This window comes from Solanum verrucosum, unplaced genomic scaffold (assembly GCF_900185275.1).
Source record: "Solanum verrucosum unplaced genomic scaffold, falcon-dt-bn FXZP01000106.1, whole genome shotgun sequence".
In the NCBI taxonomy this organism is placed as follows: domain Eukaryota; kingdom Viridiplantae; phylum Streptophyta; class Magnoliopsida; order Solanales; family Solanaceae; genus Solanum; species Solanum verrucosum.
In genome coordinates this window covers 2,209,383-2,353,561 of record NW_026020130.1, presented here as the reverse complement: position 1 = coordinate 2,353,561, position 144,179 = coordinate 2,209,383, and the positions used below count along the sequence as shown (strand labels likewise).

Below are 144,179 nucleotides of genomic sequence, written 5' to 3'. Positions count from 1 at the left end.
ATAGTTGAGGAGTGTTTTAGTATTTACTTTCTTTTGAGTTGTTTTACAAACCATAAGTATTTCTCTTGAGTATTTTTTCGAACCTTATGAGTTGAGTAATTGAGTTTGATGAATTTAGTGTAGTTTTAACCTTATGTATGCTTGAGTTTGCCTTCCGTTTGTAGTCATCCAGGATGAGGGTTCGCTTCGGGACTAGCAATAGTTCTCGAGTCCCGGCCACGTCAACGATGTAGGCTTGGGTCGTGACAAACTTGGTATCAGAGCACAAAGTTAAAGTGTCCTAAGGTGTCTATGAAGTTGTATCAATAGGATCTTTTTTATGGGTGTGAGGAATCTTAGTACCGGTAAATGGAGAGTTCAGTAGTCATAAGATAAGTGTTTTATGAGTATTAGAATAAGCAAATGTAGACAAGTTTAGAGACGATGGAATAGATCCATAAGTTTAAAGTATTAGTGATAGACCTAAGAGGGAGATGATAAGATGAGAAACCAAGTCAAGTGTTGAGAATCAGATAGCAATGTGTTCAGGAAGAGTTAAAGTGATATATCAATTCATTCATTCATTAGCGTATCCATCAAAGTGCAATCATTACAATATCTTGTTGATGTTTCTAATATCAGAATTGTGTCTATGAACTATGCTCATACACTTCAGAGGGATTCATATCAATGCTTAGTTTCCAGAATGAGGGGTAAAGACTTTAGCCCATTGATCTCAATCTTACTCCATAAAGTTATGGATATCAACCGCATAATATGAACCTATTCATATAAGCACTCATGTCTCATAGTATGCTCAGTATCGCAAATTTATTATTTGATCTCAATGGCTAGCAACATAATGTTATGTCATGCATATTCTTTTATCAGAACTCTCGAATGAATCGTGCTTATGATCTTTCGCCCTAAAGCTCATTCGATGATCATTTTTGTTATAGAGTGATGTTGATGATGGTAGTTGAGTGATGATAGAAGGAGAAGGTTGATGTTTCTTATGTTGGTAGCAATTCTCTGCTTATTCCATCTAAGATTATAAAAGTGGAGAAAGGATGAATGCAGTCTTACTACGAGTAATTATTAAGTGAGAGTAGTTTGTTAGCTCCTGATAGTAATGCATGAAATTTCAAATGATACATATGACGAGAGGAGGAGGAATTCTTAGGAGGATTTGTTGGTAGGAGTCCATGGATTGACTGTAGTACTAGGCTTGAATGTGATGTTGTTACAGGTGGATGAGTACATGATGCATTAGATGCCTCTTGACTAGGACTTAAAGTTTTGTTGAATGTAGTGGTAAGGAGTAGTATTCTAAGGATGAGATTCCCTATAGAGGTATAGAACATAAATCTTATGGTTTAGATTAGTATAAAAATCTCATGTTTAACATCTTGTGAATTAGAGATTTGGCTTGAACACATTAAGAGCAGTCAGTTTAACTTAGACCTTGGTAAGGGTAGTCACGAACCCTTCTAGGAGTTATGAGTTGTAGCTAATGAGGTGTGGTATTCAGAAAGGTAAGCATAGTTGAAGTGTGTTGCTAAGCTTAAAAGCTATCAGCCATATCAGTCAAAGCATATTATTTTTACTCTTACTTCATACTCAGATACCTTTGTTTCAGGTAAAGATAGCTTCATATAAAGAGTGACTAGGTTCAAACTCATATCGTTCTTGACTTATGTGCTAAGACAGTTACAAACTCTTAGTAGGAATCAGTTCCACCTGTGTTAGTAGGAAAGTTTAGAAGTCAGAAAGATAGTAAGAGTAACCCATTTCCATTCTCAGTCCAACAGTCATTCGAGGATGAATGATCCAAAGTGGGAGATATTGTAACATCCCATAAAATTTTAAGTTAAGACTCGAGCCATTCTTCATTTGTGAAAATGATTTTACCGAGTGATTCTAAACTTTTTTGGTGTTAAGGTCACTAGATATAACACCTAGGATTTCAAAAAGAACTAAAGAAATATTTGTTCAAGTCACCCATCAATTTTTAGTTTTGGGTCAACTTCAATGGACCATATCTTTTAGCACATAAAAAGTTAGGTGGCCCAACTACCAAATTGAAGGTCTTTGATTCCTCTTTCCAACAACACCAAGTTTGCTTAATTTTGAGCTTTGAGTAAAAAGTTATACTTGTTTGAGTGAAGCTTCTCTGTTTAAGGCATCTCATATTATAGAAGGGTATTTTGGTATTTTCCTTTTTCCTACTAAGTCTAGCAACGTTTTACTCACCCAATTAAGGGTCTTATCAGATGCTAAACCAAATTTGGTCGTTCCTAAACACTTAGAAAAATAAGAGAATTGTTCAAGAGGAGAAAGAGCTACGTTTTGAGCATTTGTCAAGATTCCATCAATTTTCACCAAAAAAATTATTCTTTGCAGGTATATAAGGGTTCCCACAGTGATGGACTTGTTCTTCCTCACGCAATACATCTAATTTATCCGCAAAATCATTGTATCTAAAGGATTCTTGCATATTTCTTGAGTTTGGTTCAATTGTTTTAAACAATGGAGGTCATGAATTCTTTTATATTGGGGATCATTGGTAAGAGTCATGTTTTAAGGAGGTTTGTATGAGAAACTCTATGATTTTGTGTTGGGTTTGCGAATCAAAAAGAGTTTAGGAGCAATCATTCAATTTAAAACGAGTTAGGACCCTAAATTGAGAGGAAAAATTCATCGGTTTTCTAGGTAGGGGGCTGGGGCGGCGCACCACCCATAGCGCCAAGGATGAACTTCAGTAGTTCAGGCCCTGGCGCGACATGTCAGCAGTGCGCCAAGGCCTGATTTCTAAACTTCAAGACCTGGGGCGACGCGCCACTAGTGCGCTAGGGTCGCCTGGTCCTTCCTTGCTTCTTTCCGAACGTGTTCTTTTGAATCATGACTACCTATTCCTCTTTGTATTAGCTCCTAAAGGCTCCATTCATCCTTGATATATCCTACATGTCTTAATTCACATTCCAAACTAAAGTGAGTTTAAGAAAAAAGTACAAGCGCTTGTTGAGTTGATTTTGAGTTCTTGAGTTCCTGATCCTTTTTTAAACTCTATTCCTATGTTTTGAATTGTTATATGCTATGCATTGAGGTTCTTGTGTTGATATGTTCATGTATATATTTCAGCATAAATCCTATGAATTGAGTATTCTTGAGATGATTAGTATCGTCGAGTTTTGAGTTCTTGAGGTCATGAGTTCTGAGTATTGAGTTTCCTATATTGTTATTGAGATCCTTGAATTAATTCGTTCATGTTAATATTTCAGCATGAACTATATTTTGAGTTATAAATCTTGAGAATCTTTTAACTCCAATACATGAGTTTTAAAATGAGTTTTTGAGGAAAGTTTAAAGAGACATTTTGAGTACAGTCTAAGGGAACTTAGTATTCCCAAATGATATTGATTCATTTTAAGTTATATTTATATTTATAAAACATTTCCAGAAGTAAAAAATTGATTTAAAAGTAGATTTGACCAACTTTTAAGTCAATCCAATTAAGCAACCTCTTAATCTCAACCATCTGATTAGATCATATGAATAGTTGAGATTGAAAGTTGAGTTTGGAATTTGAATTTGGGCCATATTCTGCTCAATTTGGCTAAAATAACATAAATGGTATAAGCTTTGACTAGAAATTACATAACAATGGCTATAATTTAAATTAATTGAAAAGAATTGGAAGAGATTGTTATATAATAAAAATACTTATAATTAGTAAATAAAAATAGGTAATCAATATTGCGTAAAACCTTTTTAATAAATAATAATATTCATATAAAAATAAGCATCTCATTAATTTATACGTATATTTTATAAGTTATATACTAAACACATATATATTTATATATATGAATTATAGAAATAAATATGAAAAAATCATCATTTGGTATCGATAATTGATAAAAGTAAATAGCAATGTCACTTTCCCTTTTTCATATGATATAGTTCGACATTATCATATTTATCATTTGTCACTTGTAATTAGCAACATGTGTAGCCAAAACATTATTTTCTATATTAGTAATGCATTATTTTTTTTAGCAAATAGTTAGATTATTTAGCTACAAATTTTATATAATCGCTATTTGAACGTTGCATATTTTGTGACAAAACTATGTTGCCACTAAATCACAGGTTGATTAGAGACAATAAAATGATTGTCACTTACTGTTTATATAATTAGTGACAAAAATGAAGGTCACAATTAATAAAACAATTTGTGGCTAAAACAATCAACATTTAACTACGAACTCAAATTTGTTACTATTTCAACAACCTATTTTTCGTGATGAAATATTTTTTTGTCCAAATTTATAGCTACTTTTAAGACGAATAATAGTTTGTCACAAATTGAATGTATTATTAGCGACAAAATAAAGTGTCACTAGTAACATTAAATTTGTCGCTAATGATCCTTAATAAATGACACCAAATTATGTTTTGGTGGGAAACTTTAGAGGACAAAATTTTGCTACGAAATTAGATGTTTCGTTACTAAAAGTATGTTGCTCATGCATTTAAATACGAAATGTAATTTTTGTCACAAAAGGTGAATAATTAGTGACGAATTTTGTGTCGTACCTAATAATTTTGTAGTTAAATATCACATTTGTTGTAGTGTGTTGGCATAGAAGCATAAATCGGCCCACGACGCTAGAAGGAACCACTATCTCTATGTGTACCTCTGCCTCCAGATGAGGCATCAGAAAATTGACCAGAAGAATGAGCCCTCTTGGACTCCCCAAACTCTTCTTAAACCATCAATTCCGCCTCTTTGGCAGTGCTCACAATGGATTTGAAGGAAGTCCCCTCTCTAGCTGCCCTGAACGCATAAGATATGACGGAGAAACTCAACCCTCTCACAAACCGGTGAACTCTTTTTACCTCAACCGACACAATAGTGGTATCATGCCTAGAAAGCTCACAGAAACGGACCTCATACTCGGTCACAGAAAAACTACCCAAAACCAAGTTCTCAAATCTCAGACGGCTCTGTTCTCTCATGCTCCACGAAATGAAGTTGTCCTAGATAGCACTAGAAAATACAGCTCACTCTATAGGATGAAGTCCAACTGGTCTAGACCTCACAAAAGTCCTCCACCACTCTCTAGCACAACCACGAAGCTGAAGGGCAACAAATCGAACAACACGAGCATCCACCATGCCTACAACCTCATACATCTGTTGGCACAAAGTAAAGAACACATGAGCATCCTCGTTCTTTATTAGTCGCTTTCAAGATAACCTCCGTAGCAATCTGTGCACCAACAGTCGGTGCAGTAACCACGGGTGGCTGGCCCACCTGAACATGAACACCTGGAGTCTACTACTGACCTAGGGTCAGTGCCCCTGGAGAAAGGTTCTCTAACACACCAAGCATCCTCAACAAAGTCTCATGAAAGAACAGAGCTCTAAACTCGGTAGGTGTTTACATCCCCACTTTATTCAAATAAGGCGAAACATTGTGGTGACTCAAAAAATAATCAATTAATTCAATTTTAAAAGAATTTTAAGAAAAACGAGTTTTAAAAGAGTTGCTACCTAATTTTAGAAAAAAATTAGGAAACCAATTAAAAAATAAGTCTACGAAACCATTAGATTCTAGGTAAGGGTTCAAATTATTCCGAAGGGAAGGTGTTAGGCATCCTTCGAAATTCACAATTGTGGGTCCCGACTGAATTCATTTTATAAATTGAGGAGGAGATAAAAACAAAATACAAGTATCATGCAATATACACAAGTAATAAAATAAAACAATAATATAAGTCACGGCCAAAGTTTGCCTAACATCGATATATACAAAATAATGAATAGAGATTATAATTCGAACTTCACTCGAATAACTTCAATGGGAAGCAACTCTGAGTACCTGTAAAGACACTTAGTAAAAGTATTAGTAATAAATAAATATGAATAAAAATAAATGAATTAAATAATAATTTTTAAAAAATCCATCTTATATACATGGGCGGCATTGGAAATCGATAGTTATTTCTTCATCGACCAACTTTAACATATGAAAAATATAAACTTAAACTAAATGTCTGTCTTTTAACATTGGGAAAGCCTAGAAAACCGATGGAGGGATTTTTTCATTGGCCAAATTTAACTTACAAAATTTAAATAAGATTGACAAATAAAAATTCAAGTGAATAATGATAAAAGTAACAGGCCAATCAAAACTTGAACAGTAGCAAATTTACCGAGAAGAAACTCAAAATACAATTCATTCAAAATCAATAAATAAAGAATCAAAATTTATGAACACGAAGTTTACTACTAGCTCCAAACATTCAATAAAATAAACACGAAATAAACTAGGCAAAATGGTCTGGTGAACCCTTGTCCTTGTATCAGTTTGTATTCTGAACCCTTCTACTTACTCCCTTGTCATCTGGACCCTTAAACTCAATTAAAATGAGACTTTTAAGTCCCTCCAACCATCTGTGTAGCTCACTCTCCTTTATATAATTGACATGTCATATCCACGTCAGATATATTAATGTCATATCATATCCACATCAGATATATTAATGCCATATCATAATTATTTCATAACTATTTTTTAAAATTATTAACCAAAATTATTTAATAAAATGTAAAATAATAACATTTTAATTTATTTTTGGCAATTTTTAAAGTGAATTTCCATACATCCAATTCTCCCTATTTTCAATGTTTCACGACCAAAATCAACTGGAGAAAGCCATCGCCGCCGTCGTCACCATTTTAGCCGGAGAAATCACATATACTTTCTCCCTCACCCATCTTCATCTCCGCCGCACACCATCACTATTTTTCTTTCCTCTTCCAACCTCCACGAAAATAACAACCTAATCCACCACACCACCAGATCTGGTCGAAAAACCTCTTCACCGCCATGACCGTACCCTCACCCACCTCATTCTCCTCTCCACTAGCCAGTGTCGCCTCTCTCTCACACTGATCTACTGCAAAACAGTGATGGCGTGCACCACCAGCGCCGCTTCTCTCTCTCACGCTACTGCGATTCAATGGTCTCCGGCGAGCGTTGGTCCGCTTTCTCCCTCTACGGTGAATCAGTCACCAAAATTTTCTAAACAATAAACTTTGAATTTCTATTTCTCCATAAGTAATTTCAAAAACAAAAAAAAAGGTGTACCTTTCTAAGAAGTAAGCAAAGGGAGCAATGGAGACGGTAGCAAAAATAGGCTTATATGATGACTGAACGAAACGATCCATCCCACTATCCATCACTAATTTTGTTATTAGTATGATCCCAGTAAATTGTGGAGAAGGAAAAAAAAAAGTTTGGTCACGCGTGAAAATGGCCAAAAAAGAGGCGGTAGTGGGCACTGGCTAGTGGGGAAAGAAGACTTAATTACTTTTTAATTAATTGTGTTTTTTAAAAAATATTTCTTTTATAATTTTAATATTTTTTTAACCTAAAAAAGTTATTCACTCACCTTAAGGTGCGTGAAGTCACACACTTTCGCCAACTTAGCCATCTTAAAGACACATAAGCTTGGTCAATGGTAAGAGGGATTTGTTAAATTGTGTTTTATTGAGTTTAAGGGTCCAGATGACAAAGGCGTAAGTAGAAGGGTTCAGAAAACAAACTGATACAAGTATAAGGGTCCACCAGACCATTTCGCCAATAAACTAATGAGCAACAACAAATAAATCATATTAAATCATCATTAGGAGTATATTGTTTCCATCTACATCAAAGTAACAAAATAAGAAAAACTTAAACAAATTAATAATAAAACAAATGAACTAAAATAATTGTAACTATTGATTTAGATATTATGCAGAAAACAATAAAAATTAGAGAAAAAAGTTTAAAAGTAAAACAATGGCTTACAGTAAGTGTGAGGAACAAAACTACCGGAGAAGAAATAACGGTGTCCGGAGTTTAGAGTTGTGAGCGGTGGATTTGTTGCTTCGCCGGAGTTTTGAGCTGCACCTGCTCGTTTGTTGTGATAGAAAATGTTAGAAAGGGTTTTGGGTTGCCTAGCGGAGCTCGTAGATGGAACTGCTTCGAATCCCTGCTCGCCTGTATAAATGGAAAAAGAAAATGTAAAGGGGAAAGGGGATGGGAAATGGCAGTGTGCTATTATAACTCGGAGTTCGCCGGAGAAAAAAGAAGATTATCTTTGGGGTTTTGGGTTTGGTTTGGTGGTGGTCGAATTTTGTTGTTGTTGGTCGGAAAACATAGAAAATGGGGTCGGTTTAGTCTGTTGTTCGCTAGAGAAAGAAGAAGATTAGCTTTTGGATTTTCGGTTTGGTTTGGTGGTTGTTGTTGAGGATTATTTGTGGTTGTTTGATGTTGTTTTAGCTGCTGTTTGGTGCTGTTTCAGCTGCTTCTTGGGAGCTTGTTTCAGGTGGCTGGAGGTCTGGTTGGGTCGTGAGTGACTTTTCCAGTGTTAAGCTGGCCGGAGAGGAAGAAGACAGCGGTGGTTTTGCCGGATTTCGGCGTCGTAGCTTCATCAGAAAAAACAAGGAGAAGAAGAAACGGGTGGTGGCTTGGTGATGAAATCTGATGGTGTCAGGCTGGTTGTGAAGGGAAAATAAGAGTAGAGATCTGGTGGTGAACCGGTGGCTGTTTGTTGGTTGTTTGGTGCCGGAAAAAAGAAGGGAATTGCGGTCTTTGGGTGGTGGATTTACCGGATTCCGGCGGATCTCCGGTGAGCTTGTCCCCGGAAAATTGTGAACATTACCCTCTAAAATCTTATTCACCACCACTAACTTAATAACTAAGAAATAACTTAAATAGACAATCGAAAATCACATATAGTACAATACCATTTTAAAACCATGTGCTAAAACCACTAGCTAATAAAATATATGTGTATGAAATATTATCCATATTTGAATGCATTTTTATACTGTGCAAAATATCAAAATAAATATTAACAAATGTAACGAATAAAATAATTATTCAAAAATGTAATGAATGTAACTAATGACATGTAAAAAATACAATTTAACAGAAATAACGATTTAGTCAAAATGGACAAATATATGAACGTATTAAACCGGTTGTGACAAAAACATAATGCAATTAAAATTAACTAATAAAAAATTCTGAAATTTAACAAATAAGGATAAATATCGATAAATTTATTTTAAAATTTGAAAAAAAAAATGTATTTTTGAACTATTGAATAAATAGAACTTAAAAGTTACGAATTTTAAAAATGTTAGGCCAAAATTGGGTGTCAACAATTGTCCCTTTCGTTGGATATGATTGATGAAAGAAATAATTGAAATCAAAAATTGACAAACCCAATTTTGGCCGAACACATGACCTTCATATAAAAGTGTGGTTGGAATGTGGTGGGAGTCGATCCTCAACTTGCTTCCAAAAGGTTCCACTTTGTGTTGCGTCCTTGTTGACGTAGTCCACACCTATGACTTAATTGAGAATGAATCCTCTAGGATGTTCTCGAAAAAACAAAGATAAAAACTCACTAGCAGAGGTAAAATTAAAGAAAAATGTAGCATCTCTTTCTATACGACGAATGAAGATGATTCATCGATAGGATATAAATGTATGTCCATAGGTAGGACGAATAAAAATAATCCATCGATAAGATCTGAATGTATATCCTTCGATGCCAACCTCTTCCGACTTCAACGTGGAAAAGATAGAGTGCACATCCTTCACCTATGAATAGATAAGACTTAAATGCAAATATCTTTCAACGCAAGTCTCCTTCAACTTAAACGTGGAATAGATAGGGTGCACATCCTTCACCTCCGAATAGATAAGGCTTAAATGCAAATATCTTTCAACGCAAGTCTCCTCCGACTTGAATGCAAGATAGATAGGGTGCACATCCTTCAACTCCGAAGAGATGTAACATAAAATGCAAATATCTTTCAACGCAAGTCTCCTCCAACTTGAACGTGGTATAGATAGCACATCTTTCACCTCCGAATAGATGTAACATAAAATGCAAATATCTTTCAATGCAAGTGTCCTCCGACTTGAACGTGGAATAGATAGGGTGCACATCCTTCACCTCCTAATAGATGTGACTTATATGCAAATATCTTTCAACGCAAGTCTCCTCCGACTTGAACGTGGAATAGATAGGGTGCACATCCTTCACCTCCGAATAGATACGACTTCAATGCAATTATCTTTCAACACAAGTCTCCTCCGACATCAACGCGGAATAGATAGGGTGAAATCCTTCACCTCAGAATAAATGCGACTTAAGCAAAAATATCTATCAACACAAGTATCCTCATATTTGAACGTGGAATAAATAGGGTGCATATCATTCACCTCTAAATAGATGCGACTTAGATGCAAATATATTTCAACGCAAGTCTCCTGTGACTTGAACGTAGAATAGAAAGGGTGAACATTCTTCACCTCCGAATAGATGCTGCATAAATGCAAATATCTTTCAACGCAAGTCTCCTCCGACTTGAACGTGGAATAAACACGTTGCACATCCTTCACTTCCGAAAAGATACGACTTAAATACAAATATCTTTCAACGCAAGTCTCCTCCGACTTGAAAGTGGAATAGATAGGGTGCACATCCTTCACCTCTGAATAGATGCGACTTAAATGCAAATATCTTTCAACACAAGTCTCCTCCGATTTGAATGTGTAATAGATAGGGTGCACATCCTTCACCTCCGAATAGACGCGACTTAAATGCAAATATATTTCAATGCAAGTCTCCTCCGACTTTAACTTGGAATAGATAGGGTGTACATCCTTCACCTCCGAATAGATATGGCTTAAATGCAAATATCTTTCAATGCAAGTCTCCTCTGACTTGAACACAAAATAGATAGGGTGCACATCCTTCACTTCCAAATAGATGTGATTTAAAATGCAAATATCTTTCAACGTAAGTCTTCTCCGACTTGAACGTGGAATAGATAGGTGCACGACATTCACCTCCGAATAGCTACGGCTTAAATGCAATATCTTTCAAGGCAAGTTTCCTCCGATTTTAACGTGGAATAGATATAAGGTGCATATCCTTCACCTCTGAATATATGTAACTTAAAATGCAAATATATTTCAACGCAAGTCTACTCTGACTTGAACGTGCTATAGATAGGGTGTACATCCTTCACCTCAGAATATATGCGACTTAAATGCAAATATCTTTCAACATAAGTCTCCTCCGACTTAAACGTGGAATAGATAGGGTGCACATCATTCACCTCCTAATAGTTGCGGCTTAAATGCAAATATCTTTCAACGCAAGTCTCCTCTGACTTGAACGCTGAATAGATAGGGTGGCTTCCTTCACCTCCAAATAGATACGACATAAACGTAAATACTTTCAACGCTAGTCTCCTCCGATTTGAAAAGAAAATAGATAGGTGCACATCCTTCACCTCTGAATAGATGCACTTTAAATGCAAATATCTTTTAATGCAAGTCTCCTCATATTTGAACTTGGAATAGATAGGGTGCACATCATTCACCTTCGAATAGATGCGGCTTAATTGCAAATATCTTTCCACACAAGTCTCCTCCGACTTGAACACGGAATAGATAAGGTGCACATCATTCGCCTACGAATAGATGTGACTTAAAATGCAAATATCTTTCAACGCAAGTCTTCTTTGACTTGAACATGGAATAGATATGGTGCACATCCTTCACCTCCGAATAGATGTGACTTATATTCAAATATCTTTCGACGCAAGTCTCCTACTACTTGAGCGTGGAATAGATAGGGTGCACATCCTTCACCTCTAAATAGATGCGGCCTAAATGTAAATATCTTTCAACGCAAGTCTTCTTCGACTTGAACGCGGAATAGATTGGATGCATATCCTTCACCTCCGAATAGATGCGACTTAAATGCAAATATATTTCAATGCAAGTCTCCCCCGACTTGAACGCGAAATAGATTGGATGCACATCCTTCACCTCTGAATAGATGCGACTAAAATCCAAATATCTTTCAACGCAAGTGTCCTCTGACTTGAACGTGGAATAGATAGGGTACATATCCTTCACCTCTAAATAGATAGGACTTAAATGCAAATATCTTTCAATGCAAGTCTCGTCCGACTTGAACGTGGAATAGATAGGGTGCACATCCTTCTTCTCTGAATAGATATGACTTAAATGCAATGTCCTTGGTGAATGAAAATGCAATGTTCTTGTTGACAAATGAAAAATGCAATGACCCTCTTGGCAAAAAAAAATGCAATGGCCCTCTCAGCAAATGAAAACTGCAATGGCCCTCTCGGCAAATGAAAAGTGCAATGACCGTCTCGGGAAATCAAAAATGTAATGACCCTCTTGGCAAATGAAAAATTCAATAACCCTCTCGGGAAAATAAAAATGTAAGGATGAATGACTCAATGATTGTCCACTATAACAAGATGAATGGCTCGGTGATTGTCCACTATAACGAGGTGGATGGCTTGGTGATTGTCCAATTGTAACAAAGTGGATGGCTCGATGATTGTCCACTATAACGAGGTAGATGTCTCGATGATTGTCCACTATAACGAGGTGGATGGCTCGATGATTGTCCATTGTAATAAGAGGGATGGCTCGATTATTGTCCACTGTAACAAGGTGGATGACTCGATGATTGTCCACTTTAACGAGGTGGATGGCTTGATTTTCCAACTATAACGAGGTGGATGGCTCGGTGATTGTCCAACAGTAATGAGGTGGATGGATCGATGATTGTCCAACTGTAACGAGGTGGATGACTCACTGATTGTCCACTGTAACAAGGTGCATGGATCAGTGATTGTCCACTGTAACGAGGTGGATGGCTCGATGATTGTCCACTGTAACGAGGTGGATGGCTGATTTTCCAATTGTAATGAGGTAGATGGCTCAGTGATTGTCCATTGTAACGAGGTGGATGACTGATTTTCCAACTGTAACGAGGTAGATGGCTCAGTGATTGTCCACTATAACGATGTGAATGGTTCGATGATTGTCTACTGTAACGAGGTGGATGGCTCGATGATTGTCTTGAAAGTGTCATCCTCTTGATGCTTTCATCTGTCCATGTGTTCGAAAATGAACGATTAGTAGATACAATGTCTCTTTAGCTAGCAACTTGACAAGAAACTTTAAGGAAAGATTCACAAAAGAATGTGTTCAGAGTGCCTGATCACTTTGACACAAGTGAGCAATCATCATTTTTCTCTTGAACACTTAGTGTTTATTGCGACTTATATCTTATTCAGGGATTTATACGAGGCGTTGGTGGCTCGCATCCTAAAAAAAATTTCCTCCATTATGGCAATGTTGTAGATTTTGAAGTCAAGTTTGAACTTCAAGCGATGCAGCAGATCATTTGAAGTTGACAGTACTTGTTGGAATTTTTGAGGTCTTCCTGAAAATTTTATCTCAATTAAAACTTTTGACAAATCTCTAAATGATCTCGAATCTTGACTTACTGGAGATAACATCCTTATTGTGAATTTTTGAGATGTTAGATCTCAAACATTCTGTCCCAGTTTTTATAACAGGGAGAAAGAAAATCACACTAGGTATATGACTGAGCCGTTGTGGCGCCTACATATCCTGTTGAGCTAGGATTCAGGTCAAATGTAGTTTCAATCATGTGGATGATGAATACTGCAAAGAATCTGATACAAGGTCATCAGTAGAAAATGTACAATATGAATATGATGAAATAAGAAGATGATATTTCTTGCGGTATTCAAAGCCTAAAGACGAAAGATATGTCACATTTTTGGGACAAAGGACCTAGTAAAATAAAATATGCATCTCACACTGACGCGATTATCCTAATGTCACATTTTACATGGACAACCCAAAAAGAAAATGCAAATTATTATTTTTACAAGAAAGATAAAAGATAAAAAAAATGTTTCGAAAAAATATTAAAGGATGGGTGTTTGCTCACCCTTTTTTTTAAGAATAAAGAATGTGAAGAGATAGTCAAGTCTTAACTACAATTGGTATCAGGAATTAGGATCACATGTAAATCTCTCCTTTTTTTTCTTTTTTTAACTAAGATTGAATTTAAGTGAATTCCAACAGCTTCTGGTACCTCAAACATGCTTAATTATCAACAAGATTTGTTCATCTTGCTTCAAACAAAAAATTTGAATTGTAACAATCCTCATGTTTCAATTGGCCTCACAACAAGAAAAATCCTATTCCACACATATTTGAAGCGTTTGATTTAAGGACATTTTTCGAAGTGCACTCACACTCACAAGAATGTTCAATGCATGCAACTGTGATACCATATTCTTGACCCTTATGTAAATTTCCACTAATGTGAGAATATTTGGAATGAGATCATGTAGGGCCTGTTATTGTCTTGTAATGTAGGCTTAGGGACGGGTAGGATATTTATTCAGGATAAGAGTGACTTAATTTTTCCTTGAGTGTCACAGTGATTTTGTGCATCTAACGATTGATACGCCTTTGGAGACTTATCCTTTTTTATCGACTTCTCTTGAATCCTTATTCATTGGAGCTTCTCCTTTTTTCACCATTTTCTTTTGTTTCTACTTCTTCTGAGTCCTTATTTGTTGGAACTTTCTTTTTTTTTCCACCTCTTTCTTTTGAAGTTTTCTCCATTTTTTAAAAATATTTTCCTTCTCTTCTTTCATTGACTATGTAGGGGTGTTGTTGTCTGTTTTTATTTCGTTCCACCTTTATTCTTTCTTTCTTTTTCTTTCTCTAGAAGTCGTTTTTTATTCCTTGACTTTGGGAAACTCAATATCATTTGCCTTTGGCAGCTTCAACCTCTGATATTCTCTAAAAATTTATACATCTTAGGTGTGCTCAAGAAGGTTGGGCTAAGAGAGGGAAAGTGCATGTAAGCACTCAGAAGGGTAATGGCTAAGATGTGTTGTCCAAAGAAATGGCTTCAGGCTCAAAGTGGGAAAATTAGGGATTAATGTCATTTGGTAGGCTTTGGAAGGCACAATCGGGTCAAAAAAAAGCCTACACTCATTTCCCAAACCTAACATTACTTAGAATTTCGTCTCCAAAAACATTCAGGCCAAGTTCTAGATCAACAGTGCAATGCAATTGAATTTTAATCGAAAATCTCTCCACACCATGCACATAAAACCATAAGGTTGGTTTTATTCTTATCTTGAATGCCTACAAGAGAATTTTCAAACATCGCAAAAGTACAAATGAGAGGTACCAAAAGAGTCTATAGTTTACCACAAAGTCAGTCCTCTCCATCATATTAAATATTTTTACATGCTCCTAACTGCATTAGTCCTATTTGAGCTGAAGACATAACTCTTATAATATGTACACAATTTGTTTTTTGAAAGAATGAGTACCGTATCCGAGAATGGCTGCCTACGTATCTCATCGAGATGAGAATCAGGTGTACATAGTTCATGAAGATATGCCTTAGAAAATATGCACAAACTATTATTTTATTTTTTTACTTTTAAAAATAATAATATCGAACCCAAGGAGGGTTGCCTACGTATCTCATTGAGATGAGAATCAAGTTCGCGTAGTTCGTGCAGATATGGCTTTGAAAATATACACCCATTATTTTTTTTGACTTTTGAAAAAATGAATACCGAACCCAAGAAGGGTTGCCTACGTATCACCAAGATGAGAATCAGGTTCGTGTAGTTCGTGTAGATACTGCTTTGAAAATATACACAATATTTATTTTTTTGACTTTTGAAAAAATGAATATTGAACCCAAGAAGGGTTGCCTACGTATCTCATCAAGATAAGAATCAGGTTTGTGTAGTTCATGTAGATATGTCTTAGAAAATATGCACAAACTATATGACTTTTTTTTATGAATTTAAAAGTATAAATACCAAACCCAAAAAGGGTTGCCTACGTATCTCACCAAGATGAGAATCAGGTTCGCGTAGTTCGTTCAGATAAGACATAATATAATTCAAAAACTTGGACAAACTTAGAGTGATGACTCGTAAGTATAGTACCACTGAAATATATAGTCAGGAAGTGTATTTTGACTTTTTTCACCAATATGTTTTGTATCCTCTTAATTCTCGATCTCTGCACAGTATGTTGAATGTGACCTTCCAATTTTTACAATAACGACTTGTCATTGTATTCTTGTCACTCCCCGAGTCTACACCTTTGGAGGGACTAGCACTCGAGAACCATTGATGACCCCAAGTGAACCCTTGGTCTGACTTACTTAACTCAGCGGAAGACTCTAATCGTGATTACAATGATCAAATAAATTTACTCAAATAACTTAATAATATAACTTAGAATGTTAAAAGAATTAACCATTCAACTTGGCCAAAATGGCAACCGAAGTCTTAACATAAGGTAAAATGAGAAGACAAATGGACTAATAACTAACTATCTATGAAGCCTCTAAACAACTGAGATGGATGTTGGGACAATCCCCACAACATCCTAATGAACTCGCATCCCCATATCGGTGTTAAATACTACTCCCAAAATATACTTATCTCAATTGTTTTTTAAAACAACTTCTTCTCTGGTTTGAGATAATTACTCAAACTTAGCTTAAACGCTCTCTTGGAATCAATGTTCCCTTTTTCTATTCAAAACTCTTTCAGAAATCTCAGTTTCCTCTCATCTTAAATGTGAAAACATTTACTCTAGGGAATACTTAGTTCCATATATCATTTTAAAGAAAATGAACTTTGCTCTTACTCTTTACTCAACTTCAAATCTTAAGTCTTAAAACAAAGTGAAAAACATGTGCGAAAGACTTCTTGAAAAGAGTCTAAGAACTTCCTAGACTTGGCTCTTGACTTTCCTTGAATTTGAATTTATGGATTCAAAGTTATGATTCATGTTTATGGATGATTTCTAGCTGTTTAGAATTCATTTAGAGTAGTTAGGATCAATGGAAAGTGTTAAGACACTTTAGAATAACTTAATTAGGCTAAACAACGAAAACTGGTGAAAAATGCCGATCTGGGCACGTCCCTAGCGCGCCGCGCTAGGTCCTAATTTACTGGGGCTTCTTTTGGGAGCACTGCAGGTGCGCCGCCCCAGCCTCCTGGCGCTATGGGGGTGTGACACGCCTGACCCTCCCTAGGTGGTCTGACTAGTTTTTCAACTCGTTTTCTGATCCTAAATCATTTTAGATCGATTCTTTTTCTCAATTTTTCTTATATTCAGATACCCAATGTATGTACACTAGAATCTAACTTGAAACAACTCTTAACAATTGCTAAAACGTCTCAAGAAAATCCATCAATCACATGTAAGTTCAAGAATGAAAACAATTCAAGAACACAACTCAAGAACATCAAATTCTAACTCTTTTAGAACGAAAATCACTGAATTAAATATGCTTGGCACATGGGTGAACTAACCCAACGCTATGTGATCTCGCATACCTTGTAGGGATCACCCCCGACGAATTTCACAAGCCAAACTTCGACGATCTTAAACGTTCTTGCTTCTTCTTCTCCTTTCTCCTTAGCCCTAGCGTGAAATCCCAAATCTAAAATAGACTAAAATCTGATTTGACCCATATTAAACTCCTGAAAATGGATTAAAATAATAGGGCAATGAAAAGACTAAAATACCCCTTAAAATTCCGGATTGGACATTTCCTTAATCCAACAACCCAACTTCCAAAGGGCATAACTCACTCATTCGAACTAAGAATCGCGTAAAATTGGCGGCGTTGGAAATATCATTCCAAGAGCTTTCTAACCATATCTGGAACTACACTTAAATCATCTTGAGTTAGGAGTTATGGTCGTTTGAAGTTGACCAAAAACTCACTTTAACTTAAAATTTTCAAGATTTCCATGTACTTTCCAAAAATGACTATTTCCAGATTTTTAACTTGTTTCTGGTTCTTTCTAGTTGCTAGATGTTACAATTCTTTTCTGAATCTTTCTTGGAATTGTGGGCTCTCCCAAATATTCACAAGAACTATACATTGTTATCACCATCCCCGACTATTATCGGGGATGGTTTTCCTGCAAAAATATGAGAAATGTGTGAAAGCAGGGCCAGCATGCAAAATAACAAAAAATAAATGAGTGTGACCTCATAGTCAAAGACTCCTCTGATTTATCTTTTTGACTTGATATTAATGTCTTGTGAAATACAAAAACTAAAATTTTGTGAGTCTTCCTATCCTTGTTCGACTAGAGTAAACCATTAAAACAAACCCCAACCCCGAGTGACAATGATTTGCCAAATGACATACATCCTTCAAATTTAAACACATAAATATGATCGTCCATTTAGGTCATGGGACGTCTTGAACTCAAGGTGGTCTCTCTAATGGGTGTAACACGCCTTTGGTGTTGGGTCATCTTAGGTCAATGCGCTAAATCCAGGAAATTGGTTTCGTTTTACGCTAGTTGATTAAGAGTGGCTTTTGAGAGACCGCTAAGCGAACAAGTTAGGCTAGAACTCACAACAACCATTGGACGCATGACGAATCAATAAATTTCCATTCATTTCAAAAAAGAAGGTTAAGTATTAAAAAAGATTGGCTGCGATTACGCAAAAACGTTCTTTAATATACTATATTGATGTCATTTGGCGGAAACTTGTCATGAATGCAATGGCAATATACACAATTAAACAAATAATGAATTAACAACAAGTACAATATACAAATAATCAACAAAATATATAAGATACAAGATATAACACAATAAAACAAAAGTCTCCTCAATTTTAAAAAATGAACTCATAATGGTTAGAATATATATATATATATCTCCAATGGAGTCGCCATTATGTTTACATCCCTACTTTATTCAAATAAGGCGAAACATCGTGGTGACTCAAAAAATAATCAATTAATTCAATTTTAAAAGAATTCTAAGAAAAAAGAGTTTTAAAGGAGTCACCACCTAATTTTAGGAAAAACTAGGAAACCAATTAAAAATGTCTACAAAACCATTATATTCTAAGATAAGGGGTTCAAGATATTTCGAAGGGAAGGTGCAAGACATCCTTCGAAATCCACAACTGTGGGTCCCAACTGAATTCATTTTTTCAAATTGAGGAGGAGATCAAAACAATATAGAAGTGTAATAAACATGCAATATACACAAGTAATAAAATAAAATAACAATATAAGACACGACCTAAAATTTGCCTAACATCGATATATACAAAATAATGAGTAAATAATATAATTCAAACTTCATTCGAATAGCTTCAATGGGAAGCAACTCCGAGTACCTGTAAAGACACTTAGTAAAAGTGTTAGTAATAAAAAATATGAATAAAAATAAATGAATTAAATAATAACTTAGAAAATAAAAACCCATCTTATTAACATTGGAGGCCTTAAAAATCGACGATAATTTCTTTATCGGTCAATTTTAAAAAACAAAATACATAAATTTAAACTAAATTTCCATCTTTTATAATGTGGAGGCCTCAAAAACCAACGGAGGAATTTTTCGATTGATCTATTTTAACATACAAAGTATAACACTTTAATTACAATAATAACAACACTATTACAAGAAATGTATGAAAACAAGAACAACCAATAATTAATAAAATCACAGATCAAGACAATGCACATAATATTTTAGAATTAAAGTGATAGCCACATAATAAGATTAACACTTCCAATAGAATGTCAAATAGTTTGAATTAAAATGCCATATTCAAAATTAAGTAGATATTAACAAGGAACAAAACTAAAAAAAATAGAAAATCATAAAAAGAAACACAAAAGGTTATTTAAATATCATTAAAATAATAAAAGTGTATGTGACACTAGTCTTAACAATACAAAAGTAAATGAAGCATTAATGATAAAGCAACCGAACAGTGAAAAACAACAAAAATATAAATTTCATTTCAATGGAGAGAAACTTATCATAAAATCAATTTACTAAACAATGTCTAACAAAATTAAAGATAAAATAAATAGAAGCTAAACTCTACCGGAGTTTTTTTTTTCTGTTGGTCATTTCACGATTTCGGCTAAATCTAAAATTCCAGAGTGAGTTCTTGATGTTGTTGTTCGCTGGTTGGTCACGAGCTCACTGGAGCTCGAGTTCGAGCTCCAGTGTTTTGAGTTGTTGGTGGCGCCAGCGGAATTCAGAGCTTCGAGCTCATTGTTCGACTGAATAAAGATTGCCTCGCCAGAAATAGAGCTCGGAGCTCGCTTGGTTTTGCCGGAGCTCACATGGTGGTGAACAGTGGTTTGGTTGAAATGTTGAGTTTGCTAGCTGAGTTTGGTTTTAGCTGGAGCTCGGGACTGCTGGTGACCTGCAAAAATAGAAAAGAACTCGTGAAAGGGAAAAGGAAGGGGACTGAGGGGTTTGGTAGTTGTTTGGCAGTGGTTTGGGTCGGGGTTTTGATGGGTTTTGGGTTCAGTTGGCTGTGGAGCTTGAAGCTTGCTGGAGATGTGCAAAAATGAGGAAAAAATGGTGAAAAGGGAGAAGGGAAGGGAAGCAGCGAGCTCCGGTGGTCGGAGTTGTGGTCTGGCAGCGAAAAGAGATGGGAAAAGGTGGTCTGGGTTTTGTTGTTGTTAAAGAGTCGTTTTGTGGTTGCTGGTTTGCTACTGGTTGTTGTGAGTCGAAGAAGAAGGAAAAATGGGGTCCTTGGTGGTGGATTCGCCAGAATCCGGCGGAGCTCCGGTGAGTTTGTCACCCAAAACTTCCTGAATGGGAATTTAAAAGAAGAAGTGTATGTCAAGCAACCTCCGGGTTTTGAAGATGCAGACCTGCCAAATCATATGCTGAAGTTGGATAAAGCTTTATATGGTTTAAAGCAAGCTCGCAGAGCTTGGTATGAATGCTTGTCAAAATTCCTCCTTGAAAATGGGTTCAAAAGAGGTAAAATTGATAATACATTGTTCCTAAAATCCAGAGGTAAGGAGTTGTTGATTGTGCATGTATATATAGATGATATCATCTTTGGAGCTACTTCAGATTCACTGTGCAAGGAGTTTGCTGATTTAATGAGTAGTGAATTTGAAATGAGCATGATGGGGGAGCTTGCTTTCTTTTTGGGACTTCAGATCAGACAGTCTTCTCCCGGGCATATCCGTATGTCAGGAGAAGTATATAAAAGAACTGCTGAAAAAGTTCAATTTGCTTGAAGCAAAAGTCATTGATACTCCTATGAGAACAAGTGTGAAACTTGACCTGGATGGAGATGGAATTGAAGTAAATCAGACCATGTACAGGGGAATTATTGGGTCACTTATGTATCTTACTACTAGCAGACTTGGCATAGTCTTTAGTGTAGGGATGTGTGCAAGGTTTCAAGCAGCACCAAAGGACTCACACTTGAAGGCAGCCAAGCGAGTTCTGAGATATCTGAAGGGCACACAGGACCTGGTCCTCTTCTATCCCACTAGTGACTCATTTGATCTAATTGGTTATGTTGATGTTGATCATGCAGGTTTTCTTGTTGATCAAAAGAGCACATCTACATGGCACACTTTTTAGGATCATCGCTGATATCATGGGGGACTAAGAAGCAAAACTCAGTGGCACTGTCTATAGCTGAAGCAGAATATGTGGTTGTTGCATCTTGTTGTGCACAACTACTATGGATCAAGCAGCAGCTGGAAGACTTTGGAGTTCTCACAGACACTATCCCTCTTATTTGTGATAACACTAGTGCAATGAACATGGCCAAGAACCATGTTCAGCATAAGAGGACAAAGCACATAGATGTGAGGCATCACTTTCTGAGAGACAATGTTGAAAAGCAAAATGTGGTGATGAAGTTATGTAAGACAGAAAACCAATTGGCTAATATCTTTACAAAACCTTTGAGTAAAGATTGTTTCATCAAAAACAGGTTAAGGTTGAGGATGCACAAGATCACCTTATTTCATGACAAATTTGCACAAAATCTTCCATTTGATTATGTTAAGGAGGGCAGTTATTTATACTTGTTGTAATGTGTATCATTTGAGAATTCACTTCTGGTACCTTAATGTAAATATACACTCATGGCATGTTGGTTGAAGGGAAGATCTAATCATACAGGCAGGGCTACAAACTAAATGGGACTTGGTCCCCACGAGGTTAGTACCACTTATGCTACATTGCATGTCTGTCAATGTCACTGCCATGTGTCTCTCACCCATTCATCGTGTCAGTTTCAAACGTCTTTTCACTTTAAATCCAAGAGTCACAACTTTTCAGGGACCCGATACCTATTGGACTTAAATATAAACCTAATCTCTGTTAATCCAAAGATCTTAACCTCTTTCAAATCTCTTTTGTGATTTCTTACTTCGTTCTTAAATTGCCCCTTCTTCTTCATCAAAATCTCTAACTCCACTTCTTCTTCAAAGCTTCCCTTTTCTCAAGAGATTTAAAACCCTGGTTCCTTTAATTTCTCCACTCTCTCCCTAAAAGAATCTCCGTTGACACCAGTCTGTGGTGTTGGTGAAACGGACGAGTCCATCACACCTCATACTGAAGTGGTGGCTTCTCCTAATCTTCCATTTATGGAGATCTTACCTGCTCACCGATGTTAGTTCTATCTGGTGACAAATCTCAAAACTCGAAAGCCCAATCAGTCATAAAACCCAATGCTGACCCTCCCACTGAAGAACTTGAAGTATTGTCTAGGGGAGTGTTTTCTATTATGTCTGAAAGTATAATTGATGGAGATCTGCTGGAGGGAAAGGGTCCTGAGTCTAATATTCTAACAACAGGGATAGAATTAGTGGTTGTACAAAGTTTGGCCTCCCTTAGAGGCGATGTTCAACTAACCTTATTGGAACAAGAATTGAGGTCTCCAGAGCAGGTACCTCACAGTGTTCTACTCGTGTTTGACCAAACGCCTAGGTCGTTTGACGTTGAGAGTGACAAGTAAGAGGAAGAAGAAGTGCCTTTGAAATGGAGCAGAAAAGGGGTGCGAGGAGCCAACACTTTAACAGTTGGTGTCCCTGATTTGGAAATAGTTAAAAGTGCTCCTAAGGTTGTTCTTGTTGATGAGCCCGTTGAGTGTGCAAAGGAGAGAAAAAGAAAAGGGAAGGGAAAGTTGGTTGAGTCTCACTCAAAAAGGGAAAAAAGAGGTATATGACTAAGAGTGAAATGCAGAAAGTTATGGGGAGTGCCATTGCAACAAATGTAATTCAAACAGAGAGGATTAGGAAGAGAAGACGGGAAGGTCACTTGCCTGAAGAACCCATATCAACTCATTTTCTTGTTGGGACCAGTGAGACTGAATCTCATGACATCATTGCATATGTGGTGAAACGAAGAAAGGAAGCTGAGGTTGAGAGGGTTAAATTAAAGGGAAGTCAGAAGTCTGTAAAGAAATCTCATGTGAAAAAGGAGAGAGTGAACAAGAGGGTTACTGTTAAATCAAATCAGGACAAGGAACCAGGTCCTATTGTTATAAAATAAGTTGCAGACAAGGAAATGACTAGCGAAGTGCGCATAGCTAAAATGGAGAACCAGAAAGTGCTGAACGGCAGAGTTTTTGATCCTGATATTATAACCAAATTTGGTATGTCCAATCTCTTTGATGTTGTTTCTCTACAAAGTTGGGGACATCTATTCGAACCCCCAGTACCTTATTTGCATGAACCTGTGGTGCGCGAATTTTACTACAAAATGGAGTTGTTGGAGGATGGAGGATGGAGGAATCAGGACTTTTCTCAAATATATTAAATCTTTTTAGATGAGGAAACTTTGGGTAACATTCTAGGTGTGCCTAGAAAAGGAATCCGGTCAATTGAAAGCTGCAAGCCATCCACTTAGTTCTCAGAATAGGACACAAAGCGTGGGGATACCAAGCGTTCAGGGATGCCAAAGAAGTTTCTAAAGGGAGAATATCAGCTACTCTTTCAGTTCATCAACAAGGTGATGGTACCAAGGACGGAGAAGAGAACTGTGGCGTCTGTTGCTGATCTATTTCTCATGGAAAAGCTGGATGAACTTGAGGAAATAAATCTCCCTGCTATAATGCTTGAACATATACACAGGGTGATGACATAGAAACTGGCAAAGCACGGCATCTCGTATGGCTACTTGCTGACTTATGTGTTCAAACATTTTGAAGTGCCTTTGGGACGAGGAGTACCTGGTACCACCAAGCAAATATTCACTGCTGCTACCCTGCTCGAATATAAGTGTGTTGAAGGAAGGGCAAGGGTAGGTCTCAGGTGGCAGATATTCTAGAACAGCAAGCCTCCCTTAAACGAGAATTGATTGATCTCATTGTGATGTTGAATGATAAGGAGGTTGAGATTGCACATCTGAAATCTTAGTTTCAGAAGGTTGTTTCAAAGGGACCTGGTACTAGTGGTGTAGATGAGCAAATGGTGCAAAAGTTGAGAGCTGAGAATGAGAAGTTGTTGAAGATAAATCCCTCACTCAGTGAGGAAGTCAAGGCTCTCAACAAGGAAGTTATTCAGGCTCATGAGGCTGCAATGAGTGAATGTCTTTTCTCATACGTACCCTTAATCCTCTTCCCCCTCCATCCTAAATGTGTCCTGTTTCCCAGTTTCTTTTTCATTCCTTGTTTAAAACTCTAGTGGCTTTGTGTACTGTTATGACTGACTATTGTGGTCAGTTTTTGTGATCTAATGATAATTGCTATTTTGCCTTGTTCAGTATGGTTTAATATTCTCGTTATGTTTACCTGTACATGCTCTGTATAGCCCATGGCCCTGATTACTTAAATGATTTGCCTATAACTTGCATATGTTTACTACTAATCATTTTCAATGATGTCAAAAGGAGGGATTTTTGGTAAACTGTTGTGAAATTAGAAAGGGAACTGAACAAAGGAGGAAGAACAGTGATAGGGGGAATAGGTGACAGGGGGAACTAATGTAATTTTTGAATTAATGTTTAAAACTCATGTGAGGTTGCCTATAGGTTGTTTGTCATCATCAAAAAAAGGGGAAATGATAAGTCTTAATGTGCCTAGATGTTTTGATGATCTCCTTACAAGTACAGGGACCCGGTCCTCTGCAGAGTATGCTTGTCCAGGGTCATATGTTGTATAGCTGGAAAGCTGTCTGCGTTAGAAAGTTGGTGAAGTCACCAGTGTACTACACCAACTAGAAGCAACGAGGTTGTTTGTCCAAAAGGTATTAACTCTTGATGTTTGATATATTCAAGAGAAAAAAACAACAAACAACTCATTCATTCAAAGAGAGATAGTCAAGCTTCAAAACAGCAGGGACCTGATAAATTGCATTATTGTTTCCTGTACCAACTGTTATTTTGACTGCTTGTAATCGTGCTTATATTGTATGAATTGTTTCGCTTGTGATAGAAACGTTTCAAGCTTGTGTGAATCATAGTAAGAACTTAGTTGTGAGTAACTTAGTGTCTTACATCAAAGTCTATATTAATCAGTCAGGATTAGTATAGTGGGCAGTATTGTATCTGCTTAGGCTCGGTTAAGTAATAGGTGATATTACTTGGTGTGGAGATTAGCAGGTTAATCTCAAGTTGGAAACTGTGTTTTACTTTTGCTTGTGAAGTTTAGTAAAAGCAGTTTGAAAATCCCTTTGAGACAGGTCGTGGTTTTACTCCCTTGAGAAAGGAGGTTTCCACGTAAAGATGTGTGTACAATCTTTACTCTCAGCGTTTATTTACTTTAAGTATTTATCTGCTTTTGTCATTGTAAATCGTGCTGAGGACCTGGTCCTATCTTAGCTATGTGGATGCATACATTCCAACAATACCTTTCAAAACAATTCTCTTCTATTCACAATTAAGCAAATTAATGAGATGAACATTCAAAAAAAATTTACTACTAAGAATTAATCTGATCAACATATATAACTGATTTACCACGGGCCTATGTAATATCCAAGTGCATATGTAATGGGCTAAATATATTTTTTATGTTGCCACCTCCACTCCACGTGGGGGTGGATAGGGTGGACAACAACTTTTGTTAAAAGCTTAGAATGTGACACTTGTGCACTCAGCATACAATTTACGAGTTCTATATAATATATGGATTTAAATTGATTCCAACAAAAAGTGACTTATATTTATATGTACAAAATATATATTATAATGTCATTTGCTTTCATTTTTGACATCTTCAATTTCCTTACAAATTTAATTCCTAGCTTCTGCATATGTATACACTTACTTACGTTGAAGAGAGGTTCTATGATAAATATTTTTGCATTATATTTGATCACTAATATCAAAGTGATTATCAGTGTCAAGTTATTCAATTCAACATTACTTAAGGCAAAACTTTTTTTTCATATCACACGAATTTTAAAAATTGTAAATCACCGAATGAGTTAGCTTCTTACTATTCCATTGCTAGGAAGATCCTTTGTGAAGGGCATTGGGTAGTCAAACATTTTTAAAAAGTGATCGACAGTGTCTCTTAGTCCGTCACTTTTTAGTCAAAATTTTGGTCAAATATTTTTTAAAAAGTGACTGACAAAGAAACGTTGTCCGTCGCTTTTTTAAAATTATGTTGAACCAAAAAGCAGGTTTTCCCCCCATTTTCTCATCTCTCTGTCTCTCTCTTCTCTCCCTTCTCTCTAAAACCAAACCGTTGCGCCGCCGCCGTCGCCCTTCTCTCCTTGAGCATTAGTCCTATCGCTGTCTTGCCCCATCGGCACCGTCACCCGTCGTCCCCACTGCCTCTTTTTCTTAGCTTGTTAAGGTTAGGGTTTAATTTTAGTTTTTTTCAATTCTAGTAATATTTGATTTGTTATAAATTGGTATATTGTTTTAGTTTGATGAATTGTGTTATTCAATTGTTAATTTGTATATTTGATTATTGTTAGTTAGATAGAGAATTAGAGATTTTTTATTTTAGGGTTTTATTCTAAATTGGGTTTTTTTAATATGATTGTGAATTGAGTACTAGAAGATAGAACTAACAAATAATTAGAAGTTAGAAGTTAGATTAGTTGCATTTTCTAACTTTGAAATTCTTGAATTTAGTATGTTTGACGGTTGAAGTTAGAAAAACATTCAATTGTATATGAAAGTTAGATTACTTTGAAGTAAGAAAAATATTGGATAGTATATGAAAGTTGAAATTAGATTAGTTGAATTTTTCAACTTAGAAGTTCTTGAATTTAGTAAGTTTGAAAGTTGAAGTTAGAAAAATTGAGGATTTTAAATTATGATTGTAAATTAAGTATTAGAAGTTAGAACTAACAAATAATTAGAAGCTAGAAGTTAGAGATTAGTTGAATTTTTCAATTTGTCATTGTATTTGTGCTTATATGTATTATGTTGTTGTTGAAAATTGGGTTACTTGAATTATATTCTTGAACTTAGAAATTCTTGAACTTGGAAATTCTTGAACTTAGAAATTCTAGAAATTAGATATGAACTTGAATTTTTGTAGGATTTTAGAACTTTAATTAGGTTGTGAACTTTAGAAATCTTGAATTATTGTAAGATTTTAGAACTTTAGGTTGTGAACTTTAGAAATCTTGAATTATTGTAAGATTTTAGAACTTTAGGTTGTGAACTTTAGAAATCTTGAATTATTGTGGGATTTTAGAACTTTAAGTTGTGAACTTTAGAAGTCTTGAATTATTGTAGGATTTTAAACTTTAGATTGTGAACTTTAGAAATCTTGAATTATTGTAGGATTTTAGAAATTTAGGTTGTGAACTTTAGAAGTCTTGAATTATTGTGGTATTTTAGAACTTTAAGTTGTGAACTTTAGAAATCTTGAATTATTGTAGGATTTTAAACTTTAGGTTGTGAACTTAAGAAATCTTGAATTATTATATTTAGAACTTTATAAGATTGTAAATGTTAACAATCTTGAATTATTGTAGGATTTTTGAACTTTAGGTTGTGAACTTTATAAATCTTGAATTATTGTAGGATTTTAGAACTTAAAGTTGTGAACTTTAGAGAACTTGAATTTTTGTAGAATTTTAGAACTTTATAAGATTGTGAACGTTAGAAATCTTGAATTATTGTAGGATTTTAGAACTTTAAGTTGTAAACTTTAGAGAACTTGAATTTTTGTAGGATTTTAGAACTTTAGGTTGTGAAACGTTAGAAATCTTGAATTATTGTAGAATTTTAGAACTTTAAGTTACGAATTTTAGAAAACTTGAATTTTTGTAGGATTATAGAACTTTAAGTTGTGAACTTTAGAGAACTTGAATTATTGTGGAATTTTAGAACTTTAGGTTGTGAACTTTAGAAATCTTGAATTATTTTAGGATTTTAAAACTTTAGGTTGTGAACTTTAGAAATCTTGAATTATTGTGGGATTTTAGAACTTTAAGTTGTGAACTTTAGGAATCTTGAATTATTGTAGGATTTTAAACTTTAGGTTGTTGATTATAAACGTTTCAAAGACACTTTACCCAATTCTAAGTGTCAACGGTCGTTAATCAGTATAATAACCCAACTAAATGAGTTGGGGTCGAATCCCACAGGGAGTGGTACTTGTTTAAGATTCAAGAGTAAAGTACGAATATGTTCAAATAAGCCATAGGAATAGACATTATTGAATAAAAACATAATTCAAGTTAGGGGTGACACAAATGTCAAATACGGGGGTTTTGGTTTTCAATTATCCACTACAACAACAGCAAATAACACAAAGATAACAATAATGAGACGGGTTCTTGGGATGTGATTTGATTATAGACTAATGTAGACAAATGGGTAATTGCAACTGTTAGAAACTAGCTGTAAATTAGTGAATAGGCTAGACTATAGAGGAGTTAAACTTTCTCTCGAACAATTTACCCTGAATCAAGTCAATTTCTCTCGAACATCGACAAGCATGCAAAATAAGGACAGCCTACGCCTTAGTCCATTCACTCTCTCGAGCTGAATGTGTGGAAAAGAGTTAAGGATTCACTCTCTCGAGCTGAACCCATGACAACCCAATACCCACAAGCCATCAATTCAGTAATCTTGGTTTTAAAACCTCTCTCTCGAGCAAACCAAAAACACGAAGGTAGAACTGCATTTGCAACTACAATTCTTTAAATTGAACCACAATTACTGATTGAAATCTTCTAAACAGCATTTAAACTAACAATTAGCAATACCCATAAACTAAATCAGCCCATAATCACATAATCACACCCCAAGAATTGGGGTTTTAGCTAGACATTATAAAAAGATAAAAATCGTTACCAAATTGTGTTTCCATCAACTGGGTAAGATTAATTTTCTCTTTACAAAGGTAAATTGAAGAATCTCAAAGAACCACTTCCAATTTCTCAAAAATGGAAAACTTCAATTCTTCAAGGTTAAGGAAAACTTGTCTCCAAACTCAGAGTTCATACTGAAAATTCTAATTATCCAAAAAATATGATCAAAAACTCTTAGATTAAATGTTCAAAAACGTATTTATAGTCGCCAAAAATATGCTGCGAAGGGTCATTCGGCTTAGTAAGTCGGGCTCGCCGATCAACTCGGAGATCCGCCCTTTGGTCCATTCTGTTGCCTTCTTGCATTGGCCTTCAGCATCTTCCAAGTCTGTAACTTTGGGCGATCTAACACTGCATCACGGAACCACTCGGCGATCAGCTGACTGCTCATTTTCTCACCAACTTGACTTTCTTCTTCAAGGTTTGGCACATTGGAACTTTAGGTGGTAAAATGGCCACTCGGCGACTTGATCACCAAATGGACTTGGCGATTACCAGGCTCTTTTTTCTTCCTTCTTTCAGCTTGCTTCGTTCCTTTTTGCAAATTAGTATCCTTGCTTTGTTACTCAATCCAAATACCTGAAAATCAAGGATTTTACATCAGTTATTGGCACAAAATAAGCATTTCAGGACACTAAACCTATACAAATAAACCCTAAATGAGTCCAAATCTTGGACTCATCTACACCCCCAACTTAAACTTTTGTTTGTCCTCAAGTAAAACTCAAGTTCAACAGTTCAAAAAAGATGTCTCAAATAGTGCTACACAAGACTCATTCATGAATGCACATAACAAGACTCAATTTACTTATGCAAGGATCAATTGTGCACTCAAAGATTCAAGTTGTGACTCACCATTATCAAAGAATCTCAAGTTCACAATACTTGCTTCAAATGCAAGTTCAAGCTCAACAAAGTACTCAAATGCCCTCACACAAAGATGATTTCATATTCACACACAATGGTTCAACAATTTATAGCTCCGGAATCACAAACAACTCTCACACTCAAAAAGATGAACATATGCATGACTCCACCCATAGGTGTGCCCTTATTTTCAAATCAACACTTGTTTCAGCTTACTAAAGATTAAAAAGGTCTTTTAAAGGCTTGTAATGGGACTGAGTGTAAAGGTATGGTCATTTAGGCTCAGGGGCTGCTATCCTCATGAAATGTGGTATGAACAAAAATTTCTTTCCTTTTCTTCAACGTTTTCATTCATGCTCAAAAGTCACCCCATTATTCACTTTCCATGGCATACCGAACACGCCATTTCTTTTGCACTTCGCAACTTTATTACAAACTTTTTCTTTTTTGTTTTGTATAGAGGGGTTCCATCTTTTTCACCACCATGGATCAAGGGGGGCTTCTTTGCACTTCTTGACATACCTTCTCCTTTCACCATACGCCCAACTTAGTCTTTTGGCCTAAGTTGGATATTCAAACAAACCATACTGCATGAGGATTATGGGTGAAGGGATAAATAAAGGTCACAATTTCATCAAGTCTCTTCCAATAAAAGGATAAGGCTCAAAGGGTGGTCAAGCAAAGATCACACACTCACAAGGTAGGCCACAAAAGAGGTATAATGTCAAATTTTTTCACTCTTTAAAATTTTTGCCTAAGATCATTTCAAGAGCTTACATCACTTAGTCAACCGGACCAATGGGGCAAATTCTAGGTGTCATCACACATGGCTCACAGTAAGCTCATCACACAAGGCATTGACGCCAATGTCAAACAAGACTCCACACTTTCGCTAATGTGCAACGTTCACCACAAGAGACTCAATTTGATAATAGGCTAGTCACAACGAGATGCAAAAAGTTCACATATTGCCTATGCAACTTCATTTGGCCTCATCGTAATCGCACATTCATGTTTGTTCGATTGGAGCATTATTCAAGTCATCGGTATTGATCACAATCGACACTTAAATTTGCACAAGAACAGCCACAATTAAATACACAAGAGGTGGCAAAAAAATTTCGAAAGGGTCCAAAAATCATTTACATTCAAAATAAGGATCCACAAACTCAAACATCCATAAAAATAGTGTCAAAACACAATACATAGAGAAAAGTCATAATCACAAGACGTAGGTATAGAAATACCTCACCTCACCACAAACAAAAAGCAATTTGCCCTCAAATGTAGTAAAACATCCAAAAAATAATAAAAATACTAAAAAGGGAGGTAAAGAGGGATCATGTCTACACAATCGCTCCATCTGTCGGGGCATCAGTGCCCGGTGCAACACTCTGATCTTGGGCATCAATGCCCGGAGTCATATCAGTAGTACCAGATCCACTAGGGGCTGCCATGTACATCTCTGTCAGCGATGTCTGGATCACCGACTGTACAATCGTCTCATCCAGGTCCGACAGGTTTCCATATATGCTCTTCTCTCTCAACTCTATATGCTCCTCGTCGGTCTCTAACTCCGACTCATCAGCTGCTATGTCATCCCGATGTACGTCTCCGGTGGTGGGTGGAGGAAACTCAGAAGTCGTTGGGGCATTCACATCATCTATTGCCTCCAATAGTGAAGTGAAGTCTCTAGACTTTGAGTAGTCCATGTCCTTACTCAAATTAGCAACCTCAACTTTCAAAGTCGTCACCTCAGAAGACTCCCCCTATTGACCCTCACAAGTAGCGACTCTCGCAGTCAAATTATCAATAGAAGTTCGGAGGGGGGTCAGGGCAGCAAGGATGGCACTCTCAATCATCCATGGAACTGCAGTATCTAGTCGGGTAGCCCTCACATCAGCCGAATGGGCCAAGTTCCCCATCTTCAGGATCATAGCCTAAGTAATCCTGGCATGATGGGTAGAGGTAGAAGTACCAGGAGCTTGGGAGGAAGAAATGGGACGGATTAGGTAAAGATGCCTATGCAGGGATAGAGTCAATGTCCACCTCTGGAGATGTATCCACCAAAGCTACTCTCCTCCTATCGGCCTCCTCTCGAGAGTACTCGAACTCTATACGCTTGATATCAATTGAGGATGTAGGAGTGACCTCAAAATCTCTCGTCCCATCACGAGGAACTCCAGTACACCGACACATCTCTATAATCAGCACCGGGAATGGTAAAGAGGTCTGGCTCTGCTTGGCCCTCATGGATATCTCCTACTCTATGAGGAGTCATAGGTTAATGATCCTCCTGGATATGATTGACCCAAGGCAGGCCGCCTTAGGATGGTGGAGGATAGACTCGTTCTGGGATAGCAAGCTGGTGCTGCTAATAAATACAAACCAGAATCGAGCGGCAATACTCAGGTCCTTCTTCTCGATAGAGACCCTTACATCGATCCACCTCGGGGTGGTATCAAAAATCAACAGTGCAAGCCAGCCCTTTAAGTCATCCAAGGACTGAGTAGTAGGCAAGCCCTCATATGCCAGTATGACACATAGATCCCTGTCAATACAGTGTTAATGTAATCACTACTGCACCCGACTTCCTTCCCCCGGACCATGACCGACTTCACCGGTCTGAAGGCACTGGCCTTCTTCTTCCCCTTGGGCACCAACTCTCTGTATGCTGCAGAAAACACTAAACCCATGTAGGAATGTAGGGGCCTCGGGGACTGGTGAACTGCTCGAACCGGTGGAAATGGAGGGTGTCCCCCACTGCAGAGTATCTGCCCTCAAGGACCTCTGTGGATAGTAGTTTCTCCTCTAAAATTGTCCTCAACCCATCGGCTTTCAATCTATTAAGTAGCCTGGGAGTAGGGACTTGTACTGGCGGCATTGGGGCCACAGGAGGTGCCGGAGCTGGCACCGTATGTACTAGAAAGGAGGTTGTTGGGGCTCTAGCTGAGTCAGGAAGATATCTAGCACGGATCTCCGCTCTCCAGGATTGTAATGGCTGGTCGTCCTCTGGCTCAAATAATACATCTTGGGAGTTAAAGGCCTCTCTCTCGCTGCCGGAGTTGTGTTCTGAAGCCTCAGATGTTGGCCTCTTCCCTTTGCCCTTGCCTCCCTTTGGAGGCTCTGTTCTTTCCTTTTAAAGAGGGTTGGCTCCTCCTTCATTTATAGTTATGCCTCATGCTCTTTTACGGAGAGACATGTCAATGTTGGTTCTAGACATATCTGCAAAAAAACATCAAAAAGAAGTTAGAAATAGTTCAAAGAAAGTTGAAGAAAAACTGTTGCAGACATGTTCGGCGAGTCACCGAATCACTTTGACGAGCCAAATCAGGCTCGCCGAAAGAATTGGCTCAAAAATTCTCAGAAAAATTGGCATGTCGGTGATGGGGAGGGCATTTCAGCAAATCACTGACAGCTTTTGGTGAGCAAGGACTAGCCCGCCAAAAGTTACAGTGCATTTTAGGGGTTTGTCGCGCAAAAAGGGCGATCAAGAAGGATTTTCAGCGAGTCGTCGAATGCACTCAGCGAACTCAAGCTTCTCGCCGAAAGTTACAGAACCCAAACTCAAATTTAGCATGAAATTAAAGGCGATCAAGGGGGATTCGGCGAACCGCCGAGTGGTTCGGCGAGCTCGACCCATCTCGCCAAACTGCCTAACGTGCTTACTTTCAACCCCGCCTTCCAAATCCAACCCCGCATCCCCCGAAAATAAAATCAAACTATGCACTCATTCAATTAAACTAAGACCCATTACACCCATTCCCCTGGATACTCAGACTTCTCCCGATTTGGCCAAATTTGGCCATTTGACGACTTTTTCCATTAAGAATGACATTAACCGCTCCATCATTGGGCAAAGCACATCATTTGACACAAATGCGAGTTACTTAGACGTCACCCGACTAGACCCAACAACAAATAAACACAACCCAACAGTTTAGATCACTTTTAAGCATGAAAATTTTGGGAAATCAACGATATTGGCATTCTAGGCAAGCTATTCGAATCAAAACAGGCATTCAAGCATACAATTACGATCAGAGAGGCCCAGCACACATCACTAAGATAAGAACAATTGCAAATGAGTAAAAATTGCTAAATATAAGTTTGGGATTCAGAAAACCAACCTTTTAAGCCGAATATATAAGTTGTAAAGCTAGGCTGCAAATAATCCAACTCTGAACACACAATCAACGACTAATACGCGATAAAAACACAAGAATATAGGAAATTATAGTACGGGTGTGAGTTTGGAAAGTTTAAAAGTGAGGGAATGTGAAAGATTTTGAACTTTTGAATGTTTGGCCTTTAAAACCGTCCAGTTCTTGCCCATTCGGTGACATAGGTTTTGCTCGGCGACACGCCGAGTGGGCACTTACCTCGCCGAGTTTTACAGGACCTCTAGTTAATGTGAGGGTCCAAAGGGCGGAATAATTCATGATCGCGGACCCGTTCGGCAACACGCCGATTTGCTCTTGGGCTCACTGAGTTTTATAGACTCCAATTCAAAATTTCTTGAGTCCAATGGCGGTCCAAGTTGGGCTCGCCGACCTCTTCGGTGAGTCACCGACCGGACATTTTTCTCGCCAATCTACACTTTTCAAACACATTCCACACTTTACCCTACACAATCAACACACCATTATATCAAAATAAAATAGAAAGCAAATAAAGCTTGGGTTGCCTCCCAAGCAGCGCCTTAGTTAACGTCATGGCACGACGCAAGTCCTCACTCAAACTTCATTTTTGGGGTTAACCATAATGTCACTAGGCAGCCCCCCTTGTTGTCTTGGGTTTAAACGAGACGAAATATGACCCATCTGGGTCTCTAACTATTTGATAGAGACGGAATGAGAGGTAACCGTCTGGCTAAGGGTTGACACATCTTCCTTCATCTCTTTCAAAATCTTGTCCGAACCCTCAACCTTGTTGAGAATACGAGACATCATATCCTCAGAATGACCACCCTCAGAATCCTTTGTCTTTTGGCTCTCGTGGGGAGGGACATATCTATCATTCTCCACGTCTCTCTCTTTCCAAGTGGGGTTACGATCCATCCACTCTCTATTACGATCCTTCCAATCTTCATCCATGTTCCAACCTTGGTTACCACCCCGCCTTGGGTAGTTTAAATGATAACCACCTCTTTGGTTGGGTAGAAAGTTCACCTCTTCGTTGTACAAAGCCTCAAACTTGGCCTCATCAGGATTAGCACACCCGACACCCATAACATTGACACTCCGAGCACAAGCTCTCATGACATTTTGGAAAAAATGTCAAGTTGTGTCATGATCTTTGCCATGTTCTGGTCCCTCTTTTGGTCTTTCTCAAGTTGCTCCTTGGTCAATTTAAACATGAGAGGGGAGACATGATCTTCGCGGGTGTACCAAGCCCGATTAATTGTGGTCATATCATCCAAAAGTTGGGCTGCTATAACGTAAGGTTGTTGCATCAAACCTCCCGGAGAAAGTCAGCTACACCCTTGTTCACCGAATCAAGGCTTCGGTAAAAATATTGCAGCAAAACGTTGTCGGGCAAACAATGAGTTGAGAATTGTAGCACCAACTTCTTGAATCACAGCCAAGTCTCATGAATTGGCTCACCCTCCAAATGTTTGAAGCTTTGGATATTGTCCCGAAGAGTCATCATCTTTGAATGAGGGAAAAATCGCACTTGAAATGCGATGACAAGCTCTTCCCACAAAGTGATTGATTCCCATGGCAATTCAGTCAGCCACTTACATGCTTCTCCCATTAACGAACGAAAATGGGAACAACCTCAATCGAATCGACTCTTGGGATATGTTCTTAAAGGAGAACGGCCCGCAAACATCAACAAAGTTTCTAATATATGCTTATGGGGATCCTTATGAGCCAACCCACCAAACAACCCTTTCAATTGCAAGAGCTGCAACATAGTACTTGTAAGATGGAACACAGCGTCCCCTTCAGCCGGAGGCAAGCGAATGGCACCAATTTCACCCATTAGATGAGGGTCATTAGCATTAGGCTCGTTGACATAATTGAGGTTGCCGATGTCATCTTGGTGGCCTACTTGGCTAACATTGCTCCCGTTCATACTCATACTCGTTGTTTCAAAACACAAACAAGCAAACCAAAACTAAAAGTAAGTAGATTCGACTATAGCTAAAAAGAACAAAATTAAACTTAACTAAAGAATCTTAACCAACATCACTACCCGGCAGCGGCGCCATTTTGATTATTAACGTTTCAAAGACACTTCATCTAATTCTAAGTGTCAACGGTCGTTAATAAGTATAATAACCCAACTAAATGAGTTGAGGTCGAATCCCACAGGGAGTGGTACGTGTTTAAGATTCAAGAGTAAAGTACGAATATGTTCAAAAAAGCCATAGGAATAGACATTATCTAATAAAAATATAATTCAAGTCAGGGGTGACACGAATGTCAAATAAGGGGGTTTTGGTTTTCAATTATCAACTACAACAGTAGCAAATAACACAAAGATAACAATAATGAGACAGGTTCTTGGGATGTAATTTGATTATAGACTAATGTAGACAAATGGGTAATTACAACTGTTAGAAAATAGTTGTAAATTAGTGAATAGGCTAGACTATAGAGGAGGTAAACTTTCTCTCGAACAATTTACCCCGAATCAAGTCAATTTCTCTCGAACATCGACAAGCATGAAAAATAAGGAATAGTCCATTCACTCTCTCGAGCTGAATGTGTGGAAAAGAGCTCATGATTCACTCTCTCGAGCTGAAGCCATGACAACCCAATACCCACAGACCATCAATTTAGTAATCTTGGTTTTAAAACCTCTCTCTCGAGCAAGCCAAAAATACGAAGGTAGAATTGTATTTGCAACTACAATTCTTTAAATTGAACCACAATTATTGATTGAAATCACTTCTAAACATCATTTAAACTAACAATTAGTAATACCCATAAACTAAATCAACCCATAATCACATAATCACACCCCAAGAATTAGGGTTTTAGCTAGACATTATAAAAAGATAAAAATTGTTACCAAATTGTGTTTCCATCAATTGGGTAAGATTAATTTCGTCTTTACAAAGGTCCAAATTGAAGAATCTCAAAGACCCACTTCCAATTTCTCAAAAATGGAAAACTTCAATTCCTCAAAGCTAAGGAAAACTTGTCTCCAAACTCAGAGTTCAAACTGAAAATTCTAATTATCCAAAAAATATGATCAAAAGCTCCTAGATTAAATATTCAAAAACGTATTTATAGTCGCCAAAAATATGTTGCAAAGGGCCATTCGGAGCAGTAAGTCGAGCTCGTCGATCAACTCGGAAATCCGCCCTTTGGTCCATTCCATCGCCTTCTTGCATTGGACTTCAGCATTCTCCAGGTCTGTAACTTTAGGCGATCTAACACTGCATCGCGGAACCACTCGGCAATCCGCCGACTGCTCATTCAACTGGCCAACTTGACTTTCTCCTTCAGGGGGCTTGGCACACTGGAACTTTAGGCGGTCAAATGGCCAATCGGCGACTCGCCAAATGGACTTGGCGATCACTAGTCTCTCTTTTCTTCCTTTTTTCAGCTCGCTTCGTTTGTTTTTCCAAATTAGTGTCCTTGCTTTGTTCCTCAATCCAAATACCTAGAAATCAAGGATTTTACATCAGTTATTGGCACAAAATAAGAATTTCAAGACACTAAACATATACAAATAAAGCCCTAAATGAGTCCAAATCTAGGACTCATCAGTTGCGAACTTTAGAAATCTTGATTTATAGAATTTATGAACTAATTATTAGGTTGAACTTTAGAAATCTTGATAAAATATAGTCTTTATGAACTATTTTTAATTTTGAAATGATTTTTTTGTAATTTGAAACGAATTTTGAAAGACTTTTGAAACGAATTTTGAAAGACTTTATAAGTCTTTAAATTGTGATTTAGATATTTTTGAATGTTAATTTAAGTTTGTTATTTTATATTTTGTGTAGCTTCTTTATAATGTTTTGTGTTTGATCGGGGTTAAATTGAATTGAATTGCTTTTGCAGGTGGGCAGCAGAAACTGTCAGTTTCTACAGTCAAAAAAATTGCAGAAAAATCGACGGACAGAGTGATTTTGTCCGTCGCTTTTTTGGATTTTATTTTTTTTAAAACTCAGAAAAGCGATGGACATGGTCCTTTAGTCTGTCGCTCTTTTTAATGTTATTTTTTTTAAAACCCAGAAAAGTGACAGATAGGGTCCTTTAGTTCGTCGGTTTTCTAGATTTTTCAAATTTTTATTTCCAAAAAAACAACGGACGGCGTCTCATTGTCCGTCGCTTTTCAAGATTCTAAAAAATTAAAAATTAATTAAAGCGACAGACTTCGTCTCTTTTTTAAAATTTAAAAAAAAAAAAACAACGGACGGCGTCGCATTCTTAACAAAAAAAAAATTAAAAAAACAAAAATAACGCAGTCCGTCGCTTTTGGAAAAGCATCGAGCCAAAAAGCGACAAGATTGATTGTGTTGCTTTTGGCCAAAAAAGCAACGCAATCCGTCTCTTTTTGGCAGTTTTTTAGTAGTGGTATTGTTATGCTTTTACTATTGTGAAGTATGTTTGAAAATTAAAGTTATTATCTGTAGAGTTTCTTATTACTTATGTCTATTAGCAAGCCACATTCTTAAGAGTGATACATAAATGATGTAGATTTATTCTATTATATCTAAGGGAGTTTTAAAACTATTCTTTCTCGTGAGAAATTTTTATGAAAAGATTATTTGAAAATTATATTCATACCAAATCTTGTACCCTATTCTTGTGGTTATATACTTGTCAAACAACTTTGTTTCTAAAAAAAAGTTCACACTATTACCAATTTGGAGTCGTTTATAGTAAATCAAGTCAAGCATCTCAATCTCATTTGAGTTCCTAAGTGACTAATTTTCTACGTTGAAATCGAGTCAAGAGCTTCGGGCTTATTATGAGTTGTATAAGCCTAATGGTTGTATGAAAGTTTAATGAAGTTACGAAGAGATTCCTTAATCACATTAAAATCTTTATGAACATTTTCAAGTTTAAGTTACCTTTCTAAAGTCGATTTGAGTGTTCCAATTTATTCTACAAGCATATGAGGTTCTACGAGACATTTACATGTGTATACGAAAGTGATTACGAGATTATGAAAACAACTGTACCAATGGACCAAGATTGACAACATGATTATAGTAATATATGCATTACAAATTCATGTCATGATATGTTATGCATTTTATTCCCGAGGTATAATCAATACATATAGGGAGTATTGCCTATATTTATATGTATGAGACACAGATGATCATAAATTGACGAATATAATGCCCATTAGCTACCAGAAGGCACCATCATTGCTAGCTTTTGGTTGATTATGTCATGCATTTTCATCTATATATATGTAATCACGAAATACGATTATATGAGCAAATTGTATGTATTTGCTTATTATGTGGTCAGATATCGTTCATGGAGGCTATTCGAGTTTCAATTTCAGGTGGTATCTCTATTACCTTTTTTATCACAGTTATATATGATTCTACTTACTGTCTTGCATTCCAGTACATTTTTATTTGTACTGGGAGTGCTGCATTTTGTAATGTAGGTTCATAAAGAGGTCCTGATCGAACTTTGCAATAGGAGTGTTGTCTCAACTGAGGATTAACAAGCTTTATTCTTTCTGGAGCTAATGGTTGTATGTAGGTTTTTTATACTTGAGTTTGTAGATGATGGTTGGTATCATTGGGAATTTTTCCAGACCATTTGATTTGTAGTATTCGTAGAGACTTGTGGACATACTGTATTAGGTACGTACGTCTTTTCTACTTTCCATTTATATTTTTGTCGGCTTGTTTTATATGATTCCAGTTGTAGCCTTGTCGGCTTTCTAGTTCTTTATCACTTTGGTTCATCTTGCTAGTGCTTTCATTATATTATTGATGTTGTTGTTACCTCACCGGTCTAGTTATCTTGTTTTAGCAGTCGTAGCAGCCTTGTCAGTCTTTGTTATATCATTTCCTTTATGTTTCAGTCGGTTCGCTAAGTCAAGTGAGGCACCGGGTTCCTGTCATGCCCAGGTGTGACATCATCAATGGGTATTCCTTTACCTAGTGAGTCCCAAGAAAACTTCAATTCTACAAGTTTATGATTTCTACAAATATAGGATTTTTATGATTTTCATGGGTTCTTTTGCAATTCAATTCTTCTTCATGATTAGTCTTTAATTGCATGTTTTCAATTATAATCCCATGAGTATGATAGGTCACTATGTCAAAAGAATTACTTAATTAAGATCAATATCCGTAGACATTACATTTTGATAATAACTTGACTAAGGGTGTGTTTGGTATGAAGGAAAATGTTTTCCATGGAAAATGTTTTCCTAGAAAATGTTTTCCTGGAAAACAAGTTGATTTTTGACTTATTTTTTCATGTTTGGTTGGTGAGCAGAAAATATTTTTCGGAAAAGATTTTTAGTGTTTGACTTATGAATGAAAAATATTTTTGAGAAATATCTTTAATTTTAACTAGAGTAGAAAATAATTTTTGAAATTAAAAATATTATTTAAAAAGAAACTTAAATTTTTTTTGGGGGGTGGGGGCTGGTAGGGGGTGGGTGGGGTGGGTGGGGGGGTCGAGGGTTGGGGTGAAAAAATAAATTTTTGAAGTTGAAAGTATTTTTTAAAAACGAACTTAAATTTTTTTTTTGGGGGTGGGGGGTGCGGGTAGGGGTTGGGTGGAGTGCCGGGGGAGTGGGTAGGGGTGAAAAAAATTAAATTTGAAATTGAAAATATTTTTGATAAACAAACTTAAAAAAAAAATTTGGGGGGTGGGGGGTGGGGGGTGGGGGTGTGGGGGGCTGGTAGGGGGTGGGTGGGGGAGTCGAGGGTTGCGGTGAAAAAATAAAATTTTGAAGTTGAAAATATATTTTAAAAACAAAATTGAAATTTTTTTTGGGCGTGGGGGGGGGGGTGCGGGGGACTGGGTAGGGGTGAAAAAAATGAAATTTTGAAATTGAAAATATTTTTGATAAACAAACTTAAAATTATTTTTTGGGGGTGGGTGGGTGGGGGGTCGAGGGTAGGAGTGAAAAAATGAAATTTAGAAATTGAAAATATTTTTTAAAAACAAACTTGAAATTTTTTATTTTTTTTGGGGAGGGGGTGGGTGGGTGGGGGTTCTAGGGGTGAAAAAATGAAATTTGGAAATTGAAAATATTTTTTAAAAATAAACTTAATTTTTTTGTGGGTGGGGGGCTGGTGGGGGAGTGGGGGGCTGGGTAGGAGGTGGGTGCAGGGGTCAAGGGTAGGATGAAAAAATGAAATTTTGAAGTTGAGAATATTTTTTAAAAACAAACTTAAATTATTATTTTTTTTGGGGGGGGGAGGGTGGTTTGAGGGTAGGGACAAAATAAATTGATTTTTTTCAACAAAAAAATAATTGTAATTTGAGATTGGAAGAGAGTTTTGGAAAATGTTTTCCTTAAGTTTAGAAGGGAAGTCATTTTCCTTAAATTTGAGGAAAATGAGTTGATTTGGAAAATATTTTCCAAAACATTTAGCCCAACCAAACATAAGAAAATTGGAAAACAATTTCCGGAAAATGTTTTCCTCGTACCAAACACACCCTAATTGTTAGACGTTTCTATATTATTTGTTTAAATGTCATCTGTTTTTTAAATATTAAGTTTAATCGTGCATTTATTAAATATTTAAGTTGTACATTTGATATAGGTTTATAAGTTGATTTGTTTAATTATTATAGAAAACCTTCATATGTCAAAGTTATGTTATTCGTATGATATAAGATTTTACAACCTGAGAACTTATGTTTAAAGAAATTTTACGTTTCTCTTAATCACAAGGTTTGCATGTTAAATTTCAGATAATAATTTATTTATAAAAATTCCTTGTGTACGTACTGACTTATAGTCCACATCCTATTTACACATAAATAACATGTTTTTCTAGATAAATTATTCATACGCCATATACCTGTAAAGCCATGCATGGCTAGGGCCATTTTGTTATAACTCACTAGTTCACATAACATATGATCTCTTTGTTTATCTCTTTTTATACCATGAATTCTATGTTACGTGCTTATATATATATATATATATATATATATATATATATATATATATATATATATATGTCATCTCATGCACAACTACTTGAATAGATAAGTAAAGGTAAGTTTTCTTATTGAGTTGTGCTTTGTGTTGCGTTTTAATTAATGAAATGTAAGTTGAACACCTTATTCTTAATATGTTAAATATTGTCATTTGAGGCACGTAGGTATAGTCTGGCTAAGTTTTAGGTTTAGAATTACCCGGTTTATAAAGGAACCTCTTCCAAAACTTTGAAAGGATTATTAGATTAGCTCCGTAAGTATTATTTTCATTCGCAAACGAATGTTCTTAAGGGGGAAGTTCCTTTGTTAATCATGTTGCATTATGTGGTAATTTGCTATTAAAAAAAATCCAGAGTTATTTTAATGATATTGTGCATATCTCCCTATGAATTTTAGGTTTTTGGGATAGTTTCATACATAGATGAAATCCTGTCAAAATTTCAAAGGAGTTCCTAACTTTAAACATGCATGCCTTTATTTTCAATCGAGAATGAATGTTTCTAGTGTGGAAGAATGTAACACTCCAGGTGTTTAAGGTTGTCTTTTATCTTGTATAAAAGGCTTACGAGTCTAATTTGAGATTTTGGGTGTATTACCACATGTGATTTGATAACATCGTATTTTATCAAAATTTGAAAAAAAAATCATTTATTGTCTTCCTAAAATATCTTAAATATTTATGGAAAAATCATAGTTATGAATATACATTTGTGTATGTATTTATTTATAAGAGTTTTATCAATTATTAATAATTTAACGGAGATAATAAGTCTAGTTAAATAATAAAAAATTATTATTATATGAGGTAGGATTTATCCAAAATAATTTTCTATTAATTATGATATATTCATAATTATATATATATATACCACAAGCCTATGCAATATCTGGTGCATATATAATGAAATAAATATATTTTTTATGTTGCCACATCCACTCCACGTGGAGGTGGATAGGGTGGACAACAACTTTTGTTAAAAACTTAGAATGTGTCACTTGTGCACTTAGCATACCATTTAAGAGTTCTATATAATATAATATATGGATTTAAATTGATTCCAACAGAAAGTGACTTATATATTTACTAGGTACGAAAATCCCGTGCAGTCACGGATTCAATATTTATTTATAAATTTATTTTTAAATGATATTAATTAAATAGTTAATTTATTAAGTGTAAAATAAATACTTGATAAATATTTTTAATAATTATAAATTTGGAATGGTATTGATTAAATAATTTAGAAATTTTTACTTTGAAATAAATTATAACATATATTTATGTATAGTAAATCATCTCTTTTTTTTTACGCATAGAGATTTATTAAGATGTTCTTAATTATTTTTCATCATCAATCGTTGATTTTTTTTTACTGATATTCAAAATAATACAAATATAACTAAAAATAACTAAAGTGAGTTTTATAATTTCAAAAAAATTATACACTGACTAGTGATTATAAACATGATTCTTTGTCAATTCTGTTGTCACCATTGTGGTTCCACTCGTACACATTGTATTTATTTGAAGCTTTCCCAATGTATTTTTCAAGAATGAAATAAAATCTCTGTTACTCTGCCTTTGCGAAGATTTCTTTGAAATATTAAAATGGTTAGTACCAAATTTTTAAAACAAATTGTATCTAAGTCGAAAATGAAATCTTGCCTTAAAATCCATATTAATTTTAATGGCACATATTTTGTGCTTTAATCCCATCTTTGCTTCTCCTGATTGGTCATTTCCCTTTTCAGAGATTTATTTGTGTTAGTCTTCTTCAATGTGGCAGTATTGTGGGCCCTAGTGATTCCACACATGTCAAGTTAATGGATTGCCTCAAAAGCTTAAGCAAATGAACTTCAGCGGCGTGTAAGCAGAAGCACGTGAAATGACCGGACAACCCCCATATATGATGAAACAGACATGTCGACGCTGAGGAGCTTCAACTCCCACTTCTATAATAAGAGGAAAAATACATACAAATATATATATTATTATAATATGCAGGGGCGGAGCTATGTGTAGCTTAGGGGCTTCACCCGAACCCCTTTCGTCGAAAAATTACAATGTATATGTAAAGTCAAATTCTTGTTTTATGAGTATATTTATTAAATGAACCCCTCAACACTAAAGATAAGAATAGCGCAGCGGTTAAGGGGTTCATTGGTTGCTGGAAAGTTGCGTGTTCGATTCCCTGCATGAAACATTTTTGCACTTTTTTTTTGCCACGAGATGGGCTCAGATTCCCAACCCAATGAGAAAGCCTCATTGGGTTCAATATGAAGCTTTATTCCCTTCCTTTTAGTTTTTATTATTTTCTCTCTATTTGTTTTTGTTTCAATTTATTAGTCACATTCTTTGTAATTTTATCTTTTATTTTTCTTATTTTATAATTGCTCATTTTATTTCTACATAACTCTCTTTTCATGTACTAAATTGAAGAAAGATGAATTGTTATTAAATTTTAAATTGAGTTAGAAAAAAATATTTATATAAAATAAGTAAATTAAATTAATCGGAAAAAAAAATTAAAAGCCGTGAATATTTTTTAAAAATATATATTTAATTGGATTTTATTTCTTTGATTTTATAGTATTTCTTTCCTATAGTTTTTGCAATTTTTTTGAAATAGATGAAAACTAAACTAATCTTATTTGATTTATTCTCTTTTTTATAAATGATTAACCTAGTAAATTGAATTAAATGAACTAAAATATGATGATACTATTTATTTATTTTTTGAATATGCATTATAATATTAGTAACTCAATCGTTACCCTTTTAAAAAAATCGTAGTGATTTTTATAGTAGCATATGATTGAAAGGACACTAATTCAGATTTTTAAAAAAAAATTCAAAATATAATAGCACTGCAAAACTAAAAAAAAGCACAAGAATTTTAAAAAAATTCGATGGAGCAGGATAAAAGTAGGAAGAACTTAAACGCGGCTTGACAAGACAAGTTAAATTTAGCAGGTTAAAGTTAATATTTTCCTTTTCCATCTGCTCAATTTTTCATCTTGTATTTTTTATGAGTTTACTATTTTATACTTTGAACCCCCTTCACGGAGATTCTGGCTCCGCCACTAATAATATGTCACTTGCTTTCATTTTTGACATCTTCAATATCCTTACAAATTTAATTCATTGCGTCTGCATGTGTATACACTTACTTCGTTGAAGAGAGGTTCTGTGGAAAATATTTGATCACCAATAGGAAAGTGATTATCAACATCAAGTTATTCAATTCAATATTCAAGGTATGTTAAAGGTAAAATCTTCTTTTTTTTGTATCACACGAATTTTAAAAATTGTAAATCACTGAATAAGTCTCTTTTTTTTACTATTTCATTGCTAGAAAGATCCTTTGTGAAAGGCATTGGGATGTCAGTTGATTTTATTTCTTGATTTTGTCGTAGTATTGTTATTGTATTATTGTGAAGTATGTTTGATAGTTAAAGTTACCATATGTAGAATTTCTTATTTTTTATGTCTATTAGTGAGCTATTGTCTTAAGAGTGATACGGAAATGAAGAAAAATTATTATGTTGTATCCAAGGGGTTTTTTACACTATTCTTTCTCATGAGTAGTTTTTACGAAATGGGTATTTAAAAATTATATTCATATAAAATTTTGTACTCTATTCTTGTGGTTATATACTTGTCAAACAATCTTGTTTCTAAAAAAAAGTCGATACTATTACCAACTTGGAGTTGGAGTTGTTTATAGTAAATTAAGTCAAACATGTCAGTCTCCTTTGAGTTCTTAAGTGACTAATTTTCTACATAGTCAAGAGCTTCAAATTTATTATGAGTTTTATAGGCCAAATGGTCGTATGAAAGTTTAATGAAGTTACGAGGGGATTCGTTAATCACCTTAAGATCTTTATGAACATTCTCAAGTTTAAGTTACCTTTTTAAAGTCGAGTTAAGTGTTTCAATTTATTCTACAAGCATATGAAGTTCTACGAGACATTTACATGTTATACAAAAGGGATTACGAGACTATGAGAACAAGATTACTAACAAGTCAAGAATGGCAACATGATTATGGTAATATATATGCATTACAAATCCATGACATGACATGTTATGCATTCTACTCCTAAGATATAATCGGGAGGTATGGGGCCTATTATCTATATTTATACGTATGAGACACAGATGACCACAAGTTGGCAAATATGATGTCGGTTAGCTAACGGAAGGCACCACCATTGCGAGCTTTTGATTGGATATGTCATGCATTTACATCTATATATATGTATTCATGACACACCATTATATGAGCATACCATACATATTTGCTTATTATGTGGTCATATGTTGGCCATGGAGGCTATCAGAGTTTCAGTTTCAGGTGATATCTCTATTACCCTTTTTATCACATTTGTTTATGATTCTATTTTTCGTCCTATATACCAGTACATATTTATTCGATCAACGTCTCATTTCATGGGGATGTTGCATTTCGTGTTACAGGTTCAAAAAGAGGTCCTGGTCGGTTTTTGCAATAGGGGTGTTGTGGATTGGTAAGCTCCATAGGTTTTTTATACTTGAGTTTTGCAGATGATGGTTGGTATCATTGGGGAATTTTCTCAATCATTTAATTTGTAGTACTCGTAGAGAGTTATGAACATATTGTATTGGGTTTTTTTCTTCTTTCTGTTTATAGCTTTATCAGCTTGTTGTATATGATGTTAGTTGCAGCCTTGTCGGCTTGCTAGTTCTTTATCAGTTAAGTTTTTCTTGTCGATGCTTTCATTATATCTTTGATGTTGTTGTTACCTCGTTAGTCCAATTATCTTGTTTCAACAGGTTATTATAATAGCCTTGTCGGCCCTTATTATATCATTTCATTTATGTTTCAGTCGGTTTACTATGTCAAGTGAGGCACTGTGTGCCTATCATGCCTAGTTTGTGGTGTGACATCATAAATGGGTATTTCTTCACCTAGTGAGTTCCAAGAAAGCTCCAATTCTACAAGTTTATAATTTCTACAAATCTAGTATTTCTATGATTTTCATTGGTTCTTTTCGCAATTCAATTCTTATTCATGATATAGTTTTCAATTACATGATTTCAATTATAATTTCATGTTTCAATGGTATTTTTTTAACCCTAATTATACAAGTATTTTCATGACCCAGAAATTCATGATTTTCAGAATGCATGTTTCAACTTATCAAGTTTTCCTATTTAGGTGTTTTCAGATAATGTGTCTTTCAGTTATACTCAAAATTATGCTATTTCAGATACATCTATCAGATTATCATATTATCATAAATTAGATGCTTTCAGATAAAGTATTTCTCAAATTATTTTCAATTATCATAATTTTTAAACTACTTGGTATTTATCAGTTATCAGCGTGATTTAGTATTATCAGAGTAATATTGTTCCTAGTTATATGCATTTTTCTATTGGGAGTAATACTTAGCACCGAGCGAATTTAGGGATGAAGGATTCTAGCCAGTGTTTGTGGACCCTTAGTAGCAATTCCTAAGTCGCAGAACTACGTATCACCGTAAGATTAGTCTTTATAGACTTTAGCTTAGTAGATCCACATTAGCTCAGTTATCAGGTCCTTTATCATGACAAGTATTGGACACCTTCTTTTTGGTGTGGGAGAACTACATTTAATTTTATGTAGTAGCTCACATGGTTTATGTCGATTTTAGTATCTCCTAGAGTCACACTTTCAGTTATTGAATGACCTTTGTACTTATGTATTTCAGTTCAATATATCTTAATTTCATGTTAATTTACTTGTCATTGCATTAGCACGCTTTACAAATTCAATATGTTGATCATATATATCATGTTTATTATGCATATTCCTCTTACTCATTACATTCAAAGTGATGACCGCATACTTTTTGCCTACATTGTTTGATTATATAGGTCCTGACGTTCAGTATCCAACCCACGGTTAGGGCTATGTCTAATCAACTAGCAGTCGCGTTTGGTTCTCATCTCTCTGAGAACAACACCTTATGTTTCTTTCAGTCATTTACTTTCAGTTTTTAGATGGTTGGAGTTAGATAGGAGTTTTTCCTAGCAACTCATATGATTAGAGACTTTTCCTAGAGACAGTTAGAGTTAGTTAGGGATTTGTCCTAACAATTCATATGATTAGAGATTTTTCATAAAGTCAGTTTAGATTCAGCGATGTATACTTAGTCATTCGTCTATTGATATTTTAGACTATGTCAATTAGCTTCTGCATTCAGTTATCTTCAATTATTTTATGTTGATTCTTGGTGTCGTGTCATGAGGTTAGCTTGGGGTCACTTGTGGCTCTAAGCACATTGTCGCATCTAGGGATAGTCTCGGGGCGTGATCGTTCTAGATCAAACTCGAAAATCTCATATGAGCATGTTTACCAAGAATATTGACCGAAGTCGATCATTTATCAAACTTTCAAAACATCACACCTAACGGCTCAAAATCACATCGAAAGCATCGGTACCTAAATTACACCACCAATGCTACTAACCCAAAATAGATCTTTGGAGTTGTTGTAAAATATATACGACGTCAGATTCTTCGAATGTTGACCAAAGTCAACTCTTTCAAAATCAAAGTTTCAAGAAGGGAAAAACTCACCTAAAACTCTTCTGGCCACCTTTAAAAGCGTGTCACCCATCCCAACACATTAAATACACATCATACAAGCTATGGAAAGGGGAAAAATGGGAAATGAACACGAAAACAAGCAAATCACATGAAGGTCATTACAATTATCATACATGAAAAACAATAACTGAAAGTTGCGATGCAAGCAAACTGAAAGTCAAGTACCAAAGAGGCTAACAATATGATAGTTGTACTACTAAATCATTTTCTTTAAACCATGAAATTAACTTCTTTTATAAAAGTTTTTGTCTATATAATTAGGGATGAATTTTTTTCATTTACATAAAATACATAATTTTTCAAGTTCACATAGGAAACATAACATGGGTAAAATTTGAGAACAAATAAAATTATGTGCTCTATTACGTCAAGCCGTTGATATGCAACTTCACCTGCAACATTACGTCAAAACTATCAGCATGTTTATAATTATGTTGATGAGAGAAAACCTTAGAACTCTTACCATATACATTAAACCTCACTAGATTAATATAGAAGGAACCATGAAATATTATTATTATGTAAATGTATTATTTAATCAAAAAATTAATATTTATTTATTTAAAGAATGTTTTGAGATTTAATGAAGGTTAAACTATTGTATCAGACTAATTTATGTATTATATTTATTAGATTCACACAAAAAATAAATTTATTGTACATAACCTACAATGAATACATCAAAATCATTGTATCTTACTTCCTCCATTCCATATTAATTGAATTTTTGAGGCATTTTTCATTTTTCAAATTAACTTAATTGTTCAGTTTTCAAGACTACTTTTAGAGTGTTCTTCCAATTTTACCCTTCATTTGGATTTTCAATGTGATGACTTCAATAAATTTGACAACAATTAATAAAGGGTAAAAATAGAAAACTATGTTCAATTTATGTCTTAATATACTTTTCTTAAAGGGTGTGAAACACCTTAGAAATTCAATTAATATGGAATGGAGAGAGTACTAAACTGTATCATATTTATTGAATTCATAAAAAAATAAAATTCATTATACATAAAGTACAATGTATGTGTATGATCATTTATTGTAATATATATTCTTGTTAAATGGTTCATTGTAAAATAAATTCAAGAATTCAATGATTTATTGTTAAAATAAATTCATTCTACATAATGTTTATTGTTTCTTAATTATCAAATATTATTCAATGTATCTTTACGAAGAATATTCAGTTTATGATGGTGAGAGAATAACTATTTAAGCAACATAGGAAATTTCTTGAATTCATATCCAAAAATGACTTCTTATTTAAAAGATGTCACAAAATCAATAATGACAAATCAAATGCGTATGTTTGATATGAACGGAAGCATGCATTTCGCTAAGAAAGCAAAACAGGAAGCAGCGATAACAAACATTACCCTCACTCAGAACAATATGCTCTATAAAGCATTAAGTGATACAAAAGAAATCATTCTACATGCACTCAAATTTTTTTACAGTTGTGGCAATACCGAAACTTATAGATGCAATAAGAAAAGTTTGAGATGAGTTTCAACTACATTTAAATTTTAACAAAAAATAAAACACAATAGGACCACATTTCACTAAATTGTGTAAGATATATTTGTACTTTTAAATAATTATTACTAATGTACAATATTAATGGGATCATATATTTATATAAGAGTCGTTTAAAAATATATTATATCTTATTATCATATCAATATGAGTGATTTTTTTCATTGACCCAAGTTGGGATCAGAGAAAAATATTATCTCAGACAAATTATTAGTTACCGAGGCTTTACCTATGTATTTTATGATTACTTATTTTTTTAAAATCTCATTAATTATTAATTTTCCTAATAAGTCTAACCACCTATCTTTCTGTTACCCTATATTTTATGTCTTGTTAATATTAAAAAAAACGCACAAGGGAAGTAAAATTCCATTTGAAAGCGAAAGAAAATCTAGATAGTTTTGTCCTGATAAGTAAAGCTGCTTATAGTAATAAGGCAAGTGACTTATTGTCTATTAGCTATAAAAAGGAAGAAAGTATTGCCAACTTTCCTCATTCTTTTATACAGCACAGCACTGCACTGCAGGTTTTTAGACAGGTAAGCCGCAGTTTTCCCTTTTTAGAATAAAACTTACATTTTTCTATCTTCAAAAACTTTGTGAATTTTGTTTTTTGATTTGATTGAGGAAACAAGTTTTACGAGTCTCTGAATGGTATTTGATTTAATCTTCTCTGTTTGTTTCGATTTATTCTGGCATTGATTGATGATGAGTAGAAATGTTTCTTTTTTTAGTTTTGATTTGTGGTGGAATTGAATTAGAGTGGAGAATTGTGATTTCTTTTCTTAGCTGTTGATTGCTGTATTAATCGTTTTAACATCTATGTATGTTTTGTGTAAGATGCTAATCTAGGCATAAAAGTTGATATTTTTCTTGTTGTTGCCAATTTTTGTTTGTATTTAATTTTCCGTTACATTCCACATTCACTTCATAGGTAAATTGTTGGTCATTAGATTTTGACATTTGAATAATCTTGACTCTATGATCAGAGTGAAAAAAGGGATCTAAAGAAGAAGAGAGGCTAGATTATATTAGTAACGAGCAAACCTTGTATGTGTATCTCCGAGAATTTTGGACATAAATACCAATTAGAAGGTTTGAGATAACCCAAAAAGCGATTTTTGGGCATTTTTTGAGATTTTTCCTCAATTATTCTACTTTCATGTGATCTTTAGCCTCTAATTTTTGGAGATGAATCTTCGTCTTGTGAATTTTTGAGTTCCTCTAAAAAATTTCTGCCTCATTTTCTAATATAAGGGAAATGGAAAGCTTACTGAGTGAGCCGTTGTGGTGCCTACCTATCCCGTTGAGGAAGGAATGAGGTCAAATGTTGTTCCTCATTTGGAAATAAATATTGTTTGAATTTAACAAAGATATACGATAATAATTGAGTTTACTGTCGTAGGTTTACAAGGTCTAAACAAAAACTACTGTGGTTCTATATGTCATACGCTTCTTACTGATCTCTCTGATTATCTGAAGGTTTTGAAGGAAGAAATAACACATTTGGCTATGTCTCTTAGTAAAGACCTTATATTCTTGATATTGCAATTCTGCAATGAGGAGAACCTCACGAAAACTGCTCACATGTGAGTTTCATCTTATTTCACTCTTTCTATTCAGTTACGCGTATATAAGATACAATTTTATCTGAATTGTTAAGTTGTGAAATAGGTTAGGGCAGGAGACAGGGTTTTTCTTTGACATGGGACATCTTGAAGCTCTCGTGCTCGGTGGCAAGTGGGATGAGATTGAGAACTACCTTTCAGGTTTCACTGGTGTCACTGACAGCAGATATTCTAAAAAAATGTTTTTCGAGATTAGGAAACAAAAGTTCCTTGAGGCACTCGACAGGTAATCATAATTCAGATGTAATATGCATTATTGTGAGGCAAAAGTTTGGACAATGTTCTTATATATATATATATAATTGATTGGGTGATAGGCAAGATCGTAAAACTGCTCTTGAGATCCTTATGAAAGATCTTCAAGTGTTTGCCGAGCCAAATAAAGTGCTTTATGCAGAGATGACTCAGCTTCTTACATTCGATGACTTCAGGTTAGGTTATACTGATTATCTGTCCGTCATAAAATTGTACAAGTAAGACGCCTGATCGACAAGAAACTTTTATTGTTAATTTCTGTGCACAGAGAACATCCTTCACTTGCTTTATATGGAGACACATTAACTGCTAGGAACCGCATAATGAAGCTACTTAAGGTTGTCATTGAATCAAGCCCCCAGTTTCATGGAAGACTCGACTTTCCAGAATTAACCAAGTCAAGATTGCGCCGTCTAATTAATCAAAGGTTTTATCTTGCTATTTTCTGTCTTCTCTCTCTTTCCTGAAATCTGCGTATTTATATTCAGCTGTGCGGTGTAACTCCACCAACTACAATATAATCTAATTAGCCTTTTTTATCCCCTCGTTTCATTCGTATGATGCACTCGATAATGTCTTAGTTTCCTATTTATACCTTTTATGGATGTTTGCAAAGAGCTGATGTCATTTCAATATATATAGCTTGAACTGGCAGCATATTCATTGTGCAAAGCCTCAGCAAGAACCGGAGATCAAAACACTCTTCACTGATCATAAGTGTTCCATACCTGAAGATCAGTCGGTTACGCAAATGCCAAGGGTAACTTATTTTGAAGAGTTTATTAGATTATAGCATTACTTCACATCTGCTGAAGACATTTCCCGCTAATGTTTGAATCCTTCTTCCTTAGCCTAGCCAAACCATATCGGCTGCAACCCCAGATCAGTCTGTTACGCAAATGCCAAGGGTAACTTATTTTGAAGAGTTTATTAGATTATAGCATTACTTCACATCTGCTGAAGACATTTCCCACTAATGTTTAAATCCTTCTTCCTCAGCCTAGCCAAACCATATCGGCTGCAACCCCAGATCAGTCGGTTACGCAAATGCCAAGGGTAACTTATTAGACTATAGCATTACTTCACATCTATTGAAGACATTTCTGACTAATATTTGAATCCTTCTTCCTCAGCCTAGCCAAGCCATATCGGCTGCAAACGCAGATCAGTCGGTTACGGAAATGCCAAGGGTAACTTATTTCGAAGAGTTTATTAGACTATAGCATTACTTCACATCTATTGAAGACATTTCCCACTAATGTTTGAATCCTTCTTCCTCAGCCTAGCCAAACCATATTGGCTGCAACCCCAGATCAGTCAGTTACGCAAATGCCAAGGGTAACTTATTTTGAAGAGTTAATTAGATTATAGCATTACTTCGCATCTGCTGAAGACATTTCCCACTAATGTTTGAATCCTTCTTCCTCAGCCTAGTGAAACCACATCGGCTGCAAACCAAGATCAGTCGGTTACGCAAATGCCAAGGGTAACTTATTTTGAAGAGTTAATTAGATTATAGCATTACTTCGCATCTGCTGAAGACATTTCCCACTAATGTTTGAATCCTTCTTCCTCAGCCTAGTGAAACCACATCGGCTGCAAGCCAAGATCAGTCATTTACGCAAATGCCAAGGGTAACTTATTCTGAACAGTTTATTAGATTATAGCATTACTTCACATCTGCGGAAGACATTTCCCACTAATGTTTGAATCCTTCTTCCTCAGCCTAGCAAAAGCATATCAGCTGCAAACCCTGATCATCGACAAATATTTTCTAGTTCGTCCATTGTAACTGATGACATAGCTTCTGGTGAGGCTGCTGCTTCAGGAAACTTACTATGCAGTTGTAGAGTACTATATATTGATAAACAATAGTGTCGCTCTTGAATTTTTCGTGTTGGCTGTTCTTGTTAGCTTCTACTTCGAAGGCTGTTCAGGATTCTGGTAATTTATCTGATGTAAACACTGCAAGGGATATGAACGAGGTGATGTACTTTGAACACACATAGTCATTCTATTCTCCCAGTTTAAGAGCATGTCCTCATTTGATGGTTTAGTTGCTTATCAGTAAATTTGAACTCCTTGAGTAATTATATTCATGCAGAAAGTGTTATCCACAACTGCTCCTTGTCAAGACCAGGATGCATCGGTTAACCTCTCGGATGACTTTCCGAAGACCGTTGAACGTGTTTTAACCATTGGCGCCAATCCACCAACGACCAGCGATTATCCAACAATCAGTAGCAATTATCCGACGGTCAACTATTATCCAACCACAATGGATTTTCACCCTGTTCAACAGACACTTCTGATAGGTTTCTCATTGAAAAGATAGTTTCACAAACTGATATATTTGTGATAAAGATTTTGAATCCTGAAATTCATTTCTAGTGATGATATTATTTTGCAGTTGGAGACGGTGGTGGAGGCGTAGAGCTGTGGGATGTTAGTTCTGGAAAAATGTTGTTTAGAAGAACGTTAATGATGTGGGAAGTAGAGGCTTTTTCAGCTGAATTTCTGGTACGAGTACTTATAACTGATAGTTAAAACTTAGTTTCTTACTGTAACTAAAGGTGGTGGCCATAACTGTTCAGAAAAGTATGGGTGAAGATCCGAGGATCTCAGTCAATCGAGTCCTATGGAGTTCCGATGGCTCTCTCTTTGGTATGTCTTCATATATTTTGATTTGGAGAGGAACTTATTTTCTGAATTTGGTGCTCGGTTAAGTTAATATTGCTTTAAACTTGGAACAAATGAACAGGGGTTGCATCCTCTAAGAACATTGTTCAACTATATAGTTATCATAATAATGACAATCATGCTGAAAACCATCTGGAGGTATTTTTCTGCAAATTCATCTTTGCTTAATTTTTCTTCTTCTCTTTTTGTTTCTGTTTATTTCTGATAGAGATTTTACTTTCTCAGATTGAGGCTCATTATGGCAGTGTAAATGATCTTGCATTTTCTAAGCCAAATAACCAACTTCTTGTCATAACGTGCGGTGAGGACAAGTTGGTCAAGGTTTGTTTGTTTACATGTTAAATAAATTAAATACAATCAGGAACTCTAATTTGGTTAAATCATGACAGAGAAATTGGCTAATGTTCAACTACATATTTGAAGGTCTGGAATACTAACAATGGTGCTAGACAATATACTTTTGAAGGTCATGGAGCGCCCGTTTACTCTCTTTGCGCTCACGTGAAGGAAGATGTTCATGTAATTATACCTCTTTATACTGCTAAAGCTGCTTACTATTAAGTATATATATATATATATTTAGAGCATTCTGATTCATTTTTCGGCCTCAGTTTATATTTTCAACATCAACTAATGGTGAAATAAAAGCATGGGTGTATGAAAACTCGGGACCAAGTGTTTCTTATGAGGCTCCTAGTAAATGTTGCATGAGAATGCTTTACAGTGCCAATGGTAAAAGGTGATTGGCCAGACTCATTTCATTCTTTTCTGCTTTTTGTTTTTTGGTTTGTTGGGACGGATACTTAGTTTTGAAGCTTGTAGGCTTTTTTCATGTGGGACTAATAAAGATGGAGACTCGTACTTGGTGGAATGGAATGAAAATGATGGTTTCATAGAAAGGACCTACCTCGGACTTGGCAAATGTTCTTCGGGTGTTGTGGAATTTGATATCAGCAGGAATAACTATGTGGCTGCTGGAGATTCCCATGTAATCAAAGTTTGGAATGTAAATGATGCTCAACTCTTGACAGTAGTCAATGCTGGTGGAGACCTTCCTGTATGTACTCTACTAGCTGTAATCATTTTACGAGAATCCTAAAAGATGCACTTTTTCTCCCTTTTGTTTCTGTTTTCTATGTCAATGCTGAAGTGGACACTAACATAACTCAATACTTAAAAACGAAAACCAGAAAATGCGGCTAGTTTGATATAAGTACATGCTTATGCAAATGCCCTCTTTTAACTGTACTTACTTCTGTAGTATAACACAGTCTGAAATTCTCGTTTTCTTTACCAAGGCAAGTCCATATGTTCGATTCAACAAGAATGGCACTTTATTGGCTGTCTCTGTGGATCAGAACAGTATCAAAATCTTAGCAAATGATGGTGGCCGCATTTTTCTTCAAACTTCATTGGATGCCTCTACATATCTATCTACAAGAGAGGTCTGCATGTCAAACTTAATTTTTTTTTCTCAAGATAAGAAAAACAATAGTTATGGTTTACCTTTTTATTGTTCTCTACAGATTGCAGGCAATTCCCTAAGTGGTCCTGTTAATAGTAGCCCGATTGATGGCACTGTACCTCCGGTTCGTGTTGAAAGAAACTGATGTTTCTGTTATCAATTCTTTCTGATATATTTAATTCCATTCCATCTATGCTAGTTATTTCAGCTTCCACCTTTTTAAAACATATTAAATAAAATTATAGACAGCTTTGTAGTGACTTCTCAAATTGATTGAGTGCTGTACAGGAAAAGACAGCAGAAAGCCTGGCAAGTATGGAGCATCACAAGATATTAGGGAATCCGAGCACCTCTAAGGTCGTCCAAATTTCACGATGTCAATCTTTGATGCTCCCCTCGGAAGTGAAGACAAATAAGGTATGAAATCATTCTTAGATTATTGAAATCTCATAATATGACTCATTGAAATTAAAAATGAGGGAACTTCTTATTGAAATTGCAATCAATTATTGCAGGTGTGTAGGTTAGCATATACTCAGGCAGGAAATATGCTTGTGGCCTTAGTCGCAGATGGTATTCATCTACTCTGGAAATGGTCGGAGAGTGATTCTAATTTGACTGGCCAGGTAAAGGAGTTTTAGAAAATGGCTTAAATATTTACGTTTGTCGGCTGACCAACATGTTTATGCTGTAGACAACACCAAAATGCACTCCTCAATTATGGCAACCACGGAGTGGGCAGAGTGGGGTGGTTTTGAAGAACAGTCTGCCCAGTAGTGATGCAGGAGCAGTTTCACCTTGCATAGCTTTAACCAATAATGGTTTTTATGCACTTTCGGCATCCGGAGGAGCAGTTTCTATATTTAACTTAAACCTCTATAAGGTGATTACAAGAAAATGAAGTTTATGCGCTGCATAATGAAATGCTTCTCTCTCTCTATATTCATTCCTTTGCCCATGAAAGTTTCCTTCAGTTCCGAACTGAAGTAATCAAATCATGTTAGTTACCGTGAGTGTTTAACTGTTAATGGAAATGAATTTTCAAGAATCAAAACTGATAACAGGGTATATACTGGTACTTTACTTTCATGTGATTTGAATCCACGATTTGCTTTATGTTCTTCATTTATCCTTCACTTGCATGATGCTGCCGTTTATGGAGTCTTTGATTTCTTCTGAAGAAGTAATACTTTAATATTGAAATGCCCTGGAGATTAGAGATTTCATCCTACTATACATTATTGGTTTCATTAATCGTTCCTTCTTGTTCTTGATAACTGCAGAAAATGAAAAGTATCACGCCTCCTACACCTGCAGCAACATGTATTGCTTGCCACCCGACTAATAACAATGTGATTGCTGTTGGGATGGATGATTCGACAATCATTGTCTACAGTGTCCGTTCGGAGGAGGTATCATATTTGCCTCCCACTTCCTTTTGAGGCAAGTGTCAAATACGTGCTGAAGTTGATTTTTTCTCATTTGATTTTGCAGTTCATGAGCAGGCTTCAGGGACACTCAAAAAGGATTACTGGACTTGCATTCTCTAACACACTGAATGTGCTTGTTTCTTCAGGAGCAGACTCTCAGGTTTTTTCTTTCACCATTAGAAAGAAGTTGGCAATTGGTTTGCTATATGCTACACAAGTTAACTTTGTAGCGTCTAATAGCACATTTTGTGTTGTATTTGATAGTTAATTCTGTTTGATAAGTTAGAGCCTCTAACCCCTAATTTGTATTTTTCGTATTGGAATGAAAAGCAAAAGCAGCATGGATTTATATATCCAACCACAACTAGCTTCCAAGTTGTTTCCTTTGCGATAAATGATTGGTAGTCTTTTTAGTATCAACTCTTTTACTTGAATGAACCGGCTAACAACCGTCTTTTACTCCAGATAGTGGTGTGGAATTCAACAAACTGGGAGAGGGACGGAAGTACAATGTTGCAGATGTCTGCAGACTGGTTACCAACAGAAGTATCAGAGACATCTGTTGAATATCAGCGAGATGAGAAATGCTTCCTTGTCGTACATGAGACTCAAATTGCAATCTATGAAACAACAAAGCTAGAATGTGTGAAGCAGGTGCTCCCTGGCTCCTATTATAGTAATAAAAAGAAAGCCATGCATACTGTTGTCTGTCCATATCAACAATAATTAACAATTTTTTTAAAATTTTATTTGGCAGTGGATGATCAAAAACTTTTGTGCGCGAATTTCACATGCAACATTTTCATGTGATAGTGAGTGGATATATACTGTTATGAAAGACGGGATCATTTTGATACTCTCTGCTTCAGATCTCTCCCCCAAATATGAGATTGATCCTTCTACTTTCCTCACTTCTGATTTGAGGTAATTAATAATTTGATGTACTTTATTGGAGTAGTCAACTGGTTTTTGTATTCACTAGTCATTTTACTGTTCAAAATGTAGTTCTCATGTGTTCCCTGTGGTGGTTGCTGCTCATCCTCAAAATCCAAACCAGTTAGCTTTGGGTTTAAACGACGGTGGAGTAGTCGTTATTGAACCTTCAGAGTCTGATGGTAGATGGTGTGAGCCACCCAAGGCGACGACTCTTACCAATGAGCAACCAATATAGCAGTAGTTCCATTCATTTGATGATTTCTCATCACCTAGAGCTGCTTCTTGCTATTGGCAAACTATAACTATATTGATTTTAGTTTCATAAAGATTATACTATATATGGAAAACTATTCATATACTGTTATATATTGTTTTTATGTTTCATGAAAGGCCTCTCTTCATTCACTATTTTACTTTGAACAGCAATATGGCTGTAAAATGGGAGTTTTAGAATATTAATGTGTCCAGTCCTCATGTTGTATTATTCCCATTGACTGTGACCAAACTGCGTTCCGAGTGTCTTTGTAGAGAAGAGATAAATCTTCCCATAAGATAGTCAGGGATAAACCGCTCTACAGAACATGAAACAGCAGGAAGGAAAGTAAAAACCCCGATAAGAAAGAAATCAAATCTTATTTATTTTTTTCCTACAAGGGAAAAAATTAGCTCTAAATGAGATATCATGACTTCAACAACAAGGCACGATAAACAAAGAGAAAATACATAAAGTCCTTACTTAACTTATAGGTGTTTTTAAGTAGATACCTAATTTGCAAGTGGTCGAATTACTCCTTCAACTATTTTAAAGTACCATATATACATACCTCCTTTTTCGATCAGTCCCAGTTATGATAAGTATTTAACTTTTAATTATTTTAGTTTTGCCTTTTATTTTCTATTTTGATCCATTTTCTTTTACTTTTTTCTCTTTTCCTTCTCTTCTTTGCCTTTGATTTCTCCAAAAATCTCTTTGAATCCCACCATCTCAATCCACTACAACAACACTCCATCATATAATCACTGCTAAACCAACTTTCAATCACCAAATAATCAAAATATGAAAATTAAAATTTCTATCAAAATCTTAAATTTAAATCATCTTCACACTAAATCACCTCTTCATCTATTAGCCTCAACATTTCCTATCTCTAAGTTTTAAGAAATAGAAAACTACTTGATCAATTTTATTTTATTTTTAAAAAGAAAGAATGCAATAATATTGCATTTAAAAAATAAAAAATCAGGGCAATAATGACGGTATCTATTTTTTGGTTGGCTAAAAAAGCTTCTTTAAAGGTTGTTAATGCCTTAATGGTGATGCGGGGAAGATGGGAAGATGGGTCTACTTCATGAAGAAAATAATTTAAATTGGCAATGCCACATGGCGTTTTACACTGGTTTGGGATTATGTTGTAACTCCTTCACGCGTTCAACATTTGTAATGTAGGGATGCAATGGGGCGGGGCGGGGCGGGTTTAAGGTTGTGCTGGGCGGGTGGGATGTGGGGCGAGTTGAAGTGGGTTTTTTAAAAATTAATGTGGGGCGGGGCAGGTTACAGGTATATGTAATTTCATGTGGGTTCAAACTTAATTTTAATTTCTTACATGTTATAAGAGTGATAAAACATTATTTATTAAAATAATTTCTTTAAAACTACTAAAATATTCAAGATAATAATGAAAATAGTTCAATAAAAAATAATACAATTTCTTACATGTTTCCAATTAACCTCTAAAAAATAAAATTGTAAGTCACTATCCTATTAAATTAATACAACTTAATGAAAAAATGAATTTCTTTTTATGAATTTTATTTTTATTATCAAACTTAACTAGAAAAAGAAAATATTATGCAGGGTGGGGTGAGACAGGGCGGGTTGAAAATGAAAAAAGTTGTTATGTGGAGCGGAGCGAATTAAAAATTATGCGGGTTAAGCTCAACCTACCCCGCACCGCCCAATTGCCATCCCTAGTGTAGTGACCCAAGTTTACACCTAAGTCGAGACATGGTACTTGAACTACTTGTGATTCCAAACTAATCCTTGGCATAACATATTCATCAATAACAAAGTGACCTGTTAATTTTATATATATATATATATATATATATATATATATATATACCATATCATATCATATTATACTAAAAGTGGAAAGAATGTTAAAAGTGGAAAGAATGTTAGGCAAAAGTTAGATTACCAGTTTGTCCCTATATCAAATATCAATACTATTAATCATCTAATCAATTTTTAATTAAATATTAAATAACAAATTTTAATTACTACAAGGGTGAGCTACACATTAAGCCAATATCAAATTTATCAATTTTTTCGATTATAATTTATTCATGTTGTATGGTGAATTAATATTAAATTTTTATAAGTAATTATTATCAATAAGACAAAAAGACTCCTAATTATATTGTTCAATGAATTACAGGTGAGGACCAAATGTTACATAATTAAGTAGGAAACTGATGGGCCGCATTTATTTTTTCGGGATACTAAGCAAATAGTCCTTGGAATGAAAATAATTACAAACTTATAGCCCATTACTTTCATAGCCTCCTAAATAATTACATTATATACCCCCTCAAACAATTGGCTATAGAAACTAAAAATCCCTAACAATAAAATTTCAAAACAACAATTTCCGTCACTTCAACAAATCAAAAAACCCAATTTTTGATCAATTCTCTGTTCTACCCCAATTCTCCTTCCATTTTTATCCGCGATTCTCATTCTTCCCTCATTTCTCCTTCTTTCTTGATCGACGATTTTCCTTCTTCCAGTTCAAATCAACACTCAATTTTGAGGATGGAGCAAATACCCATTCTTTTACAACACAGTGAAATTTGAAATTCGCAGAATAAAGTTGATGTACTGCTCATAGAAAATACTATAAATTTCGAAGATTTTGTAAAATAAATAGCAGATCATTTCAAACTTAATGGAAGTATTGACATAAGTTATTCAATTGCAGAAGAATTTCTGTAATTGAAAGTATCCAGTGATATGGCAGTCAAAGTCTACCTCGACTTGAAGAAGAAGAATCAGCATATTGCTTCTTATCCGTTGATCATTCCCTACAACTGTAAAACAATGGAAAAATGATCAATTATCTAGAAATATCTCAAAAAAATACAGAACTATCGATTTATGAAAAAAATATATGTAATGAAATTGATCTTCTTGCTAATAATATTACTAAGGAAATGACTTTCATAGAGATAATCGTAGACATCTTGAAATAATCAATTCAAGTTTATCAAATCTACCAGAACAAAATCACTCTAGCTCAAGTTGTAAAATGACATTCAGTTCATGAAGGTTTTCAATATAGAACTCCGAGATCTTGCAAAAACAAATGTAATGCCTATACATAATCTTGTATATGACATATTATTTTTCGTAGATTGATGAAACAATTAAATTTTTTTACATAAATACTGAATGATACAATAGTAGTGTATGGCTTGTTGTTTTGGTATCATTCAGAAATAATTTGGAGAAAATAAGAAATTACTAATGATATGATAATAGTATATGACATACTGTTCTAGTATCATTCAGAAATAATCAAGAACAAATGAGCAACTACTCAATGATGTCGTAACAATATGTGGCATACTATTCTAGTATCATTCATAAATAATCTGGAGAAAATGATCAATTATTGAATGATGTCACAGTAGTATATGGTCATATAGTTCGGGAATCATTTCAGAAATAATATGAAAATAAGAGCAATTACTAAATGATACCACAGTAGTATATGGCATATTGTTATGGTATCATTCAGAAATAACTAAATGATAGTATAGTAGTATATGGCATACTAATATGGTATCATTCAGAAATAATCAAGAAAAAATGAGCAATTACTCAATGTGGCATAATAGTATATGGCATACTGTTGTGGTATCATTCAAAAATAATCTGAAGTAAATGAACAATTACTAAATGATATTATAGTAGTATATGACATACTAATCTGGTATCATTCAGAAATAATCTGAAAAAATGAGCAATTACGAAATGATGTCATAATAGTATATGACATACTGTTTTGGTATCATTCAGAATAATCTGGAGGAAATGAGCAATTACTAAATGATACTATAGTAGTATATGGCATACTGTTCTGGTATCATTCAGAAATAATCAACAAAAAAATGAACAATTACTAAATGATACCATAGTAGTATATGGCATACTAATCTGGTATCATTCAGAAATAATCAAGAAAAAATGAGCAATTACTCAATGATCATAATAGTATATGGCATACTGTTGTGGTATCATTTAGAAATAATCTGGAGAAATGAGCAATTACTAAATGATATTATAGTAGTATATGACATACTAATCTGGTATCATTCAGAAATAATCTGAAAAAAGGAGCAATTACTAAAAGAGTATCTATATACTATATTGGTATCATTAATACTCCTACTTCGCACCCTACAAGTTGGTTAAATTATACTAAATGAAAATCTATATACTCTAATGGTATCATTACGATTTTCTTCTTCATAAATTACTCATTACTAAGTGATACCAATAGAGTATCTATATAGTGTATTTGTATCATTAAGGTTTTCTTCTGCATACACTACTCGTTAGTATGTGATACTAAAACAGTATCTACATACTTTATAGGTATCATGAATGTTTCTTCTTCATAAATTACTCATAAAACCATGTTTCAAAAATATTTTATAAGAAAAAATATTGTATGAGTATCATTAAGCTTTTTGTTCGTAACTAATTCATTATGCGTCTAAAATAGTATATCTCTACTGAATGGGTATCATTAAGGTTTGTTGTTAATAACTAACTTAGTAAGTGATACTAAAATAGTATATAAATAATGTATGAGTATCATTAAGCTTTTTGTTCATAACTAATTTATTAAGTGATTCTAAAATAGTATATCTCCACTGAATGGGTATCATGAAGGTTTGATGTTAATAATTAACTTTGTAAGTGCTACTAAAATAGTATATAATTATTGTATGAGTATCATTAAGCTTTTTGTTCATAATTAATTTATTAAGTGATACTAAAATAGTATATATTTACTGAATGGGAATCATTAAGGTTTGTTGTTAATAACTAACTTAGTAAGTGATACTAAAATAATATATAAATATTGTATGAGTATCATTAAACTTTTTGGTCATAACTAATTTATTAAGTGATGTTGAAATAGTATATTTTTACAGTATCGGTATCATTAAGCTTTGTTATTCATAACTAATCTATTAAGTGATACTAAAATAGTATATAAATAATGTATAGTATCATTAAGCTATTTGTTCATAACAAATTTATTAAGTGATACTGAAATAGTATATCTCTATTGAATGAGTATCATTAAGGTATGTTGTTAATAACTAACTTAGTAAGGGATACTAAAATAGTATATAAATATTGCATGAGTATCGTTAAGCTTTTTGTTCATAACTAATTTATGAAGTGATACTAAAATAGTATATCTCTACTAAATGGGTATCATTAAGGTTTGTTGATAATAACTAACTTAGTAAGTGATACTAAAATAGTATATAAATATTGTATGAGTATCATTAGCCTTTTTGTTCATAACTAATTTATTAAGTGATACTAAAATAGTATATATTTACTGAATGAGTATCATTAAGGTTTGTTGTTAATAACTAACTTAGTAAGTGATACTAAAATAGTATATAAATACTGTATGAGTATCATTAAGCTTTTTGTTCATAAATTATTTATTAAGTGATACTAAAATAGTATATCTCTACTGTATCGGCATCATTAAGCTTTGTTGTTCATAACTATTTAATAATATTAAAATAGTATATATACACTGAATGGGTATCATTAAGGTTTGTCGTTAATAATTAAATTAGTAAGTGATACTAAAATAGTATATAAATATTGTATGGGTATCATTAAATTTTTTGGTTCATAATTAATTTATTAAGTGATACTAAAATAGTATATAAATATTGTGTGGGTCTCATTAAACTTTCTTGTTCATAACTAACTTATTAAGTGACACTGAGTGGGTATCATTAAGGTTTGTGGTTAATAACTAACTTATATATTGACATGTTATCATTAAGGAATATTTTATGTATTGGTAACAATGATATGATACCATTACATTTTATGCATATATTGTTGCGGTAGCATAAGGTTTCATTCATTCGTTTATTTACAAAACCACTCATATCTTAATAATACCATAATAATATTGTCACGCCCAAACTCAAGGGGCGCAATTAACTCCTAAAGCCAAAACTCAGGCCCAAGCCGACCCTGCTGAACCATTTGCTACTAGCGCATGGCAGTCACATGCAATTAAGAAAACAAACAAGTATATCTCAGCTTAAAACTAAGCCCTCGGCCGGCAAGGCCCCTGTCAACAGATCTACAAAAGAACCAGCTACTCCCAAGAGTTCATATAAAGAAATATCCAACTAGCACAGAAGTCCTGATTGGGCCGTCGAGGCCACCATGATATCTATACCAAAACTAAAAACAGGTAAATATCAGTACAATACATCAAACAGCTCACAAGCTTCAGCAAACCAACAACATAGGCCAGCATGGCCATAACGTAGCTATAAACCCCGCACACTAGTCTGCAAGCCTCTAAGAGTAGTAAAGATTAGTGGGACAGGGCCCCCAGCCTACCCATGAGAATATATACAACAAAAGGTAACAAACCTCCCAACTCTGGCAGCTCCGGAGGAAAGGGGCTGACCAATCGGATAAAAGTCAATCCTGCTGATATGGAGGTCTACTCGGTCATCTGTCAGGACCTGCATGCATGAATGCAGCGCCCCCAAGGCAATGGGGCGTCAGTACAAAATAATGTACAGAGTATGAAAGGCAATAGACTATGATGAGGTATCCTGATATACCGGAATAATCTGATAAATAAATTAAGGATAAGATAATTGTACTGACCTGCTTCTAAATCTAAATTTATCAAAAATAATAAAACAACAACCTAACCAAGCCCCCATAAGCTCGGTAGGTACAAACAGCACACAAGACCACCTACTCAGGCCCCCATAAGCCCGGAAGGTGCCAATCAGCCTGTATACCCCTATTGGTAGTCCCCTAGCCCCGCAGGCAGTCACATAGCCGTCTTAGGCATCAACATATCTTATAGACAACTCATAGCCCTCTTAGGCAACAACATGGCCTTGTAGGAAGCACATAACCTTCTTAGGCATCAATATATATCCCTGTAGGCAACTCATAGCCCTTCTAGGCATCAATATAGCCCCGTAGGCAACTCATAGCCCTTCTAGGCATCAATATAGCCCCGTAGGCAACTCATAGCCCTTTTAGGCATCCATATAGCCCTGTAGGCAGAACATAACCCTGCTAGGAATATATCACATTCCTGCAGCTAACAACAATAGCCCAAAGGCAACAATAACAATCCAACAGCTAAAAGTGAGCCATTTAGTTATAGACAACCTATACAAATAGCCACTAAGTCGTGTCCCACATACGAATGTTACTACTGAATAAGAATCCTGATAAGAGAGGATTATACGCACTCGAGCAGCCAACAATCAACAATAATGGCTATAAGTACAACAACGATAACAACTCAATTACATTGCTCCTAAGCTTTAAGGAAACATGCCATAGGAAGAGAATAGCCTTAACATACCTTTTTCGCTAAATTCACGTGGCCTAAAGACTTTAACTCATAACTCCCTCGATACTACAACAAGGTAGGACCATAATCAACACACAAAATAAAAGATACCATGACAATACAATAAAAGATATGTATTTCCGTCGCAAATTGCTATTTGCTGCTTATAAAAGCTAGAGTCAATGAAAGAAAGGTCTTACCTCGATCTTAGGTTCATAATTCACCTCAAAACCTTCAAATATACTCAAACCCCTGCTTTCCCAATACTAAAATGTGATATGCTACGCAATCGATAAAACAAATTATACCACGATGTTGAGCCCAACGCGTAGAACAACTTTCGTCAAGGACTTACGTCGAGAAAATCTATATTTCACTTGATCCTAAAAATGGGTTTCTATGTTTTCTCTGTATATTTAGCTTAAAATGAAGAAAAAACTCGAAGAAGAAGATATATACAACTTTCCACCGACCTAGGGCCCCACCTCACGTGCCTGCTTGCGCAGTCTCACGAAAATACGAATATCTCTCTATTCTGAAGTCGTATGAATGAACGGTTTGATGCGTTGGAAACTAGACTCGTAGACCTTCGATTCAATAGTTTGTGGGCCCCATAACACTTTATAGATTGGGAGAAAACCTCCAAGACATTTGACCCAAATTTCAGAGAAATCTTTAAGAAGGAACTTACGATAACTTCCGCCAACTTTTATTTTGCCACTTACCTAACTTCAAAACTTGAGATGCAACACTTGAACACTTAAAATAGGACATACCACATGATTCTTAATTTATTACTCACCCTCCTTGTCTTTCCACGAAGGTACGAGTTAATTTAGACGTTTTGAAAAGTCGGGGTGTTACAAATATATTCATCACAAAGTATCATATACTGACATGGTATCGTTAAGGATTGTTTTCATAGATTCATATACTGTTGTGGAATCATTAAGGACTGTTTTCATATATTCATATATTGATATGGTATCATTAAGGTTTTATACAACCATTCATGTACAACCAACTCATTTCTCAATGATACCATCACAACATATCATATACTAATATGAAATCACTAAGGATTGTTTCATATATTTATATACTACTGTAGTTTCATTGAGATTTCCTACAACCATTCATCTACAACCAACTCATTTATCTGTGATATCATCATAACATATCATATACTGACATTATATCATTAATGAGTGTTTCATATATTCATATAGAAAAAATATAGAAAGATGATTTTTTTTTTTAAAAAAAGAAGAATATAAATGAACAAAAAAAAGAAAAAAAGGAACTAAGAGAAAAACGAAAAAAAAAAAAGAGAAGAAAACAAATAATAAAATATTATCAAAAGAGACCCAGGAATAAAATGATATATGAGAAAAAGACAAAAATTGTCACGCTCCGAGCCTACACCCTGGATGGGACTGACACTCAAGAACCATTGCTGGCCCCAAGCGAACCATTGGCCTGGCTAGACTCTCGGCGGAAGACTTTAAGCATTAAGAGAAAAAAATGCAAGATAACTGAACTGTCTCAAACTAAACTCAGAATGTTTTAGAAATAAATATTTAACTTAGTCAAAGTGGCAACTCAAATCTGAACATAAGCCAATAACAAGATAATGACAAATGAACTAACTAAGAGCCCGTTTGGATTGGCTTAAAAGTCGGTCAAACTTACTTTTAAGTCAGTTTTTGACTTCTGGAAGTTTTTGGCAAATATAAAAAATGACTTAAAATAAGTTTAAAAAATCACTTAAAATAAGTTACGAAGTGTTTGGCAAGGTAAAAAATGACTTAAAATAAATCAAAAATTACTTAAAATAAGTCAAAAACCAAAAGTAGGTCTCCCCCTACTTTTTATTTTTGACTTAAAAGCTAACTTTTTTAAGCCAATCCAAACGGGCTCTAATTGTCTATGAAGCCTCTAACAATTGAGATGGACGTCGGGACAAGACCTACGACATCCTAATGAACTAACTAATCAAAGCAACAAATAGGGAATCCTCCAGAAAGCAACGAGGCTCACCAACTGACTCTGAGTGCTCAACTGGATCAACGAGGTGCTGGGTGCTGATCCTGGTTACCTGTATCTGCATCATAAAACGATGTAGGCCAAATGGCGTTAGTATATTGAATGTACGAGCATGTGAGGGGAAATCTAAACAACACTTAAGCTTGAACTGGGATCTAAAAGAAATACTTACCTCAGATTTACTCAACTCATGGATACTCAACTCAATGCAGAAATAAACAATAGAAAAGATGTAGTTTATATAAAGCATTTAAAACAGTAAGAAACAACTCAGTATACATGTATACAATAAAGTAATATAACTTTGTGGGAGTTTCTCTAACCGATAACCATCACTATGAGCTATGTGATGATACAGTGTCTCGTCCACGCTGTCAGAACTGTCATATAACTTGCCGTGATATAGAACGCCTCAACTAAGTGGATCCACTAGTCTATGCTAAAAAGCACTAAGAAATCATTTAAAAAGTATGACCCTTTCTACCCACGTTGGCTACATTTTATGGAAACATTAAGTTGTTATGAACTCGTCCCCACATCGGTGCTCAATACTACTCCCAAAATACTCAGCTCATATGTTTAAAAACAAAAACTCTTTCTGTGGTTTGAGATAATTACTCAAAAACTAGCTCAAAGGCTCTCTTGGAAATTGGTGTTTCCTCTCTTGTTTAAATGTGAAAACATTTACTCTTTGGGAATACTTAGTTCCCATATACTCTTTTTGAAGAAATGAACTTCATTTGTTACTCTTACTTAACTCAAAGCTCAAGTCTTAAAACAAGTTTAAAGCATTTGTAAAAGATTTTTTGAAATGACTCTAAGAACTCTCTAGACTTGGCTCTTAACTTTCCTAGAATTTGAATTTATGGATTCAAGGATTGTGATTTGTTATAGGAAAGATCTCGTGATGTTTAAGAGTGTTTTTAGATAGTTAAACATGAGAAACGATCAAGAAATCACTGTCTGGAAGTAAGTCCACAACGCGGAGATGCATTAAAATATTTGATCACGAAATTAATTTTAAAACAGAGGAGTCGCATCCTCTCCGTGACGCGGAGGTGATTTTTATGCACTAGGGGAGCAAGTCCGCAACGCGGACTTGCGTGCCGAAATCTGCTCGACTTTTTCCTTCTTCGTTTTCTCACCCCAATTTGCCTAAATTCGACTCTTTTTCTCAATCACTATTTAGATTCAAATACTCAGTATATGTACACAAGATTCTAACTCAAAACAACTCTTAAATCGACACGATTCCTTCAAGAACTCCACAATCCCATCAAATCTCAAGAACTAAAGCAAATTTCTAGAACATAATTCAACAGCATCATACTTTCAACTTTCTAGAAATGAATTTTGCTGAAACAAACATGATTGGCGCGTGGGTGAACGAACTCAACGCTATGAAAGTCTCACATACCTCGTAGGATTGAATCCTTGGTGAAATCCACAACCAAAATATCAAGAACTTGACGAATCTTGAACTTTTCTTCTCCTTTCCTCCTCTTTTCTCTTCTCTCAAAGCCCTAGCGCAATTCTCAATTGTGTAAACTGAATTCACTCAGTTTAGACCCCAATTAATTTACTAAAAATTGATTTAATTAATTGGGTAAGGTAAAGACCAAAATACCCTTCTAAAATCCGGTTTTGACTTTCCTTATCTAGACAGCCCAACTTCAAATGGGCATATCTCGCTCATACGGACTCGAAATCGAGCAAACTCGGTGACGTTGGAAACATAATTCAAAGATCTTTCCTATGGTATCTTGTAGCACACCTAGCTCATTCTGATCTAGGAGATATGGTCGTTTGAAGTTGACCCAAAACTCATCCTTAACTTAATTTGTCAAACTTTCCAAATTTGATTATTTCCAAAAACGATTTCTTCCTAATTCTAGTTCTTTCAAATAGCGAGGTATTACAAAAAGGATACATAAAAATAAAAAATAAAGTGTTTTTCTTAATTACTCCTAGATGTAGTTTCATGATTCGTCTTTTTTTGAATTTTTGTTAGTTACTTGTTCATGTAGTTTAATCTAATTTATTTATTAGTCTGAAAATAATTAGCTTATTTTTTCTATATTTTATTTTTATGTTTGAAAAAATAAAATAAAGTTTAAAAAATGATTGTAAAAAATAAAACTAAAGAATAAAATAATTAAATTAGTTTGGAAAAATAGAATACACAAATCAAGAATCTTGGGTGAAAGAAAGAGAGAGAGAAAAAAATAAAGAAATAAAAAAAAAAGAAAATAACAGCTAACTGATAGAGTAATAGTCAATCAGGGTATGCACGCAATTAATTCTTGTCGAATGAATATTTGGTGTAGTTTATACATAAAAGAATGGGCTAAAGATGGGGAGGGGGTATGGGCTATAAATATTTAGGGGAGAATGGGTATATGAAGAGTTTCTCTGTGTTTTGGTATGAACTTGTAAATATTTTAGGTTTGATGACCCTTTTATGTAGTTTTTCCTTATTTTTTTCCTTTCATCTCCCCTCATCTAAGGTTTTCCTATTTAAAGTCACCTAGAAAGGGAAATGAATTTACAAATCTCATATCTGATCTTCTTAGTAAAGTATGTTGATGTCAATTATCTCTTATAAATTAAGACCCATTTTCTCATTTTTGGTATATCATTTCTTTCTTCTTTTTTGATTTCCTTTTTGGTCACAGTCATAGACTGCAAAAGAAACGTTGTCATCAATCTTTGTAGAACTGTTAAGGGCAATAACATTAGTTGTATTTGGATCGAAGACGGTATGATTGATTGATTAATTGTAAATAATGTTTGGAAGGAAATAATATTTTTTTATCATGTTGTATGAATTACAACAAAATAATGAATTATTTGTACTATTTTATGTAAAGTGCTTATAGTGATGACCATTTCTAAGTGATTTTTGTATTAGTTTTAAATGTTCTTATTTTCTTATTCCTTTTTAGTTAAATATGTTCTCGCTTATATAAAGAAATTTGTGTCTGGAGTACAATTAAATAGATATTACTTATTTAGACTTTATATAATTATTGGGCGTGGAACATGTACAATATCTCAATGAAATTAAATATTTTATTATATGACATATCATTTGTGTTTTACATGGATAATATGAAATATTTGGCAGATATGTTGAATGACTATACATGCATTTATAATTAGTTCATTATCTCACGAATTAGTATATTACCTCTTTAATTAATACTCCCTCCGTCCCATTTTATGTGAGGTATTTTGACCCGATACGAAGTTTAAGAAAAGAAGAAAGACTTTTTAAATTTGTGGTCTAAAATGAATGATAGAAATTTGTGTGGCTGTAACTCATTTCATTAAGGGTAAAATGGATATTTTATAATTAAATTGTTACTTTATTGTCACGCCCCGAGCCTACACCCTGGACGTGGCCGGCACTCGAAGACCATTGCTGGTCCCCAAGCGAACCCTCATCCTGGCTGACTCCAAGAGGAATACTAACTTAAGCATACAAGAGCTTAAAACTGAATAAGAGTTTATAAACTCAACTTTATAAATCTTTAACTCAAAAGAAAACTCTGTATAATAGAATATATATACAACTCGCCATAAAAGGCAACTTTAGTCTTCAAAACATTTAACAAAATAAATGAAGAGACTTCTGAAACTCTATTGTCTATCTATGAAGCCTCTAACTGATAAAGATGGAAGCCGGGACAAGACCCACGACCTCCTAACAACTGATACAACTGAAAGGTAAATGAAATCCTCCGGAAGCAAAGAGGCTTGTCATAGCTAACTGGAACTCCCGGATGTATCAACGAATCTCCTGTTGATGATCCTGAATACCTGTGTCTGCATCATAAAAAGATGCAGGCCAAATGGCTCAGTACGTGGAATGTACGAGTATGTAAGCTGGAAAGCTAAACAACATAGGCTAGAAGAAAAACTGGAATAAATTGAATAACTTACCTCTTTTCAAACTTTCTCAACTCAAGGAATACTCAAAACTACTCAAACTTACTCAACTCAGAAGATAGATACTGGACTCAGAGACAGATACTCAACTCAAAGATATATACTCAACTCAAAGATAGATACTCAACTCAAGATAGATACTCAACTCAAGGATATGTACTTAACTCAAGATATATACTTAACTCAAAGATACTTAACTCAAGGATACTCGACTCTTGAATAACTGAACTCAACCTGACTGACTTCTTTCAATATAAGGCAATTTAAAACAAGTGCGATATAAAGAAAGACTGTTTAAAACATGCTATAAACTCTGAGTGTATACAAGGATACAATAAGCCTGAGATGTATATAGAAATACAATTGAACTGATGTATATAAAATACAATAATTTCTGTGTATGAAAATACAATAACTGCTGTGGGAGTTTCTCTAACCGACAACCATCACATAAGAGCTATAGTGATGATACAGCGATCGACCTCACGCTGCCAGAGCATCTTATACCCGGCCAAAGGTATAAGACCTGAACTGCCTAATGGATCCACTAGTCTAATCTGAAAAGGATTCATCTAAAAAGTATGATCCTTTTCTACCCATGGTGGCTAACATGGTTCTATGGGGGCTGTGGGTTCTTTGAACGCTCCCCCAATTCGGTGCTCAATACTACTCCCAAAAATGTACTGGCTCTTATGTTTTTAAAACATATTTATTCCTGCTGATATGAGATAATTACTCAAAAACTAGCCCGAAGGCTCTTTTGGAAATCTCAGTTTCCAACCTTGTTTAAATGTAAAAACATTTCTTTAAAACTTCTTTGGGAATACATAGTTCCCTAATAACTTTGAGAAATGAACTCAACTCTTGACTCTTGACTTAACTTGAAACTCGATACTCTTTACTCGACTTGAAACTATATGCTCTTTACTCTTTACTAAACTTGAAACTTGAAACTCTTTACTTAACTAGGAACTTGAGCCTTAGAATGAAGTTAAAACGATCAATGAAGACTCTTGGAAAACCTTAAAGACTTGTTTTGACTTACTTACTTCTAAGCTTGACTTCACTTGACTTGGAAACTAACTTCACTTGACTTTGAAACTAACTTCACTTGACTTGGAAACTAACTTCACTTGATTTGGAAACTAACTTCACTTGACTTTGAAACTAACTTCACTTGACTTGGATTATGGGTTCAAGGACTTGATTGGTGTTTGGAAGGACCTCATGATGTTTAGGAATGATTTAGGAATGATTTGGAACAACCAAACTTAAGAAAATTTTTGAGAATAAATTCTGAAAACAGTGGAGTCCGCGTCCTGTCCGCGACGCGGAGCAGATTTTGTTCACAGAGGGAACAAGTCCGCGACACGGACTTGTTTCATGTAAGAAGCCCGACTTTTCTCCTTCATTTTTCCAACTCTAAACTCTCTAACTTCAAAGGTTCTAGCCCCAATCACTTAGAAACATAAAATCCCTCAACATTCAATAGAATTCAACTCAAAACCCCAACCGGAAACAAGTCCCAAATCATCAAGAATCTCAACAACAATACCAGCTATAATTTCAACAACAACAACTAACAACTTTAACAACTTCAACCACAACAACTCACAACTTTAACAACAAAACCAATCCTTTCTTAATGAATAAAAGGGGTTAGGTGTGTGGGGGAAAGGATCACCCAACACTAAAAGCTCACATACCTGATTAGGGATCACCCCCGACGAAAATCCACGACGATCCTTAGCTTCTTCTTCTCTTTCTCCTCTTCTTTTCCTCTTCTTTCTCTCTTATCTTCCAAGCCCTAACTCTCACTCTTACTCTCACTCTTTAAAATGGGACAAAAATGATCCAAACATCAGTCTAACACCTCAATATAACCCAAAGAAAAGATTAGGGAAAAGACCAAAATACCCTTAAAATTTTCGGACTAAACAAACTGCACTGTGCGACTGTGCGACTGTGCCAACAACCCAACTTCCAAAGGGCATAAGTCACTCATACAAACTCGGAATCAAGCAAACTCGGCGGCGTTGGAAAGATCATTCCAAGGGCTTTCCAGACATAACTGGAAATTCGCCTAAATCATTTTGAGCTAGGAGATACGACTGCTCAAAGTTGACCAAAAACTCACTTTTTTTCCATAGCCAAATTGTCCAGATTCTTTCCAAAATGATTATTTCCAATTCAACTCTTCTTGGAACTCAATGTGCTACACCTAGGGACCTTAACTTAACACTCAATAAATTTTTATTCCTCGGTAAAATCCCACTCCACATGAAGGATGGCTCGAGTCTTAGTTCGAAAATTCTCTGGGGTGTTACATTTATATAGAAATGTGTCATTCTTTTTTGGACTGACTAAAAAGGAATGTAAGTCATATAAATTGGGACAGAGAGAGTAATAAAGAGATCTAAAAGTATAAAGTTCATTATCAATGATCCATATAAAATTAGATAACTATTTCAATTTTCAAACAAACACTCTTACTCTAACAATTATTTGTGTAACACTGTTGGTAAAAATTCTTCCTATATCCACAATCATTTATACTTTTTAGTGCAACATAAATCTTATAAATAGTTAACATTTATAAGTCAAACATTATAATAAAATGTATAAGGACTTGTATGGAGCACAATTGTCATATACTATAAGTTTATAGTAATGAGTACACTTGGCTACACGCGCACCTAGAAACTAGTATTACTAAAAGTGGGAGCAAAAAAAAGTTAAAAGTTAAAATACAATTTTACCCCTACATTAAATCATATCATATGTATATATAAAAGAGAACCCTAGGCCCATCTACGTGGCGCCACCACAAACGATGATTCCCTTTTAATTTATTTATTTCCAAAACTAGCTTTCCCCTTTCATGAAAAATTGTTACTTTTATGAAAAATTGTGACTTTTATGGAAAATTGTGACTTCAATGAAGAGTTGCGACTTTTATGAAGAGTTACGACTTTTATGAAAAGTTGTGACTTTTATGAAAGGTTATGATCTTTCCTAAGGGTTGCAACTTTTTCAAATAGTTGTGACATTTCTGATAAGGTACAATAAACATGTGTTCACACTACCCTTTGTTGTCTATAACTAGAGGAATTTCCTCTCATTTTAAAACAACAAAAATTCTGAATTTTTTTTTCTTCTTCTTTTCCATAATTAAATATCTGTGTACTTTCCTCCTGTTGAGTGGATGACTGACAATAGGGGTGTGCATTTGGTTTTTCGATTTGATTTTGTGTTATTCGATTTAGGTTTTTTGGTTTTCGGTTTTGAAAAAGTATAACCCAATCCGAACCAAAAAAATTGGTTTGGTTCGGTTTTTCTCTTTTCGGTTTATTTTTTTTCGGTTTGGCTATTTGGTTATAACTTATTTCATAACTAATTAATAACATAATCAAAGTTATATTTGCATGCTAGAAAAATAAAAATGTCATATAAGGAAAAGTAATAATATTGAATCTCTTAAATATCCTTTCCAATATAATCACTAGTAAAATATTAAAACACAATACTATCAATAGATATCCAAACATAAAATCCAAACTAAATGATCATGATGATAATTTCAATGAAACTAACTCTAAACTCTAAAGTACTATCACTAAACACAAATCACTTCGAGGTTGAACCAGCAATTCAACCCATGTCTTCAATTAAGATCTCTTAAACCTGAAATATGATTAAAAAACTTTTTAGAAAGAAATACATAAAAATTTCAAAAGCAATTGCTTTGTAATTTGTATAGCACACAAATAAAACAAATAGAACTTAACTTACCATATACGTATTTGACTATATGTCAATTATCAATGTATCTTTTCCCTCACTGTTCAAATTTGAAAAGATTGCTAAAAGATGTCATCAAACAAGTAATATAAATAAACTCTTTACAATTAAAAAATATTTAAAAACTTAAAATTTTACCATCTTCAAGTTGCTCAAGATAATTTAAATCCTCCTCCAATCTAACAGGTTGAGATTCACATTGAAGCCAATCTTGAAGACAGATTAAAGCTTGCACCGATTAGGAGTTAATGAACTCCTAAATGAGTCAAGAACACAGCCTCCCGTACTAAATGCACTTTGTGATGCAACAGTAGAAATTGGTATTGCTAACACATCACGAGCCATATCACCATGAACAGGAAATCTATTTGAATTAATTTTCCACCATAGCAAAATATTAAAATTATGCTCACTTTCAACTTCAGTTTCTTCAAGAAGATATTTTTCCAATTTCGTCTTACTCATACTTCCACCTTCAACTCCTAGTTGTCATGCACTTCCTGACATATCAAATGTGTTGCTAGCCGGCACAATAGGCAATGAAGAATGAGATCTCATTGAGCTGCTTGTTTGATATTCATTAAACAAAGAGATCAGACTTCATTTCGTCTCTTATTTTGCACCCTTGCACTTCTCCGTACAAATGACACATAATCGAACTTGAAATGAGGATCAAATACACATGCAATAAATATCATCTTATTCATTTTAGCTGGAACTTCTTTTTCATCCTTTTTGTCATTTGCATTTAATTCATTTTTCATCTATCCATTCAAGAAGTAATAAACTCCACGGATTTCTTGGAAATGAACATTAGATGTGATATATAATGAACCTGAAATTCTTATGGTAAGAGTATATAAAATATTTCAAGAAATTCATTCAAATGTCTCACCTTCACCCAATCACCACTTGTAACTGAACCTGCAACCATTCCATCCTCACAAAGATGTGTAACAAGATAATTCAACAAACCAAAATCAAGGCAGCCATACCTTACAAAGGTTTTTTCAAATTGTGGTGTCGTATCCAACATTAAATATGTAGAATTCCATCTAGTAGGAACATCCAAACATAACATTTTCTTACATGCTATCTTTTCAATGTCACAATAATCTTTAAATCTGTTATATCTTGCAGGAGATTGCCTGACATATCTTACAACTTGTCTAACGACTCACCAACTTCCTTCAAACCATCTTGAACAATTAGATGAAGGTGTGAACCATCATAGTTCCCCATTTACTCAATTGTTTAGATAGCTCTGGTATCATTCGAACTAGCATTGTCAACTGTAACAGTAAATACATCATCTAAACCCCAATCAAGTAAACATTTAGTAATCACATCAGCAATATCCAATCTCTATCAATGAAATAAGCGGTAAGACACATATAGTTTATTCTTTGCACCGAAGTCCACGTATCAGTTATAATACAAATTCTTTGGTGGGCTTACTTCAAAAAAAAAATTCTCTTCACAAAAAAATTCAAAACAATCTCTTGTCACTGTTGTACAAGAAGGAATTTGGAATAAAGGAACGACTTAAAGCCGTCCTTTTCAACCATACTAAAAGGTTGTCCATCTATAATTATCATCTGAGCTAAAGCTTTTCTTATTAACTCCTGATCAAACTTTCAAGTGTTAACAATTACATCACCATCTAACTTTCATTCAAAGTTTAACAGTGATTGAGTATTATCAACATTATTATGGATATATACCTACAATGTTTCCTCAGATGAGTAAGAATTTGTGATGTGCCATTGATTGTATCCGCTGCATAATTGTCCCCACAATTAATGCTTACACTTCGCTTTAATGTCTCCATCTTCGTCAATCCATTTTTCAAAATATTGCCAAGTCATCTATCTCGATTTCATGGATTTTCTTTTTTTTGAAGAATTACTTGAAATAGGAGTCTCTGATATCTCTTCATTTGAAACTGTGGTCCCAACATCATTAGTCTGAACTTCTGCCATTGGCAGTGATCATGCAAGGAAGCAGCAAGCCAAAAGTAAGAAAGCAGAGCAAACTGCAAAAGTAAAAAAGTTGACTAGCTCCGCTAATCCTAGTTCTGCTAGTTTTTTTTTTCATGAAAGTGCAAGTAATATGTGATTTATAGTTATAATGTAAAACCTAATACCTAAAATTTAGTGAAATAGAATGGCAGTAATTTGATTTGGACTCAAATATTACGGTAATACTGAATTACTAGTACCCTGAATTACTAGTACCCTATATTGTAAACCTAAATATTATATGTGTAATTATTAATCTATTTATATATATAATTCGTGTTTTTTGATTTTTTCAATTTTTTATTTTCTAAATCTGTAACCAAATCAAAAAACCATAAAAAGTAAATTCTTAATCCGAAACCAAACCAAAAAATCAATCCAAATTAAAATTTGGTTCAATTTGGTTTGGTTTTTTGGTTTATATGCACATTCCTAACTGACATCATTGTTTTTGTATCAATACACAGGTGAATAGAATCATTCTATCCTGAGAGCATCTATTCCTTAAAGCCTCGGGTATTAGAGAGGAATAATTTCCTTAAGGGGACATTGTGCATTCAGTGGAGTCGATTTTTTTTCTTTCTGTTTCATTCTATTGTTACAGATCTTGGTATGTATTTTTACTGTCAACAATGTATGCTTATGTTATTAAGGATAAACTAGTATACGTACCAGCGCAATGCGCGGATAATTTTAAAGAAAATAATTACGTTATATTTATACTTGAATCTATAGTATACACTTGTATCATTTAAATTAGTGTATCAAATATGACACAATTTATCATGAAATTTTAAGTTGTAAGGAACATCAAATCTAACTTGAATTACCTATCTAGAATTAAATGGGTAATGGATGCTCAATAATAATTAGATCATCATCTAATATTTTATATTTTAATTGTGTTGTATTTTATGATCGAAGAACTGAATAAGAATATATAGCTCAATTTTAATGATCATTGTAGACTACTTTAAAAATGGACTAATAATTCAAAAAAAATATATAATTAATTGAATTGCTTCCGGATGGAATCTAATAACATGAATAGTTAATCATTTCATGAAAAATATATATTAACACATAAATCAACTTTTATTTATAAATATGTATAGCATAGTTTGATCCATTAATAACCATAAATAACATGTCGATAAAAAAATTATTTATTTTTGGAGTTTCTTTAGTTGTTTCACATAATTATCTTGAGCATTTTAAGTGGAAATAAAGAGCACTTAATTCTGATTGATTCAACACATCGACCATTCGAAAATTCTACGGATCAAATTCTACAAAAAACTTTATCTATAAATTCAACTTGACTTATCCCAGGAAAATATATTTCAACTTTAAAAAAAACATTATCTATAAATTCTAAAAATTATATTTAAATTCACATAATTTGAAAATATATCTATAACTTAACATTAAAATTAAAAAACTATTATAATGATACAAAAATGCAAGCAAAATCTTTGTACTGAATGCAATTTAAAATGCGGATTTTATATTTCTTTTTTTGTACTTATTTATTATTTTTATTTATCCTTTGTTCTCTTTCCTTTTTAACTAATTTCATCTTACATTTTTAAGATTGATAGTCGTAGTTTTGATTAAAGCATCTTTTAGTTAAAGTCTAAGAGGAGACTGAAACACATATATGTAGATTGTATATCATATATGAATTTAAAGAGTCTTTTTCCTTAACCGATAGAGTTGTAAGTCTTCTTTATCATCCTTAGTCAGCAATATTAATTCAGAAATTCAAATGCTTATCTACAAATTATTCTATTTGAGGCTTTTTTAATCGCAGTAAGAAATGTGTGAAATATATTTTTACTTAATATATAAAAAAAATATTTTCTTTCACATTTTTCTACTCAAAGTTGTATTATAAAATGTGTTCAACTTAATTCTTGCAAAATTCAAATGTGATCAATTACTACACGGACATTAGACATAAAATATAAATGTTGCAACAATATAATCATCCAATAAATTTTGTATTTCTTATTTCTTACTGTATTTGTATTTATTCACTATTTCAACAATTACAATATTAACATTTGCAGAAGGTTTTTGTATTAGTTTGTCATTTGATTTAGAATTTGTTTGGACAAGCACTTAAAAGTCAAAATTACTTCTTTTTAAAAATAAAAAATAAAAAATTGTACAATCTGTAAAACTACTTTTAAATAGAAGAAAATTTATTTTTTTGTGATTGGGAAGAACTTAAAAGTTTCTCTTTCTTAAAAAATTCAAAAGCATAAGCAAAAAACAAAATCAAGATAAAAGTATTCCTATCATTTATACATATTTATCAATATATCCCTTGTTAATTTAATTAACATATCTCATACATTTAATTTAGTTTCATTTTAGAATTGTACGTATCCTTCATTTTACATTAAAAAATCTTTATTATTATTTTTTATGTTATTTGTTATTATTTTATGATTTAATATGTAGAATAACTCTTTAATTTATTTTATTTGATATTTCTTATTATATAAAATCAGCATGAAGATATTATATCAATATATAATATTTTATTTGATTAATCTATGTATAATATTCATCAAAATTTAGGATATGTACTTTCTAGTTAAATAAAAAATTTAATTTTGAATAAAATTAATTTTTTATAATAGATATTTAAAATAATTTGTCTCTGTAAAATAATTTTAATATTAAAAGTATATTGATACATGTTTTTTTTGTAACTTGTCTCACAAATATACTTTTTTTAAAATATCAACCAAACAAACAAAAATAATTTTCGAATGAATTTAGTCAAATACTCAAATATTATTATTTTTTCAAAAGCATTTTTCTGAAAAGCTATTTTATTAAAAGTATTTTTAAAAATAAGTATTTTTAGTCTCTTTGCAAAACATGTAATTACTCTTTGTTTACCATAACGTAGATAATACCACTGTTCAAAAAAAAATATACCTAGTTTATCACAAGCAAACTAAAACAGATATGAGTTCGTCGAAATTAATATTTTTAAAGCAATTTTTATGTTTGTCTAAATTAATTTTTTAAATACATACAAATATATAGATTCACAACTAAATACTATTACTTAATGTCGCTATATTAATTTAAAATCAATAAAATTCAGACTTTTTATTATTTTGTCACTTGACTCCAGAATGTTAACTATAACCTCCCTTTCGATATTGATAAGTATATAATTTTCTTTTGATTTAGAACTTTATTTATTTATGCTCTCTTTCATTCTATTCCTTCGATTCTTTCATTATTTAATTTTTTTTAATTTTTAATAATAATTTTAAAATTATTTAATACGCATAAAACAATAGTGTATATAATGAATGAAAATATGCATAGAAATTCTTATATGTAATCTTCAGTTAAAGTCCACGTAAATACATCATAAGTTAAGATAGTATAAACTAATCTCACTTTACATATTATACAAATAATCTAATAAAATATATAATTTACAATGTACAGTTAATTTTTGCAATATTCTATTATGACATTTATTTTGTTGTACCTCTTTTTAAAACTAATTAGAGTAAATTTTATCAGATTTAGAGTTACATATTTATAATTTTTGGGCTAAATTCTAAAACATTTCATTTTAATATTTTTGGTATTATTACTCATCCACTATTTACTCATTCACAGTACTTTATTAAAAGAAGTGCTAAGAAATGGTCTTATGAAAATGTAAAACTTAAAAAATATTGAAAATGTAAAACTTAACTCAAACCATATTAGAACTAAGAAAATAAATTTAGAAAATGACATTACACACACCCGCTGATTTTTTTAACGTGTACAATATGTAATTAATCAAATAAATTTGCATGAATTAATTAGGTCATCCCATAATTTATGAATTCAAATGTCTGTAAATTGAACCAAACAAAATGCAGTAATTTTTTTTGTTGAAGTTTTCATGTAGTCCATTTTCTCAATTGTATTGAAAATTCAAAAGTAGGTCTTGTTTTAAGAATTCTTGACCATTTTTTTCATTTACTCTTCATTAATTTCCTCTTGTTTGTGTGTTCTCGCTTTACAACAAAATATTTACTCGTGTATTTGATATCAAATCTACATCTCTTCTTTCCAGCTTTATATACATATATATAATCACCATATAATTAGAAAGAAAAACAAAAGAGAAAAATTACTTTAACTTAAATAATAGAGTACAATCCATAAATGATATTATGCTACATTTTATTAAAATTGAAAGTTTTTCTTAAGTTTGATAAGTTACCTTTATGTGCATATATCAAATTTGAAGCCGAAAAAATTTCTGCATAAAATTTAAAATAAAAAAACAACATTTTCAATATAGTCTTATTTCATATTTTCTCCCACCTGAACAAATGCGTCAAATACAAACACATTTATTAGTTCATAAAAAATGAAGTAAAATAGACATAATACACTATTAAAATTCCTCTCCCTTCATTCCTCGATCCGCTTGTAAATTCTATGCTAATTTGGATAGAATAATTAACTACTTAATAACAATTTAAATACTAAAATCTAAATTGAATAATAATAATTCTAAATTGTGAATAAAGAAGAAGAATATATGTGCAATTTGCTTAAGAAAATAAAAAGAGAACCAACATCAATCCAAATTCGCTGGGTATGCACCACATTCTGACTTGGTAAGGATTTCCCCATCCTAATTTGGACTATATGTATATAACTCATCATTTCAAACCATAAAGACTCGTTCGCAGAAACAAAGGATCTATTATAAAAGAAATTATAAGATCTGAAATAGCACCATGAAAAGCAAAAAAAGTTATCATGTTAAGAGGTTGAATAAAGATAAGACAATAAGAAAATTATGGTGTGAATAGGTTTTTAAAAAGATGGAGTAAACTGTTAAGCAGGGCCGGCTCTATGCTTTGGGAAATAAGGCTTTTGCCTTAAGCCCCCAAATTTCGGGGGCTTCAAATTTTTATCAAAAATAAATTATGTGTTAAAATTTTTATAGAAAAAATTGATTATTTATGATAAAAAGTATAATTTTTTTAAAAATATATTATTTTACCCACTTTTAAGTTTTAACATCTTTTGTACTTTGTTAAAATAAGAATTAATAGTGAAAAGTGTTGAACAAAGTGAATTACAAATTCTTTTTTAGTTCATTTTAAATTTTATTTTCAAGCATTACTACAATCATATTAAAATGAGGTATACCAAGTCATCAACTTCTTGCGTCAAATTCTATGGTTCTAAATCTTATCTCTATTTAATATTTATCAACTTATTACTTGTATAATTACGTTAACAATTCATATAATAATTGTCTCACTAAAAGGATGTTTTTCAATATTGAGTTGATAAAATCTTACCTAAAACTAATAACTAAAAAAACAATATTAAAATACTAATAATTTTCATCTAAATAGTGTAAGAAAAATAAATTTTGAATAAATATGTTTATGAAGTTTGATTATATGTTAGGCCTCAAATTGAAATTTCGGAATAGGCCCCCAATCATGTTGAGCCGCCCTGCTGTTAAGGGTAGTTTTTTTCCTGAAAACGTGGGTTGTATAATTTATAGATAAGATTAGTTATCCATCTTTTAAAATTTGAATTTTAAATTAATTATTTAGGCATTTAAAGAATATATATTTTCATATATAAAAAAGGAGAACGGAGGAGTTAAGTTTATGTATATTTCTTAGTTAGTTCTTGAATAAGGGGATAGGAACGTGCATAAATTAGTTTACTTTTTTTAAAAACTTATATTTTTGTGTTTCTTTTGTTTAATTTTTAAAAGATTTTAAAAATACAGAAAAGTAGTAATTATTATTTTTAATAATTGTGTATTATTCAAAAAATAATTCTAATAATTTAACTTATAATTTATTATTTTTTTGAAATTGTCTTATTTTTAAAATTATTTTAGAATGTATCAAGAAAATCTTACATTTTTTAATTTCTTTTTATTTTATTTTTTAAAGATTAAAAAATAATATGAAAGATAGTAATTATTGTTTGTAATAACTGTCTAACCGTGTATTATTCAATAAATAGTTCTAATAATTTATCTTATATATATTTTTTGACATGGTCTTATTTTTAAAGCTGTGAAAATTGCTTTATGAATTTTTCATTATTTTTGTAGTGTTTGCAATTTTTTTTTGTATTTTTAGATTTTAAAATAATTTTAATAATATTCAATTATTGTTCTTAAATTTGTTATTTATTATTTAAAATAATTACAGAAAATAAAATAGTAATTTAATATTTAATCCTATTATTTAATAATTTTAAAAAATCTATTTTTCTGGTGATGACATGTGGCGTTTTTCCTCTCCTATTATATATAGATAGATGATAAGATGTTATAATTTTCATTTTCCTTTACATTATTAATGCTCGTTACTACGTAATCTAGTATGGAAGATAATATAGTGTTTTAGTTTAATGACTGATAGGTTTTAAGTATTATTTTATAAATTCCGTGATATTAAATTTCCACGCGAGGCGCAGGTAATTTTACTAGTAAAAATATAATAAAATGGCTAATCAATTAAATATAAATCGTAATTATATATTATTATTATTACGGAAAAAGGTCATATTTGTCCTTGTACTCTTAGAAAATGGTCATATATACCATTCGTCATACTTTTTTGATATATTTGTCCTTACCATCCAACTTTGGACACATGTTGCCCTTGTACAGTTAACTTATCATGTCACCATTTTATTAGTCAATGTGGCGGTGCCTACATGACTCCATGTGCATATATTTTTATTTTAAATTAAAAAATTACTTTTCTATTTAGTATTATATCTGACCCATTTAGTAAACTCCAACCCAACTAATGTGAAAACCCATCAGCCCTAATTTCATTACCCATTAGCCCTAATTCTATACCCATCATCTTGCATCATATTTGATGAACGCTTCATACATAGAGAAAAGCATTTATGTCTTGATTGAGAGAAGATCCAAATTCAAAACAATTATACAAAAAAAATAAAAAAAAATAGAACAAAGAAGGTATGAAATCATCTGTTTATTTGGTAAACATGATCATACAATAAATGTAGTCCTAATTACCTTGTACTATAATTTTCCCTTCCTATAATTGAAACTTAAAAGAAAATTAAAATGCTTAAAACTTACTGGTTGCCCATTAAGTTATCTAATCGTGTAAAAAAAATCTACTATGTCAGTGAATATTAGTTAAACTCGTAAAATAGAACAGTAGGACTTGCTTAGTAGTTAGTTTGAAGATGGGTTATGTATATATTAAATTCTACATAGTAAAACTTTTGAAATACTATCACTATAAAAAAAATATTGGTTTTAGCGAAATCTGCACCAAGTGCTAATGGTCTGAGCAAGAGGTCAATGCCTTTGGAGGAGAAGCAAAAGCTGGAGAAAGAACTTGTTAATTTACCTAGACAAAAGGCTCAAATATGTCATCGAACTTTGAAAAATGGCTCAGCTTATCTGTTAAAAGTTTGGCTGATCTATGTCATTTCCGTTTGAGAAAAAACTCATTCATGCCATCATTGATCTCATATTGCAGGGTTCCGCATTCACTATAAAACCTATGCTCGTCCATTCATTTTAAGTTTGATCCTTTCCTTAGACTCGTTGCCTTGTTCGACTGAACTCGTTAATTTTGCATTGGTCGTAATTTGATTCGAGAACCTTTTCGCATAAATTCCCTTCATCAAGTCATCGTCAGAATTCAACTTAAACTACAAAGAAACATAATTATACGTTGACTGAATTCACTGTCAAAAATTGAGTATCATCAAAAGAAAGAACAAAGAGAAAACTCAGCAGATACAAATTTGATTCAAAATGAAGAAACTCCACAAGAACCCTAAAAAGAAAAGGAACATAAAAGAAAATTCAAAAGATGAAAGAGTGAAGGCGCGAAAGAGGAGCAACACTAACGTTAGCACCAAAAATCATAGCATCACAACTGTATCAATAAAAGAATTGCGTCAAAAAAGAAACTCAACAAAAAAAAATCTCAATTATTTTAAAAAGACGTAACAATTACATTGAACAAAAATTTGATCAACTCTCAACAAAATCACGTGGTTAATTCAAGAAATAATTCAAAAGAAGAAAAAAAGTTATTAAAAATGACGAATACAACAAATATATTTAAAATCTTATTAAAAATATGTTTATATCACCTAAATTTAGTTAGACAAAAAGAAATGTCCACATAAACAATCTCTTGCATCAAAATAAGCCCTATATTATCAACCAAAAAAATAAATAAAGAGAGATATATAAGAGCAGGATATAACCAGCAGCAAAAATTTTGTGCAAATTCAGCTTTCGATCAATTTTTTGTTGAATTTGTGCAAACCAAAATGAAAGCTGAAGCTTCTCATCGACGGCCAAAAGGGTGGGAACTGAGAAAGGGTACTGAAATTCCAAGCAAAGATTCAATGGGGAGTTTGCTAGAAGAACTGATCATAGCAATTCTTGTAAGGGTTCTAGTTAAATACCTCTTACAGTTCAAATATGTTTCCAAATATTGGTTTAATTTGATTTCCAGCCCTGAATTTGTGAAAACCCATCTTAGTTTTTCTGCTAAGGATTATATATACCCGCCATATATCTTTGTTGCAATTGGATACACAATATACTAATTAATATTAAATATTGTTCTGTTAGCTCTTTATTTCATAACTCTGTTAATGAGGCACTTGATTTGGATTGTCCCATGAACAATCCACCTCAACGTCTCTATATTTCGGGTTCTGTTAATGGGTTGGTTTGTCTTTCCGATGGGTTGATGATATGGAATCCATCTATTAGAAAGTTCAACAAAGTGTTTGACTAAGTGCCTACACAGATACATGAGTGTTGGTCCATTTGTGGTTTTGGATATGATGAGGTTCATGACGATTATAAGGTAGTGGGTATTTTTTGTAACATTTTCAAGGCCGCAATATATAGTTTAAACAGTGATTCTTTGAAAACACTTGAAGATTTTAAACCTGGGGTGAGTTACTGTGGTTCGGCTAAGTTTGTGAATCGTAAAGTTCATTGGATTACTAAGCATAGACGCTTTTGGGGCATCACGTCTATTGATTTGGTTGATGAGAAATGGGGAAGGTGGAGCTGCCCAGGGACATCAAAGGAGGAGGTTTGAAGCTTGGATTGTTGGGAAGTGATCTTTCGGTCCTCTGTCATTCTGATGTGTGGGTAATGAAGGAATATGGAGTTAAAGCATCTTGGACAAAACTGTATACCATCACGTATCCTGAGAACTATAATCTTTCTCTGCCCCTTTTCACGTATAATAAAGGTGAAATTTTGCTCGCGTTTAAATCAACTTTCGCGATATACGATCCAAAGAATGACTCTATCACATATCCAGAGGTTACTAGTATTTACGAGTATATGGATGCGGAACTCTTCATCGAAAGCCTAGTTTGTCCGGATTTACCAAACGAAGATTGGAAGATGTTAGAACTCAGGTGAATGCCTGTTGTAATAGTTAACAGCTTGTAAGTATTCTTTCGCCACGTGTTTCAAAATTCTGCTTATTTTGTCAAATATTGATCGTTTTTTATTGACACTTATTAAGGAGATAGATGAATTACGGAGGAGATCATTCAATAACAGTTAATTAGCTTCTAATATTATAAAATTTGGATGATTTTCCTTGCTGCTAATGATAGCTTCCTGTTAGTTTTCTATAGTTAATCAAAAAGCGTAATCTTCTTTCACTTTAGTGATACCGTTGACTTGCGAAAAGTGATTTGAAGGAGAGAACAGTTTTAGGAAGTGTTTGACTTCTACTCAACTGGTTATCCCCCAAGGTGTTAAACACTTTGGGGCTAAGAAGCATTGCAGAAGATGGAACAATTCTATCCTAGCAGTAAGACTTAAACATAAAACCCGCAACCCGCCCTGCCACGCATCATTTTAATAAAATTACCTCAACCTGCCCCGCAGCGCACAACTTTAAACCTGTCCGCATAGGCTTAAACCCACCCCATTGACATCCCTAGAAGGTAGATGTTACCATCATTTTAAAGTTAACAAAAACTGTCCTACTTTAGTCAGAAATACTCATTTTTCAAAAGTTTGAATCATTTCGGGTTGAGCATAGGCCTTAGTTGTGCGGACTCTTCACTTTGATGTTGCACCCGTGTCAAATATACACTACTTTTGGTGAATCCGACACACACTCATTGACATTTTTGAAGAGTCCAAGCAACTTAGGAAGATCAATTTCTTTTTCTTTCTCAACCTATATGCTAGAAATTTAAATTTTTCATTTTCTGTGACCTTGGTTGCTTCCATTTACTCAACTGCCTATAAAACATTGTTCACTTCTATATGTCGGCAGCAACGTTATCTCTTCCCTTTCAATTTTAAATTCTAATATTTTTATTTTAAGGGGTCAGGATACCTTATTCTTTACGTGATCTTTCTCTCAATTTGATGTAAACCAAAAGCACACAACTCGCAAGTAAACTGTAGATTTAGATGGAAATTTTTCTTGGTTATGTCTCCATAAGAAATGAACATTTTACCTGGAAAATAGGTAGATGCGGGCTTACTTTGAAACCAACCTGTAGGGGCTTAAACTGGTATTTAGCTCTTAAATTTTGCCTCGTCAATAAGAACAACTTATACATGTTGTAAGGCCCACAATCGAATTCATATTCTACACCAAACTAGTACCCTTTGTTTCCCATTCAACTACATTTTCTTTGGTAGGCTCAAAGAATTCTTCTGTATCATTTTATCTGTATTGGGTGCCTCTGAAATGATCAATAGGTTAAGTTGCCTATTTTTACAACGGTAATTGAGGCCAAATATTTCATCACATCTGAATCTGAAACATAACATTGGCTCTCTTTTTCGTGCAAATTTTTGAATCATTCAACTTTTTGAATTATCCCTCGGATTTTGCTGCTGAAGTTATGTTGAAGCTAGTCGACTTTGTTGTCGTCTGCGATTGAAGCTTTTTCTTTCAATAGTTGGCCAAATGACTACAGGATCATTGGTCTACTCTACCTCAATTCACCATTTCGAACCTTATACAAATGGTTTTTCCGTACTAGGAAGTAAGATTATATCGTTGCAGGTTGTAAAAACTCTATGATGCTACTTAATTTTGTTTAAGGAAGCAAGAAACGCTCATAAATTGAACAACAGAAAATTAAACTTGTTAGTTGGAACATAATCATTCAAGTTTATGCTCTTGTTTTTTGTTTTCGTTTTTAAGATTCTGTTTGGTGTACACAATTAGATGTTTGATAACTTGCTCTACAATATCTACGTTCATGTTGTACGTCTCAAGTAAATTACTTGTTATATTTTCCGTTCAAAACTAAATGAATCTCATAGATGGACAATATATAACAAAAAGGTACAATTTTAATTCAATAATAAACTTAAATTAAGACATCAAATAAACATGAAAAAGAACTAGAAATCTCGTCAAGGATATTCCTCCATTAATATAAAAGAGATTGCAAGAATATTTCTTTTCGATCAACAATCCACAAGAATGGCAGAGGAAGCAATGCCGTTTTGACAAAAAAATTAAGGAAGAGACACCCTTATTAAAGTGTTTGGTACAAGGAAAACATTTTCTGGAAAATGATTTATGATGTTTGGTTAACTTAAATATTAGTTTAGAAAATGTTTTCAAATCAACCTATTTTCTTCAAATTTTAGAAAAAAAAAGACTTACCTACAACAAGTAAGAAAAACATTATTCAAAATTTTTTTCAACTTCACACCGCAACTTTCCATCCTAACTCAAGACTAAGGTGACAATTTCCAATATTAATTCGAGATCCAACTTTGATTCTCGATTCAGAACCCAACTCTCGACCTCAATTTGAGACCCAACTCTCAGGTCTCAGGTGGGGTCAGAGTTAGATGATCCTGATTTGAGTATCAGATTCCAAGTCAGGATTCGAGGTTAGATACTAGGTTAGGTGTCGGGGTTGAGTCTCACGTAAGGTGTCGGGTACCGAGTCAATATCGGGTGGGGTTCTGAGTTAGGTTTCGGAGTCGAATTCTAGTTTGGAAGTTAGGTATCAGGTTCAGATTCAGAAGTTGAATCCCAAGTCGGGAGTCTGGTTCCTACACCGGATTTGTCACCACTGCCTGAAATTCAAAAAATTCATGAACCAAAGATCTCAAACTGCTATTAAAATGTGTAACATCTAATTACCACATAACCATCAGGAGTCCAAAAAATCAAATCCCATTTGTTGTAATGCTTCCCTTTTGATCCAATGCGTCATTGACCGAGAAGAAGACAACGTTGGAAAGGAGGGTTTATGGTTTGTTTATAGGTGGATTTGGGGGGGGATTAATTAATAATGGGTGGGTTTATAAATTATATTAATTAATTAATTAAATTATAATCAATAGTTGAGCATCACATACTTTTTTTAAAATAGTTTAAATTTAAAACCGTTAAATAAGTGGTCAATTTTGGACCCAAAGGTGGACTGGTAAGGGTATTTTGGAGCCAATAGGTGAATGGAGGATAGTTTTATACCATTTTCAATACTTCGAGGGTATTTTAGGCTCTTTTCCATTTCAAAAGTAAAAAAAAAATAACTTTGAGACAAAAACTGATGAACTCTCAAAGAAATCAAGGGGTGACAATCATAAATAAGTGTAAGAAAGAATGGAAAAGGAGAGGAAAACTTACCATATGTGATGAATGGAACAAAATTATATATGCTTTGTTCGTCTTCCTCTCTGTATTTTTATAACAACAAATAACGTATGCAATTAAGTGACTGTAACTTGATAATAAATGAAAAATAAAATGGTGACATGAGAAAATAACACTTTCAAAGATCACACAAGGGCTTCGTTTGCTTAAATAAATAGAGATATACTTTAGTAGTGTCTGAAATTACTGTGATGAAGTTCCTTTTCTTAATATTTTTTATGTTTAATTCTGATAATCTAATTTATTTAACATTAACACTTTCCCTTTCATTCTCTTCTTCCATTGCCTCGACCCATTCTTCTTCATGCTCATTAGCTATTTTCATTGTGAAGATTCTATACTTTAAATGGATACATTACTTGACCTCAAATTGTACAGTTTACTGAATTTTTCTTCACTTATATAAATCTGTGAATTAATTATGGTCGAAAAATCAATAATCATTAACTTAAAGGTTTTTTTTTTCTTTTTCAGGAAAAAACCTTATTGCATTACTTTAAAATATGTTTGAGATGTCCTTAAGACAACATTGCATCAGTTACAACACAACTTGGGAAGGCAGAATCCCAAGAAATCATATTTATACAAGAAATAGAAATTTTAGCTAGATTGTGAGCTAACACATTCCATGTTCGAGGAATATATATAATCTTGATTTCTAAGCCACAAACCATACAAACATCACAATTTTGATGCAATTCCTTAAAAATATTAACACTAATAGGAAGGACATTAAGAATGCATTTTCTTAGGAAATGTTTGTATTTGTTTTTTATATTTATTTTAAGTGATCATAAAAACGTCCAAAAAGATTTTGGGAAAGACTGACCACTGGCTTGAGGTCTTTCAGTTCTAGGGTCAGTAGTATTAGCTAGGCTTTTTGCTAGATGATAACTAGATCTTACCTCGTACTTTTCTGAATTTGTATAATGTCAGATAACTTTATCAGAATTCCCGATATTAGATATTGGGATAGACAAAATAGAGTTGATATCATTATGGCAAAAAATGGTGATGAAGATCTTTAGTATTCCATATATGATGGTGTTGATTTTTAAGGTCGCTTACCCTCAACCGTGGATTTATTCATTAAGTGGTAGTTAGTCAATTAGGCTTTAACTAGTTACTCCCTCCACTTTTGAATTGACACACCTATTAAGAAAACAATGATCAACATAATGGGTTTACCATTTTACCCAAATTAATTATGAAGTGGATGAATAAAAATGTTATTAATAATGTTCTACCTTTTTCAAAGTAATGAATTGAGGGTATAATAGGTAAAAAAAAATGTATTTTCTTAATTTGTCAAAATGGATAAGTAATTAGGAACAAAGTGAATATATCAAATCACGACTCTCGATAAGTCAAATTTTGAAAATCGCATAATGGATATTATTTTTAGTTTTCTCGTCTTTGATCTCAAAATAATCATTTTATTTTTAATTAAACTTTGTGCAGGTTTTTAAAAAAACCACCATATTTTGGATTGATTATTTGACTATAACTTCTGCTAATCATGATATTTATTCTGTCTTTTCCATCCCGCGCTCGCACCGCGTCAGAAAATCTTTGTTTATGATCTCTCTTCGGAACGCATTTTAAAGGCTAAAACTTTCTCTCGATATCTTTTTTTAATCTAAATAACTAATCTCATATTTATAAGCAGGGGGTCTGCGTTCACTATAACGCATACGCCCGTCCATTCCTTTCAAGTTTGATCCTTCTCTTAGACTCGTTACCTTGTTCGACTGAACTCGTTGGTTCCGCGTTGATCGTAATCCGGTTTGAGAACTTTCTCTCATATATTCCCTTCATCACCAACAATCAACTTAAACTAGATAAAATTGAGCATCAATGAAAGAAAGAATAAAGAGAAACTCAACCGAAAAAAATTTGATTCAACATTAAAGAAACTCCACAAGATCTCTAAAAAGTTAAAAGAACATAAGTGAAGGCGCGAAAGAGGAAAAACACCATAACGCCAAAGATCATAATAATCATATCACAACAATATCAATTAAAAAGCTACATCAAACAAGAAACTTCACTGTAAAACTCTAAAACAAAATTAAAAAAAAAAAAAAACATTACAATTGACATTGAGCAAAAATTTGATTAACTTGTAACTAAATAAAGTGGTTAAGTTCAAGAAAAAACTCAAAATGAGAGAAAAAAAACGTGTTTAAAATGACGAATGCGATATGTATAATTCAAACTGATTAAAAAAACAAAATAGACTACCTAAATTTAGACAAAAGAGAAATGTCGATATAAACGATCTGGTGAGGTGTAGAATGATTAAAAAACCCTATATTACCAACCAAAAAGAAGAGATATACAACAGTACTAAATAAATATATAATGAGGGACCCCGCCCCACCCGGCCTAGGTGACGTGCCCCGAGTCCCCCCCACCCTGCCTCCCGCCCTATCCCACAGACTCAAGGCGTCGTGCCCGAACCCAGCCGCGCTTCGCCCCGCCCCCCAGCCTCAAGGCGCTGTGACCCGAGGCCGCCCCACCTCGCCCATCGGCCTCAAGGCGCCTTTCCCTGAGGTCGCCCCACCTCGCCCCTCGGCCTCAAGGCGCCTTTCCCTGAGGTCGCACCCGCACCACCCCCGGCCTCGAGGCCCCGAGACCGCCCCCGACCTGCCCCTGGCCTCGAAGCGCCGTGCCTCAAGGCTCTTCCTGACCCGCCTCCTGGTCTCGAGGCGTCGTGCACCGAGGTCGCCCCCGGCCTTTTCCCCCAACCCCGAGGCGTCGTGCCTCGATGCCACTCACACCCATCCCCCGATTTCGAAGCACCCGGCCCCGAGGCCGCTTTCACCCCGCCCCCCAGCCTCGAGGCGCAGTGCCCCGAGGCCGCCCCCGCCCTTATACCCTAACCTCGAGGACCCGTGCACCGAGGCCTCCCATGCATCACCCCTCGACCACGAGGCGTTGTGCCCTGAGGTCGCCCCCGTCTTCACCCACCAACCTTGAGGCGTCGTTCCCCGAGGTTGCCCTCACCCTTATCCCCCAACTTCGAGGCCCCTTGCCCCGAGGCCGCCACCACCCCGACCAAGTCTTGAGGCGTCGTGCCCCGAGACCACCCCCGCCCCGCTCTCATCCTCAAGGCGACATGCGCCAAGGCCGCCCCTGCTCTGTCCCCGGCCTCGAGGCACCATTCCCCGAGGCCACTCCGCCCTGCCCCGCGACCTCGAAGCATCGTGCCTCGAGGCCGACCCCGCCCCGCACCCCGGCCTCAAGGAGTCGTTCCCCGAGGCCACCCTCACCCTTCCCCGCCTCGAGGCTTCGATGTGTCGTTCCCTTAGGCCACATCATCTCCGCGCATTGGCCTCGAGGCGTCGTACCCCGAGGCCTCTGTGGCCATTCCCCTCAGCTTCAAGGCACCGTGCACCGACGCCACCCCCGGCCTCTAGGATTCGTGCCACGAGGCCAGCCCCACCCTACCTCCCGACCTCGAGGTGGTGTACCCCTAGGCCACCCCCCTACCACGGGGTGTCATGCCATGAGGCCGCCCCCCGGCCTCGAGGCATCGTTCCACGAGACTACCCCTAACCTCGAGGTGCAGTGACCCATGGCCACCCCCGCTCCCTCTGGCCTCGAGGCGTCATTCCCTGAGGCCGCCCATTCCCCGCCCATACGGTGAGACGTTGTGCCTTGAAGCCGCTCCCTCCCCGCCCCCGGCCTCGAGATGTCGTGCTGTGAGGCTGCCCCTGCCTGGCCCCTAGGCCTCGAGGCAAGACGTCTCGAGTCCACCCCTATCTTGCCCCTTAGCCTCGAGGCGCCGTACCCCGAAGTCATCCCCCACCCCGCCCCCAGGCCTCGAGGCGTCGTTCCCTGATATTGCCACGCCACGCCCCCGGCCTTGGGGGGTCGTACCCCGTGACCCCCCGGCCATGCTTCCTCCTCCGACCTCGGGGTGTCGTGCCCCGAGGCCGCTCCCACCCCGGCCTCAAGGCGTTGTGCTTCGAGGTTGTCTCCGACCTCGAGGCGCCGTGCTCTGAGGCCCTTTTCCCCCCGGCCTCGAGGCGTCGTGCCCCAAGGCCGCTCCCGCCCTCCCCCGACCTGGAGGCGCCTTGCCCCGATGTCTTCCCCACCACCCCCTCCGTTCTCGAGGTGCCGTACCCCGAGGCCTCCCCTGCCCCGCCCCTCGACCTCGAGGTGTCATCCCCCGAGGCGGCCTCAACCCCTTTCATCGGCCTCGAGGCGTCGTACCCCGAGGCCTCCCCGACCCTGCCCCGAGGCATCAAGGCGCCGTACCCTGAGACCACCCCCGGCCTCGAGGCACCGTCCCCTGAGGCTGGCCCCGCCCAGCCCCCAGCCTCGAGGCGCATTGTCTCTAGGCCACCCTTGCCCCCCCGGCCATAGGGCACCGTGCCCGGATACCACCCCCACCGGTGGCCACCCCGTCGCCACGCCCTAAGTCCCCCCTGCCCCGCCACCCAACCTTAAGGCACCGCGCCCCGCCCCCTGACCTTGAGCCCCCCCTTCACCTTAAGGCCCCCTACCCTTCCCCCTACATCAATTCCCCTTTGCCTCACCAAAATAAAACGTATGCAAATTGTTTATCAAATGTATTCAGTATTCTACTAATAATATATTCATAATAAACTAATCAATTTTTTATCTAATATTCGAATCCTATTAAAAATAATAACATACATGCATTCAAAAAATCAAACAAGAGTTTTTGTATCTCTTTTGGTGTTTCCTCCTGTTTCTCCTAAACTTTTTTTCCATTACTAATGGAAGGAAATTTGTTACCCTCTTCGAAGTATTAGTTTTTTTCATTGCCAAGCTTCACCTGAAACCCATGTAGTTTTTCATTTAATTAAGGGAAAATTACACGTATAAACAAACTAGTACTTAACATAACTATAGTTTGCCTTACTTACAATTCACGACTTACTTTAGCTATAATGACACGGCTCAACCTTTTAGTTTTGTATAATTCACACATTTGTATAATTCAAAATTTGTATAACTTTTGTATAATTCAAAATTTGTATAATTGCTTAGACTTCTGATGTTTGTAATTTTATTAATTCGTTATTTTGAGTTTATACAAAAATAACTGAATTATATAAATGTACCCAAAAATTATACAAGCATGTGAATTATACAAATCCGCGAATTATACAAACGAGACAGCTTAAACTATAGCTACAGCCCGTAAATATGCAAACTATAAGCTATGGAGCATAATTAAATTTATTGTAATTGTTATTTGTGATTCGTTCCTCTTTAATTAAGTTAATCTAAGTATTCAAAGTTAGAATTAATCAAAATAAGAATAACTAAATACAATCCACTAATCCAAAGAGAGAGAGAATGAGTTTAGGCCTTTCAGGCCTAAACTGTTGCTGCCCAGGAATATTGGGCCAATTTTATTTCCCTTTTCAGCTTCTTTTGAAAAACTTCTTCTGGTTTGAGCCTCTTTTCAGTTGTATACAACACAGTTTCCACCTGTATATTAATAGTTTTCAATTCTTGACAAGGCTGACTCGAACAAAGAATGTTGGATTTCAACCCAACGAAATGCAAATGGGAAGTCCTGATGAACTCATATGAGAGACGAAGAGAGTTCACATGCAAAGTAAACAAAGGAAAGGGATTAGCATCTATTTTCCTCTTCTTCAGTGGATAAATTGATATAAAGAAATTTAGAATACTTTCATAGCTAAACCAAACATAATTTTTTGTTCAACTTCCAAATAAAATGAGACAATGAGATGAGCTTAAGTCAAAATATGCTATATCAACTAATAAATATTAGCCTAACAATGCTTGTATAACAAGTTGTATATCATCAAAACAAGCCAAGTCAATTTCCCAAATTAGATGCAAAAGGCAGCATTAAGAGTAAAGAAATCAATAGCATGAATGAATGTAAAGACCATTTGAAGCCAAAAAAAAATAACAGCAATGCCCAAACACTAACCACATAAGAATAAGAATGCTATTAATATGGCATATTATAGTGAATGCAAATGTATGCTAATACGTTAGCTAGACAGGAAAATGCTTTCTCATAACTCAAATTCAATTTAAGGATAGATATAAAATTTCTAGAGATGCAAAATCAGCACCCAATACACAAACATTTTAAAACAACACGATAGTGACTAATTTGAACCAAACATCAGCGGAAAACAGAGACTATAAAAAAAGATACGGGAGCAGCAAGGTTTCAATCATAGGCAGTACTAAAACAAAATTTAAACTGGATACATCTCAAATACTTAAAAAAATTGATAAAGATAACAACACAACACATTTAAATTCACAAGGATGCTAATAAATCCTAATAGTATAAACAAATTGGCTACTTAATGTACTATACGATGAGTATTACGGATGATTAGCAATATAAACGAAAGAATTCCAACAGCTTTCGGGTTCCAAGAAGCAAATAAATAATGGAATGTTATCCAAACCGAAACGAGACAGTACAAAAAGGTTGAAGCATACTGGAAATGAATCTGTTGAACATTGAACTATTAAAAACTTGCTCACTTAGAAGCAAATAATGAACAGGAAATCTGAAACATCTGAAATATAAAGCTATGAACTGGATTAAGAGCAGAACTATGACGAATTATGATCTTAAATCATGAGTTGGAACTTCAAATAAGCCCAAACAACAATCCAGCCACTCGAGAACAGAAATTAGACACATCTATTGTGTTGTGGCAGTGACTCGAAACAAAAAGGAAATAGCCAATATTTATGCTTACATTTACACCCCTTTGACAAAAGTGAGAATGAATAGTGAAGAAATCAAAGGATATTGCAGATACATCCACAACTAAAAAAACGTTAAAAACAATTGAAGCAAAGCAGATTAATTCATCTTTAAGATATGCATTGACTCAATCAATCTCCCAAACTACCATCAAAACCCGAAAGAAGTCTATTTACAATCCAACTAACAAGTAACAACTCCATTTTTTGCATCGAAATGAATCCCTGCCTCAATGAACCTAAGGAGCCAAAAACTACAACACTATAGCTATCACATACTTAACCAAAATCATGAGGATACAAATAAACTAATGCATCTTACAAGAAACCTGGATCATGCTAATGAAACAACAACAACTTGAAAGAAAGGACATGGCATTAAATGCCACTTTGAACATAAGCTAAACTCATGAGTGCAAAACCTGATGAAGATCCATCAGAAAAGAGGAACTTGAAAGAAGACTAGAGCTAGAAATGGACTAAAGTCTAGAAGGAAAATTCTACACTTATACTAATTCATCTGCCAGTAAAAGACTAGAGAAGAAAAAAGGATTAAATAAGCTTAAACATAGAAGCAAAGAATCAGCAACGCTAAAACAATAGATAGCAGCAACATACATATCACGAGAAAATCCAAATTTAACATCATCTTGAAACCCACGAAATCAAGCAGAAAATACAACACATGGCAATATTCGAAGCCCAACAAACTTTTCCAAATGATTCGAAAAGAAAGAATGAGAGAGTGTTACATAGGGCAGAAGTTACCTCTGACTGGAACAAATGATGAGCTGAAGTGAGACTCTGACAGACTCCGGTGGACAACAAACAAACGAGAAGGAATCTAGACTCAGAATGTTTAGTGTATACTTGAAGAACGATAACCCCCTTAGGCCTTAGGAGGTCTTTCTCTGTTACTTGTTTTTACTCTTTTTGTAAAATCTCTCTCTTTATGTATGAAGCGTGTTCTCCCATCTCTATCTTTCCAACCTCTAACAATGAAGAAGAAAAGAGGCTTATATAGAGGGGAATGAGGGATGAATGGAATTCAAAATTTGAATTTGAATTCCTTGGCTGCCAGCTCGAAACTTGCAACGGATAATTGATAGGAACCGTATGATTTGAACGAAAGACGGAGATGCTTCCACCTAAACGATTTGTACACGCGCTGGGCTCACTGTGTTTGCTGGATTGTTCTGAGTTTCCATTTTTTGGGAAGAAGACGAGGTTGGCTGTTCGGGTCGGTGTACGCGTATGTATGCTGATGGGTTCTGTTGTATCCGTATCTCTGGGTTTTTGCTGATTGAAAAGTGGGCTTGGTTAATTGGAAAGAGCTACTTTCACGTATATAACAAACATAAAAAATCATATTTCTATGTTATAATTATAGTTTACATAATTGCGCTCCATAGCAAATTTTATGTTTGCTATGGAGCTTTTGATTTGTATAATTTGCTACAAACATCTAATTTTATATAAATTGTTCAGTTTTGTATAAATTCATTTATACATTGTAATTTGTATAATAAGAACTATATTTGTATAATTATAAGTGTATAAGACAAAAATATATGTATTTATATTTGTATATACACTTTTCTCTCGATTTATATAAACACAAACGCATTTTATACATTTTATACCGAAATGTATAAAATGACTAATTGTATATTGAATTAGATGGCAAAAAAAAGGAGATGTTTGCTGCGAAATACAATTAAAATAAATTATAGCTATAACATTTAATTTGAATTAATAGTTTGTTATTTCATACAATTTTCTCAATTGAAAATGGAAATGGGGCTGAGATTAGAACTGATTTGAGCCAATAAATGGAGTCTGAAAGGGGTTTCTCCCCTTAAAAGAGGTGAACTGAAATGATTAGGAATTCAATTTACAAAATGGTCATATGGGTTGCAAACTTGGCCAAGTGAATTAAGAATTTTAACCAAAATTGAATTTAGTCGATGAATTCGGCTAAATATTAAATAAGACAGATTAATTTAAACGAGCTCCGATGAACCAACGACTTGGAAACAACAAAAGAAGAGGACATTTTCCTCTAAAAAAATCTTAAACTTGAAATGCTCTTTTAGCTAGCCAAGACCCCTATTTTTCAATGAAGAATTATGTGTTTTACGATGGTCCAGATCCTTCCTTAGCAGTGAAGACGACAAGGAGGGGGGATCAGGTCGAATACTTTCATAACTGAACCAAACATAAATTTTCGTTCAACTTCCAAATGAAATGGATAATTATGACACTATGATGGAATCATTGATGCAATGAACAATACTAACATACTCATTCAATTTAGAAAAATTCAAAGGGGAAAATCAAGTGCTTGACCAAAATGGACTGATTTAGAACAAAAACAGGGTATTTAAAAAGATAACTAAACCAAGATCATAAATTGTACACTAGTAGAAATAAAATCGTTTAAGAGACAAAGCTGAAATCATCGAATGTTATTATGACTATTTAATGTCAAACCATAATACATATCATAGTGAACACACTTAAAGATAAGCATGAATAGTTTCTAGATTAATCATTTTGAACAAACTAAACTCAAAATGCAAGGTATTAGTAATACATCCTATAATACCATGTAAGATGTATAACTAATCCATGAATTAGTTATACATAGGTCCGAATTCCTACCGAAGATAGTACTAAATAATATTATACATAATACATGGACTATTTCTTCTAATGAGGCCTAAGGGGTCGTTTAGTACAAAGATTAGTAACGCAAAAACTAGTAATGCGGGGATTAGTAATGCAGGGATTAGTACTGCAAGGTTTATTTTTATCAAAGTGTTTGGTTCATTGTTTCCCACTTCATCTTGTGTTTGGATTAAAACTCTTTAAAAATCTTCTTTTCAATTATACCCTTGAATTATTATATAATTGGGTTAAGGTAGATAATTGCCGGACAATATTATTTTTATTGTCATCTAACTAGCTACGAGAAGAACAATTTCGTTGTCATGTTTGCTATTTTTTTCACTTGAATTATTTGAGGATAAATAATTGTCATCTTAATAAATCGATCACTCACAAGATGTCAACTTTCAATTCAAAAAAGATAAACCATCTACTATTAAAATCGAAAAGACGATCAACAATGGTAATATTGTATATATCATCTACATTTACACATAAATATTGCAAGTTATAGTTTTAATATGCATTTAATTTTTAAAATTGTTCAAAATACGAATAACTAGAAAACCACACAAATATATATATATATTTGCCTCTTTAATTAGTAAATGTTAAATAGCCCACATTTCAAATTTGTATTGGATTTATTTAGTAACAAATAACTCTCTCTAAATAATTTGTAAGCTAATTTATTTAAATAAATTTACTAGTACAAACATAAAACATAAACTTAAGAAAATAATTAAAATAATTTGAGGGATATTTTTATCTTTACATATACTTATCCTATGGTATTATATCCTATGTATTACTAATACCTCCAAATGGAAGGTATTAGTAATAATCCTATAATACCATATAGGTTGTATAACTAATCCATCCACAAATTAGTTATACATAAGCCCAAATTCCTACCAAACATAGTACTAAATAAGACCATACATAATACATGGACTATTTCTTCTAATACAGCGTACCAAACGACCCCTTAGTGATTCTGAGAAGAACAACACCTCTCTCTCTCTCTCTCTCTCTCTCTCCCTCTATATATATATATATATATATATATATATATATATATATATATCTTTTAATCAAATATCATTTTTCTCTTGAGTTGGTAAATTTTTTATAATGTTTACAAGTATTTTGTTTAAAGTATTTTTTTTGTATATCAATTCTTTTGGGGTGTATTGATGTTTGTTGCCATAATTGTTGGGGGTACATTGATGTTTAACAAGAACTCATGATTTCTGAGTGAAAATATTGGCCAAGATTAAAAAAAATTATGTATAATATACAACTATGTATATACTTGAAGTCTCTCATTAAAATTTTGATTTAGACCATTAATTTTATTGAGACATTTTGATCATCAAACAACGCTTGTTAGGCTACACTGGATATTTGTTGTTGCTCTAGTCAGAGAAACAAGTGACATAGTATTACTAGATTAGTTTCCACTTTTATATTCTAAATATGAAGAGTTCTTTTTCTTCATTTTTGATCTTTTTATCTTGATCGTCTTTGATTAGTTACTTTTGATTGCATCTATTCATATGTTATATTTATCATATTTTAATATATCACAATGTAACAATCTAGTGAAAAAAAAGTATGGAGGTAGATAAGACTTTCTTAGAATAGCTTTGAGAAAATATTTGCCAAGATTAAAACTATGTAAAGCATATAATACTTTGTTAACGAAGAGTAAATCTAACTAGTAAACGAAAGTTGATGGGCATGTTTTACCCTACTCCCATAGAAAAATAATTAAAGATCTACTTTTAGCTAAGCCGTCGACTAATTATAAAAGTTTTATGGAGGAAGATAAGACTTTCTTAGAATAGCTTTGAAAAAATACTGGCCTAAGATTAAAACTATGTAAAACATATAATAGTAGGTAAACGACGAGTAAACCTAACTATTAAACGAAAGTTGATGGGTATTTTTGACCCCTTTCCAAAAATAATAATAATTAAAGATGTACTTTTAGCGAAGCCATTGACTAATTATAAAAATTTACTCCAACATCAAACACAAGCACATAAGGAGGACCTGCGTATATCTTGCTCATAGAGAGCAATTACATCAAGGAAATTGTTTAGCTTATGGGATTAAAAATTACTAGTATGAATTTTTATTAACACGAAACCCAGAATAAGATGGTCCAATATCAAGGCAACGATTATCAGATATTACACGGTTAGCTTGACTAACATTCACATAATTAGCTTCTCCAGAGAGAAGCAACTTCTGTAATGATAAAATTCAACCATCAACTTTTCCCACTGCCGATGCATAGCTTACGCTGCTGTCCCTCATAGATTTGCACTGGCTCGATTGTTCATATCGAAGGAATCTAATCTTTATCTTAGTCGATGAGTTTTTCAACATCTACATAAATGAAAATAAAAGTTCAGTCAAGAGGATAACATAATCAATGAACCAGAATATGTAATAAAAGTAAAGCAACACACCAACCTAACTTGGCATAGATATGTAAGTTAAGAAGCTTACTGAAACATAATTAATCCTGGAAAAAGGTTTTATGCACAACCACATAGACAAGAGAGAAGGAAACACCTTTCAGGAAAAGACAATTTGTCAAAAAGAGAGGAGGAGAGTTACGTGGAGAAAAACACTGATTGGATGCCGTCCACAAATGGTGTTGTCCGTCTCCGACAGGTACTGTTTGAATGCATCTGGATCTCCTGTTTCTATAATATCCATACCCATTTTATCCAAGACTTCAATAGATTTGTAAATAGCTCCATGGCTTTTGTCATAATGCACGTAGTTGAACCTAAGAATAGAAGCCCAATTGATATAAAGAACGATGCCAAGGAATATGTATATCAAGTAGAATCCATCAGCAGACTAAGAAAGATTACAGTGCAAACACATATGTATGCGTTGATAGTCCATCTAGAAGTCATTATTAAGAATTTATCACATACCATGCACTTAACATCTTTTTGAGAAGCAAGAATTGAAATGCTTCTTAAGATGAAACAAAGCTTTATGTCAACCAGGATGTCAAATAAATTCATATTCCTTTTACCGCAGCTATATTCTATAAAAATAATTGTTTTGTTTTCTTGTTTGGTTATCAATATATATACACAAGTGTAATGTTAATCAGATTATTGAACTTCTAGATTTCTGCCCATCTTTAGTGCCTATTTGGATTGACTTATTTTAGGTGCTTTTAAGCAGTTTTGAAGTGTTTGGGTAAAGTTAAAAAGTGATTATAAGCACTTATTTTAAAGCCAAAAAAAAAAAATAATAAGCCAAAAGCCATAAGTTAGAAATCCTAACTTATGGCTTTTGGCTTATAAGTCATAAGCCAAAAGCCAATCCAACAGTCTTTAGAGCCCGTTTGGATTGACTTAAAAAAAGTAACTTTTTAAAGTGCTGGAACTTATTTTTAAAATAAGTAGTTATGTGTTTGGATAAAAGTGTTGCAGTTGAAAAAAAAGTTGTTGATGTGTTTGGCAAATTAGTGTTGGTAAACACTTTTTTTTATTAAAATGTCTGAAATACCCTTATAGCTGTTAACATGATAAAAAGTTGATTATTTTAAGGTTTTTATACTTTAGTAGTAGTAGTAGTAGTATTTGGTAAAATAAACGGAGCTTGAGGAGGATAAATGGATTGAATAATATTACCTGATTCATCTTTGTAAGATCGTTCAAGAACGTTGATGAATAAAGGTAAATAAGTAGTTATAAACCAAGGCACAAAGAACATAATATGATTATGTAATGCACAAGTTTCATAAAATTCTTGAGAAATATTATTTAAATCTTCTCTACTGTAAGTGTCAAAAAACCAAGTTTTAAACCGGTTCCATTTTTCATTTAAAAATTCGTTTTGAATATATTTTCTTGCCAGTGAACCTGGACTAAAATCAATTTGATGTCCTCTCATCATTAAGCATCACTAAGATTAAAATCCATCTCGGATACAGAAGGAATATCTTTATCAGAAACATCAGATGATTTATCATTTGTTTGAACAATGTTTAACCGAGGATCAATTTTAATTTTTTGTTTTTCTGCAGATATAACTGTTGATAAAGTATGCAATGAAGCAGCTCGATTTCTAGCTGGACCATAACAAGGTTCTATCGGAGAAATATGTTGAATAGTCAGTCTTCTATCAGAAGCAAAAGAATGTCTACTATAAAGAATACTTTTTTCATCAAACTGCATACAAATTTTTCCATCGGAATTTTGACTAATATGAGAATATTCGAAATTGGTGACAGCATTTGTCAGTTGTTTAGGGGGTATAACAGAATCTAGAATTCAAGTAGTAGGAAAATTAATTTATTCCCATTTTATAGGTCTTCTAGTAGTGACCTTAGATCTGGTGAAATTAGTTTCTACCAAAATAGTTTGATCAGATATATCATATAACTTACATCTAGGATTTAAAGTAGCAAGTAATTTAAAATAGATTCTATAAGACAAGCAGATTAATTCAGAACTAGTTGCATAGTTATAACCATGCGTCTTAACATTCAAAGTTAAAGCATCTAAGATATTAGAATCAGTCAAAGATAACTGCAAATTTGGCTGAGCATTAAAATAAACTGGGTCATAGGCCACTGTAGATTCTATCGAACTCATCAAAGACTGTCGAAAACTCGCGTCACGAAGAGCAGCCAAGAAAGTCTCTGGTAACCCTTTAAGAGTCAAAGGTTTGAAGGCAATTTGAACCATGCCAATATGCAAGAATTTATATTGAGATTTATAAAATTCAATATCATGCTTATTTAATAAACGAATAGTTTGTTCTGACGAGTTTAACGCCAAAGATTGCTCAGTTGTTTTAATCAACTGTTTATTTGAGATTTTATCAAACCAGTCATAATCATAAATAGTTTTTATATTCACTTTCGGAATAGTCCATTTGTTTAACAAATCAAGGTTTTGAGGTATATCTATCTCTTCTAACCGAGTACTTTTATATCTTCTTGATCCATAAAAGAGAGAATATATCTATGCCGAAATTCTTCACATCAATTATATATATACCATGAAAGTTCCTAGGCTTTGATACAAACGATACAGGATCACTGACTTGGCGGTGGTCCGCCCAGTCATAGATCAAGCAAGTCAATATCCTTAGAGGTAGTCCAACTACATAAGAATTGAAATACACAAAAATTTTAACATAATTTCTCAAACTGCATGGTTTAATTATTTTACCCAAGCAAAGGGCCTGTCAAGAAGCTACTACATACTTTTATTGAGCCCATGTGTCTGATAGTTCTAACCGGGTTTCAGGCGCCCTACTTATCATACTCTTTTTCAGGTTAAAACCACGACTAGGGGTGTTCACGATTTGGATAAAAATCGATCCAAACCGAAAAACCAAACCAAACCGATAAAATAAAACCGATTTTATTTGGGTTCGGTTTGGTTTTAGATTTTTGAAAACTGATAGTATTTGGTTTGGTTATGGTTTTATTCGAAAAAAATCGAAGAAATAACCAAACCGAAGAATTATATACATATATTATATTAATATACATACTTAATATATTGTTTTTATAAACAATTTTAAAGATCTTATACATATTTTCATTAAAATTTCTTTATAATTTACTTATTGAAAGCAAAAATGTCCAAGATGAAACATTTATCTTATTGATTTCATGTATGTGAGTGTCTATGACAATTCTTTGTGGGACTGAAAATGTTATTGTCTCTTCCTTCTAGGCCAATATAGTGAATTTTAAAGCTTTATTGATAGTAAATTTAGTGATCGAAAATTCAGTAATTTAAGTCATTCTAACTATTTTTCGTTTTGAATGAATTGTTGTCACTTTTTAAATGAATTGTTTCTTTTATTTTTGTGTCTGGTAAATAACCAAACCAAACCAAACCGAAAAATGTATATTATATTTGGTTTGGTTTTGATAATTTTAAAACCGATTAAGTTGGTTAGGTTTTGACCAATAACCAATCCGTAAACACCCCTAACCACGGCACATCAGACGGAGTCACAAAGACAAAGCCAATAAAAGTAGTACTAGATCCAACTGTACCTCAATCTCAGAACCAAGTCGAGAAGCCATACTAAAATTCTTCTATATTTAAATAAAGCTTAGATCCGTTCATGGTCTATATAAAAGAGAAGTTAGTTATCCGGTATAGATATAATTTTTTAGCCGGACATGGTCACGACTTAGATCGGAGAATTTATAAAAGTAAAAGACAGGAAGTAAGAGAAAAGAAAATACATTTTTGTTACCAAACCGCACACTTTATCATTCCGGCCAAAATCCGGCAAGCTTACAATACTTAGTAAGAAAAGTTTACAAGAAAGAGAGAGTACAAAACGGAAGAGAGGGTTTCTAAAACCTGCTCTCAATTAAAGAAAAACAAACTTATTTATAGAAAAAAGAAAACATCTTTGTACAGGATACTGGGCCCCTATCTGGGTCCTAGTAATAGTGTATCTACTGTAGGTGAACAGTGTTGCGGGCCTACTACCGACGCGGATAAGTTTTACACTTCTTTTTACATCTTGTCCTTTAATTTTGCCAAAAAATCTTCAGCTTTCTTCAGTGCATCCACTGGTTCGTCTTCTTCATATGGTTGTGCTTCGTGCATATCTTCACTTGTTTCACTACGCATTGATGAATCGGATTTTGCGTAATGACTTACATTTAGAAGAATCTTTTTATTTACTTTTTCTAGATATTTCATAATCATTTCATTTTGTTCTCCTTCATCATGATTAGAAATTTTTCTAGCCAAATGTTTTACGGACGTTGAGTCATCAGTCATAATTTCTTTATTAGGAATCAATTTATAATCGTGTATAGTTTTCGTTATTAGATCCAACAGTTCTTGTCTATATATAGACTTTGTTTGAGGATCTTCCTTCATCAACTTGTCCCAAAAATTATTATAATAATTTCTGTATAGGCAAGAGATTTGTTCCTCAGTGAAATCTACTTTCGGAACCCATTTATGAATCCATGGAACCAAGAATTCTATATAAAAATATATATGTTCAATTTGTTGAAAATAACAAATATGTTCTTGATGATATAACTTGTTGAGATCTGGGGAAATCTTGACCCATTCTTTGTATAACTTGAGAAATGGTTCGAGCAATATTTTTATGGTTGGCCCGTGGTATGACCACCAGTTTAAAAACCAATTTGGTATAGGATTAGCAAATATCTTGGCACATACTTTTATAAACCAAATATGTTTATGCCTCTCATTGTTATAACAGAGGACTTTATTAAATGTCTGAATATAATCTCAATAGGTAAAGCTTACCATGACTTTGTTCAGACTGAATTGTCTTTCCGTCATTGAGGAAATATCCCAATCTTCAATATGAATGACGTGTTTTATAATCATTTTAGAAAAGTTATAAACATTTTCACTTGTATTATATCCTGAAAAATGTTGAAATTCAACACCTCTGCTCATCAGCAGAGTCTCATAATATTTCCGAGTTTTGAATGACTCACCCGGGAAATAAAGCCCATTAACTAAATACCTATGGAATATCTTCCAAGGTTCTTCTTTTCTCTGTATGTCAGAGTTTTCTAAGAGAAATATCATTTCTCTTTTTTCTACATTTTCATATGTTTTGATATCAACTTCTTCTTTGGCGATTGAAGCAAAAGAATCACCTTACTTTTGAGTTATAAACTCCTGTAGTTTAGCATATAATTGATCACTCTCTGGAATATCTTCCAAATGTATTGATGATGAAGCTTTTTCTTGTGCTCTAGAGTTTAAGTTATATAAACTCATTCCTCCCTTTTGTACAATCTCATTCTCGGTTCCATGGATTCATAAATGGGTTCCGGAAGTAGATTTCACTGAGGAACAAATCTCTTGCCTATACAGAACTTATTATAATAGTTTTTGGGACAAGTTGATGAAGAAAGATCTTCAAACAAAGTCTATATACAGACAAGAACTGTTGGATTTAATAACGAAAATCATACACGATTATAAATTGATTCCTAATAAAGGAATTATGACTGATGACTCAACCTCCGTAAAACATATGGCTAGAAAAATTTCTAATCATGATGAAGGAGAACAAAATGAAATGATTATGAAATATCTAGAAGAAGTAAAGAAAAAGATTCTTCTAAATGTAAGTCATTACGCAAAATTAGATTCATCAATGCGTAGTGAAACAAGTGAAGATATGCACAAAGCACAACCATATGAAGAAGACGCACCAGTGGATGCACTGAAGAAAGCCAAAAAAATTTTGGCAAAATTAAAGGACAAGATGTAAAAAGAAGTGTAAAACTTATCCGCGTCGGTAGCAGGCCCGCACTACTGTAGCAACATTGTTCACCTACAGTAGATACACTATTACAAGGACCCAGATAGGGGCCAGTATCATGTACAAAGATGTTTTCTTTTTTCTATAAATAAGTTTGTTTTTCTTTAATTGAGAGCAGGTTTTAGAAACCCTCTCTTCCGTTTTGTACTCTCTCTCTTTCTTGTAAACTTTTCTTACTAAGTATTGTAAGCTTGCCGGATTTTGGCCGGAATAATAAAGTGTGTGGTTTGGTAACAAAAAGGTATTTTCTTTACTCTTACTTCCTGTCTTTTACTTTTATAAATTCTCCGATCTAAGCCGTGACCATGTCCGGCTAAAAAATTATATCTATGCCGAATAACTAACTTCTCTTTTATATAGACCATGAACGGATCTAAGCTTTATTTAAATATAGAAGAATTTTAGTATGGCTTCTCGACTTGGTTCTGAGATTGAGGTACAGTCGGATCTAGTACTACTTTTATTGGCTGTCTTTGTGACTCCGTCTGATGAGCCGTGGTTTTTAGCCCGAAAAACAGTTTAATAAGTAGGGCGTCTGATACCCGGTTAGAACTATCAGACACATGGACTCAATAAAAATATGTAGTAGTTTCTTGACAGGCCCTTTGCTTGGGTAAAATAATTAAATCATGCAGTCTGAGAAACTATGTTAAAATTCTTGTGTATTTTGATTCTTATGTAGTTGGACTACCTCTAAGGATATTGACTTGTTTGATCTATGACTGGGCGGATCACCGCCAGGTCAGTGATCCTGTAATAATAATAATAATAATAGTAATAATAATAATAATAATAATAATAATAGTAATAATAATAATAATAATAATAATAATAATAATAATAATAATAATAATAAGAAGAAGAAGTTAAGGTTAATTCAATATGGGCAATTTGGGAATTGTATAAAAAAATTAAGGGCAAAAAGGTAATATACTTGGTCAACATAAAAGGGCTTTTAAGTTTTTAAAAAAAAAATAGCACCCCTCACCTAGCTTTTAGCTTTTGGCTTAAAATAAGTCATTTTTTACTTAAAATAAGTTACTTTGATAATTGTCAAACACTCTAATAAGTCAAAAACTGACTTTTAAGCCAGTTTGACCAGCTTAAAAGCCCATCCAAACAAGCTCTAAGACTACCAAATCAAATCCTGAAAAATCCCAATGCACCAAAAATAACTAACATTCAAGTTCAATCTTCAGGTAAATTATCTACTTATTTTAATGAGGGAATAGAATTCATTCACCACAATCAAGAATGTATGCCATCAATACACGGATCAGATTTTCTGTATATGATGAACATATAACTACATGCAACATTGATGAATGAAACTCACCTTGATCCCCAATGACAAAAATCTGAAGACACTGAGAAGAAATTCTTTGAGTCATCCACATATTTTGCGAGTAACCGTCCATAAAGGGCTTCACTTTCAGCACTAAGAGCCCCAACCAGAATGGGCACAATTTTCACTGGATACCTGCCTTAGAAACTTAACAGTTATCTCTGAATAAAACAATCATACAAGTGAAATTTAATTTAGAAAAGTATACCCTTGGAAAACTTTAGCAAGATATGGAAGGTGCATTTCCATGCTATGTTCAGCTTCATCAACTCGAAGATCCATGTATTCAAAGTGCCCCGTAGCTTTTAGCTCGTCATTTACTGGTATTAAACCAAAGTTGGGGTTATATAAGAGTGTTGTTTCAATGTTACCGTGAAAAAACATGGAAAACTTACCTGAAGGAGGAGAAGCTTGCTAACTTTTACTACACATGTAAATAAGAAGAACTGAAGCATTTTGACAAATTAAGGTTGTATTTCAACTGCCTCAATATTTATAGCCATCTACTGGTGTGTTGATTGCTTTAATTGCCAGAAGTCAAGTACGAGGACTAGAATTAGCAAATTGGCCTTAGAATAATCCTTGGGGTTACTTTACAGAGTGTCGTATCAAGATCTACTTTAATTTCTGTAAGTTATGTCATTTCATCTAAGTGTTTATATGAAATAGATTGTCCACACCTATATCCAATAGACTGTCCTTCAAATATATAAATGTTTGTGTGTGTGATCGTGGTGTTCACGCCAAATTGAGCGACTAAATCCAAGAAACAAACAAAACCTACTTTGAAAATTGTTAGCTTTCAAAACACTATGACCACAAATAGTTCTAGCTGGCCCAAGGCAGTTGGTCCACAAGTTAGAAACTCTAGGAAGTATGAGCCTGTACCTCTACCCTACTCCCACTCATATACCAGGCTTTTGTAACAACAAACTTGAATTCTTGATGTGTGTCTGACCCACACTTCAAGCGTCCCTGCTCCCACTTATATACCAGGCTCCTGTAGCAACAAACTTGAACTCTTGACGTGTGTCTGACCCACACTTCAAGCGTTGTACTTATGCTAAACATAAGTCATGGGGGCTTAATAGTATGTTGTTAGCACCCCTTTTAGTCTACCAACAGTTTACGCATGGAAAACTTAAAGAAATCAGAAAGTAGATTACATCAGCTTATCTATTAATTATGTTTACCTGTTTCTTCTTAGCACTAAGGAGGTTATTCCTCCATTTTTTCATTTAAGTAGTCGTATGAAGTTATTTGCTTGTTATTAGGAGGGTGGTTAATCCACCAATGTTGTATTTAAAGTTATTTGAATTCAATGGAAAGATGAGCAGAAAATTATTCCAATTCCTGAGTACTTTAACTGAAGAGATTGCACGTTCTCTCTTAACGTACCAACACCATAGGTCGTAAGAAGAAAACATCTTATTTCATCTTCCAACGTAATTAGATCAATATCAGGAGACCGCAATAACATGGTATCAGAGATGGGAATTATGAGAAATCTAATCCAGCAACAATTGGCACAATTGTTGACTTTGTTCCAAGAAAAACATGCAACAAATTTAGCAAGACTGGAAGCCATAAATGCTTGCTTCGATTCACTCATAAAGGATTTAGAAAATTCAAATGTAGATGTTGAAGCACCTGAAAATGGCAGTCAAAATCGAGGTTGGAAAGGTAAAGCAATGGTTGCTGGTTTAGGATCAAAAACTTGTTGGAATTCCATCATTCCAAAATATAAAAAGTTGGATTTTCCACGATTTTGTGGCCACGATATGGTAGATACCAAACACCATACCGAAATCAAAAATTTTAACACCGCGGTTTGGATAGTATCGTATATGGTATGCATTTTAAAAAGTTTGGTATTCGGTATGGTATTTGGTATTTATAAAAAATATCGAAATACCGAATATTGTACCGAAGTATATAAAATTCATATATATGTAGCTATATAATACTAACAAATATATAAAATAGTACCTAATTATTTAAATGTTGAAATTTTGACTACTCTATCTTAATTTGAATGTTGTTTTTGGGTGATTGATTGATTAAGAGAATTGATTGTACTTTCTTTTGAATATTTTTACATGTGTCAAGTATTAGTATGTTATAATTGAAACGTTTCTTTAAAAGCCAAAGTCATAATTCTTTATTATACGATTACGATTATAGATAAGTTGAAGTTGACCAAACTATGTTAATCGATTTACCGTACCACAAAATACCGAAAACCAAATTACTGAACCAAAATTTTCAATACCGTACCAAGCCCACCCGTAGCCACGAGGACCCTTTGGAGTAGATGAGCAGGTGCGAGCATTTCTTTTGACACCAACAATCACCAGAAGAAGAAGAAATTGGACTTGCTTCTTTTCATTTGGAAGGAATTGCACAACTTTGGTTTCTTCAACTAGAGAAAGATATGTAGCAATGCTCTTTGGATGAATTCAAAGGTCAATGCAACCTTTGTTTTGTACCACCAATTAGAAGTCAAAAATTGGGAGAATCGGCAAAGTTACGCCAAATTGGATCCGATAGATTACCAAGAAAAATTTGAGCAATAGGTTTTGCGGGATGGTAACCTTACACAAGTGCAGCAAATTAAAATTAACACAAGTGGTCTTGCCGATGACATAGCAATTGAGGTAGAGTTGCATAATTCTCCAAATTTGGATATGACTGGGTATTTCCCGACTTTATGAACACAAGGAACAATCCCTTTGTTCGCAATTGTTAGATGTTTGTAGATCAAAGACAATGGATTTTTCACCTCAACAACCTGTCAGATTTGTGAAGAAATTGACCAGATCTGAAATGGATGAAAGACTGCTCAAGGGACTCAATTTCAATTATGAACTATTCACTCAAGGCTATCAGTGTAAGAAATTATTTTGGATTGATTCCATTCACGACGAGGAATAATTTGCTGAAAAAGAGGGAAATACTAGTACTTACTAGTTCCCACACTTGGCGTTGGAGGATAAGCATGATTTGAAGGAGGGGAGTAATGTTAGCACCCCTTTAGTCTATCAACCGTTTACGCATGGAAATTTTTAAACAAATCAGAAAGTAGATTACTTCAGCTTATATATTAATTAGGTTTCCTATTTCTTTGTAGCAGTAAGGAGGTTACTCCTCCACTTTCTCATTTCAATAGTACTAGGAAGTTATTTCCTTGTTATTAGGAGGGTGTTTAATCCACCAGTGTTGTATTTAAAGTTATTTGAATTCATGGAAAGATAAGCAGAAAATTATTCCAATTGTTGAGTACTTTAACTCAAGGGATTATAGGTTTTCTCTTAACGAACCAACACCATAGGTCGTAGGAAGAAAACATCTAATTTTATCTTGAAGCATCACATAACTAGATCTACATTAGGGGGTTGTAACATGTCTAATGTTAACTATCAAATTGTCATATCCATTAGTTGTGGCCTCTTTCTAGGTCTGAGAGTCTTACCACATTTTCCCAATAACAGCAAATGATTCCCACATGCAAAGTTTATTCGTTAGTGCTTAAGTGAATAATCTAATCATTAGCAGCAGTGTCATACACATAATCTTTTTCATAAGAGTCGCCATTTAGAAAAATAAACAATTCCTGTCAACATCACATTTAAAAAAGATAATTTGTTACTACAAAACTCTCAACTTTTTCACCTTTTAAAATATATTCTTAATCACCCTATTAAAATTAGTACTAAATGCTTGTTTTTATATTTAAGGTACTTTCAACTCACTTAGTCAGTTGTTCCGACTCATTGACATTTTCTCCCAAATTAGATGAATTTTGAGATGTAACTTGTAGCCTATTTGGTCAAATTTTTGGGAGGTCAAAAGTGTTTATAGTTAAATATTGAGGTGTTTAACTGAGCTTTTGGGCAAAAATAAATGTCTATAGGGAGTAGCACGCTTTTCATTTTCTCCCAAATTAGATGAATTTTGAGATGTAACTTGTAGCCTATTTGGTCAAATTTTTGGGAGGTCAAAAGTGTTTATAGTTAAATATTGAGGTGTTTAACTGAGCTTTTGGGCAAAAATAAATGTCTATAGGGAGTAGCACGCTTTTAGCAGTGTTTTACCGCCGCCCTTAAGCCCTAAAGCAAGGCTAAAAACAGGTTGAGCATTTCATCTCAATTAATGTGCGCTTCAGTGTCATCATTAAGGCTCCAAGACAAATTTTTCCTTGCGAATGTGTGTTCCTTGACGAGGCGACACTAAAAAATTGGTATTTCAATTTATCATCAAAAAAATCAATTTCTTTGCCCATATATTTGTTATTCATACTTTATATTTATTAGTCTTAGACTATACTGTCTAAACATATATATATTAGTACTTATTTTCTATTTGCACTTTGTGACTAAAGCCCAAATAGACCATAGAGCTCTTTTTGCAGTTTGTGCCTTTTGCTTATTATTCTATATATTTATATTTATAGTAGTTTCATCAACTTTTATTTAATCATGTAATTTTGTTTTTATTTATTATTTTATACATTTATATCTAATAAATCTTTCCAACCACGTGTGTCCACCCCTGATTGGCAGCTATCCCTTATAACTATAAGAAGACTTAAACCCAAACTTAGAATTATTCTGAGTTATTACATAACATCTTGCCAACACATTAATAAGAATATGAAGTTAAGTCTGTTGGACGATTTCAAAGTTATATTTTTTTTAGTAAAGGTATCTTTGTATTCAGAGACAACTCTTCAATAAAAGGATGATGAGGTTCATTTTACAACCCATGCACTGCACTTTCCTCAATGCAGAGTACACAAAAAACTTAACAAGTTACCTATGCAATCAACTAGATCAATTGTATCCCCCATCATATCGTGTTTACACCAAATAAAGTAAACTAAGGCATTTGATTTTAATCTTCTAATTATTGGTCCCTTTGCCTCCAAAACATATGGTATTTCTCTCCTTCCACAACGTTCATTAAACACAAGCTGGGATAGTCTTCCACCCATCTTCACTAGTTCCTCTTCTGCAATGCCTTTCCAACTATTGAGTAATTCCATGGTGGACTTGAGCATTACCCAACTGACACCTGCAATACATAGTAACATGTTCCATAGATGTAGTTGCTTTGCAATGAAGACATAAATGGTTGTTTACCTCTGCTTCTTGATTGCATATAAAACACCTTGAACAAATCTGGAAACCTCTTCTTTGTAACACTTCATGTATTTGACATGTTTTCTTATCACCAACCAAGTAAACAAGATACTTTTAGAGGGATTTTAACCTTCCAAATTAGCCTCCAAGGCCATAGGCCATAATTCTGTATTGCCTTGGCTATTTTTCCTCCTCCAGTAGCATATGAATGACTTCATTGAGAAGACCCCTTGTTCAGCACCTGAAGAAGTCTAGCAATTTCTATTACTTCCCAATCATTTAGTACTCTTCTAAAGATCAAATTCCAACCATGGGGGATCCACGACTGTGAGACTAAGGCATTCCTTTGTGAGCTCACAATGTAAAGTTGAGGGAAAAGACTTCTCAAGTTCTCTTCCCCAACCCAATGCTCACTCAAGAAATCAACTCCTCCCCAGTGGCCCATTGACTTAGCATACCATATTTATCTAAAATAAACCTTCTCCACAAAACCATACCATCGGTGCAAAACCCCCCAAAGCCACTTTTACAGTAGGTATTCATTCTATATACTGAGATTTTTAATGCCCAGGACCCCTTGATTTCTGTTAAGTCAGTAAATCCCACTTGACCAGATAATAGCCTCTCTTCTCTTTGTTTCCTTGCCATAGGAAGGACCCTTAATCTGTTTATCTTCTTCTCAATACTTTTGGGTATTGGAAACAAGCTCATCATGTAGATAGGGTGGGCATCCATCACAGATTTGATGAGGGTCAACCTACCCCCTAGTGATAGGTATTGGCTCTTCCACTTGGCTAATTTCTTGACACACTTCTCCAGTAGTTCACTCCATATTTCAAGTTTTTTGTTCTTTGCACCTAGTGGCATGCCAAGATACTTGGTAGGTAGTGATGTTATCTGACAACCCAGATTCTCAGCAAGCAGCTCTAAATTATTCACTTGGTTAACAGGGAAAATAAAGCTCTTGTGCAGTGGACATGTAACCCAAAAATGCCTTCAAAAAATTGTTAAGATAGCTCAAGAAGTCTTATCTGATCTAATTTTGCATCACATAAGACTAGGGAGTCATCTACATAAAGAAGGTGAGTGATTTCCATAGCACTGCCCCCAATTGTTTGAGAACAAAAACCTCTGATCCACCCATTTTCTTTGGCTAATCTGATCATGTGATTTAAACCTTCCATGGCTAGGATAAATAGGAATGGTGACATGGGGTAACCATGCCTAAGACCCTTTTGTGATTGAAAAATCCTCTAGTGTTGCCATTAATAATGAGGGAGGATTTTACATTAGAGATGTAGAATCTTATCCAACTAATCCATAAGGTGCTATACCCCATACCTTCTAGAATCTCAATGTCAAGTTGCACAAGATTCTAGGTGTCTTCTGTCTCACCCTAGAGTCTACCAACTCATTTGGCTAACTACATCCATAATCGGTCTACCCTTCAAGAAAGTCATCTGCTGCTCATCAACAACCCATGACAGTTTTCATTCTGTCAATGATCAATTTAGAGAGTATTTTATACACTCCACCTATCAAACAATTTGATAGGTGGAACTGAAATCCCTTAACTCTTCTGCTCCTAGCATCTTTGGTGTAAGTGTTATAGCCATTTTTCAAGTGGAAATTATGAATTGTTTGCATCAAGACATCTTTCAAGATGCTTCCACACTCCTTGAAGAATTGCTTTGTAAAGTCATCAGGGCCAGGTGCTTTATCACCATCACATTGCCTAATGATATTAAGTACCTCTGTTTTAGTAAAAGGTCTCTGTAACCATTCATGTTCCTACTGTGTAATTTTAGGACATCATAGCATCTCAAAAGATAGTCTCCATGTTTCTGATTCTGAATGAAGTTTGCTATAGAACTCGAAAATAGACAGCCTGATACCTTCTGGATCTTGAATCTCCTCCCCTTGAACCACCAGTTTATCAATGGTGTTGTATCTTCTATGAGTTGAAGTCATTCTCTGGAAGCACCTAGTACTATTGTCACCTTGTTTCAGCCAAAAGACTCTGACCTTTGCCTCCAACTTGCTTCTTCATTCATAACCAATTCCTCCAGTTCCACTACTACTATCACCATTTCATCTTCAGTCAGAATTCTATCATCTTGAATCGAATCCAATTCAGTAAATTCATTCAGCAGACTATTTTTCCAGCTCACCTGTTCACCAAAAGTAGCTTTGCTCCAAACTTCGAGCTTTTGTTTAAAATTTCTTATAAGCTTACAATCAGGACAGCCAACTACCACCATTTCATTCCACCACCCACTTTTCAGATCAAACAATCCATCTACCTTAAGCCACCGATTTTCAAATTTAAAGCTTGAGCTTTTCTTATCCCAGCTCCCACATTTAAGGAGTAGAGGGCTATGATCAAATATTACTCTTGGAAGTGTCTTTTGCGGACTCCTCCCATTCCATAGAAAGCAGAAACCTGCCCAACCTAGCTTCACTATGATTGACTCCTCTGAACCAAGTGAACTTCCCTCCATTCAATGGAGGATCATGAAGTTCCATATCTTCAATCCACCTGGAAAAATTTGTCATGACATTTGTCATCCTGCTGCAGTTGGTCCTCTCTGCCATGAACCTGACTGTATTGAAGTCTCCACAAGCTAGCCATGGACCCCTACATAACTCCCAACATTCTAGTTTCTCACTTCTGGTATGGGGTGCATACACCCCAGTGAGGAACCAAGTGAAGGAGTTCTGGACAGAGTCAAATCTATACGTGATGGCGAATTAAATAGTCTCTACTAATGCCCCATTTCAGACCCTGCTATCCCACATGATCAGGATTCCCCCACTCATACCAACAGCTTCCCGGTAACCACATTTCATCCACCTAGTAGGCAACAATAATTTAGCAATGTCCTCCACAATCATGTTAATCTTAGTCTCTTGAAAGCAATAAACATCTGCTTTCCAATTTTTTTAAGGAGGTGTTAATTACTTCCATGGTCGAATTGACAAAAAAAACTACTATGTAGGAGGAAGTAAAAACAAACAAAAAATCCTTCAATTTAGTGATATAGGAGGAGCACGCAAAAAATGGAAAGAAAAATAATGGCAAAGGAAAGAAAAGGGGAAAAACAGTAAATAAAAACTAACCCAACAGCAAAAAAAGAGCAAAACTGATTTTTTTGAAAAACTGATATGAGAATATCAATTTCGAATAAATGACTCAACATATTTAGTGCCCGTTTGGATAAGCTTATAAAAAGTAACTTATAAGTCAAAAGCTAAAAGTCATAAGTAGGGGATACCCTACTTTTGGCTTATTTTAAAACTTTGTTGGCCTAAAAATGAGTGCTTAAAGGCACTTTTCAACTTTTCCAAACACCCCCTTAGCCTTCAATTAATTAAAATGTGTATTTTTGGTTCCTTCTTATAGAAATATATTATATTAGAGTTCGACTTACAATGGCAAAATACGGATACCCATATTTGTCCATATTTTTATAGGCAAACAATAAGTTGAAACCCATATTTACCCAATTCAAATACAAGTGATCCAACTCATTTGAATAAGGGTAAAATGGGCTGATTTTATAAAGATGGATTGGAATTGCCAGCTCTAGCATCGGCCTTGTCTTTCTCCTAGACAAACCCTATCAATGGGTTCCACCATTGTAGATTGACAGGTGAAATCTTTCAAAGTTATATATGAGACTTTATATGGTATAACTAACTTATTCATTATGTGAAGAATTCAGCTGATTATTTGCTTACTCTTCTTAATAATACACGGTATGAACTAATTACAAATTTATAAAAAGAGAATCAAGATTGATGAGAATCAAGAACTAATTACAACTTTATAAAAAGAGAATCAAGATTTTCCTTAATCTCAGAGGCATATCTTGGTGTATGCCTAGCAAGATTGATGAGACTTTATTCAGTTGGGAGATAGCTGGAGTTGGGGCTACAAACAGAGAAAGATGGAGGATGATCCCTGCTAGTATTTGGTGGACTATATGGAGGGAGAGAAACGAGAGATGTTTTGAGAATCGGAACAACAACTTGCAGGAAGTAAAGCTCAAGTGTGTTTTGTTGTTTTGCTTTTGGTGTACAAATGTCTACTCCAATGAAACTGAGTCAATCATAGATGTTTTAGGATCCATTTAGATTTGGTTCAGTTTTTGGATAGATTATACTTCCTTTCTACTTTTGTAAATATGGTTTTTCAGTACTACCTAAGTACTAAATGAAATACAAATGTTACCAGTTTCAAAAAAAAAAAAAAAAAGAGAATCAAGATATTAATATGTATGTCAAATATGCAGCACCATTACCATAGTAACACACAGTGTTGTGAAAAGCGACAAAAAGCGCACTTTAAGCGCGAAGCTTGGCAAGGCGCACCCACTGTGCCTTTCTTCCTTGAAGCGAAGTGATAATTAAAAAGCGAGCTTGTTGAAGCGAGAAGCGCTCTTAAATGAAAAAGGCGCTAATTAGGGTTTTTTTTAAAAAAAATTGTAAGGTTTTTTTTAAAAAAATTCTGAAAATATATTGGGCTGCTGCACTTCTGGAACTTCAAATATTTCCCTCCAACTGCTACGAGGTTGCGACTGCTGCGAGGTAAGTTCTCTTCTTCTCTTTGGTCGAGTGTCGACTGTTGCACTGTTTTTTTCTCTTCTTCTCTTTGGTTGTTGCTCTGTTTTTTTCTATTTCTGGTTGCTGCTCTGTTTTTTTCTATTTCTATTGCTGCTCTATTTTTTTCTATTTCTATACAGTGTATGGTGTATGATGGTTGCTGCTCTGTTATATCTTTATTTATTTTTCCTTAGTTTATTTGTTGTTTTGTTATTGAGTTACACTTCTTTTTTTTTTTTTTTTTGCTTGTAGTAAAGTTGTATTTTCTTATTCAAAATGTCACAAAAAAGGGATCCGGCTTGGGCGTATGGAACTCCTATGGGCAGTAACACAAAAGTCAAATGTATCTTTTGTGATGTGACATACAATGGCAGAATATTTCGTCACAAAAAGCATCTTATTAGCGGTTATAGAGATGTAAAAGTATGTCTGAAGGTCCCGGATAGTGTGAAGAAAGAGATCAAAGAGTATTTGCTTAAAAAAATGAGTTTAAAACTCAAATGAACCATGAAGCATCCAAGGTTAATCTTGTTGATGATGATGAAGTTGAAGTGAATATGCCAATGGGGACTCCCTCAAAATGTCAAAAGATGCCTTCAAGTAGTGGGAGTGGGTCATCCACCAATAGCAATGTCAAGGGTCCTATGAATCTCTATTTCTCGCAAAAACCAAACGAAAAGATAAAAGGTGGACCTATTGATTTAGAATCTTCTAGGAAGATATTAAGGGATCGTGTTGTATCTGCTTTTGATTGGTGGATATATGATGTAGGGCTTCCTTTAGTTCAAGCACTCAGAGTTGGTGGTCCTTTAGTTCAAGAGAAGAAGAGAACTTACCTTGCAGCCTCGCAACAATCGGAGGGAAATATTTTGAAGTCGCAGAAGTGCAGTAGCCCAGTATATTTTATAAATTAAAAAAAAACTTACAATTTTTTTAAAGAAACCCTAATTAGCGCCTTTTTCATTTAAGCGCGCTTTCGTTTGCCTTTTCTTTAAGCGCACTTCTCGCTTCAACAGTTAAAGCACCCGCTTTTTAATTATTGCTTCGCTTCGGGGAAGAAAGTTGCAGTGGGTGCGCCTCACCTCGCTTCGCGCTTTTTGTCGCTTTTCACAACCCTGCGGGGCCAAAGAAAGTATTGAAAAAGCATTCAATTATGATAAAAGGAAATATGAGAGTGTTTTTAAAATCATTGATGCAAGGTGGATAGATCAACTTCATCAACCTTTGCACGCAGCGGGACACATTTTGAACCCAGGGATCTATTATAAAAATAATGACATGAATACTTTAACCAAAGAAGTGTGGCAGGGATATCATAAATGTGTTGAGAGGATGATCCCAAACAAAAGTTTGCAAGAAAAAACGGGGGAGGAGGTTGGTGTGTAAATGAAAGTTGATAGGCTACTTGGAATTGAATCAACCATTAGAGCTAGAACCTTAAGGTCACCACATGAGCCTTTCATCTTTTAAGTTATTTCACATTAACTTTTAAAATAACTCTTCTACAGTTAAATGGTGGATGCTATATGGTCATAATGTCCCAAACTTGCAACAGTTTGCTATTAGAGTGCAAAGTTTAACTTGTAGCACATCCGGTTGCGAGAGAAATTGGAGTGTGTATGAACATATGAGAAACTACATTACATGATTACTAAATAAAATAGTATCTTAATCGTCCTAAGTCCTCCTATTAATTACTTTCTACGACTTATGTGCAGATTCATACTAAAAAAAGAAATAGGCTTGAGTTGAAACGCCTCAATGATCTAGGTTCATCAAATATAATAGAACATTGGTGCATCATTACAAGTCGTAATACCATTGATCCAATTTTGTTGGATAGTATTGATGAGGCAAATGAATGGTTAACTATAGCACCCCAAAATCATGAAGATGAAGAAGTGTACGAAGGAGAAAGTCTCACTTATGGTGATGTTGCTATGGCAAGTGGTGTTGAGGAGAATATTTATGGTTTTAGGGGGAGTACTTTAAGGGGCAAGGAAAGAGGAGCTAGAGGTTCAAGTTCAAGTAGAAACCTTGTTGATGAGTCGTCCGATGATGAAGAAGATGATGACCAAGTAGAAACCTTGTTGATGGCACTTGAAGAGTTTGAGGATCTTGTTGAAGAATAGGAGTTCGATCCTTTTGTGATTTAATTATGTTTTTGCTTTATATGTTATGACTTATGAGGATTATTGACTATCTATTTACTTTTTAATCTAAGAATATATTACTTCTATTCAGTTATTTAATATTTTTTATTTTTATACTAACTACCGCTTTATTTGAAAAAAGCGCACGCTTCGCTTCTGTGAAGCGAACCCTCATCGCTTTTTTCCGCTTCTCGCTTCCTAAAACACTGGTAACACAACAATTGAAAGATAAATAATAACTACTGGTTTGACAATCGTGTGATGAAGTTGGAAAATGAAAGCAAAAGAGTTAATTGTAATCTGTCAACTAGCATATGTCAGGAGTAAGCCCTTGCAAGTCGAGTCAAGCAATATAAATGAAAGAGAGTATTCAAATTAAGACTTCCATTTCCTCCATGCCAAATCTTTTCTGCAGAGTTCTTTCCTGGATTATACAAATAGCAGCTATCTGAACTTTTTATATGTTTGATGAAAATAGAAGAAGTTCGCAATACCTTCTTCATCAATGGGTAAATCTCCTATAGGAGTCTTGTACACTGTGGCTCTTGAAAGTGCACATTTTGGAGTATAATAGTGGTGAGATGGACCAAGTAGAAATATCCGAGAACTGCAAAACAAGAGTTCAAAATACTAAGGTACAGAGCTCAAAATACTGTATCACATGTAGTGGTTATTCCAGTACTTCCTAGATCCAATTTTTTTTGACAGACTTCTTAGTTTAATCCCTCACCAAAAAGAACGACCAACTACTTTCTATAAATTCTCCACCAATATGAGTGAGCTCTTTCTTCAGGTAGCAAACTTTCTATCATGAAAAAGTCAAACAAGTATACCCCCACCCCAATCCCGATTGTTGCAAATTCTGCTTTTAAAGAACCTATTACGACAATTTTCTGAAGTGAAAAAAGAACAATAACTTTATCAAATGCAAATAATATTTCAAAAAACTCCAGAAGAGACACAAGCTGAAAGTTCTTTTCCTTTGGAAGTATCAAAAATCCTGTAAGACAGTCACTCAAAGCTTTAATTTACACTCAAAAGTCCAATGTCAATTTAGAGAGGGGAAATACTATTCTAGAATATTTTGAACTTGATGTATCCTTTGTATGTTTCACATATTCCAACACTAGCACATTCAAAGTTTGTTCTCTTTAATCTCCACTCAAATCAACCTTGGTTGGTCAATTGAGAACGGTTGTAGCAAGTAATTTCCGCTTGTATGTTTTCACTTCTAAGAAAATTTCTCTTGAATTCTTCTCCATGATGATTCCTGCTTGTAACTTTTGGTGTTTTCGAACAAAATAGAACCACAGATGCTTTGATGGAATCTCAACTCCATCTCTCAAGATCGATGCTTATTTAACTTGTTTAGTTGGAACAACTTGACTTCTGTAAATACAGCCTAGTTTCTGGTGTATTGGACTAACACAACTCTTTCTATAATTTTGCAGCTTCTTGATGCCTTTCTAATATAAATTTTCACTTCATAAATTTTTTTTACTTGTGACAAGTAACTATCCCACTTCCTTAAAAGAACTTTTGTTAGTCTGCTTGTGGGGTTTCACATTCGAAAATCAGAATTGAAAGAGCACATTTTAAATAAACTCACATGTTGGTCGGGTCTATGTTCCCAAATGCATAAGCTGCTGCACGACCAGAATATGAATAGCCTGCATGACTAGTTAGTTTAACATAACCAGTTAGAACCACATGATGCATACGATCAATAATATATTGGCAGCAAATGGCTATAACTTACGGTGCAATTACACCTCGTACATCAGAAGACTTGGCTAAGCCAGCAGCTCTCAGCCAGCCATCAAGCTGTTCTGCTAGCTCTTGGGCTGGCAAGGAAAATAGTTAAGCGTTAAGATATTATAAGAATGGGCTGTTTTAGCTTTCCCTAAAGCATCACTATTTGGCTTTTATACCAATCCCTCCATATTCATTTTAGTTGATGTTTTACCATTCATCATGGAGCTTGAGATTTACTCGACTTGTATGTTAAATCAGTAGTAGTGGTTGAAAAAGTTGAAGTAAACATTGAAAATTTAGTCTGATGGAAAAACGTCAACGTAAATTTCAGATTTGATTTAGTTAATTGAATACTTGAAACTGATGAAATACCATTATTAAGCTAATGGGGTGAAGCATCTTGTAACATCCTAAAATTGAAAAAATGTCATAGAAGTTCGGACGCAGGGCGTATTTTTCAACCCATTATTTGATTTGAAGTAATGATAGGAATGAACATATGACAAGGACTGAACAAAGAAATGATCTGTGCACCATGCTATTTGGACAATTTCAGACCCCGGATGCTCCACCCAGTTCAAAAATAATAATAATGAAAAGAAAAAGAAAACCCATGATAACAATATTGAGAAAAGGGACTTTTGGCTAAAGGACCCTACGCTAGATGGAAGAAAGATATAAAGAAATATATTAAGGCACCTCTTCTGTTAACTGGGAATCTCCAGCAGCTTGCTTCTGAATCTGATCTTTAGCTTATACTCCCTCTGTCCCATACCTTTTTTTGAGACTGGTTACTTAGTATTTTTGTACCATATTGATAATTTAAGAAAAATTGCAACTTATAGCACATTTCAAGAAGTTACTTTTTTATTGACAAAGGTAACAGTCATTTCATGTAGTTTTTGAATATCTAAAATTTGATTAAATCTTAAATTAGGTTTAATCCAATTTAGCTTCGAAGATTGGTCAAATTGTCTCTCGAAAAGAGAAACATAACAACTATTTTTGGACATAGGGAGTCTGATTTTTCCTAGCATGACTGAATTAGAAATGCCAGTCTTTTTGTGGACATAAATTGCTAATGTGTCACATTACTACTAACTACAATATGTATACCCGTAATGTAGCTTACAACAACTTTTTCAAGCATAACCACATTAACAATAGCCAATCCCAATCCCAATCCCTGATGCTGGTGTAGATTGATCGCCACCATGAAAATAGCCTAACGATATTAAACACTCTGTTTGTTGGAAACAAAACATGTGAATATAGCAAAATGGATATAAAGGATTTATATAGCCACGTCCAACTAATCTTGGATGCAGTACGGATGATTGATTGATATAACACTGAATATACATAATAAAGCTCGATAGATCTAGTCCACAATAGCAATACATAATAAAGCTCATTGTTGGTCGTATTTATCCTCCAATTTTTACTGCACTGCACCATAGTTTCGAAGACAATCAATGATTCTTCACTAATGCACAATCTAATTTGAAGAATTAACTTTGCTATTACTGTACTCTCACTCGACTCAATCCAACCTTTGCTACTCCGAAGAAACTATAAATGCATAATCTATGAAACCAGCCTCGATTCAAACAAGCAAAACCTCCAATTGCACTACTTTTCAGCCACTTAAAGACGGTAATAATCAAAGTAACAACAAAAATAAACCTTATTGTAAAAAAAAGTGACAATTTTTGCTATATATCAGCTTACAGGAAGATACTCAAGATTAATCTGTTAAATCAAATATTACAACTATACTGGTAATAAAAGTGAACTTCGGACGAGAAATCGACTGGCGGAACTTACGATTATCAGTGTACCAAGAACCAGCATGAGATGCTTTCCTGATTTTCTCCATTTTTGAACTGAATGAAAAACAACAAAGCAAAAAAACCCTAATAATTGAGAAATCTCAGAGCTGTTGTTGAAGCACAAACAATAGCGGAGATGGAAAAAGTAGCTATTTTGCAGTTTCCGATGATTATTTATTTAACTTTGGACGACATGAAAAAATTGAAAAATAATACAAAAGGTGCTCTCATTTTTTTATCTCTAACTACTAAAATGACCGGCGCACAAAATTTATAAAATAATACTTAAAATCTATCCGTCATTAAAATTAAAATATTATATTATTTTACATATAAGATTACGTAGTAACAAACATTAATAATATAAAGGAAGATGATAATTATAACATCTTATAATTTATCCTTCAATCATCTTTAATTTGATTTTATAATTTATCATTTTGCTTTCAGGAAGTGTTACTATTTGATATTTTTAGGAAATCAAATGAACATCAATCGGAGATATTAAATTTTCTAATAAATAAATAATTGTTGGTGAAGGGATAAATAAAATGTTGATTAAAGTGAACAAATATTTTAATTCTAACGTGTAGAAAGTTCAACCTTACCTTTTACTTTACATATATCATTTTAAAGTTTCCCATTTAAATGTATCATAAGTAATTATTAAAATGAAAAATTAAAAGGAGAATGTATCATATTGAACAATAATTCAACTTATTATATATACTTGAAAGGAAAAAAATATTACACAAAACTATTCAGTTTGTTTGGGTGTTTTTTAAAAATCAACATACCAGAGTGATAAATTTCAATTTGAAACTACACTTCTATTCCAATCGTAGTGTCGAGAAACACATCTATTGCTTCAAGAAAAGTATTTACAACTTGCAGTAAACTTGAGAATCTGTCCATATTTCATATTGAATATGAGCAATTAATTTATTGTGTAGTTATCTATGTCTTTGGGATTAAAAGAGGCTTCAGTCTATTCATATTCATCTATAGGTCATCTGGCACATCCTTGAACCTATGTCAAAAGTTTATTAATTCTTGTCTTTTTTTCATGGTTCACTTCACACATCAAGGTGCGATAAAGTTTATAAGGTTTTTATGTCCTTACAATGGCATACCAAATTTGAATTTTGTCTTCAAGAGATGATAGTATAAATATGTAAGGAATTTTTTTACTGTGCCTTCAACAATTCAGTAGAGAAAACTTGTGTTAATACTCATTAACATGTGTTATTTAACATGTACTAACAAATACTTATAACAATAATTTTGCAAAAACATAAACAGCAAAGTTTAAAACATGTTCTCAAAAACAACAATTAATAATATAAGCATAAATTAATGACTGTAGTAAAACATACCAGCATCTGTAACAATAGAATGAAATAGAAAGAAAAAAATCAAGCCCACTGAATGCACAGTCACACCTTAAGGAAATTATTCCCCCCTAGTACTCAAGGTTTAAAGGAATAGATCATCTCAGGATAAAACAATTATACTCCCCAGTGTATTCATACAAAAACAATGGTGTAGTGAGTCACTCAACAAGAGCAAAGGACACGAATATTTAATTGTGCAGAAGAAGAAAAAGAAAAAGTTCATAATTTTCGTTATTTTAAAATGAGAGGAAATCCCTCTAATTATAAAAAATCCTGCACCTGCAGTGCGCCCCAGACCAGCCTCAATAGCATGAGGGCTGGCGCGGTGCGCCACTCCTATGCCAGGGACGTCAAGTCTTTTCTGCCTCCGTTTTTCGTTCCATATTCGATCTTTCAAAACATGTCTTCGCTCTCTTAGTGATTTTTACTATCCAACCTACATCCAATCATCAAGAAATCCTATATATCAAGTCATGATCCTTGAATTCATGATTCAAATTCAAGGAAGAGTCAAGAGTAGAGTTCAAGAAAGTCTTTGAGTTATATTGTAAATCTTTCGAGATCGACTATCGATTTGAGTAAAGTTTTAGAAAGTTCATTTGAGTCTTTTCGAGGAGTCTTCTACAATATCTTTTAAATTGTTTCAAGACTCAAGTAAGTGATTATGCGAAGGAGGAGAATGCATTCATGATTCAACATTATCATTGAGATCCTTGAGGCAAGTCGTTCATGCCCCTAATTTCGCGTGAACTCCATAACTTGATTTTCTTTGAGAGGAGTAGTATCTTCAAGTTCTAAGTCTTGAGTTTTGAGTTCCTAATCATTTTGGGATTATATTCCTAATCATGGGACTACTATATGTTACTCATGAAGGTCCTTGATTTGAGTAGTTCATGCCCATAATTCTGCATGAACCCTATGAGTCGAGCAGTCTTGAGATTAGGAGTATTATTGAGTCATTGAGTTAATTAGTTCATGTCCATAATTTCGCATGAACCCTCTGAGTTTTGCATTCTTAAGATGAGTAGTATAATTGAGTCATTAAGTTCTGAAGTTGTTGAGTTCCGAGTATTGAATTCTATGTATGGTTATTGAAAACCTTGAATTGAGTAGTTCACGTCCATAATTTGGCATGAACCCTATTTTAAGAAGTCTTTTGCAAACCTTTTTAAATTTGTTTAAGACTTGAGCATATGAGTTGAGGAAGAGTAAAGTTGAGTTCATTTTCTTTAAAATGATATATGGGAACTAAGTAATACCAAGAGTAAATGTTTTTACATTTAAGCAGAGGGGAAACACTGATTTCCAAAAGAGTTTTCATGAGTAGTTCTGAGTACTATCTCTTTTAAGAGAAAGAGTTCTCAAGTATGAATCTAAGGGGACTATGTATTCCCAGAGTCATTAATTTTTACATTGATAAAATAGAAACTGAAATTTCTAAATGAGTTATGAGTTCAAAAATTATTTCAAGAGTAGTTACCTCTTTTAAGAGGTTAGTTTGAGAAATTATCTCAAACCACAGAAAGAGTTATGTTTTCTTAAAAACATATGAGCAAGTATATTTTGGGAGTAGTATTGAGCACCGATATGGGGGAGAGTTCATACAACTCACAGTTCCCATAAACCATGTAGCCAACGTGGGTAAAAAGGGTCATACTTTTTAGATGATTCCTTAATGATTTTTAGCATAGACTAGTGGATCCACTTAGCAGTAGGTTCTATACCCTGGAAAAATATAGGATAGTTCTGGCAGCGTGGGCTAGACGATGTATCATCACATAGCTTATAGTGATGGTTGTTGGTTAAAAAACCTCCCACAGAGTTATATTGTATTTTTATATACAAATTAAGTTATTATTGTATTTTTCAATACATTGAGTTGCTATCTATTGTTTTAAAAGCTTTCCAAATATTGCATCTTTTATTGTTGCTTTATCTAGAGTTGAGTATCTAGAGTTGAGTATCCAGAGTTGAGTATTCAGAGTTGTGTATCTTATTGTTGAGTTGAATCATGTTTCACTGAGTTGAATATCATGTTATTGAGTTGAGCCCTATTTTCTCTGAGTTGAGTTGAACTTTGTTTCTTTGAGTTGAGTGAATTGAGAAAAGGTAAGTATGTTTCTTTTCCACCAGTTTAAGCTTATATTTATGCTTTAGAATTCTCCTTACATGCTCGTACATTCCATATACTGTGCCATTTGGCTTGTATCATTTCATGATGTAGATACAAGTATCCAAGATCATCAACAGACGTTTCATTGAGGTCGTGTGATATTTCAATCAACTTTGGTGAGCCTTCTTACATTTCGTAGGACTTCACCTTTACCTTACAGTTAGTAGTTTTAAGATGTCGTGAGTCTTGTCCTAATATCCTTTTGTAATAGTAGAGGCTTCATAGATAGACAAAGTTGAGTAGTTTTCAGCATGTATCTTCTTTGAGTTGTTTTTTTTTTTTACAATCTCTAAGTTTATATTTTGAGTATTGTTCAGATTATTTTAAAGATTGAGTATTTGAGTTTATTGAATTTAATTCAGTTTTAAGCTTTTATATGCTTGAGTTAGTCTTCCGCTTGTAGTCAGCCAGGATGAGGGTTTGCTTGGGGACCAATAATGGTTCTCGAGTGCCAACCACGTTCAGGGTGTTGACTTGGGTTGTGACATTGAAGTTGAATTCGAAGTGGGTTTGCTTGTAATTGCTAAATTTTATGTTATCCGTGGTTTCTTTCATGGAAGGTATAATTTCTTTACTTTTTGTGGTGGGTGGCTAAAACCCCAAGATCTAGGGGTATAGTTATGGAGTTGGTTGTTGATTTAATGTAGTGGGTATTGTGTTATGCTATTTTTTTGTTGTTATTCATATATGAATTTGGGCCAATTAGCATGGGGTTAACTTATGAGTTAAGGTTTCAAACTTAATTCCTACTTTCGATCTCTGGCTGACACTAGAAAGAGATTGATTGAACTAGGTGATTAGTGTGATACTAGAATTTAGGTTTGATGTCTGCAACTTGCTTGAAAAGTAAAGGTTATGGGTCAAATCCATTTGCCATATATCTGCATCAAAAGAGAGAATAGAGTAAGCTATTTGGTTGTTTAGATTGACATACAAATGAGGCAAAAAGGAGATTCTATGCAAGGATGCTATGAGATCGAAAGAAGATTAGCGTCATTGAAGATGACCTTGCCTATTCATGAATGTTCATCACTATAGAGTAACACAATTACCCTTTTGTGACATTGATTTCCGATCCCTGCACCCCTAGATTACTTGTTATTTCTTGAAGATTTGGTAATTTTAGTTTAATTATGACCAAATGACTTTACAATCCAAACTTTTTAACTGAATTCTCTACGATATATCATTCCATGTGGGATTCGACCTCGACTCTTCGTTAGGTATTTTTATTGATGACGACCATTGTCTCTTTTAATTGGTTTTAAATAGTATATTTGAGCGTTATCATCATGCGGGGCAGCTTGGAGTTCGGAGACTAGGGTGAGCTCCTGGCCTTCGGAGTTGCCGGTTTCCATCTATTGTCTGTTAGACATAGTATTTATAATGTATTGGGAGACATTTTGTACTTATATTGTATTTGTAAAATCCTTATACTCTTATTTTGGATTAAATGTTCGACTACTGGCTGATGTCAGGTCTTGGGATGGTTTCTGTTTTGTATCTCTATATTGTTTACCATTTCTTCGCTTGTTTTGAACTTTATGCATCTTGTAGTTGGCTTCCACTTGATAGTCAGTTGCTTATGGCTCCGGACTAAGGGTTAGGCTTACCTACTAGTGGGGTGTAATAGGTGCCATCATGACTTAAGAAGTCGGGTCATGACAAGTATTTTGGCTCTTGGATGCGCACAAATACTTTAGTGATCTCTTTTTCAGATATGGGAGATTGAACTCTAACAGACTCTTTTCTCCACCTGGATGCATGCTCACAATAGATTTTGGTGGAGTTTTGCCTGATATTTTCCAAAGAGTATCTGTCTGGAATGATCTCTACGTTATAATCAAATCTCTCAATAAAGTCTTTAGCTAAAGCATTCCAACTAGAGCATTGCTTCATGTCTTGGGAGGTGAACCATTCCAAGGCCTCCCGTTCAAACTTTGACTAAAGAGTCAGGAAGGTTGACTTGCATTGAGCCAAGGTCTTCTTGTTGCTCTCTTAATGTTTGTTGATGCAAATAGATATGTAGTCTCAAATCTTTCTAATACCAAAGGTAAAAAATATTTCAAAAATAGGGGTTGGGCCTTGAAAGGCCACCTATGTATCTCACAAAATATAATTCATTCCCTATGTAGCTCTACTTTGTATGAGGATAATTGATACTTCATTCATTCATGACTTTATTACATGAAAATTGAAAACAGACAATAAGAAAAACTTCTAGAAACACGTACTATGCCTTTCCTAAGGCTTCTTTTCCAAACTATCTAATCTCCTTGTTAGTTTGACTCTTTACTGGTATCCAAGAGGTCACTTAAGATGGATCTTTTCCTTGTTGACCAAGCACTCCAAATCACAATGGAATGTGAGACACTTCTCGATGTCGTGACCCTTTGTGTCACGGTAGGGACAAATTTCATTGTCTTCACGCCAGAGGGTGAAGGCTATTTTTTCCTTCCTTTTGGCAGGGGTTAGGATTGTGCTTTGAACTAACTAGTAGTGGATGCTCAAATACGACTCCGCAAAAGTTGTGTCATAACAGTGGATTAAAATGTCCTTCGTGATTGGCATGTCAGGTTTCACTTGATCGCAAACAATAATTGTGTGAGGGCCCAATATGTGACTGATTCTTCTATTGTAGACCATGCCAAGAATTATAGTCTTCAGCTCTATGCATTCGTCCGTAGTGTGACCTTTCTAATTTTGATGGTAAGCATACTTCTTGTGTGCATCTTTGGGTTCAACGTTATAGCTAGATCCTTTGATGGGATGTAGGGTGCCTATAGAACGAAGGGTTAGATAAATGGTAGCACATGAAATGACTTTGGGACCCATGTCATAGTCTCGAAGTAAACCTAAAAGGTGATCTTCTCATCCCCTTCTATGAGTCGTTCTAGAAAAAAGGTCGCATCATCAGTTCCCTCTTTGAATTTCTTCTTATCAAATTCAGACTTATTTCTTTCGGCAACAGTCATGTGAATCCCTTCTATAGTGGAAGAGTATTTTTCGTGCAACTTCCTAATCTCAAGGGTTTTGTCATTCTTTTTTCTTAAAGTTTTGGCTATCAACTCGTCAACCCTAGCCAACTTTCCTTTAATGATCTCAATCTTAGCATCCATTTCAATACTCTTCTCTAGAGCAATCACGTTGGCTAGGTCTACTTCCTGAGTCTCTCTCTACTTCATGGATCTATTGATTGATTTGGTACAGTCTCATCATCAGAACCTCTTCGGTTTCCTCAACCTCAATGTTCTGATCTTTTTCCCCATATTGGCATCAAGTTCAACCTTTAACTGAGATAAAAGAGTAAGGCTTTAGGATTTGGTAATGGAATTCAGATTTGATTGAGAAACTTAAGACTCGGAGAGTATTTTGAACGAACTTTGATAGTGAATTGCTTTTTGTGCTTATGGGGATTATTTTTTAGAAAAAAATTGATAAAAGGGTGGGCTAGAATGTCCTTATTCAAAGCAACATATTCACATAAACAATTATAACACGTCGCATACAAACAATTTTTGTGCGTCCTAAATCAATATGTAGCCCCCTAACGAATTGAAGGATGTGTATGCCTTTTAAGCCAATCCATTATCCCTAATATATTTTCATTGATAAAACCCAAAAATGTTTGACAAAACATCATAATAAGGAGGGATAAGGCACAATTACCCCCTACACTATGACCGAAATTCCAAAGACACTCCTTAATTAAACTAAGATCCTATTACCCCCTGAACTCTTTTGTTTTGTAATTTTATACACCTTTTGGCTTACGTGGAACACTCCATGACTGATAAGAGAAAAATATCATATATATTCTAAGTTGTTATTTAATTTTCATAGTAATATTTTTAATCTTTCTTTGCAGAAAATGTTGCAATACAATAAGAAAACATCAACTAAGTAGATATGTGGAAAAAGAAACACAAGTGCCTATTTACAAGAAATTATCCAACACAAATTGAGATGTTAAAGAATTATGAAAGAGAGAAACGGGAAGTTGAGCAAATATGGAAATGAGTTGGACATATTTTTCTTTGTGTAGAACCCACAAGCTAAAAAGGGAAAGAAGAACAAATAAGAAAGAAAGAAATGAAAGAAAGATGCAGCAAATATGGAAACTAAAAGTTGAAAAATGTAGTAGCATGTTAGCCACCAAAATGGAAAACAAAGAAAAAGAAAAGTTAGATGGAAAACTTTGTCAAATGTTGGTCTACAATTGACTTACCATTTTAATTTTGTCAAAAATATCAACTTGCAAGTGGAAAAAATTAAGAGAAAATGGTGATTTTCATCTTCAGAGAATGGCTATAAATAACATGAGGAATAAGTTGCTAAAGCAGTAGAGAGGGGCAGAAACAAAACAATCCATATATTTCTTTAAGTTCTTCTTGTACTAATTTTTTAGTTATTTGTTGTTGAAAATTATTCTAGGTCCTACTTTTAATTAAATAATGGAATTAATCATCGTGAATATTTCTTCTATTTTCTTATTTAATGGAGAAGATTATTTTCTTTAGTAGTACCATTTTATTATGGAGTAATTTTCTTTTGTGTTGGGAAAATGACGGATCTTGATATTTCTATATAATAGTAGTATTATTTCTAAATTTTACGTGTGTGAGCTTAAGCTATAGATTTAATTTTTATTTATTTTATAGTTAGATGTTTTTAAATTTATTAACATATATCCATTGTTTACTATGTATTAACATATTACTAATTCTGTAATTGAGAGAGGCGAAAGAAGTAATACCGTTAATTGGAGTATTGGTATATTGTTAATACGTTAGTGACATCTATCTATTTTATGTTATAATTAAATCTACACTTATTTGTAATCGAGAGAGGCGAATAGTGTAATAATTAGTTATAACAAGTAAGGTAATCGAAAGAGACTTACTTAGGAGAATATGTTTTAGTTCAACCACACATTTCTTGTTCTTAAATATTACAATTTTGGCAATTAAATTGTATAACCGAGAGGAGTGCATTTAATTGTTCAATTTCAGTAATAATATATAAATATAATCGTGAGAGATATTTATACTTTTATGAGAAATATAAATTTAGGAATAAATAATTAACTTTATATAGAAATATTGAGTAAAGTCAAGATCCCCAACATCTTTTAATATATTGCGAAAACTAAAGTATTTTCTCTACTTTTTATATGATAAATTAATTAATTCATCATTCAATTATTCTTGATTTTCTTAAATAGTAATTAAAAACAAGAAACATATGTAGACAAACCAATCTATGTGGGTTCGACATCTTTCTATACTAGTATTTGACACACTCCGGGTTAAAAATATATACCTTCAGTGACTCGTTAATGACTCCAAGTATTTGAGGCACATGGGAGATGTTTGTATGCGACGTAATCTAAAAAGGTGTACAAAATTACAAAAAATAGGTTCGGAGGGTAATAGGACCTTAGTTTAGTTAAGGTGTGTCTCTGAGATTTTGGTCATAGTCTAGGGAGGTATGATGAGTCCACGATTTGGAGTCATTTAAGGATTTATTTTAATAGATTTAGTGTCCTCAAATGCATATTTTGTACAAATAACTGATGTAAATCCTTATATTTTAGGTATTTGGATTGACGAACAAAACATGGACACTATTGAGCAAAAAGGAAGAAGGCAGCTGAAAGAACGAAGGAAATAAGGCATGAGGATCGCCTAACCCACTAGGCAAGTTGCCGAACAACCAAGGTCTCGCCTAATGTTCCAGAGTGCCAAAACCTGAAGGGCAAGATCTAGTCGGTGAAAAAAAAGAGCAGTCGGCGAGTCACCGAACGGTTTCGCGATGCAGTGCCATATCGTCCAAAGTTACAGAACCTGAAGATGCTGAAGGCAAAAGCAAAATAGCGATGAAAATGACCAAAGAGCGGATCGCCCATTGGATCGGCGATCCCGACTAACTGCACCGACTGAACCTCCGCAGCACACTTTTTGACAACTGTAAATACTTGTTTAAATTTTTTAGCTTAGTATCTGATCTCTCGAGGAAACATAATATTTTTCAGTTTTTGAAGTTGAGAGCTTAGAACTGAATAGAGAGACAATATTTCCTTAACTTTAAAGATTTCCATTTCTAAGAAATTTGAAGTGGGTGTTGAAGATTCTTCATCTTAGACCTTTGCAAAGACAATATCAATCATACCCAATTGATGTAAACACAACTTGGTAACGATTTTTACCTTTTTACTATGTCTAGCTAAAACCCTAATTCTTGGGGTGTGATTATGTGATTATGGGTTGATTTAATTGTTGGGTATTGTTAATTGATAGTTTATTTGTTGTTTAAAAGTGATTTCGTTCAGTAATTGTGGTTGAATTTAATGGGTTGTAGTTGCAACTACAATCTTAACTTCATGTTTTTGGCTTGCTCGAGAGAGAAATTTTAAAACAAAAATTACTGAATTGATGGTCTGTGGGTATTGGGTTGTCATGGTTTCAGCACGAGAGAGTGAATCCTAAACTCTTTTCCACACATTCAGCTCGAGAGAGTGAATGGACTAAAGCGAAGGTTGTGCTTCATTGTTGCTTATTGGTTTTCGAGAGAAACCAATTTGATTCGGGGTAAATTGTTCAAGAGAAAGTTTACCCCCACTAAAGTCTAGCTTATTCACCGATTTGCAGTTGTTTACTATTAATTGCAATTACCTGGTTGTTTACCTTAGTCCATAATTCAATCACATCCGAAGAATCCCGTCTCCATATTCGTATTTTCGTGCTATTTGTTGTTTTAGTTGATAATTGAATACAAAACCCCATTGATATTTGACACTTGTGTCACCCTATAATTTAAACTATGTTTTTCTTCGTAAATGTTTTTAGCTATGATTGACTAGAGCATATTTATGCTTTTCTATTGATTCTTGAGTACGAACCGCTCTCTTAGGACTCGACCCCAACTCACTAGTTGGGTTATATTACTATTGAACGATCGATGATGCTTAGTATTGGATGAAGTATCTTTGATAACGTAAACTTATCAAAATAGCGTTGCTACTGGGGAGTGGTGTTACTTGAAATTTTTAGTTAAGTTGAATTTTGTTCTTGTTAGTTGTAGTTATACTTAATTTTTAGTTTTGTTTTGTGTGCTTGTGCTTTGAAATAGAAGAGGTGAGCATGTCAGGCAATAATTGCAAATTAATGGATTTTCCTCCGTTAGAAGTGATGATGTTCAGGGATCGCATCCTAACTTTTAAACAATTGGAAGGTGAACGGATTCATGAGTCGTCGCTAAGGTTTAAAGCACTACTGGTTCAATGCCCAACTCATGAAATTCCTGATGTAGTCCTCTTGGAATGTTTTTACAGAAGTCTTGGTTCTGGGAACAAGGCGTTGGCTGATCAACTCATCCCGGGTGGTATTGCACAATAACCCTAAGTGATAGAAGCCCAACTGCTTGATCATATGGCTGAAACAAACGAAGAAGTAGATAGGGACTTCTTGTTGGCCGCACTGATAACTCAGTTGGATGATTTGGAAAAAAAGATAATGGAGATTGAAGTCCAATGCAAAAGGAAGGATATATACATCCCTCTTCATGAGTGAAGAAGGCCTAAGGATGATGAGGGTAGACGTGTCGAAGGAATGCTCTCAATCATTCTCCAAAAGGTCAATGAGCATGATAGAATGCTAGAAGAGATGAAGGAGAATGTCGAAGTGCTAAATCAGATGATTGGCTCTCATTCCAGATCTATCCAGCTGCTTGAGAAACTTATAGGACATGAACTGCCTCATCTCGACCCGCGACAAAAGGGGGGTTGCCTAGTGATACTATGGCTAACCCCAAAAATGAGGTTTAAGTGTTGACTTGCATCGTGCCACGATGTTAACTAAAGCGCAACTTGGGAGGCAACCCAAGACCCTATCATTGCTTTATTTTTGTTTTGGTAAATAATGGTGTGTTGATTGTGCAGGTTAAAGTGTGGAAAGTGTTTGAAAAGTGCAGGTTGGCGAGCAAATGGTCCAGTCGGTGCATCACCGAAGAGGTCAGAGAGCCCGACCTAATCCACCATTTGACTCAATACATCTTCAAATTGGAGTCTGTAAAACTCGGCGAGCCTAGGAGAAGCTTAGAGAATTGCTGATCGGGTCGGAGATATCGATTTAGTCCACCGTTTAGACACCCACATTAACTGGAGGTCCTGTAAAACTCGGCGAGGTAAGTGACCACTCGGAGGATCACCGAGTGGGTTGGCAAGCACGACTAACGCGCCGACTAGGCGAGAACTGGATGGTTTTTAAAGCCAAAGGTTCAAAAGTTTCAAACACTTTCACTTTCCCTCACTTTTTATCTTACCAAACTCACACCCGTACTCTAGTTTCTATATTTCGGGCTTTTAGAGTATTTTAGTCATTGATTTGTGCTCGGATTAAGATTACATTGCTACCTAGCATTTCAATATCATTTTAATCGGCATCTAAAGTTGGTTTTCCAAACCCCGAGTTTACTATTATCGAAATTGTACTCTTATGCAAATGATCTTATCTTATTGACGTGTGTTGGGCCTCTCTGATAGGATTAGAATGTTTGAATGCCTATTTTAATTTGATAATCTTGCCTGTATTGTTTTGATTGTTGAAATCCCGTATTTTTGTGCTTTGAAATGATTTAAATTTTGTGGGGTTGTGCTAGCATGTTGTTTAGTTTGGTTGGGTGAAGTTTGACTAGCCCGTATTTGTGTCAAATGATGTAATTTGCCCAATGATAAAGCGGGTGACATCCTTTTTAAGGTAAAAAAACATCAATTGGCCAAATTTGGCAAAATCGGGAGAAGTCCCTAAAAATTAATAACAAGTTTAGTATTTATAGACTTCAGAAAATAGTGCTGGCGGATCTTTCAAGGAGGTTAGTTGGAATCGCTGATTAACTCGGTGACTTTCCCTTTAATGTAGTTCGTCGTCGTCTTGCACTAACCTTCAGCATCGTCGTGCTCTGTGTCATTGGGCGACCTAGTACTACTTTGCGAAATTATTCAGCGAAACGCCGACTGCTCCTTTCATCGTCTTTTTGATCATGGTCCTTCAACGCTTCGCGTACTGGAACAAAGAGCAGAGTGTGTTCCTTCAGCGAATCGCCAAGCGTGCTTGGCGATGCGCAGGCTTTAGCTTCTTCGTTCTTTTCAGCCCTTTTGTTCCTTTTTGCGCCTAAGTGTCCATGCTTCCACTAAAACTTCAAATACCTGAAACTTAAGAGTTTTCATCAGATATTGAGACAAAATAAGCATTTGAGGACACTATTTCTATCAAAATAAAACCCTAAATGAGTTCAATTTGTGGACTCATCAACACCCCCAACTTAAACTTTTGTTTTTCCTCAAGCAAACTTTAGTTTAGTCGTTCAACAAAAAGTGTCTCAAATAGTGCTACACAAGACTCAATCATGAATGCACACAACAAGACTCAATTTACTTATGCAAGGATCAATTGTGTACTCAAAGATTCAAGTTTTGACACACCATTACCAAAGATTCTCATGCTCGCAATACTTGCTACTTGTGCAAGTTCAAGCTTAACAAAAAGTATCTAAATGCCCTCACATCAAGAATGATTCCATGTTCACACACAGAGGTTAATCAATTAAAGATCAGGAATTAGATGCAACGCTCACACTTAAAAAGAGAAACGCAATGCATGTGTTTACCCATAGGTTTGCCCTTATTTTCCAATCGACTTTTGATTCGGCTTACTCAAGATCAAAAAGGTCTTTCTAACGCTTGCAATAGGGATGAGTGCAAAGGTATGGTCATTTAGGCTCAGTGACTTTTGCCTCGTGAGATGTGGTATTCTCAAGGCATTCCCTTCTTTTCTGTTATCAATTCTTTTTCTAGTGCTTCTAAGTCATCTTTTCATTCACCTCCATGGATTGCTTGGAAACCCGATTTCCTTGGTACTTTATTCCACAAATTTATTTATATTTTTTTCCCGAAGGGATTCCATTGTTCTGCAACACCAGGGGTTAAGGGGGACTTTTCTTGCACTTCTTGACTTCTCATTTTCCTTTTTACCACACCCCCAACTATTCGCTAAACCACAAATCAAGAGAATTATAGGTAGTGGGTCAAGTAAGGTCTAGGGTTCATCAAGATTCTTTCAAAGAAAGGTAAGGCTCAAAGGGTGTTCAAAAGAGTTTCACACGCTCACGGGTAGGCCACAAAAAGAGGTATATGTCAAATTTGGCTCACACTCTTTAAAGTTGCCTAAGATCATTTCAAGAGCTCACCTTTTAAATCAATCAGACTAACAAGACAAATTCTAGGTTTATTCATGTAAGGTTCAAGGCAAGCTAATCACACAAGGCATCGACACTTAAGTCAAACAAGGCCACACACTATCGCTATTATGCAATGGTCATTACAAGAGAATCAATTTGATAAATGGCTAATCACAACGAGATACAAAGAGTTTACATATTATATATGCAACTTCATTTGGCTTCATCGTAGTTGTACATTCATGTTCGTTCGATTGAGAGTACTATTCAAGTCCTTAGTATTGATCGAAACCAGGACTCAAAATTTTTGCAAAAGAACAGCCATATCAACTCAAAAGGGGTGGCAAAAATTTGCGCGGAAAGGTCAAAATCATTTTGCAAATAAAAATAAACGGAGCCACAAGCTCAAACAATCATAAAGCAGTTTTTAAAAACACAATTTAAAACAGACAACCCAAATGTACACCAAAACACAAATATTTGTAACAAGCAAAAACAAGGTGGGCCTCACCCCACCACAAATAAGAGAGTTTGTCCTCAAATGCAAATAATACAGAATCCAAAAGGCAAAGTAAAGAAAGACAGAGAGGTAAAGAAGTGATCATGGCTATGCAGTTGCTCAATCTGTCATGGCATCAGTATCCGGAGTGACCATCAGAAGGACCAGCTCCACTGGATCTCATAGTAGGAGACTTTGCCAAGGAAGCTTGCACAACAACATTTATCATGATCTCTTCAGTCTCAGCTATGTTGATTGCTGTAACTTCCTCAAATATCTCTTCGTCAGTTTCTGCTTCTGATTCAGGCTCAGTTGTATACTCCATTCCAGTTCCATATCCTGTGGCAGTCTGAGGCATTTCAGGCACATCTGGAACTTCCACTGTTCCAAAGATCATGGATATATCAGTGGAATTTAGGTAGTCCACATCTTTCTTCAGTTCTGCAATGGCGACCTTTAAAGATGTTACTTCATCTGTGGCTCTTTGATCGTGTTCACACACTACTATTCTGGCCTCTAGAGCATCGACAGTAGTGCTTAGTGGTCTCACAGCATTGCCGAGGGCAACTTGAATCATGCCTAGAATGGAGATTTCTATGTTGGCAGTCCGACAATTAGCAGATTGGGCAAGTTGTCCTATTCGGAGCAAGGATGCCTAAGTGATTGGCTCACAGGAGGCAACAACAGTCGTAGGTCTGGGTGGTAATGAAGCAGCAGAGGGACCTGTAAGGTCAGAAGGAGTGGTAAGGACATCAGATATACCTGAAGGCCAAGGGGCCAGAGTAGGCAGAGATGCCTCTGCAGGTATAAATCTAGTGGCCGCAACTTTCTTCTATTTCTTTTCTGTTTAGTCCTTAAGATATTTGGCTTTAATCTTTTGGATACTGGTGGAGGTGGTGGCAGCCACTTCCACATCCTTCGTTGCATCTCTAGGTACCCGAGCTCTTTTGCATAATTCAATGATTAATACTGGGAAATGGAGAGATGTCTGGCTCTGTTTTGCACGCATATGGATCTTAGAGGCAATAATCATCCCGAGATTGATCCTGGTTTTCTCCATGATGCATCCAAGGTAAGCTACCTTAGCATGACGAATGATTGATTCATTTTGTAATGGCATAACTGTGTTGCTGATGAATCCGAACCAGTATCGTGCAACCATGTTTAGATTTTTCTTCTCAATTGGAACTCATTTTGCTAACAATGTCGGAGCATTATCATCTGAGACTAGCGGAGCTAACCATTTTTTCATTTCATCCAACATCTGTGTCCTAATGAAATGTTGGCAATGGTCATTAATCTTATCAGACATACCCAAAATTGTGTTGAAAGACTCACTGTCACATGCTATCTTTATTTCTCTGACAACCACGTAGTCAACTGCTTTAAAAGACAAGGTTAGACTTTTCCGTTGAGGTACCAATGCACTGTATGTGTCGTAGAACTCGCTAACCCAGCTTGGTATGTAAGAGCCACGATGCCATGTGAAGATTTGAAACTTGTGGTGCTATATGCACTCCATCACCTCTAGATACCTATCAATAACCCCATCTATGGACAATCGTTTCTCCTCAATGATCGTTCTCAGACCTTCCGCATTTGATCTATTCGTTGATCCATGTCGGGGACTTTGTACTGGAGGTGCCAGCACTAATGTTTGCTCTGGAGGAGCTGGAATGGTGGATTGACTATTTCTAATCCGATATGGATTATGTATCATTTTGGATCGTAATTCACCCCTCCTTGCCTCTGTTTGGTAGTCTTCGTCAGACCCCGCACTTTCTCTATTATATATGGGTTGCTCAGTGGTGTAGAAGCCTGTGCTGTCAAAGCTTGCGTCAGAGGTGCATTTTCACTTATCACAATTCTTTTCTCCCTTCATCTCGTCGGTTGTTTGTCCATATCTGTAAAACGTTAGAGACAATAGTTAGTAATTACATTATAGCACAAAATTGCAGACAGACTCGTCGATTTACTAGCGATCATGAATATGTCCGCCGAAGGTTACAGAGCCCACAACACTTACGATATGAAATTAAGGAAGATTTAGGGTTAGTAGGTGAACCGTCGAGTGATTCGGCGAACTCAACTCAGCTCGCCAACTGACCTAACATGCCTGAGATTCAACTCACTTCTCAAAATTGATTGTACAAACTCCAAAAACAAAATTAAACTATGCATTAATGAAATTCAGCCCAGACCCATAGCACCCATTCATGGTCAACGCCCATTATGAATAGCTCACCACATTTAGTTTTAAGGTATGCAGAGTGAAAAAGGAATTCGAAAGGTAAAAACAATTAGGCCCCAATTTACAAATCAGAAGCAGGCATTTGAAAATTTCTACTCATATCAGAGAGAGATATAACACGCATTAACGGACACCTAGATTGCAGATGAGGATGAACTCTTCAAAAGCGAACGGGGGTTTTTCAGAAACTAACCTTTTTGCTGAGTAAACAAAATTGAAATGCTAGGTGGCAACGAAAATCCAAGTTCCAAGCGCTAATTTGTGACTAAAGTGCTAGTTTAAGGTGAGAAAATGTAAATTACTACCTTGGTGTGAAGTTATGGAGTGTGAAAGTGAGTAAGAATGAAGAAGTGTGCATGTTGGCAATATACGAAGTTCAATTTGTGTCCATTTGGCGACATTAGTCGCACTTCACCAACCTACTCGGCGATTCGCTAAGTGGTCATTTATCCCTCCATTTTTGTAAAGCATCAGTTTCTTGGGATCAGGTTAGCGGGCTGAGTCAAAATCGCCAGACAAGTTGGCGATACACCGACTACTTTTCAAGTTAGCCGAGTTGTATAGGCTCTGTATAGCATTTGCATTGAGCCAAACGACGAATCCAGTCGAGATCGCCGACCTACTTGGCGGTTTGCGGAATCGACTTCTGCTCGCCAATCTTCACTTTAACCTGCAACATCAACACACCATTATTCATAAAAGCAAAAACCTAGTCATTTACGACCTTGGGTTACCTCCCAAGAAGCGCCTTATTTACCGTCGTGGCACAACACAAGTCATTATTCAAGTTTCGTTGTTGGGGCTGGCCATGTCCTCATTAGGCCACCCCATGTTTCTCTGCGGATGGGGTTGAAGCAACGCTTGACTCATTAGGTCCTCGAGCAGTTGGAAAGCTTTAGAATGAGACCAAATAATTCGTTTCATTCCTTCGATATCTTATTTCAATCCCTCCAGCTCTTTGTCTTGCTCGGTCACCTTGCGGAGAATCGTTGAGTGCATTCCCTCGATATGTTTGATCTCCTTGTTCTCATTATTTCTTCTACTATGAGGGAGGATGTATTTATCTTTCCTTTTGCAATGAGCTTCGACCTTCACCATATTTCGTTTTAACTCATCCATTTGAGTCATTAGTGCGGTCATCAAGAAATCTTTTTCAATAGCTTGGCTCATTTTAGCCATATTGTCAAGCAGTTGGACGACCAACATCTTGTTTCTAGGGTCAAGACTTTGGTAGAAGCAATCAAGGAGGATCGTACCGGGAATTCCATTAGTGGGGCATTGAGTTAGAAGTTCATTGAATCTTGCCCATGTCTCATAGATATGCTCCTCCTCCAATTGCTTGAAGGTTAGGATACGATCCTAATACATCATTACCTTTAATGGAGGAAACTCCATTAGCTCTCGAATATTTCTTGCCATGCTTGCTTCCCCTGTTTAAATTCAGACAAATCACAAAACAAAACTAAGAATTAAATTAGTAAACTACAACTAAGAGGAACAAAAATTCTACTAATCTAAAAATTCTCAAATAACACCACTCCTCGACAGCGGCGCCATTTTAATGCTTATCGTGACCAACGACACTACAGTACGAGTGTTTACGATCGTCGATAGTATAGTAAACCAACCAAGGGTTGGGGTCGTGTCCCAAGGGAGTGGTTTTGAGAATTGATAGAAAAATAAAATTTAGCTCTAACTAGTCGTAGCTAAAGACATTGACGAACAAAAACATATCAAATTAAAAGGGGTGACACAAAAGTGTCAAATATCAAATGGGGTTTTTGTCACAAGTAGCAAAAACAACAAAAATAACAAGAAAATCAAGTATGGGGATAAGTTCTTGGGGTGTGACCGCATTACAAGTTGAGATAAATCGTTGGGTACATGCTTTCGATAGAAAATTTGCAAGATAATAGTGACTAGGCTAAGATTTAGATGGAAATAAGTTCCCTCTCGGGCAACTTACCCCGTTTTAAATACGTTCCTCTCGGACACCCATTTGTCGCATGAAGGCTAGCCTACGCCTTACCCCACTCACTCTCTCGAGCTGAGTGTTAGGATATAGGACTAGGGCACACCCTCTCGGGCTGAACCTCATGTCGACCCACTCCTTAGGCCATCAGTTTAGCGGTCTTGGTTTCACGACCTCTCTCGCGGGCAAGTCGAAAACACATGGGTGATTTTGTATTTGCAACTACAAACCGATT

General features: G+C 34.7%; 4 protein-coding genes across 4 annotated transcripts; 2 read left to right on the top strand and 2 right to left on the bottom strand.

Annotated features, from left to right (window-relative positions):
- Nucleotides 1–51,649: 51,649 nt before the first annotated feature.
- LOC125827316 (protein TPR3-like) lies at nt 51,650–58,857 on the top strand. Its single transcript, XM_049506623.1, has 31 exons — nt 51,650–51,789; nt 51,875–52,054; nt 52,146–52,259; nt 52,352–52,510; nt 52,726–52,843; nt 52,935–52,991; nt 53,083–53,139; nt 53,217–53,273; nt 53,365–53,421; nt 53,513–53,569; nt 53,661–53,717; nt 53,809–53,893; nt 53,998–54,068; nt 54,188–54,398; nt 54,494–54,603; nt 54,678–54,747; nt 54,845–54,921; nt 55,009–55,104; nt 55,207–55,302; nt 55,395–55,522; nt 55,606–55,840; nt 56,082–56,228; nt 56,310–56,372; nt 56,537–56,665; nt 56,764–56,874; nt 56,943–57,131; nt 57,532–57,660; nt 57,743–57,838; nt 58,144–58,332; nt 58,436–58,602; nt 58,684–58,857. The coding sequence occupies exons 1-31, from the start codon at nt 51,713–51,715 to the stop codon at nt 58,847–58,849; spliced, it is 3,555 nt and encodes a 1,184-aa protein (XP_049362580.1). The 5' UTR covers nt 51,650–51,712; the 3' UTR covers nt 58,850–58,857.
- A 28,352-nt stretch (nt 58,858–87,209) lies between these two features.
- LOC125827315 (F-box/kelch-repeat protein At3g23880-like) lies at nt 87,210–87,587 on the top strand. The gene has a single exon (XM_049506622.1). The coding sequence runs from the start codon at nt 87,210–87,212 to the stop codon at nt 87,585–87,587; it is 378 nt and encodes a 125-aa protein (XP_049362579.1).
- Nucleotides 87,588–94,625: 7,038 nt separating this feature from the next.
- Nucleotides 94,626–95,162, bottom strand: LOC125827314 (uncharacterized). The gene has a single exon (XM_049506621.1). The coding sequence runs from the start codon at nt 95,160–95,162 to the stop codon at nt 94,626–94,628; it is 537 nt and encodes a 178-aa protein (XP_049362578.1).
- Nucleotides 95,163–102,363: 7,201 nt separating this feature from the next.
- LOC125827293 (uncharacterized) lies at nt 102,364–125,621 on the bottom strand. Its single transcript, XM_049506608.1, has 8 exons — nt 125,415–125,621; nt 123,592–123,676; nt 123,442–123,510; nt 122,327–122,439; nt 110,142–110,253; nt 109,925–110,068; nt 102,874–103,048; nt 102,364–102,639 (listed from the first exon to the last, which is right to left on the bottom strand). The coding sequence occupies exons 1-8, from the start codon at nt 125,464–125,466 to the stop codon at nt 102,514–102,516; spliced, it is 876 nt and encodes a 291-aa protein (XP_049362565.1). The 5' UTR covers nt 125,467–125,621; the 3' UTR covers nt 102,364–102,513.
- Nucleotides 125,622–144,179: the final 18,558 nt, after the last annotated feature.

Bases quoted from the DNA above. Each gene is read 5' to 3' on its own strand.
- LOC125827315 (XM_049506622.1), top strand. From the start codon at position 87,210: ATGGGGAAGGTGGAGCTGCCCAGGGACATCAAAGGAGGAGGTTTGAAG.
- LOC125827316 (XM_049506623.1), top strand. From the start codon at position 51,713: ATGTCTCTTAGTAAAGACCTTATATTCTTGATATTGCAATTCTGCAAT. The intron at 53,140-53,216 runs GTAACTTATTAG...CTTCTTCCTCAG, and splicing joins CGGTTACGCAAATGCCAAGG to CCTAGCCAAGCCATATCGGC. The intron at 56,229-56,309 runs GTCTGCATGTCA...TGTTCTCTACAG, and splicing joins CATATCTATCTACAAGAGAG to ATTGCAGGCAATTCCCTAAG.
- LOC125827293 (XM_049506608.1), bottom strand. From the start codon at position 125,466: ATGGAGAAAATCAGGAAAGCATCTCATGCTGGTTCTTGGTACACTGAT. The intron at 110,254-122,326 runs GTATTGCGAACT...GTTTAATACCAG, and splicing joins TTTACCCATTGATGAAGAAG to TAAATGACGAGCTAAAAGCT. The intron at 103,049-109,924 runs GTGAGTTTCATT...TTCTATTCTTAG, and splicing joins TTTTGTCATTGGGGATCAAG to GTTCAACTACGTGCATTATG.
- LOC125827314 (XM_049506621.1), bottom strand. From the start codon at position 95,162: ATGCGCCTCGAGGCTGGGGGCTGGGCGGGGCCAGCCTCAGGGGACGGT.